The following is a 116,172-nucleotide window of genomic DNA, read 5'->3' on the forward strand; positions in this document are numbered from 1 at the left end:
TAGGATGCACTACGATTCTAGGATTGATAAATAAGGGGGGGGGGAGAGCAAATTAAGTCTAACAAAAAGGCCCAGCCCAGCAGGAAAGGCTCTTGCACACGACCCATTGAAATCTGCGGCAGTAGCATGCATCCATGCTCCTGCACAACTTTGGTTCATTTCAGTGGGACATGTTTGGGAGCACATCCAAGTGGGCCGCAACCAAAATAACCAGCAACGTCATCAAAATAATCACAAAAAGGGTAATCAACAGAAATCTGACCCTACCGTTTTAGCTCCAGCTAAAGTCGCATCTGAAAATCCAAGATGGCGCACTGGCTCCATTGGAACCAACAGAAGCTTTGGTGGGAAGGAAAATTTAACTGGAGCTAAGGCTTTCGGCTTAGGTCTTGATCTCATCAAAGCAAATCTTACGATCGATAACCACCAATATAGCCCCAACATTATCAGGAAAGAAATAAAGGCTTTGAAGATGACTGGCGTAACTTTTAAACAATAGCAAAAATAATAATTCCCATAATAAATATAGAGTAGACCAAGCATAATCTATAAAAAAAATCACAAAATACTTAAATATGGTGACAAGCAAGAAAAACATCAGAATTTTTGTTCCCCCATAGCTATGTCATTGCCCCTTCTCCTCTTTTTTTTTGGGTAAAAAAAAAAGGAGGTTGCTATTCCCGTAAGTCGGTCTGAGCTTTACGTTTTGCTGGTTTTTGTCCTCCGTAGGTCTTTGGATTTAGCTTTAGTTAAGAGAGATCCAGTATAAAGCTATTCAACCGAAGTAATCAAGCACATTCTTTGTTCCTCCACAGATGATTAAACAATATCCAAGGTTTCTTGAAAGTTGAATTCATCTTGGATGTGCCCATGAAAAAAAAACTCCAAGTATAAAAGGTAAGGAAGATGTTGGGATACTATATCGCTATTATTTGGTGGAGCAGAACACACAAAACGAGCAGTACTCAATGCAATTATACAGAAGTTTAAGCCAAGACATCAAAAAAAATTAAAATCTTAACAATGGCTCCCATGTCTCCAAGATGCCCTTGTCATTCGGTGAATGGCAGGTGGCAAAGTTACATAAATGTTTACCAACAGTGCAACTGCAATGAAGGAGATACGGCTGGGACAAGTCAAAATAAGACCACAAGAGGTTAGGAACAGAAGTAATGGGAACAGAGACACTGGAAAACTTCAGAGAAGGAAGAATGTGTGTTATACGTTGAGTAGAAATCACCAGCTAAACTGTTGGCAGCCATTGGTGGAGCTACAAATGGCATGTCAAACATTAACCACTTTCTTTCGTATTCATATAATTAAAACAGAATATGCGTCTCATGCCTGAGTAGATATACCAGATGACAGGATTTGACAGTCTGAGATTATCCCTTTTCACCAATATGACCATTACGCCAGAAATGCTGTCAGAGTTCTCTTTAGAGTAAGACCGCAGGTAAGTCTGAATGCGTGTGTCTATATATGTATATATCCATGTGCAATGGGTACACACACACACACACACACACACACACACACACAATTATGCATAAGGTATATTTTATCAACACTTGGGCACTCCAATCCTAGCAAAGCACAGCTGTAGCAACTTTGATTGTGTGCAATGAATCTGCTCTCCACACGAACTCTTTCTCCTCATCCCTAGGGATTCCTGTTCTGGTGCTTTGCCTTCCAGGGCTTGCCGTGTGTGTGTGTGTGTGTGTACACATGTGCACACACACATAATGCCAGTGCTGACCTCAGGAATGTAGTTCAATGCTGATGAATACTTTTGATGTTTCGGACTATGTGAAAAAACCCAATGAGATACATGCTCTATTGTTCTAAGTTTAATCTCTCTCTCTCTCTCTCTCTCCCTCTCTCTCTCTCTCTCTCTCTCTCTCAAACCTGGAGTAAATGGAAGACCTAATGTGTGATGATAAGCAAAAGCCACATCTCTGACTTGTCCCCAGGTAGCAGGGGGCTAAGGATCTCTATAGGAAGTTCCTCTGCATTTTCCCAAACTACCTTTCATGGGATTTTTAGGGGAAGCCCACTATAAATTTGTAATGTAGGTATGCCTTCCTGCAGGGATGGGGAGCCTCAGTTTTGCTGGATGGGAGTGATGGATTTCTCACAATAGCTGCAGGGCCACAGGTTTCCCATTCCTGGCTGACTGCTTTGCCAGTGCAATCCTATACACATCTACTCAAAAGTAGGTCACACTGAGTTAAATGGCACTTTCTCCCAAGTAGGCGAATGTAGGATTGCAGCCTAAACCTTTTGCCATGTAAAATATTTTCACGCGGATTTTGCTTGGGTAGAAAGGGAGGTCCTAGTTAAGAAGAACATAGTCAAAATGCAGAGCTCTTGCATCAAGTGGATCGTTTGTACTGGGCTGTTGCTCAGTACAATACCAGCAATTATCCTGAGCCCTGGTGCCTCTAAGTGCTTGGATAAAACTGAATTCCACTCCCCTTAACATGCATAATCTGTGTCTTCCACATTTCTTGTTTTTAAACTAGATTTCCTGTTGTCGTTGACTGTGACTTCTTTGCCTGCATATAACAGAAATGGGGTGTGGGGTCTTTCATGACTTGTGACTCGCAGAGATTACAAGCCTCTTTGGACAGCAATCTTAGCACTGAGATGTTTATAATGTTGTCTAGCCTTTCCATAGATAACTGAGTGCTTTCTGCCCATTGCTTGTCTGTATGGTATGGCTGCAATTGGATTTTGTCCGCACCTTTGACAGAGGATGGCGGGATTTGTTCTGATACTGTCTCAGTGGGTGGTTCTAGCTCAGGGTTTTCCAAACTTTGGTCTCCAGATGTTTTGGGAATACATTTCCTATCATCCCTGACCTGCTAGCTAGGGATGATGGGAGTTGTAGTCCCAAAACATCTGGAGGGCCAAGCCTGGGAAACCCTGTTCTAGCTCAAGGAATAGGGGAGCACTTAGTTATCCCTGCCTTACCAGTTATGTGTGTGTACTGTCATGCCAGTGCGTGGGGTGGGGGCAGGTAAATGTGGAGGGAATCTCCCTACCCCTTTGCTTGAAAGTTTGTAACACCAATGCAAGATACTCTTTGGACAAAGGCGGACTTCTGCAATTTAGGAAATCCCTCCTGTTGCAGCCGTTTACACTGATGCAAAGACTCTGCAAGTGACTGAGTGTAACGAAACCTTTTCCCTGTAGCATCTATGGCAGACATCCCCAAACTCAGCCCTCCAGATGTTTTGGGACTACAACTCCCATCATCCCTAGCTAACAAGACCAGTGGTCAGGGATGATGGGGACTGTAGTCCCAAAACATCTGGACTGATCTATGGGGATGCCTGATCTATGGTATCAATTGACAGGATTGGAGCACAGGCCATGCTCCCTAAAAAAATGATCCAGAAACATCTTCTGCAGTCCAGAGTGTGTCTGATGGTGTGAGCACCTGGATATTAAAAAAAATAATTCCCACATTCACCAACAACTGGAAAAAAGGCAATATAAATGGATTCTAGACCAGCGGCATTCAATCTGTGTCACTCTAGGGTTCCTGGGAAGTCTTATCAGGGCTTCCTGGATACCTAAGAGCAGCCAGCATGGCAGACAAGCATTCCGAGAAAGACAGCTTGCTTATCGCTGCTAATGTTTCCCTGCAATGTACACACAGCCACAGGGGAAGGGGCGGCTGTAATATAGGGCACACTCTCAGTTCATGCAGGGCAAGAGTGAGGCCTGACAGTCTTGGCCAGTGAGCTGCTTAAACTGACTTTGCTGCCTAGGAAGTCCCCCAGAATCACCCATCTCTCTCTGGCAAGCAAAGGAAAAACAGAGAGCAGTATTTGAAGAGGTTGGAAATGACCTTTTGCTCTTCAGCTGAAGTACCGTGTTCATCCCAATTAGACGTCTGAGACATATGAGCAAATCAAATGCAAGAATGAATCGACAGCATTGCATAAGTGAACATTCCTGAATAGAACATGACCCAAGATGCAAAGTGTGGATCTTATTTTGGAGGGATGGGCCACATCTGCTGATGCCTGGATTTGACCATACCCAGACTTTCACATGGACCTCGTGATCCTTTTCATTTGCACAAGAGGCTTTGCAAAACTCACTCAGTGTTGATGTTCTGTGACCATTGAGAAGCCACTGTGGCTATGGTTGGACCTCAAGCCAGGCTTTCAGTTTCTGCCATGGCAATTCTTAAAATAATTAGAAGGGGAAATTTAGGTTTTTGGCTCCAAGACTTTTTGGGCCAACACTCCCTTCTGATATAAGCAAAATCCACCTCTCACACCAAAGCACTTTGGAATGAATTTTGGGTGCTTTTCCTTTAGATCTTCAGGTTAGGATTTGAAAAGACGTTTCATCTTGAACTCTTTCTCATGGAAGAATCCAAGTTTGTTCTACAGGTGAAACAGTTCCAAATTCTTTCCTACAATGAAGTTAATCATAACCACCCTGTTATTGTTATAGCGATGGATCTGAGCTGAGAGCTTAGTCCAGAATTGTTTTTTTAAAAAGAAGGGGAGAGTTTTGCTACAAAAGTCTGGCAATACTAGCAACAATTTTAATGGGTGTGGATGATACTGGCAAGTCAACATCTCCAGCTCCTCATCCAGTTAAGTTACTGATTCCCAAACAGTAACACCCCACAGAGGAGTTGGAGGTGTCTTACGGGTGGTTCCCCTTTGAAGTGGGGTGACTGAAGGTGGATTTTGCATATAGCCGTTATGAAAATTTCATTACTAGCTCGAATTAACAGAATGCAGGCTCTCGATGGAGACAGAATACCATTGGTGGGTCCGCAATATTGAAAAAGTCACCAAGAACAGTGTTTCTCAACCAGGGTGGTGGTGTGTTATTACTTAATACGCTTTCAATATTCTGGGTTCCCCAAAGGAAGGATTACCACTCCACTCACATTGATGACTGAGAAGGATAGAGTCATGCATCTCTGATGTTATATGTCCAGTTCCTGAGTTCAGAGAGGGAGTTCTCCCAGGAAGAGTGAATGTATATGAATCTGAGGGAAGAAGCTGTATACCGTGGATGAATCAGAGCTGTATACTGTGTGAGCAGGAGCTAGGCACAGGATTGTTTGGGCCTGCTTGGTGGTGTGGGGACCAAAGAGCTAGAAGGTCTAGAAGGTCTATGATTTTCTAATTTGAGAAACACTGGTCTGGTGGGAAGATCTGGACCTGAGTGGTCAAGACTTAATGGCCATGTGCAGGACACTGGATAGTGAAGTTAAACTGCCCAAAGATCTGACAAAGAACTAACTATTCACTGTCTGGATTATATGTGTCAGGCTCCTTTCCAACAGTATGAGTTTCCTCAAGTATGAAACAAGAACACATACCATTCATTTGCATTCACAAAAGTTGTCCTCTGACCCCTGTCTCCCAGGTTATCATTTAAAAATCACATAACATATGCAACCCCACTGAGCCAAAATTATCATTTAAAGAGTAAGATGCTTCTCCACTCCACACACACACAACATCGGGTTGGAGAAGATCCATTAGCTTAGTATCCCAACATCTTATACTTGGAGCCCATGGAATCCTTTGGAAGATTCCACGTGAGAGCAGAAATTGGAAAAAAAGAAAAGAACTTTTTAATATTAAAAAGAAAAATATCATCCTTTTTGTGTGTTTGTTTTTTGTTGCTCAAAAGAAACAGAATCAATTTACCTTTGCACAGATCAATCGTGCTATACGCATATTAGCTGTGCAAGGGGGGGAAGAATGAACTGAACTAAAAGTCGTGAGAAATCCTCATCTTTGGTATTGTAGCTGTTGAGGTCTCGGTTGCTCTGTTCCTTGTTCTTTTGAAAAAACTGCATAGGCACAAATTAAAGACAATCTTCAACTTTAAGATTACTGAGTTGTCAAAATGAAGCAGCAATCCCCATTGGCTTTTCCATTCGTTTCCTTTCTTGTCAACCCTTTCTTTGAACTCTGCTTCCTAAAAATGTCCCAAGATGTCTGTCAAAACACAGTGTGTTAGCATTGGTTTGTTTCCTGACGTGCTTCCTTGGTTTGGTTTTTTTATTTTTTTATTTAAATTATTATTCATTTCTTTATTTTTTTTCCCCCTAAATGGAACAGTTTGTTGCAGAAGAAGTAGGTGCAGAAAAAGTTTCTTTGGTTTCGATTAAGTAGTACATAAAAGAGTCTCAAGTGTCTTTAAAGGATCGTTACAGCATTTGGCTTGCTTTTGAACACTCAAGCGGTGTTCCAAGGAATGGGGGGCTATTCACTGGTGAATATGCACATTGAGTGACCATAGCAATTCTGATGAGAAAGATGGCGTGTGTTGTGTGTGGGTATCCTTAGGTGAACACTGTACCCTAGTGAGATTAAAAGTTATCTTTGATGCTTCACTTGAGAACACTGTTTCTTTCAGCTCACTGGACAGGTGGACTGGAATAGAGCTGTACATTGACTGGTGTTTACTTCTAACATATTCAAAACCTGACTACACTGATGACAAGGACAATGGCGATGACAATGACGTTGGAAAATGGCAAGTTATAATGGTCTTTGGCTTGCAATATCCTGCATCTTTGGTGTGTTGCATTCTTACATGAAGTGGTGGGTGGGATGCTTTTTATCCATGGAAGAGACTTGGAGTAAGTGCTCCAGTGGTCAGTGAAGTTATGAAGGCATTGGCTTTATTTTCCTTCCTGGAAACACCAACTAACTCAAACACAGAATGGATGTGGCCCCAAAAATAATAATAATAAAATAAATAAGTGAGGGGATGAAATTGGATGTCTCATAACTGTTAAGGACATATTCACCATTAGTGGTTTTTTTTTTTTAAATATAAAATAAAGTCTAGAGCGTTTCAAGTGTTGCATTTGCTCTGTCTGTGGTAGCATCTTAATCTGGCTTCCTGAGTGTGTGTCTGCACTATGTACAAATAGAAATTGTGAAGACCTGCAAAAGTGTGCTTGAAACCAATGTGTTCGCTAACACCCCCTAACTCCGAGCACGTCTTGTAAGAACAGGCAAAGAGTCCAGAGCTGTTCCTGTTTTCTGGTGTCTTTGTGCTTGATAGTTTGGGTTCAAGGGAACCGAATCGTACTGATCCAAGACCTTATCTCCATTGACATTCCCCCCCCTTAAGAGAAAGCAAGTCGGATAGTTCTGAAAATGTTTAACGTAACAATGCCTGAGTTTCTAAAATAAACCCCCCATGTTCTTAGGTCTAGATTAAGTTTGTGCTCAGTACTTGTATGTTTCAATGCTTGTGAGCTTTGGTATAGTAGTGTGGAGAAACTAAGCATGTTGGAAACAAAATAGGCCCAGTGTCTTTGGATTTCCTTTGGTAAACAAATCTTAGCAAAGTTGATGCTGTCTTGTTGACCGATTCCTTGGCCCTCGAAGCTGATGAATATTTTCAGCTTCCATTGGCTCTGTCATGATAACCCTGGATTAATTTGGGTCATGCACGACCTACTTCTGTTTCAGACATGCTTAGTCTTGCCTTTTAATGTATTTTTGACCTGCACATATATTTTTCAAAAAGAAGAAAACCCTAAAAAACCATTGAAATAAAATTAAAATGCCCTGTGTTGTAAATCAGTATTACTGTTTTAAGAGGTTTGTGCTTTCATATCACCAGTGAAGGGCCCCAGGAAGAATCCATTCCTTTTCATATATATATATTAGTTGAGTTGTGCCCAATTTAGATTCTGATTTTCGATCATGCTTTGGTACAAGTGGTGGAGGTTGAGGAGGGCCCCCCGGTGCTCAGATCATCCTGCCATTTTTCGAGGCTCCGCCTCCTAGCATTCATGAAGAAGTTACTGACAGTGGTAAGTTCCAAGCCCAGCTGCTGAGAGATGGTGATCTGCATTTCTTTGGACGGACGTTTGTTCTCTTTGAAGATGGCAAAAAGTGTTCTGCGTTGGAGATCAGTGAAAACCAGACGAGATTTCTTCTGGGAGTTGTTCCTATCTTTGTTTGGTTCTTGTTCTTTGCGTTTGCATGCTTAGGAAAGAGAAACAGAGAGAGGAGAGAGAGAAAAAAGAATCAATGCATGCATAAGTACCATTCAACTGAGCAGGTGATACATTGAAAACATTGATGAAGCTGTAGAGTAGATGTAAACTGTTAAACTTTTATTGTGCAAATTGCAGAAACGTCAATATCCAACCTGCCCAGGCCCATCTTTCTTGACTGGGAGTGACTAATGCAGGCGAAGTGCATAGTAAAAACCATCTCCGTTAATACAGAGTGTGTAATTAACCGGGTTGGCATTAGCATATAGGCAGACTACCATGGCTCTGCCCCTAGGTATGGAGGAGAAACTGCTCACAATTCAAAGGGAACCTACCCTTTTCTGTACTTTCCAAAACAATACGCAAATAGCCATCCTTCGGAATTTGCACTCCTCTGAATTTTGCAGCAGTGAATTCTCCAGCCAAGTAATGTGTAAAGGTAAAGGGACCCCTGACCATTAGGTCCAGTTGTGGCTGACTCTGGGGTTGCAGCGCTCATCTCGCTTTACTGGCCAAGGAAGCCGGCGTACAGCTTCCGGGTCATGTGGCCAGCATGACTAAGCCACTTCTGGTGAACCAGAGCAGCGCATGGAATCGCCGTTTACCTTCCCGCCGGAGCGGTACCTATTTATCTACTTGCACTTTGACGTGCTTTCGAACTGCTAGGTTGGCAGGAGAAGTAATGTGTTCAAGAAGCATATCAAAATAATAATAATAATAATAATAATAAATTTTATTTATATCCCGCCCTCCCCAGCCGAAGCCGGGCTCAGGGCGGCTAACAACACTAAAACAATACAACATTATAAAACATTATAAAAATGAGTTTAAAACAAAATTAATGGCAACCATAAGCTAAAGTCTTGAAAAGATTGCCAAAGGAGGGAGTCAGGCTGCGCCCTAACAAAAGGCCAGGTGGAACAGCTCTGTCTTGCAGGCCCTGCGGAAAGATGTCAAGTCCTGCAGGGCCCTTGTCTCTTGTGACAGAGCGTTCCACCAGGTTGGAGCCGCAGCCGAAAAAGCCCTGGCTCTGGTTGAGGCCAGCCTAACCTCTCTGTGGCTTGGGACCTTCAAGGTGTTTTTATTTGAAGACCGTAAGTTCCTCTGTGGGGCATACCAGGAGAGGCGGTCCCGTAGGTACGAGGGCCCTAGGCCGTATAGGGCTTTGAAGGTTAAAACCAGCACCTTAAACCTGATCCTGTACTCCACCGGGAGCCAGTGCAGCTTGTATAGCACCGGATGAATGTGATCTCTAAGCGAAGACCCCGTAAGGAGTCTCGCTGCGGCATTCTGCACCCGTTGGAGTTTCTGGGTCAGTCTCAAGGGCAGCCCCACGTAGAGCGAGTTACAATAATCCAGTCTGGAGGTGACCGTCGCGTGGATCACAGTGGCTAGGTCAGGGCGAGAGAGGTAAGGAGCCAACTGCTTAGCTTGGCGGAGATGAAAAAATGCCGCCTTTGTTATAGCTGCAATCTGCGCCTCCATAGAGAGGGAGGTATCGAAGATTACACCCAAACTCTTAACGGATGGTGCTGGCACTAATTGCACCCCCGCAAGAGATGGGAGTTGCCCCCTCAGTCCCAAGTCGTCCCGTCCCAGCCAGAGGACCTCTGTCTTCGAAGGATTTAACTTCAACCGGCTCCCACGAAACCATCCAGCCACAGCCTCCAAGCATCTGATCAGTGTGTCTGGGGCCGAGTCCGGGTGGCCGTCCATCAACAGATAGAGTTGGGTGTCATCAGCATACTGATGGCAGCCCAGCCCAAAACTCCGGACAAGCTGGGCGAGGGGGCGCATAAAGATGTTAAAAAGCATCGGGGAGAGTATTGCACCCTGGGGCACACCACACACCAAGGAGTGGCGGGATGACAATTCCCCCCCAAGCGCCACCCTCTGTCCCCGACCAGAGAGAAACGAGCGCAGCCATTGAAGGACTGTGCCCTGGATCCCCACGTCGGCAAGGCGGTGGTCTAGGAGTTCGTGATCGACCATGTCGAAGGCTGCTGACAGGTCTAGAAGAATCAGCAGCCCCGACCCGCCTCGATCCAGCTGCCTGCGGAGATCATCTGTTAGGGCGACCAGAGCCGTCTCGGTCCCATGACCAGCGCGGAAGCCGGACTGGAATGGATCCAGAGCTGATGTTTCATCCAGAAACCTACCAAGCTGTTCAGCAACCGCTCTCTCAATCACCTTACCCAGGAATGGAAGATTCGAAACCGGGCGGTAATTGGATAGATCTAAAGGATCTAATGATGTTTTCTTTAAGAGCGGGCGCACCACTGCCTCCTTCAGTTCCCCTGGGAATACATACAAAAGTGAATTGTTTTCGCGGAAACTGCATTGCAGAAATGTGTATATTAGGCAAATTTGATGAATCGCACAATTTCAGTTTCTCATTTTTCCAGCCTCAAGTTCAGTTATCCAGATTTGCACATTAGTTTGTGGTTGGCTTGTTTTTGTTTTTTTTAAAAAAGTCATTGTGAAAATTCAACAGCATTTTAGTGTACAGTGGTACCTTGGTTTGCAAACAGTCTGGTTTGCATACATTTTGGTTTATAAACACGTCAAACCTGGAAGTGCATGTCCCGGTTTGTAAACTTTTTTTTGGATTACAACGCATTTTTTCGGGATTACGACAAAAAAAAATGTGGAGGTCCCATTGGTGAAAGCGCACCTTGGGTTACAACCTGTTTTGGTTTACAAACGGACCTCCAGAATGGATTATGGTTGTAAACCAAGGTACCACTGTATTTTTTTCTCTAATGTGCCCATTCTTATCCAATTTCCCCTAATGTAATGCATTTTGCATGTCCTTTTCACCAATATGTGCATTTCTCCCCACACTTCTTGGTGGGAGAGCTGCATTGCAAAATTGGGAGAAGTATGAATTTTTAAGGGCGGCTGCATTTCAGTTTTGTGTATTGATTCAGAAAGTGTGGATTTAAAAGGTCCACCTTTACATGTGAGCCAAATCAAAATTCCTCCTTCCAAACAAGCTTGTTCCATCCTCCATGTGACAGCCCTTAAGATATTTTGTGGCTATAATATCTCAGTCTCCTCTTTCCCAGACTAAACATACCCAACTCCCTCAACCATTCCTTGGTTTCCAGACCCTTAACCATCTTGGTTGCCTTCCTCTGCACATGTTCCAGTTTGTCAATACAGTGGTGCCCCGCAAGACGAACGCCTCGCAAGACGGAAAACCCGCTAGATGAAAGGGTTTTCCGTTTTGGAGGCGCTTCGCAAAACGAATTTCCCTATGGGCTTCCTTCGCAAGACGAAAGCCCATAGGGAAATCTCCGGGACAGCGGGGAAGAGCAGCGCCTCTTCCTCACTGTCCTCGGACCTCCTCCGAAGGCTGGCGGTGGGGCGGAGAGACCTCCTACCGCCGCCAGCCTTCGGAAGGCTGCTCCGAAGGCTGGCGGTGGGGCGGAGAGACCTCCTCCCGCCGCCAGCCTTTGGAAGGCTGTCCTGAAGACTTGCGGTGGGAGGAGGGTTTTCCTTCCCACCGCCAACTTTCAGAATGCTGTTCTAAATGTTGGCGTGGGGAGGAAAAACCCTCCTCCCACCGCAAGCCCCGGGAACAGAGGAGAAGCGCTGCGCGCCTTCCCCTCTGTTCCCGTACCTTCTCCGCACCGCCAGCCTGGCAAGCGGTCTCCATAGGAACGCATTAATTGATTTTCAATGCATTCCTATGGGAAACCGTGCTTCGCAAGACGAAAAACTCGCAAGAAGAAAAAACTTGCGGAACGAATTAATTTCGTCTTGCGAGGCACCACTGTATCCTATTTAAATTGTGGAGCCCAAAGTTGGACACTGTACTCCAGGTTGGGTCTGACCAAGGCAGAATAGAGTGGGACTATTACATCCCTTGATCTGGCCCCTGAACTTCCATTCATGCATCCTAAAATAGCATTAGCATTTAAAATTAAATTTATATACTGCCCTTATAGGGCAGCTTGCAACATAAAAACACATAACATATAAAGACATAAAAACACATGCAAACAAAAACATTAACTCAACCTGCCCACCCCGACACATTTAAAAGTGTGTTAAATCCCAATCACTGATTTCTATGGACAGATTCACATCTTCCTCACAATCTTAAATGAAAGCTGGGCATTCACAGATTCATGGAAACGAACACGGAGAAATCTATGTGCAAAACAAACTGAAAAAGCGGGTCTTACAATGGATTGTGTTAATCCCTTGGGAAGAATTACCGCAGTTAAATCATTGTATTTCCAAAAGATAAAGCTATTAGTGTTGGCTTACGCTACTGATTCCTTCCTCCGCCCCCAAAATTAGGAGACCTGATTATCTGAACGCTGTAGGATATATTCCCAAACGGAAGCATTTCGCTCTTTTCTTGCAAGGTCTCTTCAGGAGACATGCTTCTCTGCCTGATTCCTACAGCTGTGGGTTTGTTGTCCCTCAAATCCAGCCCTGTGTTAGGCTGCAATCCTAATGCCACTTACTCAGGAGTAAGCCCCACTGAATTCAACAGGTAAAAGGTAAAGGACCCCTGGACAGTTAAGTCCAGTCAAAGGCGACTATGGGGTTGCGGCGCTCATCTCGCTTTCAGGCCAAGGGAGCTGATGTTTGTCCACAGACAGCTTTCCAGGTCATGTGGCCAGCATGATTATACCGCTTTTGGCGCAACGGAACACCGCGACGGAAACCAGAGTGCACAGAAACACTGTTTACGTGGTACCTATTTATCTGCTTGCACTGGCGTGCTTTCAAACTGCTAGGTTGGTAGGAGCTGGGACAGAGCAACGGGAGCTCACTTTGTTGCAGGGTTTCGAACCACTGACCTTCTGATCGGCAAGCCCAAGAGGCTCAGCGCCACCTGCATCCCTATCCAACAGTACTTACTTGTGACTTGCTGTGGTTATAACTGGCAGCCTTGGGGCTCCTCCAGATGATCTGTTTATTAGGCATTCATGCAGATAGCTTATGCAGAGGTTAGACTATGTCTGGTAATTAAAGGTAAAGGTAAAGGGACCCCTGACATTTAGGTACAGTCGTGGCTGACTCTCGGGTTGCGGCGCTCATCTCGCTTTATTGGTTGTGGGGGCCAGCGTACAGCTTCCGGGTCATGTGGCCATCATGACTAAGCTGCTTCTGGCGAACCAGAGCAGCGCACGGAAACGCCGTTTACCTTCCCGCCGGAGCAGTACCTATTTATCTACTTGCACTTTGATGTGCTTTCGAACTGCTAGGTTGGCAGGAGCAGGGACCGAGCAACGGGAGCTCACCCCGTCACGGGGATTCGAACCGCTGACCTTCTGATCAGCAAGTCCTATGCTCTGTGGTTTAACCCACAGCATTTATTCTGATTTGTTTGCAGAGCAGTTACATGACAATGAGAAGCGGCTATCCTGATTTGCTTGCAAGGTGTTTGTACGCCTTCCTGTTCATCATTCATTCATCATTTTTCTAAGCTAAAAAAAGCATGCTTTTAAAATAGTAGTGAATCTGTTGCACTAGAGCCCCAGAGCACTTTAAAGTGCTTTAATTGCACAAACCTAGTATGCTCTCAAATCCCTCCTACAAAATAGTGATGGTACAGAGGCGGCCTAATCTGGAAGGCAAAATATAGCATATTCTTGAAGCAAGTGAAAACGACTGTGAAATGAATCCAGAACAAATAACTCTTTTAGCATAGCGGGTCAGACAATCTTGACCTAATATTTTATATCTACTCCCATGAACTCTACAGTACTATATTTCCTGCTCCGCTCGGCAGTACTATGCTGAGTAAATGCAACATTAATCTGCTAAGTTAATGCACATGGTTGGAGACAAAGCTGAGCCAACATAATTCTCCTCCCCTCCTTGTTTTGAGCGTGGAAAGGCCTTGCCAAATGCACATTTGCAGAACTGAAGTTCCCTGGATGAAATGTGGAAAGCCCGTGTGGAACATCTACATCAGGGATGGTCAGACTTGGCCCTCCAGCTGTTTTGGGACTACAGTTCCCATCATCACTGACCACTGGTCCTGTTAGCTAGGGATGATGGGAGTTGTAGTACCAAAACAGCTGGAGGGCCAAGTTTAGCCATGCCTGATCTACATGTATTTCAAAACAAAACAAAACAATGCCCTTTGAGAAACTGTTTAGGTTCAGTTTAGACACTAGCAGGGCAAACCAAACCTCATTTGCACATGGCTAGGGTTGGTTTGGACTGGGTTAAAGTGTTCCTCTGTTGGGTCTCGGTGTCAGCCTTCTAACATCACTGGGCATGCTGCTGCCTTTTATACACATGCGTGCACATGATTCATCCATGAAAATGGCAGGAAAGAACTGTCTGCTGGAATGCCACCCCAAATCCTGCCCCATGGTATGATGTGTGACAAATGTGAAGAAATTACACCATGGAACTCCTACAACATTCTGGCTTAACGAGGTTGCAAATATTTCTTTTTCTTTTCTGGAAGCAATCATCATGAAAATGAGTGCAACACATCTGCTAGAGTTCAAGGAGTGTCTTTTGTGCAAAATATCACATAAAGTGCAGGAAACATCAGGTGTGGAACTGGGGAAATGGAATGAATGCTGTGTGAATGCAGCCTTAGGCTGCTTGTTGAAAGGGGGAACTCTTCAGCAGCTGCCCAAAAGACAACAGATAGCGTCTTTCTAATATTCAAGGGGAGGGAATTCCAAGGGCAGTAGATGCCACAACACTAAAGGCCTGGTTCCTATATTTTATGGAATGAACCTTCTGATAAGATCTGCAGGAGGTCTTCCCCTGCTGTGACCGATTGGGCTGGATCAGGTGGAGGAAGCATGTCTGCAGCAAGTGTTTAGGTGCAGGATTCCCCACCCAGCTAAAAATGGGCCCAAGGCAGATTGTTTCTACATGATGATGATGATGATGATGATGATGATGATGTGTGCTCACCCTAACTGGATAGGAATAACAGGCCCATCAACAATCCCAATTTCACCATCCTGGCTCCTGATTGGATGTCCTATTTTTGATGCCAAGTTCTCGTGTGAGTCAGCTGGCTCCCGTGAGATCTTGGCACCAAAATATATGCATCCTCATCCCTTGATAAGACTCAGTTCTATGACTCTTATGACTCCAGACCTTAGGAATAACAACAGCAACAACTCTGCCCTCATCTCATGCTTAGTTGCTGTTTTCCCTGATGAGAGCCAGTGCAGGACAAAGCAAAGTCAGGGGCTGGAAGCAAATGGGACAGCAGCAGGACATGGCGCTGGGATAAGGGACTGTCCCGCCAAATAAGGGACGCTTGACAGCTATGCTCTGGAATCTACTGGATTTTTCCGTGTATAAGACGCCCCCTTTTTGGGGGGGCGGTTGCCAATAATCCCTCACCCGCCTGACCACCACTGCAAATTGCACATCTCGACAAGGTGACCAATTGTCTGCCCACTTGCCACCATCAGCTGCCAATCGCCCGCCATATTGCCGCAGCAGCAGCCAATCGCAAGCAGGCCTTGCCACAGCCACCAATCACCCACCCAATTGCCAATTGGATTCTCCAATTCGCGAATGCCACCAATCGCCCGTTCCTCACCTACACTATCCGTGTATAAGACAACACCCTTATAAAACATTGTTTTATACATGGAAAAATAAGGGTATTTTCACGGTCAACTCAGGCTTCAAACATGTGAAGTCCTACTGAAGGCAAGAGTACCTCTGAGCATATGAAGAGCACTTTGCCTGCACCACTGAGCAATTACACCTCCAAGATGAGTGGTAAGGACATCCTAAATGACAACGTTGTGGCTTTTATCAAGTTTCTTTTTTATTTTATTTTACTTACAGTGGGACTGCCTTATAATGTTCTCAGAGCAGTCCACAAGAAGAAATAAAACAACCTAAAAGTCACAAAACCCACACAGAGTTGGAAGGGACTCAAAGGGTCGTCTAGTCAAAAACCCCAACCCTCAACAAATGTCAGCAGCAATATGCTCTTTTGCTAAGAATAAAAATGGTTCATGTCTAAAACTCATTTAAAAGGCCTGGGGAAATAAAAAAGGTATTCACCAGACACCTGAAAGTGCCAGATGAGCCTGATATTGCAAAATGAGGGGCCACCACTGAAAAAGACCTTGCTCCATTGCCGTTGTTCCTAGTTGTACTTTTCATGAGGCAGGAGCTCAGAGAGGCTTTTTTAAAGGTTCTAATACCCCCCCCCCCAGTCTTAAACTGTGTGTATGTGGAATAATTACTGGTTTAATAGGGTCGTATGAGATTTCTTCCCCAACCTCAACACTCCCCCCCCCCATTTCTTTTTGCTTCACTTAGGTTATTTATTTATGATGCCTTTCTCCAATATGGTCCCGCAAAAAGCCAAGAGAAGTTACGGAATATGATCAGGAGCTCTTACCTTTTCACTGTAGTTCCTAAAAGGTTTTTTGGGAGGTTATTTTATCACATCACTAATTCATGGCCTTATCCTTCTCAGTAGCGAACAATAAATAATGCAAAGGTTGAATGCGTCTCAATGCGATTCGGTAAATACTTTCCTCCAGCTGTTAAGTTTGCTCTGGAAAAGGAATTGTGGGGGGTCTTCTCTGCCCCCCTCATCTCCCCTTGCCCCAATCACTGAATTTGAAATCACATCTCATGGCCAGCGCCACGCTACACACCAGAAATACATGTTCAGCGAAGCATGTGAAATTTGCACGAGGAATCTTGAGGGTTTGTTTCCGGGCAGACTGTAGAGTGCGCTGGGATTGAGGCAGGAATATTTGAGGATAGAAGCACAATAAATTACCTTGTGATGAGCCTAACACACATAGTATTGTCCACACTGACTGACAGCAGCTCTCCAAAGTTTCAGGCAGGAGTCCCTCCAACCCTACCAGGAGATGCTGGAGGAATGAACCTGCAACCTTCTGATGTGTAGATGGTATATTACACCAGTACAGATAGCAAAAATGTACAAAACCGGGTCAAACATATGTTGGAAATGTAAAGAAAAAGAAGGGATTTTTTATCATATGTGGTGGGAATGGTGGGACCCCTGACCATTAGGTCCAGTCGTGGCCGACTCTGGGGTTGCGGCGCTCATCTCGCTTTACTGGCCGAGGGAGCCGGCGTACAGCTTCCGGGTCATGTGGCCAGCATGACTAAGCTACTTCTGGTGAACCAGAGTAGCGCACAGAAACGCCGTTTACCTTCCTGCCAGAGTGGTACCTATTTATCTACTTGTACTTTCGAACTGCTAGGTTGGCAGGAGCAGGGACCGAGCAACAGGAGCTCACCCCGTCGCGGGGATTCGAACCGCCGACCTTCTGATCGGCAAGTCCTAGGCTCTGTGGTTTAACCTACAGCGCCACCTGCGTCCTGGTGGGAATGTAGAGAAGTTAAATTTTTTTTTTTAATGATATATAATGAATTGAAAAAAAAGTTGAAAATGGCATTTATAAAAAAAACCAGAAGTATTTCTGTTAGGGATTGTAGGACAAGACCTGCCAAGAAAAACAAAGAACTTATTTATGTATGCTACAACACCAGCAAGAGTCTTGATAGCACAAGGATGGAAGAATGTGAAATCCCAACGAAAGAACAGTGGCAAGAAAAATTGATGAGCTACGCAGAGTTGGCTAAATTGACATACAAATTGCGGGACAAGGACAACTGTGACTTTAAGGAAGAATGGGAGCTTTTCACAATTTATCTAAAAAGACAACAAAATGAATTGGACTTCTTGGCAGGTTTTGAATACACAAATTTATTAGTTGATAACATGATAGATAGATAATGTAAGGATATGTATAACTTTATAACATGCAGAGAATAATATGTGCTGAGAAATCAGAGAAAGGAGCTGAGGGAGGGTTTGAAGGGGGAGTGGGAAAAAGGGGGAGAAATAATGAATATGATATGTTTTGATAATTTGTTATGTTGAAATTGTTAATAAAAACTTTTTTTAAAAAAACAAGAACCTGCAACCTTCTGCATGTTGCAAAGGAGATGTTCTGCCATTGAGCTATGGCCCTTCCATTTATTATTGCAGACAGCTCTTGAGTGCAGACAACCATCGTCCCAAGGCATAACTTGCTGCAGTATACACATAGCCACTTTGCATGCCCGTCCCCCTTTATGCTCCTATTAAATGGGGAGGGTGGTTATTTTTATATGTCTATCACACAGCTGCATTTGACTGGGGTTTGAAGATGCTGACAAGCATTTACCAAGTATTAAAATGTACTGCAATGGACATAGCCCTGTCAGCTTCCTTCCTTCCTTATAATATTTTTAGATTGTGGTTTCATAACAACTTTGCCATTCAAATCATTTTAAAAGCATTTTGGGTGGGATTCAACTAATGAGTCCCGCTAAGCAGAAGACTTCTGCTAGCTCAGTGGGGCTGTCCCCTGCTCTCTTTTCCCCATACGCCCCACAAAATTATCTTGGGAGAACCCCCAGAATGTTGTGCAGGGGGAGGATAGGAGATTGTCCTGTCCGGCAAAACAAGATGCTTGCATTGACAGAACGATTGCCGTAACGCTACATTTAATTCCTCCCTTTATATGTTTTTAGATATTTTAAATTGTTTTTATCATTACAGTGGTACCTCCGGTTACAAACTTAATTTGTTCCGGAGGTTCGTTCTTAAGCCGAAACTGTTCTTAACATGAGGCATACTTTTGCTAATGGTGTCTCCCGTTGCTGCGTTGTTGCCGATGCACAACTTCCGCTCCTGGGCTAAGTTTGCAACTACAGTGGTACCTCGGTTTAAGTACTTAATTCATTCCGGAGGTCCGTTCTTAACCTGAAGCACCACTTTAGTTAATGGGGCCTCCTGCTGCTGTGCAATTTCTGTTCTCATCCTGAAGCAAAGTTCTGAACCTGAGGTACTGTTTCTGGGTCAGGTCTGTAACCTGAAGCGTATGTAACCTGAGGTACCACTGTAGAGGCATCTACTTCCAGGTTAGCAGAGCTCGTTACCCGAAGCATTCATAAGGAGGACGGTACGTAACCTGAGGTTCCACTGCACACACATTCACCCAGAAATCCACATGTGCCCATGGATCTAAACAGGTTGGCAATTCCTGCTTTAAGCACTCTTGAGTGTGTGTGGACCAGTCCTACACTGGCTTCCAAGCACAATTCAAAGTGTTGGTGCTGACCTGTAAAGCCCTTTTCGGACTTGGTCCTGCATAACTCCATTGTTTAGCCCGGACAAAGAGGTCCAGCTCCAATGGTCTTCTGGCGGTTCCCTCACTGCAAGAAGTGACCTTACAGGGAACCAGGCAGAGGGTCTTCTTGGTAGTGGCACCTGCCCTGTGGATTGCCCTCCCATGGAGATAAATAACTATACAACTTTTAGAAGACATCTGAAGGCAGTCCTGTATCAGGAGATTTTTAATGGTTGATGTTTTATTGTGTTTTTATATGTGTTGGAAGCTGCCCAGAGTGGCTTAGGCAACCCAGCCAGGTGTGTGGGGTATAAAGGGACCCTTGAGCATTAGGTCCAGTCGTGGACGACTCTGGGGTTGCGGCGCTCATCTCGCTTTATTGGCCGAGGGAGCTGGTCATGTGGCCAGCATGACTAAGCTGCTTCTGGCGAACCAGAGCAGTGCACGGAAACACTGTTTATCTTCCCACCAGAGCAGTACCTATTTATCTACTTGCACTCTGACGTGCTTTCAAACTGCTAGGTTGGCAGGAGCAGGGACTGAGCAACGGGAGCTCACCCCGTCACAGGGAATTGTACCACCGACCTTCTGATCGGTAAGCCCTAGGCTCTGTGGTTTAGATTAAATTAATCTTTTGTAATTTGTGGGTTAAAGGGCCAGCTCTACCATAGCACCAAGTGAAGCGAGTTGCTTAGAGTAACATCATTTGGGTACATTTCAACCAGGGCAGCCGCAGTTGTTAAATCCCTGTTCCAAGGAAGCCCGCCAAATGAAGGAGACAGATGAAGGTGGGCATTGATGTGTGAAAGGATTGGCCTTTCTATGGAGGGGGGGTGGGCAAGGGGCACGGCTTGGCGCTTTGGTTCAGGAAGCAAAATGTCTTGGACTATCACTGCCGAGCTGAGCTGTCTCTGGGATGGATTATCTTGAGGCTGTCCCTGGAAGGGAATAAGGAAATGTCAGTTACTTGCCAGGGAAATTTGGAAAAGGTTGTTGAGGAAATCTCCGAAAGGCTCAGAGGGACGCTCTGGTGAGGCACTCAGCAAAATCATTAGCATTCACAGCCAGAGAAAGAAGCTGCCATTGCATCAGGTGATTTCTCAGAAGCAAAAGCCTCGAGAGATAGAAAAAAAGAGAGGAAAAGTCATGTCAAACAAGAACATTTTTAGTTCTTACCAGACATCTAACAATGCAGACGCTGGTAACTAGAGGACAAGAGACCGGCTGCGAAGATGAGTGATGATATGGAGAGCCCACTGCCAGAAGAATTGAGACAGAAACTGGTATGTTCCCCCCAACTTGCAACATTTGCATTCTGCATATTGAGCCATTTTTGCAAGCTGGGAAGATTTTGGAAAGCTTGCACACCTTGTTAACTGGCATAATGTGTGTGCGCCTCTGCATGTGTATAAGGCAGAATTGGCTGTTGAGATTAGTCCCTGTTCAGAGTGGCAGGCGTTGCTTCTTGCAGACCTCCTGTGGGACCTTGTTTGTGACCTACCCCACCTGCTAACTTGAGGCCTTGGAGGGAGAGAAGGGGACTGAGAGACCTGCAATCCTTCCACAGAAGCAACTGGATTTTCATGCCAGGGAGAACAGGTCCCATTTTGCATTTCTCAGTAAAGCTGCAAGCGTGTTGAATGGCTTCTGCAATCTGCTTTGACCTAAAATTTGGATCTGAGAACTCTGCTGGCCAGACTTGGGTTTGACCCAAATGTTCCAAGCAAAAACCTTAATCTGACTCATCTGGGAAGAAGAAGAAGAAGAGTTTGGATTTGATATCCCGCCTTTCACTCCCTTTAAGGAGTCTCAAAGCGGCTAACATTCTCCTTCCCCTTCCTCCCCCACAACAAACACTCTGTGAGGTGAGTGGGGCTGAGAGACTTCAGAGAAGTGTGACTGGCCCAAGGTCACCCAGCAGCTGCATGTGGAAGAGTGGGGAAGCGAACCCGGTTCACCAGATTACGAGTCTACTGCTCTTAACCACTACACCACACTGGGCTTTTTTACAAACAGCACAGACCCTACCATTAGGCAGAGTGAAGCAGCCACAACTTTGGGTGTCATAAAAGAGCAGCAAATTGTTAGTAACTTCACTTTCTTATTGTATTTTTGCTGCAAGGGGGAGAGAGAGAGAGAGAGAGAGAGAAGGATGCAATATTTTGTGCACCCCTATCATGTCTTAAAAAAAAAAAAAAAAAAACGAAGATCATGGCCACTGGTCTCATCACCTCCTGGCAAATAGAAGGGGAAGAAATGGAGGCAGTGAGAGATTTTCCTTTCTTGGGCTCCATGATCACTGCACATGGTGACAGCAGTCACGAAATTAAAAGACGCCTGCTTCTTGGGAGAAAAGCAATGACAAACCTAGACAGCATCTTAAAAAGCAGAGACATCACCTTGCCGACAAAGGTCCGTATAGTTAAAGCTATGGTTTTCCCAGTAGTGATGTATGGAAGTGAGAGCTGGACCATAAAGAAGGCTGATCGCTGAAGAATTGATGCTTTTGAATTATGGTGCTGAAGGAGACTCTTGAGAGTCCCATGGACTGCAAGAAGATCAAACCTATCCATTCTTAAGGAAATCAGCCCTGAGTGCTCACTGGAAGGACAGATCCTGAAGCTGAGGCTCCAATACTTTGGCCACCTCATGAGAAGAGAAGACTCCCTGGAAAAGACCCTGATGTTGGGAAAGATTGAGGGCACAAGGAGAAGGGGACAACAGAGGACGAGATGGTTGGACAGTGTTCTCGAAGCTACAAACATGAGTTTGACCAAACTGCGGTAGGCAGTGGAAGACAGGAGTGCCTGGTGTGCTCTGGTCCATGGGGTCACGAAGAGTCGGACACGACTAAACGACTAAACAACAATAAATCATGTCTTCTCTAACTTGCATTTCTCTAAACTTTTCCACATAGGGGAGTTTTTTTTAATCCCACACGGTCATTTTGGCTTCCCTTTTCTGAACCTTTTCCAACTCTACAATATCTTTTTGGAGGTGAGACGGTCAGAACTACACACACTGCTCCAATGCAGTTGTCTTCTCATATTATTTCACATCACTTCTAATTAATTTTTTTAATTGCTTCATCCTTAGGCTAGTTCGCACACGATGAAGTGCTGCGGAGTGCCCTCCCTGGCCATCAACATTGGCATTCCGCCAGCTCCTGAAAGCAAACTTTTTAAGGCAAGCATTCTCCTGGTTTTATTGTTGTAACTGGTCCTTTTATCTGTTTATAGTGCCGTGCTTTTTGTGTTTTATTATACGCTTTAATTAAGGATGTTTCAATACTCCAGGGGAATTGTTATTGCATATTTAAATTATAGGTGTAAAATGCTCAGGTGCCATTTTGGCATATAAGGCACTGCAATAGATTTGGGTACATTTCAACCGGGGCAGCCGGAGTTGTTAAATCCCTGTTCAGTGCACTTGAATGGCAGGCACTGAAAAGTGCTGGGTTGATCTGAAACTTCTACCTGTGGCCTATTCATCATGCCAGGAGACCTGAACTTGTGGTCCTCCTTACGCCACTGGACTACAGCGCCCATCATCCCTGGCCAACATCAGCTGGCAGAAGCTGATGGGAGCTGTAGTACAACACCTAAAGAGTTTCCCACGCCTGATGCAAGCCATCACTTGATGCTGCAGTCATCAGGTGATGTACATGCATTTGTCAATGAGCCCCAAGGTTTCCCACTCCTGTTGTAAGCCATCACTTGATGCTGCAGTCAGCAAGTCATGCACACAAGCAAGTCAATGGCAAACTCCCCCGTTGACTGAGAGGCATGACAGCAGGTTTGCCAGGGACGCAGTAGGAAGCAGCTGCATATCTCTTTGCAGCAAGTCAGGGTGACTGTGTTCAACTAATTGTGCAATCCATTTCTTAACTCTGAGCAAAGCATCATAATGTCCCCTTGGATGCATTATGGAGAAGTGATCAGATCTGTAATGAGGAAGAGTGATTAATGAATCACTCTATATGTATGAACTGGAAAGCTAGTTCAATTAGCGTGAGATCCTTAATGAAACAGGCTTGCAAGCCTGCCCGATGCAGAATACTAAAAATATTCGCACTTAATGCTGACATTAAAAGTGTTAGCATTTTAGTTGATCCTGTTGCAAGATTAATGGAGGGCAGGGAAGTTCAGGCTATCTGTTGGAGCTGTCTGGAGCTGGAGCTGCTTACACATGCAATTCCCCTGATCCAGTAAAAGGAAATCCCTACATGGAAACCGGGGCATCATTTAAGGAAGACAGAGGGGAAGCAGTGCCCTCCCTTCCCCTTGTTTCTGATGTGATCATTCCTCAGCAGCATGGATATTTCACTGGTTCGACACATTAAGTGGCTATCTCTACAAACAATTAAATGGGCACATATCCTCGGAACAAGGGGTGGCTGTGGTGACTTTTGGTTCATCACCTTTCAACCAATTATTATGAAGCAACAATGGCAAGTGCTTTTAAAAGACACCACTTTTGCTCTCCCCATTTATTTTTTTAAGCACTCGCTCACTCACACTAAAACAACATTCTACACCTTTTGTTTCTTTGTTAACAAGCTCACATCTTATACAGTTTCCTACTTTCACAGGTCATGTCTCAAGTCTGCATTCAAGCCGCCAAGTTCCAATATGCTCAGAAAGTCGCAGTCTGCTTTTGGTGAATTCACCACTGGGTGAGCCTACAGCCCACATTATTTGTTACCTACAGCCCACATTATTTGGAGATCAGGGGCCTTTCCAGAGCCGGATCTGTACCACAGTCAATGATCTATTAGTGCTGTTGTCAAAAGATAATGTTGCGGCCCCGGCAGCATACCTCTATTTTCTCGCATCAAGAAACACAAGAAGGGCCTTTACTCTAGCCAGAAGCTCAGCCTTGCCTGTGCCGGTTTTGGAAGGAGCATTTGGAAAAGTCCCATATGCTCAGAGACTTTGCACCTGCCCATTAGGGGAAATAGGAAGCCCTGAGCATTTATTTTTTAGATGTACCTTTTATGACGAGGCAAAGACCACAAGATGACCTGGATGGTTACCAGATTCTGCGCGCAGATTTGCAGGCACAGACCACCCCCTGAAACAAATTAGTTCACTGGGAAAACAATCAAAGTCGGCCTCCATGGTGGCAGGGCCAATTTGTATGGTAGCCCAAATTTTAGGTCTTTATGTGTACAGTGGTACCTCTGGTTGCGAACGGGATCCGTTCCGGATCTGCAACATGAGCAGAATGCAACCTGTCTCTGCGCGTGATTCGCCACTTCTGCGCATGCGCGTGACATCGTTTTGCGCATCTGCGCATGCGCGAGCTGTGAAACCCAGAAGTAACCCTTTCCGGTACTTCCGGGTCGCCGCGGGACGCAACCTGAAAACGCTCAACCTGAAGCAAACGTAACATGAGGTATGACTGTATATGCGTTTATCTCTTATGTGTATATGCGTTTATGTCACTGCCAAAGAAAACCACGGTTTGCCATGCTTCATAGAATTGTATAATTGGAAGTGACCCCCCCCCCAAGGGTTGTCTAGTCTAGCTCCCTGCAATGCAGAAATCAGGAGCAGGGAACCAAGGGTCATATTCCTTTGTGTGCATCATTCCATGGGGGGTTGGGGGCGCATGCCAGTGGTGAGCAAGGCCTGAGGCAGAAGTGGGAAGAACGAGAGAGGTAACTCTGAACTTTGCACAGAAGGCTACGCAAAAGCCAGAGGTGTTCTTCTGCATGACCTCCCGCCCCAAATATGCGTCATCCATCCAGACAAACAAGAAGCATTATCACCATCCAGGGACTCTTTCCAGCCAGGCAGAAGAATATAGGGAAGGCATGGAGCAGGGTCATTAAGAGGTATGGTCAAAGCAGAGTCCTGAAGGCCAGGCAGAAGTTCTCTACCCATGTCACCCTTTATTATTGAGTACTTCCCACAACAGGCTGTCGGGGATTGGCAGGACTCTGCAGAGAGTGTGCCAAAAGGAAGGGACCAGGGGAGTGACCCAGGGGACCAGTGATTTGTAGGGTGTGATGCCACTCACAAGGCAGGAGCCAGGGCAGTCCAAGGAAGGTGCACAGGGATGGGTCAGTAGATTCCCCACCTTCCCCTGCACCACTGTCCCCTAGAATCCTGGAGGTGAAAAGGCAGGATTCAGATTTCAAAATAAATACATACAATTAAGCAAGTCAAGGCATAATTGTGGGAAACTGAAGATAGATAGAAAAGTCATCACACAGAGCATGTTCAGGGGCAGAGGAAGGGGGGGCAGGCTGCCCCGGGTGTCACCACTGAGGGGGGGTGACAAAATACCAGCGGCATTCACCGCGGGGCCTGCAGCGTGCCCGAGCCACGCGTCTCTCCTGGGAGTGACGCGATGGCTTGGGTGCCCGCCATAGCTATCAATGTTTCCCTTTTTAAAAGGGAAATTCTCTTATTCCGAATAGGATTCCTCGCAAGAAAGGAATCACATAAGCCTCAAGGCAATTTATAAGCATACAACTAAAAACAACTAAGATAGAAACACCCAGGGCAGAGACCTAGGAATGAAGCATTCATTGGGTTTGTTCGCACATCACTTAAAACCACAGTTACGCCTAACTATGGTTTACAGGCAAAGGGCAGCACACAGGTGCATAGGGAAAAAGCCACAGCCTCTTCCCTCTTTCCTTCTGTGCTAGCAAGTGTTAAGCCATGGCTTGGCTCAGCATGATGTCCAAACCCAGGTTTATGGTTTGCCTCTCTCCAAACAAAGCACAGGCTGTAACCAAAGCTAGCTCACCAGTCCTGGAGATAAGCAAAGCACAACCCCAGGCTTGGATAGAATGCCAAGCGAAACCATGGTTTTAGCTCTTGGTAGCAGCAGAAGTGGGGAGGGGGGATAGCAAAGTGGCTGCAATTTTCTCCCCGTGAACCAGCATGCTGTGTGTTCACCTTAAAACCATAGTTAAGCTTAAAGTGTAGTTTAAAGTGGCGTACGAACAAAGCCAGTGTGGTCGCAGCAGTTTGTGAAGTGCTTTGCCCATCTGGTGTTCCTGCTGGTGCATTTGCACCATGCTGACCTCCCCACCACCTCAGCCCCCCTCCACCCTTTTCCCTCCTGTTAAGAAGAAGAAGAAGAAGAAGAAGAAGAAGAAGAAGATGATGATGAAGAGTTGTTTAGATTTGATATCCCACTTTATCACAACCCTAAAGAGTCTCAAAGCAGCTAACAATCTCCTTTCCCTTCCTCTCCCACAACAAACACTCTGTGAGGTGAGTGGGGCTGAGAGACTTCAGAGAAGTGTGACTGGCCCAAGGTCACCCAGCAGCTGCATGTGGAGGAGCGAGGAATCGAACTTGGTTCACCAGATTACGAGACTACCGTTCTTAACCACTACACCACACTGGTAAGCAACAGTAACCCATTCACTGGGATGCTATCACAGCAACACCCTCCACCCAGCGAACCGCTTTTGAAGTATCGTGTGGAGTGCAGCCTTACTCATATGCCTAAAACCCATTGACCCTTGGCTGGATCATATCCATAGCCAATACATTCCTAAGTCACTCTGCATTTTTTGCAAGGGAAAGGCTTGCATATTGGTTTATTATGCGTTGTTTTCTGCGTGTGCAGAGTGCATCTAGCTCAGCCGAGTTATCTGCCCAATGGAACTAAAAAAGAAGAAGAAGAAGCAGTTTCTCAATTTGATTTCAAACAGACCTCAATGTGAAGAGAAATTCAATTACGCCCGTAATGCTGAACACAATGAAATGACTGTCAAAAAGGGGCTTCCAAAGGTTTAAAATGTTTTCCTTTTTTCCTCTAATTTAGTTACAGCAACCTCTTGTATATCTGTGTTAGTACAATCTCTTAAAAAGTAGGCCCCAGAAATCAATTTGATTACCTCTCTGAATTAAGTATGCACAAATGAGAGCAATTGAGATCGATATAAATTAGGTTAAGTACTCCGCTGTGTACAAAACCATTATGTAACAGGGAACAATTGGAATGAAGACACAAATAAACATAGCGTAAGGGGGGAGGCTAGGACGGTAAACATATTTATCTGCTTATTTCCGCCAGGTAGTTGCCCATTAAGCCTGTCTGTTATTTTTAACCTTAGGAATACCCTCTAAAGACACTTTACATATCACTGTAAAACAGGCATTCGGAAGCCGTTAGTCAAGCCAGCAGTCCTCCTACCGGCATAGACGTTTCCCATCCCTGGTGGGTGCTGGAACTTCAAGCTGATTTGGTGACCAATGGGAGACTGTAAGCCCAGTTCAGACATTGCCCTAGCGAGTGTGGCTGCCATGCCAAGGTCAGCTCAAGTTGCACTGGTGACAAGAGAAGTTTCCTACCATATGGGCCACCCAGATTGCATAGGTACTTCACACACCAGCGCCAGGGGTGTAAGAAAGCATCGTTTTCCCATTCTACCGCATGCAGCGCTGTTTCTAGTGCACTGCAGTTCATCTGCCACCCAGTACTACATCATTCGTCTCGCTGTCCACTGTGGTGAAATTACACAGGTTACACCATTTACCGTATTTTTCGCTCTATAAGACGCACTTTTTCCCTGCTAAAATTAAGGGAAAATGTGTATGCGTCCTATGGAGCGAATGCAGGCTCCTTGGCTTCAGCGAAAGCAACACGAAGCCTCCAAAGCGCTCCCTCTGAGCTTCGGAGGCTTCACATTGCTTTCGCTGAAGCCTGGAGAGCGAGAGGGGTTGGCGCGCACTGACCCCTCTCGCTCTCCAGGCTTCAGGGATAGCCGCCTGAAGCCTTCGGAGCGCAGCACGAGTTCCCGCTGCACTTCGCAGGCTTCAGGTTCCTTTCGCTGAAGCCAGGAGAGCAAGACTCTCCTGGCTTCAGCAGAGAGGGAGAGTTGCGCAGCGCCCCTTCAGCCAAGTGGGAGGAGAAATGGAAGGGGCTCCGTTTCCCCTGCCGCTTCGCTGAAGGGGTGCTGAGCAGAGAGAGGGAGATTCCCCCCCCCCCTTGTTCCCCCCCTCTAAAACAAGGTGCGTCCTATGGTCCGGTGCATTCTATAGAGTGAAAAATACAGTAATTGCGTAAATTACGTTGTTGTTACATTACGCCATTCCATTTGTACCAATGCAAACAAGGAAAGGAAATGCCAATGGGGTGGAACATAATTATGTAACATTTACAGACCGAAAGCAGAAGCAACAGCAAATAGCAGTCTTATTCGCTGGGTTGATTTCAGTTCTGGGCATGGGATGAATACGCAAACACCGACCGTTCCTGCTCCTGTTTCCATTTCCACTGGAATTTTCCAACATCTCCAAGTGGTGTGTGTGTGTGAAGTTAGCCACAAATATTTCATCCAGTCATTCTTTCATTATTAAAATGCATATTCCATCTTTCCCGGTGAAACGCCCACTGAAGGCAGCTTATAAGAGCGAACTCAGGCGGCAAGTGCAGACTAAAAAAGAAGCCCAAACTGGACGACAGAGAAACTAAGGAGTGGCATCAGCATACTCATGGTTTTCAAAATATAGACTGAGCATGCTCAGTAGTCTAGCTTTGGTGCGCTGGGTGTTCATAGGCAAAGAGAAATGGAAAACCAAGTGGGAGTTGCCATGGTTTGGCTGGCTGGAACCCTGATCAGGAGCACGCTCCTTACATACGCTTCGACATTTTTCGGATGAAAATAGGAACGTCAACAACAACAACAACAATAACAACATCCCACCAATCAGACTGGGCTGCCCCAGTGGCTTCCAACATTTAAAAACCTCCCCTATCCAGGGCTCTCTTCAAATGTCTTGTAAAGGTTATACAGCTACTTATCTCCTCAGTTCGTGGGGCTCATAACTCCGTACCCTCCAACATTTCTCTGATGAAAATAGGGATGTCCTAAGGAAAAGTGGGACATTCCAGGATCAAATTAGAAACTGGGATGGCTTCTGTAAATCAGGGACTGTCCCTGGAAAATAGGGACACTTGGAGAAGCTGTTCTTAGGAGGCAAAAATATATCACAGTGTTTTGTTGCAGCAACCTCCTTTGTGTATCTTACGCAAGATAACAGAATGAGATAAAATATAATGAAAGCATAAACCAGTCTCACTAGACGAGGCTACGTGGAGCATAGCCATACATCTGAATGACCTATTATATTATGGGGAACATCATACTCTTCTACTTCCCAGTAGGGTTGGCATGTTTCAAACTTGAACTTTTTTTGTGCAAAATTGCAGAAATAAAAAAATCTTCTCCTACCAGGTCCACTGCCCCACTATTCCCTACTGATCTAGGCCTTTATACCTCATTACTGTATGCTAGTGTTGGGGGGATTTCTGCACTGCAATCGCCTCTCTCCCTCCCCACTGCCCCCTGAGGCACAGTAATTTGAGTGCTGTGCTAGGACATGGGGGACCAGAGCTCAGATCCACACCAGGCTATGAAGCTCACTGGGTGAATTTCATCCAGTCACTGTCTCTCAGTCTGCCTCGCAGTGTTGTGAGGATAACTCATGTACCATTTATACCCCCTTGAACTCCTTGGGGGTAACATGGGGTATAAATGCAATGCTAAATAAAATAGAGGGCATTGCTGGTTCAGGTGTCTAATTTCAAGCAAGACTGCAGAGGAGCCAGCCAGATGCTGCTCCCCATCTGTCTTATAGGAAACTGTGTTGTGCTACATCTGAAGATTTGCCAGTTTAGTCCAAGGTCAGGGAACCTGCAGTTCTGCAAAGGACTGACTCCACCTTCCATTAGCTCTGGCCAGCGGTGGCAGACCTACATTTTGGGGGCCCTGAACTGTTATGGGGGTCCCTTTGCAACCAGCAACAAGGTCTGAGTAACCGCTGTTATCTCCTTCAGTTGTGTTAAGATAACCACTGTTATCTTCTTCAGTGGGGTTGTTCCACAACAGATCGCCACTATTTTTGGGTGGGGAAACACACCTCAAACTAAAATTGCTATACTGAATTATCTCATATTACATGAAGCACATTCTACAAAATACAGTGGTGCCTCGCAAGACGAAAATAATTTGTTCCGCGAGTCTCTTCGTCTTGCAGTTTTTTCATCTTGCGAAGCACCCCTATTAGCGGCTTAGCGGCTTAGAAAAAGGGGGGGAAAGGGAAAAAGCTCGCAAGACGTTTTCGTCTTGCGAAGCAAGCTCATAGGGAAATTTGTCTTGCGAAGCGCATCGAAAAATGGAAAACCCTTTCGTCTAGTGGGTTTTTCGTCTTGCGAGGCATTCGTCTTGCGGGGCACCACTGTACACCTTTTCTGATTTTTTCTAGCCATCTATTCACGTACAGTTTCATCCTATGAGAGTTTCCTTGCAATATCATTTTCTAGAGGCAATAGGAATAAAGAATTTAAGCACTCTTGCCATGACATTCCACTTTTACAACGTATGTGCTACTGACTCTCAAACTTTGGGATTGTTGACATATATACAACAAGAAATTAAACAATTTGAGTCATGCAACTCAAATTGGGTCTACTGGACCTAATTTTTTTAAAACAATGTAGATGAAAGTCGCTTCTGGGGCCCTTCCTGGATTAGGGGCCTTGAAGTTTAAGCTTCATTCGTTTCATAGTAGATCTGCCCCTGCTGGCCAACAGGGCCAATGGTCAGGGATTATGGGAGCTGGAGTCCAGCCACATCTATCAGGAACTCAGGAAGCTACCAAATGGTCCATCAAGCTCAGTCATGCCTACATTGAGTAGCAGAGGCTCTCTGAGGTGTCTTCTCGTAGCCGGAAGGGATACACAGGAAGTTGCCTTCTACTGAGTCTGACCATTGGTCCAAATAGTTCAAAACTGTCTATGCCGATGGGCAGAGATTTTCCAGGAATTCAGACAGGGATCTTTCCTACTTGGAGGTGTAAGGAATTGAACCAAGGATCGTCTGCAAGCAACACATGTGCTCTAACTACGAGGAGCTTAGTTAGATGCCCCTTTCTGAACTACTGAAGAGCCACTGCCAGCCTGGTGCCCTCCAGATGTTTTGGACCACAACTGCCAGCAAGCATGAATGGACCATAAATGGAAGCTGCAGTCAAAATATTTCACAGGGAACCAGGCTTGCAAAGACGGTTGTACGTTAAGGCCCTGAATCCAAAACAACATGCAGTGTTCCTGAGATGAAAGTTACCGTATTTTTTGCTCTATAAGACTCACTTTTCCCCTCCTAAAAAGTAAAGGGAAATGTGTGTGCGTCTTATGGAGTGAATGCAGGCTGCACAGCTATCCCAGAAGCCAGAACAGCAAGAGGGATTGCTGCTTTCACTGCGCAGCAATCCCTCTTGCTGTTCTGGCTTCTGAGATTCAGAATATTTTTTTTTCTTGTTTTCCTCCTCCAAAAACTAGGTGCGTCTTGTGGTCTGGTGCATCTTATAGAGCGAAAAATACGGTATCTGGTGCCATTCTGAACATGCTCTAAAGAGAGTAGATTAAGCTTCCTCTTCCATTTCCATTCTGGGGTGTCCAAAGCTGATCTCAAAGTGCTCTGTGCAGCTATGGAGCAACTTGGGTTGCCCAAAATGCCCCATCTGTCTTTTCTCTCTCTCTCCTCGACACAATGTGCACATCACCATCGGCCTGATGTTCTCACTACCTCATATTTTCACACCCCAGCAGCTTGATTCTGTATCTCTCACCATCTATCAACTGCCCATCATTCTTCTTACAGTTTAAATCAATGAAAAGTCTGGTTGACTATCAAATGAGAATGCAATGCTAGACACTCTTCACATGCAAATTTCTGCCAGAGATCAATTGGAGATCTGAAAGCAGCGGGGGTGGAGGAGTGGGGTGGGGGTGGGGAGTCAACCTGGCAGGAACAGGCTTAGACAAAAGACCCTTCACTTCGACACACAAACCTGTTCTGCTTTCAGGACTTGAATGGCATTCCCTTCTGTCAGAGCAACGCTGACCATGGATCTTTCTTTCTTTCTTTCTTTTTTACAAAAGGGTAGGCTAGCTTGTGTCTGGAGACCTACATCATGTGTATGGACATGATTTCAGTCTATATTATCTTTTGCAGAATGATGTTGTTGTTATGAATACATATCTCCTAGTACGTTTCTAAGCACAATTCAAAGTGTTGATGCTGACCTTTAAAGCCCTAAACGGCCTTGGCCCAGTATACCTGAAGGAGCGTCGCCACCCCCATCGTTTAGCCCAGACACTGAGGTCCAGTGCCGAGGGCCTTCTGGTGGTTCCCTCACTGCAAGAAGTGAGGTTACAGGGAACCAGGCAGAGGACTTTCTCAGTAGTGGCGTCTGTTCTGTGGAACACCCAACAGATGTCAAGGAAATAAACAACTACAGTTGTAGCTTGGTTCTCAAACAGAATGAGCTCCAGGAATCTGTTCGACTCCCGGAACCATTCAAAAACCAAGGTGTGGCTTCTGATTGGCTGCAGGAGCATCCTGCAGCCCATTGGAAGCCATGGAAGCCACACCGGATGTTTGGCTTCCGAAAATCGTTCGAAAACCGGAACACTCACTTCTGGGTTTCAATGGTTTGGGAGCCGATTTGTTCGGGAGCCAAGGTACGACTGTATCTGAATTTTAGAAGACATCTGAAGGCAGCTCTGTTTAGGAAAGTTTTTAATGTTTGATGTTTTATCGTGTTTTTAATATTCTGTTGGGAGCTGCCCAAAGTGGCTGGGGAAAAAGTAATAATAATAATAATAATAATAATAATAATAATAATAATATATTTTCCTGCCCCCTCTACAGCTCCTGGATTCCCTTGAGTTGCAAGATGGAGGGGGACGATTAAAGCACTTTCAGGGATGGGATTCCAAGAGCCACTGCATGTGTGCCCAGTGATGTTTTTGACTTCTTGTCAAATGTCCCGCTTTTCCTTAGGATGTCCCTACTTTCATCGGAGAAATGTTGGAGGGTATGCTGATTATGTTCTGATCGACACATTAGTCTAAGGAGCTTGGGTCAGTTTAAATCACTTTGAATCAGAATGGCAAAGAACTGATTTCTCAAGCATCCGTGGTTGCATCCAATACAGTGGTACCTTGGGTTACAAACTCTGCTAACCTGGAAGCAGTACCTCGGGTTGAGAACTTTGCCCCAGGATGAGAACAGAAATTGTGCGGCGGCAGCGGGAGGCCCCATTAGTGAAAGCGCGCCTCAGGTTAAATACGGTTTCGGGTTAAGAATGGACCTCCGGAACAAATTAAGTTCGTAACCCGAGGTGCCACTGTAGCAGCTTTGCAGTTATATAAAGTAATTCTACTTTCCCAAGAATTATGTTTTGAATTAGGTTTTGAATTGTGGTGCTGCAGGAGACTCTTGAGAGTTCCATGGACTGCAAGAAGATCAAACATATCCATTCTTAAGGAAATCAGGCCTGAGTGCTCACTGGAAGGACAGATCCTGAAGCTGAGGCCACCTCATGAGAAGAGAAGACTCCCTGGAAAAGACCCTGATGCTGGGAAAGATTGAGGGCACAAGGAGAAGCGGATGACAGAGGACGAGATGGTTGGACAGTGTTCTCGAAGCTACAAACATGAGTCTGACCAAACTGCGGGAGGCAGTGGAAGACAGGAGTGCCTGGCGTGCTCTGGTCCATGGGGTCACGAAGAGTTGGACACGACTAAACGACTAAACAACAACTTTCCCAAGATGGGGGGGGGATCCCATTTCCTCCTCACTATACTGCTGTGAAGGGCTCCCCAACCCCCAGGAGCAGCTTTTCAGGGTGTATTTGGAGAGGGGGTGGTCCTGCAGAGGGGAAGTGGAGCTGATGGAAAATAAACATAAGATAGAACTAAAGATGGGCAAATCTATTTCAGTTTCTTATTTCACTTCCTCCCTATTAGTTTGCAAGGGCTTTTTTTTTGTTTTTTTACAAAAGTCCTCATAAATGCGTTTGTTTTGTACACATTAAGTGGCTGCACTGCAAAATTGGGAGGGGTGCACATTTCGAGTTTCAGTTAGCATGTTGCTTTGGGAACTGTGAATTAGGTAGGTTTGCCTTTACAGTGGTACCTCGGGTTACATACGCTTCAGGTTACAGACTCTGCTAACCCAGAAATAGTACCTCGGGTTAAGAACTTTGCTTCAGGATAAGAACAGAAATCGTGCTCTGGTGGCGTGGCGGCAGCAGGAGGCCCCATTAGCTAAAGTGGTGCTTCAGGTTAAGAACAGTTTCAGGTTAAGAACAGACCTCCGGAACGAATTAAGTACTTTACCCGAGGTACCACTGTAAGTGTAAACCCAGTTGAATTCCTAGACAGATCCCCCCAATATCTTCTCCCTGATATGCAAGGTCCCAGGGTACAGCCTGAAAGCAAATGAAACCACCACCTTGATGCAGCTAAGCGGGTCTAGATCCAGTCAATGCCTGGATATGTGACCTTAGTGATGTTTTACCTTGTGCAAGGCCAAAATTTGACACCCTCTCCAGCCTTGCCCCACCCTATAAAAGCTGAGTAAGTGATAGGCTTTAAGAAAGAGGTGTGAGGCTCTGGCAGGATCCTGAAGCCCCTCGCCTCCTCCTTCCCAATGCCTGGTAAGTTAATGCCCAGCTTTAGTAAGGAGGTAGGAGGACTCTAGGACCCTGCCAGGCAAGTGCTTACTAGGCTTTGAGAAGATGCCCTCCTTGGCTGTATGTCAACTGTGGTTGAACCAGTGGTGCGGCCCTAAAACCATCTCTGGTGTGACGACCTGGGTCCATAATTGAAGAAAATATAAGATATACATGAAAAAAGCTGATAAAATTACTCTCCACCTGCAGAAAGCATCATATGATTCCATACCCTGCAACACTTCTCCAATGAAAACAGGTATGTCCTATTCTATAATAATAATAATAATAATAATAATAATAATAATAATAATAATAATTTTATTATTTGTAATCTGACAGGGTTGCCCCAGCCACTCTGGGTGACTTTCAAAATATATAAAAACATACTAAAACATTAAACGTTTTTTAAAAAAACCTTCCCTATACAGGCTGCCCTCAGATGTCTTCTCAAGATTGTATTGTTACTTATCTCCTTGGCTTGGGGGTTGCATAACTCCATACCCTCTAACATTTCTCCGATGGAAATAGTGATGTCCTGAAGAAAAGCGGGACATTCCAGGATCATCTGAGAAACTGGAAGGGCTTCGGTAAATCTGGGACTGTCCCTGAAAAACAGGGACACCAGGAGGGTCTGTGATTCTCTGTGTTGCTGGTTGTGATTGACTGAATATACACAGAGTGTGCAGTGACTAAATATTATCCATTAATTAAACACAGGAACTAGCTGGTTGCAACTGCTGTGAGGGGAGGGGAACTAGTGGATTCTTCGTTGCCCTTTTGTCCTTTCCTTCTTGCCCTCTTCTCTTTGCAAAGGATGTTGCCTCGACCCAGGGGACTCTTATTTCCATCTCTTTTAGGAGGTGCATTTCTTCAGATACCCTTGGCCAGCCTGCTGCCCATCTGCACCCCTGTGCAATATGGAAAACGAGGTGAAAGGATTCTTCATTTTCCCAGTGCCAGAGGTTTGTTTTTAATATTTTTTAAAAACCCCAACTATGTTGAGAAAGTGTTAATATGGCATTTGTTCCAGTGGAACCAAATCAACGTGAAACACGAAAACTTGCGAAACCTGTTAAAATTGCAAAAAAAGGAAAGGAAAAAGGATCCCAGTCCTGAGCACACGTTTATGAGTGGCAGTGCCTAGCATCAGTGCCCACATCAGCATAAAGAAGAACACCACTAAAATAACAAAGGAAGCAGGAAGTCCCAGCCAAAGAAGTGTGGATAACCAAGATGATGGAATACAGTAGTACCGTGGTTCTCAAACGCCTTGGTACTCAAAGAACTTGGAACCCAAACACTGCAAACCCGGAACTAAGTGTTCCGACTTGTGAACTTTTTCTGGAAGCTGAAGGTCCATTTTGAGTGTTACGCTTCCGATTTGAGTGCCACGCTTCCGTTTTGAGTGTTACGCTGAGTTCTGCCTGTTTTTGCTATTTATTTTGTGTTTTTGTGGCTCTTTTTTTTGTTTTTGTGACTTTGTGGAACCCAGTTCAGCTACTGATTGTGTGACTGCAGTACATTGTTTATTGCTTTCATTTTATGGAACAATAGTCTCATTAGATAGTAAAATTCATGTTAAATTGCTGTTTTAGGGGTTGTTTTTAAAAGTCTGGAACAGATTAATCCATTTTACATTACTTTCTATGGGAAAGTGCACCTTGGTTTTGGAACGCTTTGGTTTTGGAACAGACTTCTGGAATGGATTAAGTTTGAGGACTAAGGTACCACTGTACGCTGAAATGGCAAAGATGACAGTGAAGATCAGCCACCAAGATGATAAATTTTTTTTAGTCAAGAGTGGAAAAAATGTATAGAATACCTTAAAGACCACTGTAGATACTTAAAAATATTAGCAGGTTGTTATAACACTTACAATGTAATATGACTTAAAGTAAAAAAGGAGATAAAATGGATTAGAAAAAATGTAATTAGATGAAATAAAAATAGGGGTAAATTGGAAACCAGGGGGTGGGGTGGGGTGGGGACATCTGAGGAATCTAAGCAATCCCAGAAGTGACGAAACTGAAAATGATGTGAATGTATAAGAATATTGTTAAAAAATGAAAATGAAATATATATTTTTTTAAAAAAAAACCAAAGGAAGCAAAAAGAGAGAGGCCTCCGTATGCTCCTGAAAAGGACTTTCTAACAAATAATAACCATTATAAAACAAGAAAATACCCCATGTGTTTCAGTTGTTGACATCCTTCTAAGATTAATGTTCTCCTGTCAAGGCAACATCACTAGGACTTCCCACAATGCCCAAATGAAATATTTCTCTGAAGCATTATGGGAAATTCCTAAGAGCAGGTGAATTACAATACTAGCAGCTGCCCACCACCACATAAATTCAGGGCAGGAGGACTGGACTGGGCTGATGGGGGTTGTAGTCCAGAACATCTAGAGGACACCAGGTTTGGCAAAGACGGATAGAAACTTTCTTCAGAGCACAAGACGGTATCAAGTGTATTTTGTATCTGTTTTCCAAGTAAGTCTACAGAGCTGCCAAGCCCCAAACACCTTGTCTGTCCAGATAGATGTTCCTTTGTTACCCATCATTAGTGACACAACATCAACTGGGAGAGGGAAGCAGGGCTGACCACCCAAGACTTTTTGCTGCCTGAGTCAAAGGCCAAGGGGCTCCTGCCTTTTCATGTGTGGAATTCAACTTCATTGGCATTTGAACCTTACTTCAAACTAGCAGCAGAACAGAGTCTGAAACTATACCTGGTTAGTTTTGAGCAGGTCCAGGGAAGCCTTTTCAGCCCTATGGATGTGTTCCGTAGTGGGCAACCTTACTTAGAATCGACCCTGAGGGTCATCTAGTCCAACCTCACTGCAATGCAGAAATTTCAACTAAAGCATCCATAACAGATGGCTATTCAACCTCTGCTTAAAAACCTCAAAGAACTTGCAGGACCTTCTTTGGAGGTCTTTAAGCAGAGGCTTGACAACCATATGTCAGGAGTGCTCTGATGGTGTTTCCTGCTTGGCAGGGGGTTGGACTCGATGGCCCTTGTGGTCTCTTCCAACTCTATGATTCTAGGATTTTAGGTGGGGGACATCCCCAGCCCTGACTGCACATGTTGGGGATTGAACCTGGGACCTTTTACTTGCAAAGCAATTCTCTACCACTGAGCCTTCCTCTACGTTTCTTAAATTTCATGGCCTTTTGGCTCTATGGTTTATTTAATAACACACAAAATAAAATGAAATAAAATAAAATAAAATAATAACAAAACAAAACAAAACAAAACAAAACAAAATAAAATAAAATAAAATACAACAACAATAATTTATTATTTATACCCCGCCCATGTAGCTGGGTTTTCCCCGCCACTCTGGGCGGCTTCCAACAAAACACTAAAATACAACAACCTATTAAACATTAAAAGCTTCCCTAAACAGGGCTGCCTTCAGATGTCTTCTAAAAGTTTCAGTTACAGATAGGTAGCCGTGTTGGTCTGCCATAGTCAAAACAAAACAAATTAAAACAAAGTTAGTTGGTCTTTAAGGTGCTACTGGAAGGAATTTGTTTTGTTCTAAAAGTTTGGTAGTTATTTTTCTCTTTGACATTTGGTAGGAGGGCGTTCCACAGGGCGGGTGCCACTACCGAGAAGGCCCTTTGCCTGGTTCCCTGTAACTTGGCTTCTCGCAGCGAGGGAACCACCAGAAAGCCCCCAGCGCTGGACCTCAGTGTCCGGGCAGAATGATGGAGGTAGAGATGCTCCTTCAGGTATACTGGACCGAGGCCGTTTAGGGCTTTAAAGGTATGAAAGACACCTGAATAAGTGGGTTCCACTCCATGAAAGCTTTTGTCACAATTATAGTCTTTAAGGAGGTGCAGAACTCTTGCCTGGCTTTGGCCAGAGCACCTACAACGATGGTTTGATTACTGGGCTCAGATAAGACATCAGATCCAGCGTGGTTTGCGCTAATCAGACTAAACTGAATGCCATGGTTTGTGTACAACAGGAAAACTGTGAAGCAGAGCTGTTTGCTTTTGTTTAGCTACGCCAAAACCACCCATCCCATTGCTTAAAAACATAGACAGCCCAACAACGACTCAAAACCAAAAGTGGGAGCGCTGTGTAAATAACGCTGCAACGGTTATTGCGGCATACACAAACATACACATGGGCACACAATGATACTCTTAACCGCTCCCCCTTGCAGTTTAACCTTGAACATCTCCAAAAGCAGGAATTTGGACCTTGCTAAATCTTGTTGCAACGCACCGAAAATAAACATAACTTTGTTCCTAAACTATTAGTAATGTTTGGCATGGAGTTGCCTGGCTCCCATTCTTAGGCATGATGCTGCACCAGCTTTTCCTGTCAGCAGGGGTGAGGGACCTGTGGACAAATCGACCCATTTCGATTTCTCATTTTGCGAACTTTCAGTTTCCCCCATTTCTGGATCCATTTGCAACATTTTCTCTTACAAATTCCGACAAAGATCCATATACATTTTTGCACAGAACGCACAAATCATAAATGCAGCTTTGCACGCATCTGGCTCTACTAGAATGTAGCTTCACACATTATTTTCAGTAATGCATGCATCCTTGCACACACTTTTTTAGCAGAAGAAATGCATCACAAAATTTGGAGGAGTGCAATACTCACAGGATGACTGCATTTCGGTTTGCTTGTTTACTCAGGAAATGTGAATCGGGTCAGTTTGCATGAACCTGCAACCTGAACACATTTCTTTCTCCCCCATCTCTACCTGTGCCCCGCCCTCCCCGATGCTGTCAGACCATGCCTTTCAGAATCCCTATTGGCCAAGCTGGCTGCCGGTTGATGAGATAACCTGCAGGGCCACAAATTCCCCTTTCCTGATCTATTGAGATGTACTTTAAAAGCACATGGTTCAGCAACTGGGATCCATATTCAACTTATGCAAGCATTTTGCTCATCAACCTTGCGGGGAGGGAAAATGCAGAAAGACAGCAATGTTTGTAGATTGCAGAAGAGGGTCTCGCTGTCTTTGACTCTTTTGATGGACTATCATTGTTTATACAGTAGGCCTACTTGACCCTTGACCCCTGGCTTCTGCAAATAGCCAACAAATGAGAAACAGGTTAATGACACTTGCTGGAATCCCTAATTGCATAAACAAAAGGCTCTCTCCATTCTAATAGAACCACTTTTTATTATTCATCGGTCTGAGTATCCCCCTGTCTGCCCTCTCTCTCCAGGTTCTGCCTCTCCTCTGCACGTCAGTCGTTCCGGTATACCAATTATCCAGCGGCAAAAGAAAAACCTGCTTCTTATTCATAGAGTTATAGAAGTGTAGAATTGGAAGGGACCACAATGGTCATCTAATCCAACCCCCTGCAACGCAGGAATATTTTGCTCAATGTGGGGTTCAAACCCACAAGAATAAGAAGTATTTTACAAACAAAACAAAAAACAAAATTTTATAACCAAGTAGTGTGAGCCTGTCTTACCTCTTCCATTTCTGTAAACAGAATTCCTTGTGGCACTGCCCCAGAAATGCAGCTCTTTGCCTACCCTGGATTTGATACAGCACCTCTGTCTGGAATTTTTTTTACTTGCTTTGCAGGAGTACACAGACCCTAGGAGCCTGGCTTCGTGGGCAATTAATCTGAACCACGTTTGAACGCTGCCCTTTGAACTCTTCAGAATGGTGATTTTGCTCAGCTTTCCCCAACCCAGTGTCCTCCAGCTACTTTGGACTACAATTCCCATCAGCCTCAGGACTGTCGCTCTTCTGTTCCTGGTTGAACTGGTTTTGCTGGGTTTTAAAACAAAAAAACACCAGCCCTGTTAACCAGACAGTGGAACCATTTCCTGACAATTTCATCCCACCCACTTCCTTGCTTTCTTCTCATCCAACTAAAGGACCTTCAGCTTAACAACGCAAGGGGGCCTCTGCAAAGCCAAAGCTGGAGCCAGCTTAATGTTTCCTTCCATGAGAATTACCCCAGAATGATTTCCAGAAGATGTTGCATCAACTAAAAAGCCGTGCAGTTTGTGGAAAGATCCCAAAACAGGAAGAGGTGGCAGGGATCTAGGATCGTCTGGCGAAGGCTAGCTCAGTGGCTTGCCTGTCATGGGCTACTGAGAGGGCCACTGGCTGTGCTGCCCTGTTCATAAGTGTCAGGGGTTCAGGAGCAGAGACACAGGAGAAGGAGCAAATGGAGAGTGAGGAGGAGGAATCCGAGGGGGGTGTAGGCAGTGACAGTGGTCAGAGAGATTCCACGAGTCTCTCCAGCGAATCAGAAGATTCACAGAGAGGAGCGCCGATGGCCAGGGCAAGGGGGGTGCCAAGGGGGAAACCCCAGAAGGAAGGGGCCAGCGGGGACTCCCTGAGCAGCAGTTGGAAATCAGGACCAGCGTCCCCACCAGAGCGTAGTGGGGGGGAGGAGTCCCAGGCATCGGGACCAGTCTTCTCACCACCAGAGGGAGGAGATGAGTCAGGACTGGCCACGCCTCCATCGGAGAGCGGGGAAACGGTCAAGAGGAAAGTCACCGGCTGGGCGCGCGCGCCAAGTTCAAATGTACAGGCGAGCGGCACAGCAGGTAGCCCGGATAGGGAGCCAGGTCCTAAAGCCCGCCGGAAGGAAGGGCAAGACTCAGGGGGGTCAGCGTCAGAAGAGTCCAGGAGGGAGGAAACCCCAGGGGGCAGAAGGACCCAGAGGAGGAAGGAACAGCGCAGGAGGTGGAGCCGGGCTAGGATCTTAAACTGGTGCGGAAGGGGTAGTGACTCAGAGGGGACTTCGCCGGTCTAGGGCCAAGACGTAGGGCTGCACGCTCTGGGGTTTGAAATGGAAACTAAACTTCAATAAAGACTCTTGTACATTACATCAACCGGGCGTTGGTCCTCTGTGAGCTGGGACCTAGAGGCAGCTCTGACAAGAAGGGTTTCTGTTTGTCATTGGCTTTGCTGCTCTGAATCTGGTCTGAGAAGGATGTCTTCAGCATCATTGGCTACCCATCCCAGTTTGGTGTCATCTGCAAATCTGATGAGCATCCACTCAGCACCTTCATCCAAGTTGTTTATACAGATGTTGAAGAACAATTGGCCCAGGACAGAACACTGTGGCACCCCACTTGTCACTTTCCCCCCAGGATGACAAGGAACTATTAGTGAGCACTCTTTGGGTTCGGTCAGTCAACAAATCAGCCAAAATCAGTTAACTCGTCCAGCCATGGGCGTCTTACCCATAGAGGCTAGTGGCACAGGGTGCCAGGGTGCCACATTCTGGAGGGCGCCAGGGAAGAGGCAGAGGCTGGATGTGGTGCCTCCTGGCATCAGCTCGCTGCCCTCACCTGTCTCCACCATGCTGCACCAAAGCAGCGCCATGCCCAGAGCCTCCGTCTGCCATGGCCACGGCGGCACCAAGCAGCCAGCTGAGCTGGTACGTACCGCGTCCAGCCTCCTCCTCTTCCCTGCTGGAGGAGCCGCCCTCCAGCCGCTGCCAGCCGCCTCCAACCCCGCCGGCAGCGCCGTCCTCCCTAAAAATCTCTGGGAAACTGGGGTGGAGGGAACTTTGCACCGCGGCGCTGGATATGCTTAAGATGGCCCTGCTTCCAGCCCATGTTGGCTCTTAGTAATCACAGCATCCTTTTCTATGTGCTCACAGGCCAACTGTTTAATTATCTGTTCCTAAAATATTTTCTCCTCAGACACTGCTGAATCTCACCACCATCCTCACCACCCCTGCTCATGAGATCAGCTATGGGGTTCTAAAAATGCACAACAGCCCTATGCAGATGTTTCACTCAGGTCCCAACCCATAAGTGTGCCTGCGCCGAGTAACCCCCTCACCACGACAGGACATGCCATCCGGCCCCACCTCCTCACAACTGGACATTCATAGGGAAGGAGACTAGATGCGTACGTGCGAAGCCTCCTTCCTTGCAGACATTTGCAATGTAGACCCAGGTGCCAGGATGGGGTGGGGGAATAGCTGGTGGACGTGAACACAGGAACCCAAAAAAAGAGCGTAATCCAGAATGCCTTGTTGTGTAAATAGCCTGAGGCAACCTTCTTCAACCTAGGATCTTCAGATATTGTCGGACGTCGATGCCTATCATTCCTGACCATTGGCAAAGATGGTGCTGATGGGAGTTGGTGGCCAACAACATCAAGACCCAAGACTGAGTAACTCTGGCCTGAAGTATGTTCAGATAATCCAAGTTCTGATAAAACCATAGGAATGTAGGGAGCTGCCAAATCAGGCCATTGATCCACCTAGCTCTGTACTGACTGGCAGTGGCTCTCTGGATTTAAGGCAGAGAGTAATTTCCAGCCCTATCTGGAGTTGGTGTTGCTGTTTAAATTTGTATACCTTCATCCAAGGATCACAAGGCAGTTCACAGCATAAAAATACGAAACGAGAACCCAAAATACATAATAAATACAAAAGCAAACCAATAATTCCCCTCCCATAAACCTGGGACCAGTGTGGGTGTGAGGCCTGGAAGCAGGGGTGCCAACTTGAATTAAATATTATGGGGGGGACAGGCCTTAGTGTCAAGGTCGTAGTTTTGAACCCCACGTTAGGCAAAAGATTCCTACAAGTTTATGGCTCCAATTCCCATCAACCTTGGTCAGTGGCTGCAGGTTAGCTAATTCTAGAGCCAGGGCAAAAGGCATTATGTTTATTCTTGCTTCTTCTTTTTTTACCATGCCTTTTGTGACACAACTTGCTGCATTTTTGATAGCAGCCGGCCATTGCACGGGCATCTTCGGGGAGCTTCTGCTAATAATTCCGAGATCTCTTTCTTCGGCGGAAGTAGCTCGCTTTCCATTTTGTCCGCTTGTTTAATACCATCCGCTGTTACCCAGACGAAACCACTTAAAAGAATGTTGCAGGCACATAAAGGATAAATCTATCAAATGGGTGTGTTGGGTGGCGGGAGTGGGGGGGGGGAAGGGTGCCTTTTAACTATGCGGTTTCCTTAAAGGGAAAGATTGGATCAATAGGATCAATAGAAAAGGTTTCCCTGGCTCTGCATAAAGCATGCACACACATACACACACAACGGGCGGAAGCCTTCTTTTCTCGATGGTTTAACTTCCCTCCCTGACAAATGCAAATCAATGGATGTGTGTTTACAACAGATTCCGCTAACAGACTGGACTTGGGGGATGCCAATGGAAAGAAAGAAAGAAAGAAAGAAAGAAAGAAAGAAAGAAAGAAAGAAAAGACAAGACCCAGCAAAGACAATGGTGCTGGACAGCTGCCAAAAGACCCCTGGGTCACAGCCAATTTACATAAAATGGAAAACATTGAAGGTGCCCTTACGTTTAACATGGAAATAGGCTTTGGGGATTCGGCAGGAACGATGCAGGCTAAACACTGCACAGGCCTCCCGACCCATCTTCAAAACCTTAGGTAGGCAACAGAGTCAAATTGGATTTAAAAAAAGATGCTTGCAATAATTTACGGTATGCAACGCCATCAATGTACACAGAACTTTACAGAGCAGCCAAAGCAGGCAGGGGAGCCTTGCATCCACAGCACCAGTAAATGAAGAATAGGCCGTGCGGTGTCAGTGGTGGGGACCTTATAATTTTGCATACATTACCCCCCCCCCAGTCTCTTTATCACTTCTGCACACAACAGAACATAGCTCCCCATGAACCACCACACGGCAGAGTAAGAAAACAGGAGATGCCAAATTTTCAAATAGACGCCTGGTGCCACGTACTAACTGTGTATTGCAATCTATTTCCCACTGCATTTAGTAACTCTTCTTTGCATCTAATCAGGACTGCAAGTTTCAGTCGAGAGTAACAGCTAAGATGGGGACAGGGGCAGAACTTTTGCCTGTGCATTCTCAAAAGCCTACAGTGGGGGCCGAGAAAATTACAGTGGTCTAGGACAGAATGGGGAACATGTTGCTCTCATAGAATCATAGAATTGTAGGTTGGAAAGGATTCCCAACCCCCAGCGATGCAGGAATCACAGCTAAAGAACCCCTGACAGATGGCCATTGAACCTATGTGCAATAACCTCCAAGGGCTTCCAAGGCAGACCATTCCACTGTTGAACAGCTCTTGCTATCAGAAATTTTTTCCTGCTGTTTAGTTGGAATCTCCTTTCTTGCAACTTAAATCCATTGGTTCAGTTTCTACCCTCTGAAGCAATAGAAAATAAGCTTCCTCCATCTTAAATGTGACAGCCCTTTCAGATCCTTTTCCTGGGCTACAGCTCTGTCTCTGCATCATCTTTTGTTCTATTATAACCAAGTTGAGCACTGCTTTCCTTTTGGGTGAAGACACAGGCAAAGTAGGAATTGAGCATTTCCGCCTTCTGTCTGTCACCCAATAGCATTTCTCTGTCTTCTCCATGCAGAGGACCTATTGCTTCCTTGTTCCTCTTCTTGCTTCCAACATAAAGGGACCCCTGACCGTTAGGTCCAGTCACGGATGACTCTGGGGTTGCGGCGCTCATCTCGCTTTACTGGCCGAGGGAGCCGGCGTACAGCTTCCGGGTCATGTGGCCAGCATGACTAAGCCGCTTCTGGCGAAATGGAAACACTGTTTACCTTCCCGCTGGAGCAGTACCTGTTTATCTACTTGCACTTTGACGTGCTTTTGAACTGCTAGGTTGGCAGGAGCAGGGACCGAGCAACAGGAGCTCACCCCGTTGCGGGGATTCAAACTGCCGACCTTCTGATCGGCAAGTCCTAGGCTCTGTGGTTTAACCCACAGTGCCACCCATGTCCCGATTCAAACATAGCTGGGGTGGGGGGTGGGGGAAGCCATTTTAATCTTCTCTTGCAAGCCTGAGCTTGTTCAGAGTTACATTGCACCTGCCCTTCTCTCTGAAAGTGCTGGCTACTCATTTATCCTCTTCCTTTGCAATTTGCCCCTTCTTCCATTTCTTATACATGCCCCTTTAAAACCACAGCTCTTCCAAAAGCTCCTTGCACAGCCATGCCTTGCTCTTTCGATGCCTTCTACTTTTCCTTCATGTTGCAATAAAATATGGCAACCCTGCCCCCAAATCCATGTGGTGAGAACCTGCAAGCATTATGGTCCTGGCAGGGGCGGAGGAAGGGGTGTGTGGTGGAGGCGGACAATCCCAGGTGTCACCACTGAGGGGGGTGACAAAATGCAGGGCGGCACTCACCGCGGGGCCTGCAGCGCGCCTGAGCCACACGTCTCTCCAGGGAGTGATGCGGTGGCCTGGGTGCCCACAGGCTCCACGCTGCCCAAATGGTCCGCTCACTGCCTCCTCCCCAGCTGTAGGGCGGCTGAGTGGGAGGAGGCAGGCAGACTCCTCAGAGGCCCTGCGGAGCATCCTGCCCTGGCTGGCCCCACCCCATGGGTGGCTGGCCTCGCCCCTGTGGACAGCTGGCCCCGCCCCTGGGCACAAGGCATGTGCACCGCTCCAGGGGCCTGATTGGCTTGCTCTGCCGCTAGGTCCAGGGTGGAGATCAGTCATCAAGGGGAACCACGCCCAGTGTCATCCCTGTGGCAAGCATATTGCATGCCCCATAATAATAATAATAAATTTTATTTATACCCCACCCTCCCTGGGCTCAGGGCGGCTAACACCAGTAAAATTACAGTAAAATCATAACAGCAAAAAGACACACACCCCAATTTAAAATACAGGTTAAAATGCAATTTAAAATGCAGCAGTCTTTAACATCAACAGTCAGGAGCGCTTCAGTCCTGTTTCTGAGTCTGTTTGAAACTTCAAACCTCAATTTCTTATTACTTCTGTTTGGTTCTCTTAAATAGAGTTATGTTTAAAACTTTTTTGAGTTTCTGCCCGGTTTTTTGAGTTTGTTTGAAACTTTAAAACCTCAATTTCTTATCACTACTGTTGGATTCTCTTAAATAAGGCTATGTTTAAAACTTGTCATTGAGGTTTTCATACCTTTTTTGTAAACTCGAGGAGGCATTTTCAGCCCTGCTCTTGAACTTGTTTGATATCACTTAGCATCTTATAATTTCTTTATTTCCTTCTGAGGAAACTGATCAGTTCAGTGAAATGAGTTTTGTAGCCGGCATCTTGTAAAGTCTTTGTTTAATTCTAGTTTATTTTTTGATTATTGTTATTCTATAGTCGATTACTTCTCGTTTCAGGGATTTTCACGGTAATTTTGTTTCATTTTGTGTATTTTAAAAGTAGCCCATAGATCAAAACCATAAGGGGAGGGAAACATAAGGGTCAGACTGAGTCCAAACCAAAGGCCTGGTGGAACAGCTCTGTCTTGCAGGTCCTGTGGAAAGATGTCAAGTCCCACAGGGCCCTAGTCTCTTGTGACAGAGTGTTCCACCAAGTCGGGGCCAGTACTGAAAAGGCCATGGGGTCCCCTTGGCAGGTTTCATCCACTCACCCTACTTTTCAAACCCAGCAGCTGGTTTATCTAGAGCGTCCAACCTGATGGAAGGAGAATGACATTGACGAGACACAAGCAGCGGTCAGCAATCTGGCTGTCCAGGATAACATGCCAGTCAGGTCTTGCAAGAAAAGCTCCCGCCATGTAAATGGATCCTTAATTATTAAACAGACCTTATCCTGCTGTGTTTGGCTGAACAAGATTCCCAGTGGCTCAACCAGAGTGGGGATTTTCTGCCTTAGGCTGTCTGCACATCAATACCTTTTGTCACATTTTATTTTGCCCCTCACTGCATTTTCCACTCATATTATACAACCCCGCTCCCCTAGGGTGGTGCTGCTGCCTTTATTTATTCCCCCGATGTTGTTTGACTTTATTTCACCCACCCACCCACTGATCCTCTCCTGCTGAAAAGGGGGCATTTGCTCTCTTGTATTATTATTTTCAGTGTGCGCTGGTTCAAAGTCATCTTAACGTTAAGAATATTCCTTCGGAAGTCATTTTTAATTTCTTGTTTTACAGGTTTTACAATTGTTCACATCATTGGATGTTAGTTATAAGAATTGCATTGTTTCATATATTGCTACTGTCTGATTGTCAATTTATAGTTTGTTTATTTGATTGTATGTTTGTCTGTTGGTTTGGTTTGCTTTCCTGGCATAAATGTATCTATTTTAAAACAATAAAGATATACACATGGGGGGGGTGAGAATATTCCTTTGTGAAAACTTACTAGGGAATTCATTAGTCAATGGCCACTCATTTCCCCCAGAGATTTCCAGGAGTTTATTTCCCATTTTGATTTTATTCCCGGAAAAGAATATCTCTTGAACTTCTTAGCACACAAAACAATGGATGATGCTGTTGCATTGTGGGACGAGGAAGTATAATGTTCCGAAATTTGAACCTTGGTTGAACCAAGGATTTTGATTTTTAAGGCTGTAAGCACCAGGAGCGGGTGGAAGGATCTGTCAATTCCGGTGCTCTCAGTCTCTCATCCTATAAATCAGTTCAGTTCTCCACATTTTGCAGCGATTTGCAATTAAAAAAAAAAAAAAAACTTCATGAAAATCTAGCAGCATTTTAGCATGAATTTATCATACTAGACGCAGTTTTGACTGGTGTACACATTATTGCTACCAATTCCCCCTAACATAATGCATTCCAATGTTATTTTTACTGTCATATATTAATTTTTATGGGCACATTCATCTAATATATGCATTTTTGTAAACACTATCTGGAGAACTGCTTTGCAAAATTCCAATAAGTGTGAGTTTCAAAGGACAGCTGTGTTTTGGTTTGCATGTTTTTTTCAGAATATACACCAGGCATTATTGTTTTCATTTTAAATGCCTAGAATGCAAAGGCTGAGAGAGATGCTGTTCTAGGTTGTTTGGAGGAGATGTTCTAGGAAGAATATATATATACCATTTGTCCTCTACCAAATGTCTTTAATTATTCGTTCCTCTTAATGTAACTTTGCTCCATCCTGATTTCATATGATTAGTACTTACAACATGCTCCAAAGTCAATACTGGCTATATACATTTAAATTATTCTCTTCCTGAAGGAGAATGTGTATGTATATTCGATTACTGGAGCCAAAGTCCAAATGTGATTAAATTACGGTCGAGGTATGCTTATAACCCCGACAAAGCCAACCTGTTTCTATGAGAATAATTCATCTTTAAAATGATACAGTGCAGCAAGGAATGAATGCTAATATTTCCACTGCCTGTATTAATATTTTGGCCTATGGCTCCAGTGCCTGGGGGAAATGCTACTATTGAATACAGTAATATGTGGCTCAGGTTGTGCATGTTGCATTTTATGAAACATTAGAGGGTTTGCAGGACTTCCATTAGATCATCATTTGGAACCACCTCCCTTGTGCTCTTCTGTAATTACCACAATCATAATTATAAGTTAAAAAGGTAAAAGTAAAGGACCCCTGGATGGTTAAGTCCAGTCAAAGGCAACTATGGGGCTGTGGCGCTCAATCTTGCTTTCAGGCCGAGGGAGCCAGTGTTTGTCCACAGACAGCTTTCCGGGTCATGTGGCCAGCAGGACTAAACTGCTTCTGGCACAATGGAACACTGTCATGAAAACCAGAGCGCACGGAAACTCCGTTTACCTTCCCGCCACAGCGGTACCTATTTGCGTGTCAATTCCCGCCCCCTCCCACTGAATGGAATAAATAAAGACACAGGACACGGAATTTAGGTTAATGGGCGAAAAATGGCCACAACTTTATTGATTACAGGTAAGAGCGGTATTGGCTTTAGGCATTGGTCCTATCAGACTAACCGGTAAACCGGGAAGGGTTAAGCACCAACAGGGGGAGCCCCCGAGATGCACATCCCTGGGCGCTCCCCATGGGGGTTACCACTCGGGAGCGCGCTTTAGGCCCTAGCCTCCGTAGGTTTCGGACGAGGCGACGCCCCCCGGAGTCCTTTAACGAACTACCCTTCAGCATTTGGGGGAGGTGATGGCGTTCCTCCCCCCATCTCATTTGCATAACAATACCCCTGCCAATGCCTAACCGCCAAAACCAAGGAGTTGTGACGATTTGCTACGAGGTAGGCAAAAAACCAAGTGGCTTCCAAAATATAGCCAATTAGCCAAATGGAAAAACTCCTACCAGGCCCCTTGCGGCGACCAGCCAAGGCCCATAGCAGAAGTCCAGATTAGAACCCAAAGGGAGGGAGGGAGGGAAACCGCAGCTGCTAGAAGGAAAAGAAAGGGGCGAGTATGGGCTTCCCCGACCTTAAATTCCCCTTACTTGCCCCGCCAGCCGATTGGCTGGCGTGATGAATAATGCATAGTAATGATCCCGGGACTCCCTTGATCCCGCGGGGCTGCAGCCAGCCCCGCGATGAGGCATCTAATCATAAGCCTGCATGTTTATCAAAGCTTCTATATATTTCAATCAAGGCTTGTATTTAAAAATGAGCTTAAAAAAAGGATTTTCAAATGTTTCATGCCAGGCAAAAGACCAGCTGCCTAAAAGAACCTTGGCAAGATGTTTTTCCTCCTAAGACAAGAAGGGCCCCATTGATTTATAGTAGAAAAACAATTCTCAAAGTCATAAAAAAGGGAGAATTACATATGCTGCCCCAAGGCTGAGAAAACACCATTAGGAATGGGGAAAGATAATACTAATGTGCCTCCCAGTAAAATGAGCCAGATCTTCTTTCTAAGGTTGAAAGGCCAGGAGCAAATGGAAGGAAAAACATTTAGCTAGAAAGAAAGAGAGCATTTTTGGGGAAGTCTCTTCTAAAGCTGTTTCTTAAACTGAGAGAGTTAAAAAAGGTTAAAATGTGTTAAATGTTGGAAAGGCAACTGGCTTGGCAGAAGAAGCAGCTTCTTCCTATTTTATTTTGAGGCTGGAGAGGAGGGGGAAAGGGGGAGGTGCAAACTGAAGAGGCTTCTTTTAAAAGCTGTGTTTTATTGAGTTCCTTCCTTTTCACTTTGAGAAGCTTTATTCTTTTAAGAGGCTACCTATGATAAATGTATGAAATATATTAGCTTAAATATATTGGCTTAAATGTAATTATGCAAAGGATTTAAGGAATGCTAGATTCTTATTTCATATGGTTGTAAGAGTTGTATTTATCCTGAAATTAAGTCAGCTACCAGCCCCCCTGCCAGACAGAAGACGCCATCCGGGCAGTCTTGATATATAGTTGTCAGGCATTTTGTTTAGAAACATTAAATGAAGGAAATCTTTCAATGTTTATGTGAAACTCAAGATCCTTGACATCTGTTGAACATAAAATGTAAGATTAAACCATTTGTTTTAGAAGGCAATAGGGCAAGAAGGGCAAGAGGTGAGCTGGTAATTAAGATTCCATGTAAGATATATTATTACTTATTTGTCATTTATATATAGCTCTTTGTCTCCCATATAAGGGCAAGGAAGTGGGTGTATCTTTTGTGGGTGTATCTTTTGTGATTGGCTCTAGCAAACAGCCAATAGGAATTTCAACCAGGCTGATTGGACAGAGGCAGCCACAGGAGGAGCAAAGGGGGCTGGATTAAGGGAATATAAGTGCTGGCCAGAATGGCAGGAGGCCAGGCCAGAGCTTGGTAACCACGTACCACTGAGCCTCTTATTTATTTGTCTGACAAATAAATTACTATTTTAATTTCTCTATTGCTGCGTTGAATATTTCATTCCAGCTAAGCGTTAACCACAAGCAGGGTGCTACATTTTATGGTGCCCTGTGACTCGGATAAGTGGTCTGCTGGAACGCAGCCCCTTCGCCCTACTGGGCAGGGTACAAGAGAGAGGACAACTGCTTACCCAAAGCGCGCACTGGTAATTTTTTCCAGGGGGAACGCAGAAGACTCGTCTGTCTGATACCCTGCTCACTGGCGGCGACGGACCGGGGGAAACAGGGAACCAACCAAGGGTAAGTGCACAAAGGGATTTTTGGCCCTCCAATTAATTGGGAGGAAGAGAAGTCTTGATCAAACTTCTGCGTCTCAGTAAGGGGAAACTGAGTACGCTAGGTGGTTGGGTACATCAGATGGTGATCTGGTGTAGGGAAAGGGAAGGATTGGGAGGTAGAGTGTGGTGAAGTATCCAGCGCATTGTATGTGTGAGAAAGTACAGAGCAATCTGTAGCTGACCCGAGTGTGGAGTGGGCAGTACTTCGATTCCTAGTGAGGCGACTCCATCTAGGCAAGGAAACCCACGAAGCGCGTCTGTGAGTGACTGAGTGGATACTTCACAGGGCCATACAATGGGAGTTGGGGGTTCAAAGGGGGAAAATACACCTCTTGAGTGTATGTTAAATAATTTTAAGAAAGCCTTCTCAGGGGCATATGGAGTCAAAATGACGCCAGAGCGCTTGAGAACGTTATGTGAACTAGAATGGCCAAAACAAATTACTGGATGGCCATCTCAGGGAACCTTTGATATAAATTTAGTAAGCAAACTTTGGACTGATATCGCCAAAGAAACTGGAGGGTGCCCAGAACAATTTCCATATATAGATTCCTGGCTGAGCACATTAAATAAAAATCCTCCATGGATAAGGGAATGCAAAGTCAAACGATGCAAATTATTGGCTGTAAAAGCCGAAGCTAGGAAAGGAATCTTGCCAAATAAACTCAAACCCATTTTTGAGGGGCCAGAGGAAGAGGTGCTTCCACCTCCACCCTATGCTCCACATCGAAGGGAGCTTAATCCAAACACTCCACCAGTTGTAACCCCAAGGCAAGAAACTGGAATGAATAATGGGAGTGGAGTCACAGAGCTTGATTCCTTGATAGATTATGATAAATATCTTCAGGAGGCATTGGAGTTCTATAATAAAGCCCAAGCAGAAGTGGTTATTCCACCTGTGACTCCTAATAGACCTCCATCTACAGTCTCCTTTAGTGGAACAACTGATTGCCCACCCCAAACCCCTGTACATCCAAGTCCCAGAGAAATGTTACAGAAGTTACAGGGAGACCTTGCTCGGTCAGCAAGCAATACAGCCAGGCGTATAAAGCTGCTAAAAGAACGCCTTGCGACAGATACCATCCCCTATGATTTGAGGCCCCTAGAGCAAAGTAAAGAGAAAGATCACGTAGTAGCCCCTCTTAGAAGAGTATTTGATGCACTTGAGGAGCCTGCGCTGGTTAATGGGCAACCCGGACCACGGCCACCTCGAACTTCGACCCTGCAATATATTCCATTCACAACTACAGATCTGATGAATTGGAAAACACACACCCCATCTTTTGCAGAAAAACCTCAGGCTATGATGGACTTGGTGACTTCAATAGTAAATACTCATAGCCCTACTTGGACAGATTGTCGCCAGCTCCTAAATACTCTGTTCACCACTGAGGAAAGGAGAGACATAATTGAAAAGGCACAGATATATTTGCGTGAGCAGGCCAGAGCGGGAAATATTTATAATATTGACCGTCATCTCCAAGATAACTTTCCCTTGGAAGATCCTAATTGGGATCCAAACAATGCAATTCACCTGGCCAGACTTACCACCTACCGCCAGACACTTGTGCAAGGTATCCGCAGGGCATGCCAGAAGCCCACTAATATGTCTAAAGTCTCAGAAGTAGAACAGAAACCAAATGAGAGTCCGGGAGACTTTTTAGAGAGGCTGCAAGAAGCCTATCGTATATGGACTCCTTTTGACCCTGAAGCCCCTGAAAACAGTAGAATGATTACTGCTACATTTGTGGCCCAGTGCGCTTCTGACATTCGTAAGAAAATTCAGAAATCAGAAGGATGGGAAGGGATGCTGATGAGCCAAATTATGGCCATTGCACGCCGAGTTTATCGGAATAGGGATGAGGCTGAGAAGCAAGAGAAGAAGAAGTGGCAGAAGGAAAAGATGGTAATGCTAGCCACAGCAGTGAAGCAAGACCACCGCCCCTTAAATGGAGGGCGAGGGCGAGGAAGGAATCCACCACTGGGAAGGAATCAATGTGCAAATTGCAAGAAGGAGGGTCATTGGAAGCGGGAGTGTCCTGAACCCCTGAGGTTGGAAGAAGTGCGCCCAGGCCCAGGCCCAGGCTCCGGCTCCGGCCCAAGAAACCAGGGACGGGGACGGGGAATGATCCGAGATGGAAGATATCAGAGACCAGGACAGGGACGGAGTAGAGACAATTTCATTGGACTGGCAGAAGAGGATTTTACCCAAGACTAGGAACGACCGGACTCCATAAAGTTAGGCTTCCAGGAGCCCACGGTCACGATTCAATTAGGGAGCCATTTAATAGACTTTATGATTGATACTGGGGCTGAATACTCAGTACTCCCAGAACTATTGCAGAAAAAGGCATCCAAAAGTGTAATCATTAAAAGTGCCACTGGACAGTCAGCTAAGAGGTCTTTCCTCCAACCTTTGGAATGCCAGATTGGGGGACATCGTTTAACCCATCAGTTTTTGTATATACCTGAGTGTCCAATACCTCTCTTAGGTAGAGATATGCTGTCCAAATTGCAGGCCCAAATCACTTTCACTCCTCGAGGTCCAGAAATGAAACTGCCATCAAAAGCAGCAGGAATAATTACCCTCTCAGTACCTAAGGAACAATCATGGCGCCTAATGTCAGCCTTGCAAGTCCAACCCACATTGGATACAGAATTAAACAAGCTCCTCCGAACTCTACAGGTGCCACCAGGAGTATGGGCCGAAAATAGCCCACCAGGAATGGCTAAGAATATAGCTCCAATTGTAGTAACCCTAAAACCTATGGCTACCCCTGTATCTGTAAAGCAATATCCCTTACCCCGGCGAGCAGCGGAGGGCATCCAGAAACATTTGGACCGCCTATTAAAATATGGTCTGCTTAAGCCTTGCCAATCAGAATGGAACACACCCCTTTTGCCTGTTCGAAAACCTGGGACAGATGAATATAGGCCAGTGCAGGACTTGAGGCTCGTAAACCAGGCTATCGAGACCTTGCACCCAAATGTGCCAAACCCATATACCTTGCTGAGTTTGATCCCACCAGAAGCAACATTTTTTACTGTATTGGACTTGAAAGATGCATTCTTCTGTTGCCGGCTGGCACCACAGAGCCAACCTATATTTGCCTTCCAGTGGGAAGACCCTTTGACAGGAACAAAAGGCCAGCTAACCTGGACAAGATTGCCCCAAGGATTCAAAAATTCCCCAACTTTATTTGGCACTGCCTTGGCGAGGGATCTAACAAGTTACCCCTCAACACCGGGAGAAAAGGTGGTTCTGCAATATGTGGATGATCTTATACTAGCTGCAAAGGATTTTGATACCTGTAAAGAAGGGACAGAGGAACTGCTCCACTTGCTCTGGGAAGCTGGCTACCGAGTTTCCCAGAAAAAGGCACAGTTATGTTTAGAAAAGGTCAAATATTTGGGCTTTGACATCTCACACCAACAACGAGCATTGAGACCAGAGAGGAAAGAAGCTATTTGCCTTATCAAGGAACCTACCACAAGAAAACAACTTAGGGGATTCCTGGGAACAGCAGGGTTTTGTAGACTATGGATACCTGATTTCAGTAGTCTGGCCAAGCCCTTACATGAAAGCACTCGAGGTGCAGAAAAGGACCCATTCGTATGGGGACCTGAGCAGAAACAAGCCTTTTTAGTTATCAAACAGCGACTTATGGAGGCACCAGCCCTTGGATTGCCTAATTCGGAAAAACCCTTTCAGCTGTATGTACATGAACAGAATGGGATTGCAGCGGCAGTCCTGACCCAGAGATTAGGAAGTTGGAACCGTCCAGTAGCTTATTTGTCTAAACAATTGGACTCAGTAGCAAAAGGATGGCCTCCATGCCTAAGGGCAGTAGCGGCCACTGCGAGCCTTGTCAAAGAAGCTGATAAATTTACCTTTGGCCAGACGATGTATGTGAATGTACCTCATGCTGTTCTGACACTCATGGAATATAAGGGTAGTTATTGGCTAACGAACCCAAGGATGGCTAGATACCAAGGCCTATTGTGTGAAAATCCCAGGATTCATCTACGAGTAGTGAATATGCTCAATCCAGCGACTTTGCTGCCCCTACCAGAGGTAGATGATGAGGAATCACATGATTGTCTCCAAGTAATGGATGAAGTTTATTCCAGTAGACCTGATCTGAAAGATGAGCCATTGAAAAATCCAGATGTTGTATATTATACGGATGGTAGCAGTTACCTGCATGAAGGTGCCAGACGAGCAGGATATGCTGTGGTCACCAATGAGGAAGTTGTGGAAGCTGAAGCTTTGCCTGCTGGCACCTCAGCACAAAAGGCTGAACTTATAGGTTTAACTAGAGCTCTGCAATTGGCAGCCGGATGTAAGGCAAACATCTATACTGATTCAAAATATGCCTTCTTAACCCTGCATGCACATGGAGCTCTATGGAAAGAAAGAGGTCTAATCGGAGCCCACGGGAAGGCTTTGAAATATGGACCTGAAGTAGAAATCCTGTTAGAAGCAGTATGGGCTCCAGAACAGATTGCTGTAATGCACTGCAAAGGTCATGGACGAGGAAGGGATCCAATAACCAGAGGAAATCATGCTGCTGACAAAGCAGCCCGAGAGGCAGCCCAAAAGCCTGTGGGAGGATTTATAGCAGCCCTCATACCAGAGGTAGTTCCAGAAGAAGTTAAACCTCACTATACCCCAGAAGAGAGGAAGTGGGCTGAACAGGAAGGAGCAGTTGTGAAGGACGGTTGGATGATCCTGCCGGACAATAGGATTTATGTACCTCATCATCTAGCAGGCACAATTGTAAGAAATTATCATGAATCTACTCACCTTGGCGGTACTGCAACTAGAGAGAGTCTCAGTCGGAAGTTGTATATTATTAATCTATCACAATTAGCAACTTGCATTTCACAGAAATGTGTTCTTTGTGCTAAAAACAATCCCAGGCAGGGACCGGTACAACCTCCTGGAATTCAGCATGTGGGATACGTCCCCATGGAAAGCCTAATTGTGGACTTCACAGAGCTGGTCCCTTCTAAGGGATTCAAGTATCTCCTTGTGTTTGTAGATACTTTTACCGGATGGGTTGAAGCTTTTCCCACCCGAACTGAAAAGGCACGAGAGGTAACTAAAAGACTCCTCACTGAATTGATCCCAAGGTTTGGATTACCTAGATGCATTGGAAGTGATAATGGGCCAGCGTTCATTGATCAAGTAGTACAAGATGTATGTCGAGTCCTACAAGTAAAATGGAGACTGCATACAGCATATAGGCCTCAGAGTTCAGGGAAAACTGAAAGAATGAATCGGACTCTGAAAACCCAATTGGCAAAATTAACCCAGGAAACGGGATTGGGATGGGTAGATGTGTTACCCATAACACTGTTTCGTGTTCGGTGTGCACCCACAAAAAGACTTAAGTTGTCACCTTTTGAGCTCCTGTATGGGAGACCGCCCTCCTTTGTTCAGGATATTCCAGCTGACCTTAAACAAATAGGAGACCATGTGACACAGGAACAAGTGCAATCTCTCTCCCGTGTTTTTGTTTCTCTTAACAGGTGGGCCCTCGAGCGCACGCCGTGCAGCATTGCCGAGCCGATTCATCAGTTCCAGGCTGGCGATAGCGTATGGGTGAAAGAGTGGAAACGTGATCCACTTGCACCTAAGTGGCGTGGACCTTACACCGTCTTGCTCTCTACTCCAACAGCGGTGAAGGTAGCTGAGGTGACCCCCTGGATTCATCACTCTCGTTTGAAGAAGTCTGAAGGCAGTTGGACGTGCAAAGGTGACCCCTCTAATCCTTTAAAACTAACTCTCTCCAAAAACCCCTGTATCTAGCCCTACCGGGAACGGGCTAGGTCACGGGCAACATTTGACGACCGGCCTGCTGCAGCCACAACCTGGAAGCTGGCTGACCTGCGCACGCCTGAAGCTTGAGGAGCGTCTGAACCAGCGACTGTGAACGGAAAGATTCTCTAATACAATTGATTGACTGCCCCCCCCTTGTGGAACAATTATCAGAGATATTACTCATTGGGGATCCTCGGGATATATGTTTTGGTCTTGGTGGTTCCCCATTTCTGTCACTGGGGGAATTATATTGGGGCTAATAATTATTTGCTATCACAATAAGGTAATCTTTTGTGGAAGGAATGCATATACTAGACATCAACATGATTTTATTAATCCTGATCCCTTGGGAAGGGGAAGGGTCCTTGAATCTGACCAAATTGGCTAAATATGGATTCAGCCATGACCACAATATGTGGGTAGGTTTAGCTGAAATGGTAGCTAATGTTGCAAATAGGACCAATTGCCTTGTTTGCTCTCTTGGGCCAGATGATTCAGAGGGAGGTATGCCCTTATTACCGATACCATTAGATGCTATTGGTATGGTAAGCGAAATGCCACACCAAACTGAAATACAGAATTTCCCCGGATGGAACTCAACTAAACCATTACGAGTTATACCTGTACAAGGGGAATTCTGTGTACATAAATCATCAGATGCAGCTGATTCTCCCATGATAGGCTCTTCTCATTGTCACTATACTTGGGATTATAAGAAGAATAGTCATACCTGGGCACACGGTACTACCTATCGAACTCGGAATGCCTTGCCCTGTGCACCTCCTTTTATTCATGCATGGAAAGTGGTGTGGAACATAACTGTGACAGAAGAAGGCAATCTAACATACTGCACTGTGAACTCTCTACCCCTTTTGGTATTTCGCCTTCTGTATTCCCCGTACCAAAAACCTCAGACCCGATGGTTGTGGTGGATATGTGGAGAATGGGCATACAAGAAACTCCCTTCCAAATGGAGTGGGACTTGTTTCTTGGGTTGGGTATTACCACCAATGTGGATTATGCCCACTAGTTCGGCCAGGCGAACACGAAGGAATGCTGATATTTCTCATATAGCAGGAGGAAGTACCCAAAGTTGGAGCGGTACTGATGATTGGCCGCCAGAGCGCATTATAGCCTATTATGATCCTGCCTCCTGGAATCCTGGTGAGCTCATACAAGGGGCACGGGATCCTATTTATAATCTAAACAGAATAATTCGATTGCAAGCAGTAGTGGAACTTGTAACCAATGCAACGGCCCAGAGTTTGAGACTTATTGCACAACAGTTGGATGAAAGTAGAGCCGCCATTTTGCAGCTGAAAATGGGAATGGATTATGTACTTGCCAGGCAGGGAGGCCTATGTGGAGTCTTGAACTTGAAAGGGAATGCCTGTTGCTTTAACATTTCTGATAATGGTGAGGCAATCCGTGTGTTGGCCACAAAGATGGAGAATATAGCACATGTCCCAGTACAAACATGGGAAGGATGGGATATGGGATGGCTCACCAATTGGTTACCTAATGTCACAGGACTCAAAGGGATACTATTGTCTTGCTTGTTTTTCTTGACAGTAGTAGTATTGGTTTTATGTATGATGCCATGTATCATTTCATGTTTTAGAAGTACAATTAGCAAGATGGTTTCAAATGAAACTCTACCTCATATCATGGCCCTATACAGAGCTTTACCTCAGGAATATGATGAAGGTCAAGCTATCAAGGACACTTGGGATGAAGGTCCTTGAGCTTGAAAGGGGGGAATGAGGCATCTAATCATAAGCCTGCATGTTTATCAAAGCTTCTATATATTTCAATCAAGGCTTGTATTTAAAAATGAGCTTAAAAAAAGGATTTTCAAATGTTTCATGCCAGGCAAAAGACCAGCTGCCTAAAAGAACCTTGGCAAGATGTTTTTCCTCCTAAGACAAGAAGGGCCCCATTGATTTATAGTAGAAAAACAATTCTCAAAGTCATAAAAAAGGGAGAATTACATATGCTGCCCCAAGGCTGAGAAAACACCATTAGGAATGGGGAAAGATAATACTAATGTGCCTCCCAGTAAAATGAGCCAGATCTTCTTTCTAAGGTTGAAAGGCCAGGAGCAAATGGAAGGAAAAACATTTAGCTAGAAAGAAAGAGAGCATTTTTGGGGAAGTCTCTTCTAAAGCTGTTTCTTAAACTGAGAGAGTTAAAAAAGGTTAAAATGTGTTAAATGTTGGAAAGGCAACTGGCTTGGCAGAAGAAGCAGCTTCTTCCTATTTTATTTTGAGGCTGGAGAGGAGGGGGAAAGGGGGAGGTGCAAACTGAAGAGGCTTCTTTTAAAAGCTGTGTTTTATTGAGTTCCTTCCTTTTCACTTTGAGAAGCTTTATTCTTTTAAGAGGCTACCTATGATAAATGTATGAAATATATTAGCTTAAATATATTGGCTTAAATGTAATTATGCAAAGGATTTAAGGAATGCTAGATTCTTATTTCATATGGTTGTAAGAGTTGTATTTATCCTGAAATTAAGTCAGCTACCAGCCCCCCTGCCAGACAGAAGACGCCATCCGGGCAGTCTTGATATATAGTTGTCAGGCATTTTGTTTAGAAACATTAAATGAAGGAAATCTTTCAATGTTTATGTGAAACTCAAGATCCTTGACATCTGTTGAACATAAAATGTAAGATTAAACCATTTGTTTTAGAAGGCAATAGGGCAAGAAGGGCAAGAGGTGAGCTGGTAATTAAGATTCCATGTAAGATATATTATTACTTATTTGTCATTTATATATAGCTCTTTGTCTCCCATATAAGGGCAAGGAAGTGGGTGTATCTTTTGTGGGTGTATCTTTTGTGATTGGCTCTAGCAAACAGCCAATAGGAATTTCAACCAGGCTGATTGGACAGAGGCAGCCACAGGAGGAGCAAAGGGGGCTGGATTAAGGGAATATAAGTGCTGGCCAGAATGGCAGGAGGCCAGGCCAGAGCTTGGTAACCACGTACCACTGAGCCTCTTATTTATTTGTCTGACAAATAAATTACTATTTTAATTTCTCTATTGCTGCGTTGAATATTTCATTCCAGCTAAGCGTTAACCACAAGCAGGGTGCTACAGCGAGAGTGTGAATGGGGCGTGAGACCGCAAAACCCCCTCCTCCTGATGTCGGAAGTGGCATTATCTACTTGCACTGGCATGCTTTCGAACTGCTAGGCTGGCAGGAGCTGGGACAGAGCAACGGGAGCTCACCCCGTTGTGGGGATTCGAACCGCCGACCTTCCAATCAGCAAGCCCAAGAGGCTCAGTGGTTTAGACCACAGCGCTACCCACCATAATTATATATGCTGCTGGCATCCGTCTATTTAATGAGATAATGGAGGAGTGTGCCTTTGAGGGTGAAATCAAACCCTTGGGAAGTTACAGCGCCTGCTGTGGCTGTAGAGACCAATGCAGGAGAGACATGTTTTATTGCAGCTAGGGTAGTTGAAGGTGTCAAGTTGTGCTGCTGCAGATACACCAGGGCATTTCTTCTTCCTGTGCTCCTCCCAGCAGTAATTCCTCCTCTTGTCACTGCTGTGGATACACAACCTGACTGACTTGTCTCCAGGCACTGCAGTTGTCTGCATGGGATTCCCACATGGCGGGTTTGATGCTGCCAGCCTTCATGTCTGTGGGATGTGATCCATGAGAGGCAGTCAAGTACAACATTCCATGAAATGCTAGAGAAGACATGCGAGGGAATGTTCGGTCCAGCCAGTTGAAACTTCCTATTCCTCCTAGCTGGAGCATCCTTCCTTTTGCATGTGACAGAAGGTGGGCGTGACCTAACCTGTCCAGGTAACAAAAGGACGAGTCACACAGCAACCTTTCTCTTTTTGACTTCCTTCTTCGTTTGACCAGCTTTTAGCTAGGACTGCTCTGCTAGCAGCTAGCAGAAGCACTGGGATTATTCCCCCATATGGGGTAGATCCCCATGTTCATATTTGTAATTAAGTCTGCCTTCAGGAATCCAACTGTGAACTGATGTAAGTAAACTTCTTTTATTGACTTTGAATAGGATTGTGGCATCTTTATTCTTTTTAAGCGGGATTCAAGGGAACTTACCAGGAACGTACAACTCAATCTGAAGACAAGACTGAATTGTATAATAGTGAGAGGCTCACACGAGCCTGCAACCAGCTATCTGCTGTGTGTGAAAAGGGGAATGCAACTCTCCTAAGTAAAGGAACTTGCTAGCGCAAGTTAAGAAGGATATTCAATTCATCCTCTCCTGCCACCCTGAACATTCCCACAATGTCACGTTTGCAGACATCTTTGCAACACAGAGTTGGTCTGCCAACTCGCCTGGTGCCTAAAGCCAGCTCCCTACAGAGCACGACCTTGAAGACCCTGCCATCTTCCATTCTGCGGACATGGCCAAGCCAGCATAGATATCACTGAGACAGGAGTGTGAACATGCTGGGAATGAGGTCTTGGGAGAGCACATCTCTGTTTGAGACTCTGTCTGCTGTGTGATGTCCAAAATCTTCCTGAAACAGCGTATGTGCAAGGCATTGAGGCACTGCTCCTGGCGGTTGTAAGTTGCCCGTGACTCACTTCCATAAAGCAGTGTGCTCAACACGCAAGCCTCGGAGACCTTCATCTTGGTATTGGACATTAGCATCACATTCTCCCACACCCTTTGGGAGAGACGAGCCATTGCCTAGCTGCCTTGCCAATGCACTTCACAAGAATCTGAGCAGACATTCTGCTGTCTGAGGCAAAGGATAAAATAGTGCCCCAGTCCATGGATGAAAGCTGGCCAGAGTGGCAGATGAATCATACTTCAACACTGGCTGCAGCAGTATCTTCTACTGCTCCTGAGGGCAATGGGGTGACGGTGAAGGTCAGGCTACATGACTCAGATGGGCATTTTCCTCCAGCATCTTGCCACTGCAAGTTCTCCAGGTTCTGCTACCTGGGACACCTGCCTCACTCTTCCTAATGATACGGCCATCCCTGAAGTTTGAAGAAAAGCCCTGCCATTGTAATGTGAAACATGACCAATAGCACTTCTTTTACACACTGTCTCCCACACCCCCACCAATAGGAAATACCTCGTGTGTTTTTTCCAAAGTGAGATGGTTTTGAATGCAGAACTTGCTTCTGGACTTTTGACCAACCAACGCTAGCCACTGAGGCTTGAGAATTTGGGGCCAACTAATGGAGATGCTAGCTTTGAAACGGGCCCATCCAGTGTTTTCTTAATTCCTAAAGGCAAATGGTGTGGAGAATTGAATATCAGGACAGTACTATATCCATCTCTGAGCACCATATTTTAAGGAGGACATTGACTGAGAGGAGTGGCCAAGATGAAATGGCAAAAGGTTTGGAAGCAGACCGGTGAGGAACAGTTGAAGTAGCTTGGCATGTCTGGAGAAGCAAAGATTAAGGAGAGGCCTGACAGCTAACTTCAATCGTCTGAAGGGCTGTCATGCAGAAAATGGAGTCAACTTCTCCCCTTTTACCGCAGAGGGCAGGAGCTAAAACTAATGGATGGAAATTGCAAGGAAGCACTGTTTGGCTGAACACTGGAGAAACTTTCTAACAGTAAAAGCTGTCCAATGATGAAAGAAATTGCCTTTGGGAGGTAGGGGCTGCCTTTCAGTGAAGGTATTTAAGTAGAGGATAGATGGCCAAATCTTGGGGATAGTTGTACCCTGCATTTAAATCCTGCACCAAGGTGAGACTTATGCAATCCTACAGCAATCTTCCTTAATGATAGCCACTTAAGTGAAGCACTTATTAGGTGTTTTGGAAGAGACAATGGGCACAGTATCCCCAGTGAGGGTACCTTGCTTGTTTCCTGCAAGGTTCTCACAACCATCTTGGGACCAATGTGTCCTTCATCTGTACAGAGAAACATAGGAAGCTAAATCAGACCATTGGTCCATCTGGCTCAGCAGTGTCTGCAATGACTGGTGGCAGTTCTCGAATATTTCAGGCAGGGGTCTTTCCAAGTCCTGCCTGGAGATCCCTGAATTTGATTCCAGGACCTTCTGCAGGCAGAGCACTACCACTGAGCCACAAGGTCCTTTCCCAACAGATCACTGGAGCATTGAAATGTCTCTAACAAGATCTTTACCTAAATTTATCTAAAGCCCTGCCATAATTTATCTAAAGCCCTGTGGCCCTGAATTCCATAAATTAACTCACCTGCCAGGTGAAGAAGTATATCCCAGATATATAATATTCTTCCAGTGCTCATTTCACTTTCTCCCTCTCTTTCTCTCCCCTAGGCAACCCTTTTCTCTCCCCGTTCCTTTATCTTCATCATTTATCACAGTGCACCTGAGACCTGGTTTGGATCGGCCCTGAAATTACACACCAGGAGTGGCTGACTGAGGAGTTGTGGGGTTATCTTCTGGTTGGTGCCTACAGACATCAAATGCATTTTTGATAATAAAAGTAGACTGAATAAAAGTAAAGACTGAAAAGTAAAAGTAAGACTGGATAAAAGATATTGTTATAGTGCACTCCAGGGGTCGTTGACCTTTTTAGACTCACAGACACATTTGGATTTTTGAGGGAGCACTGTGGACACCATCTCTCCCCACCCAATTACTTTTTGCCCCACCCTCGATCAGACCAGCTACCCACTAAGAGACAGAGAGTGCACGTGAACACCACTCTTTTCCAAGGGAAAATGTCAGGTGCATTATAATCTGAGCCTTGAAAGGCACATAGAGCTGAAAGAGGAAGTGAGAAAGAGCGCCACTCTTCCAACTTCCTCTCTCAGCTCTTTGTATTTTTACATTACACAGTGGTACCTCTGGTTGCGAACGGGATCCGTTCTGGAGGCCCGTTTGCAACATGAAAAGAACGCAACCCACAGTGGCGCATCTGCGCACGAGCAGGTTGCGATTCGCTGCTTCTGCACATGCACATGACATCATTTTGCGCTTTGGCGCATGCGCGAGCGACGAAACCCAGAAGTAACCCTTTCTAGTACTTCCGGGTCGCCACGGGACGTATCCTGAAAGAACATAACATGAAGCAAACATACAGTGGCGTAGCGTGGGTTGTCAGCACCTGGGGCAAGGCAAGTAATTTGCGCCCCCTAACCCATGGATTTGCGCTCCCTAACCCTAACCCCCAGATGTTGCGCCCGGTGTGGCCGGCCCCCCTGCACCCCCCACGCTACGCCACTGCAGACGTAACATGAGGTATGACTGTACAGTAATCTGAGCCTTGAACGGCACATAGAGCTGAAAGAGGAAGTGAGAAAGAATGCCACTCTTCCAACTTCCTCTCTCAGCTCTATGTGTTTTTCAAGGGAGGGAAAAGAGGCAGTGTGGAATGGGGGTTCAGGTGCTTTATGGATGCCAGGGGAAGACCTCCTGAGCACTACTGCATTCATGGGCATTCCTCCATGTATTGTAAGATGGGACCTATGGACTTTCAAGGGACTGATGTGATGTCTCCACCATTCACACATGCATTTCCCATAAATAACCCACACCACAGTGTGCCACAGACTGAGGGCTGCAATAATGCAAGGCACTGAATTTGGCATTGCACGTGGCTCCAGATTACTAAAGCCACATACTAGGCTTTGGGTACTGTAAGGAGGGGACCACAGTCTTAGGCAAAGGGTAATAGCTCAGTGGTAGAGCAGCTGCTTGGAATGCAGAAGCTCCCTTGGTTCAGTCTCTTGCATCTCCAGTTAAACAAGGATCTCTCTCTCAGGCAGCAGATGATGTGAAAAGCCTCTGCCATCCAGAGTGGACAATATTGGGCTAGAGGTCAAAAGCAGCCTTCAGTGTGCTATTCCATTAAGGGGAAAAGGAAATGTGTTCCCATTAACCTCCTGCATCCCTGGGGACTGATTAGGACAGCCAATGGCAGGGCAGGGATGGGAATTGACTTGATGTTCCAGGGCATATTTTGCTAACATCTATGCATATCTCCATAGAGACAGCCACGTCTCACTGTGCCTCATGCCTTAGTAGGGTTGGGTGAATATGTCAATTCTGGATTCTCGTTTTTCCAATCTTATGTTCACTTCTCCACATTTCCACATCAGGAAATTTATCAGCATTTTGGAGTAGATTTTTTTTTCTAATGTACACACTTTTGCAAAGCGATTTTCTCCAACATAATGCAGTTTTGTTTGCTATTGTCACTGGTGTGTATGTAGGTATATGTATATTTATATGCATACTTTAGCCTGGTTGTGCATTTTTGTACTGGAAGGCTGCACTGCAAAATTTGGAGAAGCACCAATTTTGAAATATGCCTTTGTTTCAGTTTGGAATATGAAAATCGGTTAAGTCTGCCATTCAATGAGAACTGAATCCGATTTCATCCCCTATCCCTACGTTAAAACAGTAGGAAAAAATAGTTTGTATTATAGCTCAGCATTCTCATTGGTGCTATTGCACTAATATTGCACTTGTCATCTGAAATATCTGGAGGGCATCAGGATGGCGCTTAATTTTCTCCAGATATCTTCTTGGCACAAGATGAACATGTGAACATGCTACCATGATGTATGTTCATATGGCATTGCTGTTCTGGGCTTCCCACTTTCCTGGCAGGAGACCTGGGTGAGTGTAGGTGAGTCAAGGACAACACTATAGAGTTTACTTTCTGTTGGATGAGAAGGCATTAGGAGAACATAGTGGAAGCAAACAGATTCTTGTTGTAGGCACCACATGTCCTAATAATCCTGTAAGCATCCGACTCCAGTGTAACATTTGCAATTCTCTGTGACGAAACTTTTTCTAGCTATTTCTCGGTCCCTTTCTGAAACTCTGGTGAGTGTGACATCCCAAAGGCAGAGAGAGAGATTCCAGACCATTAAGGACCATTAAGTTCATTTTCTTAAGCCATCCATCAGCCATTAGTTGCACTGAAATCAGCAGGATCTAAGTGCATTGAACAGTCTGGTTTCCACACATTATTTTGTGAATTCTTGAGGCATTTGCCTTAGGGCAGACAAGGAACATCATAAGTACCTTGCTGAAAACAGCAAGACCTCGCTGAGTTTCCTCCTCTGCCCTTAACATACAGTTATCGAAATGCATGTTTGTCACCGCTATAGCAAGTGGTCCTCGTCCTGCTGCAGCTGCCATGACAACTGATAATGTAGAATGAGGGGGTCCCATGAAATGGATGCTGCTAAAAACCAAGGAAGGGTTTTAACTATGTGCATAGGGCTAAACAAATCTCTTGTGTAATAGAGGGAGCTTATTATCTCCCCATTAGAAGTAAGAAATACTGCGTGTGGGTTTTTTTTAAAAAAATAAAACAACAACAAAGCAAATCACTGTTGAGATATGAGCAATCAAGAGATTTTACTACAATTTAGAAGAGATATTATATCACTCCTGATGAGATTTCCCCCCTCTTACTCACGGGTTCAAAGAGAGTTTGTATTACTAATTTACTTCTCCTAAGCAAGTGCGCTCTGATGGAAATCCTACAATGAGACTCCCTCCCTCTAGTAAGTGTGCTTAAGACTGTAGATTTTAAAAGATGTTCTCGGGCCCTAATCATTGCACCCCTGTCACAAGGCATCACATCGTCGTAGCATTGGAAGGGACTGTAAAAATCATCTAGCTCAGCCCTCTGCTGAAGCAGGAAATCTACTAATATTACAAGTCCCTGATAGGTGGAGACGCCACAACTAAGGCAGCCTCTTCTGCAGTCGAACTTGCACTGTGGAACTGCTACCACTATGACAACTACATTCATATCTTCAAGGAACACAAAGTAACAACCATGGTTCTCCCCCTTTTCATTTTGTCCTCGCAACAACCCAAGAGACCAGGTTTAGGCAGAGAGAAAAGAGCTCTCTCAGCCTAACAGTTGGGCATCATTATGGCCACCAACTTAAGGTAAAGGTAAAGGGACCCCTGACCATTAGGTCCAGTCATGCCAACTCTGGGGTTGCGGTGCTCATCTCGCTTTATTGACCGAAGGAGCCGGCGTACAGCTTCCGGGTCATGTGGCCAGCAGGACTAAGCCGCTTCTGGCGAACCAGAGCAGCGCACGGAAACGCCGTTTACCTTCCCGCCGGAGCAGTACCTATTTATCTACTTGCAGTTTGACGTGCTTTTGAACTGCTAGGTTGGCAGGAGCAGGGACCGAGCAAAAGGAGCTCACTCCATCGGAGGGATTCAAACCACTGACCTTCTGATCGGCAAGTCCTAGGCTCTGTGGTTTAACTCACAGCGCCACCCGCGTCCCTGGCCACCAACTTTAAAAGATGATTGGACAAATTCATGGAGGATAAAACTCTGGACGGCTACTAAACCTGATGGTTGCGTTCTCCCTCCACTTTTGCAGACTAATGCTTCTGAATACCAGTCGCTGGAAGCCACAGGAGGGGAGAATGCTGTTGAGCTCAGGTCTTGCTTGAAGACTTCCCATGGCCATCTAATTGGTCCATAGGAGCCAACTCCTAGGGGTCGAGGTCCCTTTGGTCCCCGCAATAAAATATGTGAGAGGAGTCCAGGGCCCCCAAAGTTGATAGGCGTTGCCATTCAAATGGTGTGCGTACACCTTGTCTTGTGATAGATTATTTGGGGCAGGGCTTACCTGTCCCCCTGCCCAATATTTTATTCAAGTTGGCATCCTTGGGTTGGCCAAAGTGAGAACAGGATGTTGGACTAAATGGGCTGCTGGCCTGATCCAGAAGAATGTTCATTCTCATGACTGGTCCAAAGTCACCCAGTGAGCCTTATGGGGGTTAAGGTTTGAACCCTCGTCACCCAGATCCTAGTCCAGTACTCTAAACACTGTGCCACAAACCTATAGTCAAAAATTCCTTCCTTGCCAATTGGTTTGGATGCAAAAGAGAAGGCAAATGTGCTTCCCCCATCCATGTTGGGCGAAAGATTCTTGCATCGCAGGGAATTGGGGCTAGATGACTCTTGTGGTCCCTACAGCTCTACGATTCAATGTGTCAGTCCTTCTTATAACTCAAGTGGCTTGGCTTTTTTAAAAAATAACTGCATATAAACAATTCCATAGGTTAACTCCAAGCTATGTGAAGAATAGCTTGCCAACAAAGGTCCGTATAGTTAAAGCCATGGTTTTCCCAGTAGTGATGTATGGAAGTGAGAGCGGGACCATAAAGAAGGCTGATCGCCGAAGAATTGATGCTTTGGAATTATGGTGCTGGAGGAGACTCTTGAGAGTCCCATGGACTGCAAGAAGATCAAACCTATCCATTCTTAAGGAAATCAGCCCTGAGTGCTCACTGGAAGGCAGATCCTGAAGCTGAGGCTCCAATACTTTGGCCACTTCATGAGAAGAGAAGACTCCCTGGAAAAGACCCTGATGTTGGGAAAGATTGAGGGCACAAGGAGAAGGGGACGACAGAGGACGAGATGGTTGGACAGTGTTCTTGAAGCTACCAGCATGAGTCTGACCAAGCTGTGGGAGGCAATGGAAGACAGGAGTGCCTGGTGTGCTCTGGTCCATGGGGTCACGAAGAGTCGGACACGACTAAACGACTAAACAACAACAATGTGAAGAAGTACCTACTTTTAGCAGAACCCCAATGCAATTTATCCAACACAGTTATTAGGTTGTGTTATTGAGGCGTTATCTGCCCTAAGCCACCCCAAAAGGGCAGAGCAGAAATCTCTATATAAATAAATGGGAAATAAGCCGTGTGCTTACGTTTCCACCAAAAGGCCTTTTCAACACCCTTCCCTGCCCCATGTTTGCTCATGAATAAGAGCCTCTGGGACTTATTCTCTCGCTTGAAGCCTTAGCAACTGGTGTGGCGACCGATTTTCAAAATCCAAGCCCGCAGCTCGGGGCTGCGTGGATCCAGAAAGCAAACAGAAACAAAGGCTGGAAACCTGAATGCTTAACTGGGCTCGGTCACGTCACGTGACCACCTCCCCCACCCCCCACCCCAAAAAATCAATTCCTAAGGGCAGTATGAAATTTACAAAAGCTCTCGCTCGCTCTGCTCCTCTTTCTCAACCTATTTGACCTTCCAAAGGGTTGCGGGGCCGGAGGGGCTAACGGGGGGGGGCGCGGGGGGAGTAGGGGAACGGGCTTGCTACCGTCCGCTTGGTAAAGCAGCGCACTGCAATTCTTAAGCAGCAATTAGGAGATAACGGCGGTTGCATTTAGGAGGAGGCGGAATGTAGAAAGTAGGCGGCACGTTGGACTGGAAATCTCTAGCCTTATTCTCTTAATATACACCCGCGCAGTTTGCATTTAACTTATTTAAACATCTAGAGCACTCTTGAGGACGGGCTGGTGGTGTCCATACATTTGCTTGCTAGAATGAAACCCAACCAACTCCCCTTGGAAGCCGCGATGTGTCCCCAATAAAGGTTGTAGTGATGCGGTTTTCAGTGAACTGCGCTCTGTGCATGCCCTGAGACTCTCTTCCCTTCGTGCGGGGGGGGGATGAGGGGGCTGAGCCCCTCTGCATCAGCATCAAGCCTTAGTTTAGGGATCGGAGCGGCGTGTTGGCAAATAAGAGTGACCGACTCCCCATAGCTTCAAGCCTAGACCCTGTCTTTCGGCGCAGGGCAACCCGAATTGTCCGCTGCTGAGCTTTAAAGTGGACGGCGACCGGCTTTTGCAGGCGGGGGCCTCTTCTATTAATTCCTTCAGTCTTTATTTAGGTAGGTATTTAAATTTGTGGTGCGACCTCAAACTCAGAAACCGAGAGTTAAATTCCATTGAAGCGATTTGATAGGGATTTGTAAAGAAGACGTGGATGAAAGTGATCTCCATGCATTGGGAATCACTTTTCAATACATCCCATGCATTGAAAGCACGTTTCTTTACCAGCACCCCCCCAAAAAAAAGAATCGTGGGAACTTTAGTTTACCTCTCACTGAGCTACAATTCCCAGCACCCTTAAGGAAATATAATTCCAATGATTTTTTTTGGGGGGGGAGAGGAGGGGTAAGACTTAAATATACGATGTGTGCACAGAAAACACGCACAGGATGGGACCGCAGGATTTCTTTAAATCTGCACACAGAGTTTAATGGGGCTTACTCCCAAGTAAGCGTCCTTGGGAAGTTGTCTTTGTACAGTCCAAACACACCAGATCAAGCAGGAAGTCACCACCTAAGGAAGGATTTTATTATATTCACCCGGTGGGGTTTAACATCCTGATCCTAGGTGCTTTTACTCAGAAGTAAACCTCATTGATTCCCATGGAATTTGTTTCCATTGAATACAGTGACAATTGCGCTCCGATGGGTGCTGCTGAGGTTTGAAACCTGCCTAAAGACCACTGAAATCAATTCAGTTAACGCGCAAGAAAAAGTTGAGGTCTTTGTACACGGCGTTTACTTGAAGTAAGCCCCGCTGAGCCTAGTGGGATTTACTTCCAGCATCATCGGACTAAAAAACACCGAACAGCCCAATCTTAGGCTTGTTTACGCAGAAGTAGGTCTCCTTGTGCGCATAGGATTGCGGCTTCAGTCGATTAACTGTATGCGTTTTCAGCTGCAAGTCAATTAATAAATAGATCTGCCTGTGGAAAAAGCAACAGTTTCGAAGGAAATGGCATATTTTGGGTGGGTGAGTTTTATTTTATTTTTAGGATGCTCAGATCTGTCACAACCAGCACCATTTTAGAAGGGGCGTTCCCTCAATCCCCCCCCCCCATTTTGATGGCTTGTTTTATTGAGTATTGTGTAAACAGCTTGGTGGCAAATAAATAAATAGATGCGCAGGATTTTTTAAAAAGGGGGAGGTCTCCTCTAAGTTGACACTTTGCCATCTGCAATTTTATTTCTACTTAGAATTCTTTAAAAGGGAGGGGGAATCGGTTGCTCGATTAAGCGGGTGATGCTTTTTAACAGACCGAGAGGTTTTTAATGAACGCATCTAAGCGATTGATCATCTGGGTCACAACTTTGCAGCCCCTGCTTCCGAGTCAAACATTCATAGGATCGGGATGAGCATAGATTGGTGGGCTTGGATTAAAAGCAGCAACGACGCTCTGGACCTGACTTGCAAGGAAAAATAGAACTGTAGCGATATATACATATTTCTGCATCTCAGCGCTTGGGCTGGAAATGGGTAACCGAGGAAAAGGCTCACGGCTTCTGTTCCCTGTTTTGCCTTGCCTGCCACCGTTCACCGTGCTTGGATTTCAGGTGCGATCCAGAAGGCAGCTATGCCAACTGCCACCGTTCAAAACACGTGAATTTAGAAACCTGTTGCACTGAAACCAAGCGGATTAATTTCCAAGGAAACCGGTTGGCGATTGAGGCGCTGGATTTTGTAAAGGCAAACACACCCGGATCGACGAAATTCCCGTCGACTGCCCATCCGCTTCAAAGGGACTAGCGCCTTAACTCTGTCTCCCGGTTAAGAGAAGGCCCAAACGAATGAAAGCAACAAGACTGCAATTCTAGGCGCCCGAAACAGGTCCCTGGTCAATGCAGGGAGGCTTGCTTCCGAGTAAGCGGCGGCAAATACTTCCCATAGAGTTCCAAGTAGGTTTGAGATCGGGTTGTAAAATGATTGGGGGAGGAGGCTTTGGAGCAGTGTTTTCCAAATTTGGGTCTCCAGCTGTTTTTGGACTACAGTTCCTATAATCCCTGACTACCGGTCCCGCTAACTAGTCCAAAAAGAGCTGGAGACTTAAGTATGGGAAACACTGTTTTGGAAAAGGACCAATTTGGGTTCGGCGCGGGCGCTTAATTCGGAGTGAACGCTCGCTTCGTCTCTCTCCCTCTTTCCTTGTCGTCCACATTGTCAGTTCCAGCTTCTGTCTCTCCTTCTCTCCTCCCACCCCCACCAACGGCCCAGACTTCGGGGAAAGCGTGGTGGGCGATGCCCGGGGGTGGGGAAGGGGCGAGCGGAAGCCAGACAAGAAAACTCACCCAGACTGGGAAAGGCAGAGGAGGGGAGGGGGCGATGCCCCCGGGGGGGGGAGGGAGGGGGCCAGCCCGAGCCAGACGAGAAACCCACCCAGGCTGGGAAAGTCGGGGGTGTGGGCGCGGGGGGGGGGGGTTGGTGGGTGAGGGGGGGCAGCCTTTGATGCCTCTGCTGGGAAAGGCGCGCGCCTCCAGCTCGCAGTTCCTGGAAAGGCGCCGGCTCGAGTTGCCGGGCCAATCAATGGCGAGTCGGGCGCGCACGCTCTGCCGTCGTTGGCAGCATTAATGCGCTTTTAATCTTCGCAACATTATCAGCATCGATCCGGCTCCATATACACATCGGCTCGAGAAAGTGACACAACCACAGGGGCGAGCGAGAAGGCAAGCGGGAATAAATAGAAACAAATAGAGGGGAGGGGGAGGGGGAGGAAGGAAGAGCCGCCAAGTACAGAGGGAAGGAGGGGGGGGGTCTGCAATGGCCCTGCGCCAAATCGAACACCTCCGTTGGTTTGTTGACAAGGTGCTCGCTCGTACACAGCTGCTTCGCCCATGCAAAAGCTGCCTGAAAGACCTGGCCGCCAGGCTGCTCGCCTAGGTAGCCTCCTGCTGCCTGCTCAGACTGGCAGCGCTGGAGTAGCAGCCAGTAGGCAAGCGAAGCACCAAAAGGAAGGAAGGATGGATCTCTCTTGGAAATAAATTTGCAATTAGAAAACCTAGGAACAAAACTGTTTTAGTTTCTGTATGCATAGAAGTTTTGTACGTTTCCGAGCACAATTCAAAGTGTTGGTGCTGACCTTTAAAGCCCTAAACGGCCTCGGCCCAGTATACTTGAAGGAGCATCTCCACCCCCATCATTCTGCCCGGACACTGAGGTCCAGCACCAAGGGCCTTCTGGTGGTTCCCTCGCTGCGAGAAGCCAAGTTACAGGGAACCAGGCAGAGGGCCTTCTCGGTAGTGGCACCCGCCCTGTGGAACGCCCTCCCACCAGATGTCAAAGAGAAAAATAACAACCAAACTTTTGGAAGACATCTGAAGGCAGCCCTGTTTAGGGAAGCTTTTAATGTTTAATAGATTATTGTATTTTAGTGTTTTGTTGAAAGCCGCCCAGAGTGGCTGGGGAAACCCAGCCAGATGGGCAGGGTATAAATAAATTATTATTATTATTATTATTATTATTATTATTATTATTAGTGTCACTTTTAAAAATAATATTTTCTTTTGCCGTCTAGTGTTCTTTTTGTTTTGAGCGGCACATGCAGGGAGTGCACCATAACCTTTCCCCTGTTTATGACCTCTGAAGGTCTTAATCCAGCCTGCAGACTGGCACACACAAAGATCAGAGGACAGGTCCCAGGCATAGAGGTTTTTCACATCACCAGGCTGTTCCCAACTATCGAAGGCAAGGACTGAACCCAGGACCTTAGTGCTCTATCACTGACTTACACTCTCCTCTCCTAGCTCCTGACTCAAGGTTTAGGTCTGCCAAAGCACTGGGAATGTGGAGAATCAGAATAAATGGTGAGCACGACCCACCTGGTCTCATTGACTCCAAAGGCAGAATTAAAAGCACACTTCTAAAAATATCAGCCAATAAAATCAGTGGAGTGCTGCCCCATTTGGTACACATGTACTAGGAAGTTCATAAGGGTGCATCCTTAGGAGGCTTAACTTTGGCTGGATTGATGAATCATAGAATCCCAGAATTTCAGAGTTGGAAGGGCTCCCAAGGGTCATCTAGTCCAACCCCTGCAATGCAGGAATCTCAACATGAGGTGTCACAAAGCACGCTGGTCAGTAATCACAGTCCAAAGCTGGAGCTAACCTTTTATTAGTTCATTCCTGGTGGGGAAATCAGTTGCTGAGACTAAAGGTCCCTCCCATCCCCACAGCTGTCTATGTCTCCTTTTTCCAAGCAATTGGAGACTATGCCTACATAGGGGCAGCCAATCTCTCCTCCGCCCTTTGCATGCCTCTCCTGGTTCTGGGATACAGTGAGGAGAGGAGATTGTCACAGCTGGAGGGAGGGAGAGATACCCACGATTCTTCACCGGCCTGAATAATCTCTGCCTCTTGGTCTCTCTCCTCGCACTCACCAGCTTCAGCTTCTGATTCCTGAATTCTCTCTGCCGCAGACTCTCCCAGCTCACTTCCTGGTCTTCCCAGTCATCTCCCTCATTGTCAACCCACCACCACTCACCGGGCTCCTTTGATGGTTCCCCAGCTGGTTCTTCCCACCATTCCTCTGCGTCCAACCAGTCCAGGACACGGTGTCCCCCATCCAATTTGAAATCATGCTTAGCTTTGCAAATGTACTAGCAGTTTAATTGCTGCACCAATTGCTGCTAAGCAATCAAAAGTTCATGGGTGTTAGGTATGTTCCATTAAATTTTCAACCCAGTCTGTGCATGCTTACTCAGATCTAGGAGGGTTTCCTTAGTCAATAAGGCTGCAACCCTGCGCACCAGCTATGGCTGTTCTGTGGTTGGATTGCCACCAGTCCCAGTCATTCCCATTCATGCTCTGGTATTTGTAGACGGCTTTCATTAAGTACCCAAATGAAATGCTTCTATTTGTCCTTTCTAGGATCTTGTGGGGAGGGTCATTGCTGTTATCCCCCTACCCCGTGTTGCTGCAAGCCAAGATCTAACAGCTCGCCTAAGGCCAGGTACTGTAATGAGTTCAGCTTGGCCTACAGAACTGAAAGTGGTTTATGGCTTCTAAACAGCATCCAGAAAAAACAGGCAAGAACAGGAGCCAATACAAACACTCTTGGCTGGGTCAGGTAAGTTATACAAAAGCAAAGTCCTACAGCAACCAGCCAGATTTACTTCCAGATAAGATGTTTCCCACTGGGGAAATAACATACTTAAAACAGCATCGCAAGAACACACACTCATATGAAATTGCTTTAGACCACTGGCCCATCTTGCCCAGCACTGCATACACTGACTGGCAGCAGCTCTCCAGGTTTTTGGACTGGGAATCGTTCCCAGCCATAACAGGAGTTGCCGGGGATTGAACCTGGGACCTTCTGCATGCAAAGCGGCTGCTCTACCACTGAGCTATGGCCCTTCCCTGCACAGCTGGATGACAGGGGCCTTCTGTGTACAGATGTGCTCTGCCATTGACCTATGGCCTGCATTCAGACAACAGCTTTCCCTGGAAACATGTATGGAGCAATTCGCCGGGGCCTCATTTTCCAGTTCCCACATGCCGCTCTGCAATTACAAGAGCCACCTATGAACAGACTGTGGGGACAGAAGTGGCAGTCATGACGAAGGATGAAACTGGCATAGACAAGGATGGGGTGGTTGTTTTTTGGCTATTTGCTTTAGAGGTGAAGTTGGGTAATTTTAGACTTTGGACCAAATGGTCTTAACAGGGCCTCTGTCCTCTAAAGAGAACCGTGTGTATCACTTCACTAATACAGTGGTACCTTGGGTTAAGTACTTAATTTGTTCCGGAGGTCCGTTCTTAACCTGAAACTGTTCTTAACCTGAAGCACCACTTTAGCTAATGGGGCCTCCTGCTGCCGCTGTGCTGCCGGAGCACAATTTCTGTTCTCATCCTAAAGCAAAGTTCTTAATCTGAGGTACTATTTCTGGGTTAGTGGAGTCTGTAACCTGAAGCGTATGTAACCCAAGGTACCACTGTATCAAACTGCCATAAGGCAGCCCTCCTGGTCATTCGTTTGAGTATAATATAGTAATGCATGCAGATACTTCAAACCAGTAAATTTATGTTGAGGGACAGAGGCCCAGGGAATAAAGCAAACACAAGAATGACAGACTGGGCTGTTATGTTAGTGCAATGCCTTTGAGTTGCGCAATGAAACTTCCTCCTCCCTCTTCTCCCCACACTGCCCTGTCCCCTCTAGATCTGCTCTGTGTTTCTCCTCAGTCCTCTGGAGCAGAGGGGGCACTGAGGGCACAAGGGTGGGATAGTGTGGTTGTATACCACACTAAAGAATGTGGAAGAAGGGCCTGAATTTCCTCTAAAAAGGAAACATGGAGAGCAGTGAGTGCATCATATTCTTCAAATATCTCAAGGGCTGTCACATGGGAGATGGAGCAAGCTTTTTCCCCCTCCCACTCTGGAGGGTAGAACTTAAACCAATGGCTTCAAGGTACAAGAAAAGAGATTCCAACTTAATATCAGGATGAACTTTCTGAAATTAAGAGCTGTTTGACAGTGGAATGGTTTCCTTCAGGAGGTGGTGGACTCTCCATCCTTGGAGGTTTTTAAGCAGAGGTTGGATGGTCACCTGTCATGGATGCTTAAATTGAGATTCCTGTGTTGCAGGGGGTTGGACAAGAGGATCCTTGCGATCCCTTCCAACTCTATGGTTCTATGACTCTATGGTTCATAGCATATGGATCAGGAACTGAAAGACCCCCACCAATTTATTATCCAACTTTCCAACATTCAGTCCAGAGGGTGAGGGGAACAGTGGAACTGAACATAGAAATCTGCTTCATACGAAGTCAGACCATTGGCCCATCTACTTCAGTACTTCCTGCATGGACTGGCAGGAGCTCTCGCTTCCAGATACTCTAGCACTGAGCTTCATCCTTTCATTTGGCTGTGGGACTTGGAGTAACTCAAGGCGCAGGGATCAGGGGTGGGGGAAAACCTCTGGTGCCCAAGCTGTTGTTGGGTTCCATCTCCCATCAGCCCCAGCTGGAATGGCCAGTGGGCAGGGAGCTGTAGCCCAAGAACACCTGGTTCCATACCACTCAATTAGGTCGTCTGTCCCCTCTGGTTTTATGAGACTGGAGACTGCCTTATCTGGATGCTTTGGCGTCAAATAACCACAATAGCTGCTTTCCTTCCAAGGAAAAAGAATCACAGGATTGTAGACTCTGAGGGTCATCCGATCCATTCCCCTGCAATGGGAATGTAGGGGAATGCCCTCCTCCAGAGACACTTGGCCTTTAAGCTGAAGGGCCCAGGACTGGAGATCTCCAAACAAGGAGGTATCTAACCAAAACAGAATTTTTGGGATCTGAGACTTCTGCTCATGCAGTGAATGACAGAGCATAATGACAGAGTTTATGCCATGCATAAACTTACTTCCATAGAACTGTGGTGTTAGAGCCACTTCATTCATATTCCTTTTAAGGAAGTTACATGGGCACTGCTATAGGATAAGGTCTGTTCCTACTACATGTGTCTTGATTGCTTTTTTTGTACATGGGGTGTAGAGTAGAGTCCTTACCTGTTAAAGGTAAAGGGACCCCTGACCATTAGGTCCAGTGGCGGATGACTCTGGGGTTGCGGCGCTCATCTCGCTTTACTGGCCGAGGGAGCCGGTGTACAGCTTCCGGGTCATGTGGCAAGCATGACTAAGCCGCTTCTGGTGATCCAGAGCAGCGCACGGAAACGCCGTTTACCTTCCCGCTGGAGTAGTACCTATTTATCTACTTGCACTTTGACATGCTTTTGAACTGCTAGGTGGGCAGGAGCTGGGACCGAACAATGGGAGCTCACCCCGTCATGGGGATTTGAACCGCCAACCTTCTGATCAGCAAGCCCTAGGCTCAGTGGTTTAGACCACAGCGTCACCCGCGTCCTTACCTGTTACATGTGCTTAAATCTCTTCAATTTAAAGCAACTGAGGATTAAATGTGCTTAGATTTGTCTGGGCTGAGCCCCACACATTGAAATCATTCATGTTGTGGTCCCAGTGTAAAATTTGGTGGCATGTAAGGGGTTCAACGTGGACATGAATTTAGAACAAGCCAAGTGACACTATTTTATTTGAAAGAAAATTCATATTAAAGCAAGCATGACACACACACACAAACACAGCTTCTTGAGCCACACAACGACTCTTCTAGGTAGTTCATTATTGCTCCCATTTTACAGATGGGCAAGTCAAAAGAACAACTTGCCCAAACCTATAAATAACAACAGGCCCAGTCCTGACTAACAAATTCCTGAATTAGAATTAGAATCTAGAATACTCATTTTTCTCTGAACCACACTCTCTTGAGCTTAGGGTGCTCATATTTTTAGAGTGAATTTTATGGAAGCAATATTTAGTGCAGCATGCCATGACTTATCATAATACAGGAGTGTAACATAAAACTTTGTAAAAAAAAATCAAATTAGACTATTGGTTCTTCTACGCCTACTGCTGCCTATGGCTTTCCAAGATCTCAGGGATAAGTTGTTCTGAGTTTTACCACACTTCTGACCTTTCTAAGTGAACATGCCAAGGATAAAAATTCAAACTTCCTGTATGCAAAATACCTGCTAAGTTATGGCCCCTCTGTAGTTCTGTGCACATACATGTCATGGCATAGCCTGATGCAGAAAGATACCAGAGACTCAAGAGACTGCATTTCAGAAAGTACTCACAGTGGTAGGCAAGACGGAATAATATATACACATATGATTTGGTTATAGTGCCTGGAGACAGACAGACAGATAGGTCATGCATTCATAGCCGTGACCAGAGGAGAAACTTCATCTGCCCCAGCTGCAACAACGCATGTCTCTCCTGTATCAGTCTCTGCAGCCACAGCAAACGCTGCAACCTTCCAACAGTTTGACTTCACCCCCAAAAGGGAGACACTTTTCCATTGCCTCCAAAGAAAGACGGATAACAACATCCAGTAAATCAAAACTTTTTCAATTAGCTAAAAAGTTGGTAATATAAGGACAGCGAGCTTTAATCAGTCTGATCATTAGATTAATCAACCAAGCCTTTATAGACCAGTTCTAAGCATATTTAGTCAGAAGTAAGCCTTAAGTGTAATAGTTTCTCTGCAAGTGAGTGTGCTTGGATTGGACCCTAGTTGATTGATTGGGAATGGGCTAATTTTAAAGGGTGAGGCCAATTTTTGAGTTGGTGTCTCTGTTTATCCCTCCATACACCTTTTTTAAAATTCTGCTGTGTTACTGCAACAAGCAAAAGAAATTCTAACATTACAGTGGTACCTCGGGTTACATACACTTCAGGTTACATACGCTTCAGGTTACAGACTCCACCAACCCAGAAATAGGTTAAGAACTTTGTTTCAGGATGAGAACAGAAATTGTGCTCTGGCGGCACGGCAGTAGCGGGAGGCCCCATTAGCTAAAGTGGTGCTTCAGGTTAAGAACAGTTTCAGGTTAAGTACAGACCTCTGGAATGAATTAAATACTTAACCCAAGGTACCATGTACTGTAAGTATGTCCATGGTACCAACAATGGGAAGTAGCTTTCGTTTCTCAAGGCTGCAACCCTGCACACACTTACCTAAGAGTAATTCCTATTGAAATTGGTGGAGTTTAGTTGAGTAGATGTGTATAGATTGCCCTGTAAATTGCAAGTTATTCAAGGTCTGAAAAATAACCACATATTCCATTTTTTGTAGTATGTAAGTTGCGGTATTTAAATTTTATTCAACAAATTGGTTAAAAGGCAGATTATTAATACATGATCGTTATTGTGTATGCATGTGTTTCAAACACAGCAGTGGCTAAGTATCATTATTCCACTTGTGACCGGGAATTTTCTAACACCAATTGATTGGGTTGTTATTATGACAAAGAATGCTCATAAGCATTCCAGTCACTCAAAAACTGTCAGAATGTTTACAGTCCCCGTCCAGCTTCTGTAAGGGAACAAGAAACTGTTGGTCTGGCTAGAAGTAATACTTCCCATACACTCCAGGGACAGAGGTGGCTTTGTGTGCTAGGCTGGAGGAAAATGGAGGAAAAAGGTGTGGGACAGAATTTTGCATCTTGATTTGGGTCTAATGATTCCTGGCTGCATATTCTCTACTGCTGCATATTCCATAATGTGTCTGTGCCCGCAAATATTTTGCCCACCAATATCTATGAATAAAAAGAGATTGCATTGTGACAACCCGTCTAAAATACAAAACATAATATTGAATGTTATGGTATTGCAAGATGGTTTGTTTTGGAAGAGGGGAAACTGTGTGTTTTGTTATAAAGGCTTTGATATGAATAGGTGCTCCAAATCTTTTCTCTCTCTCATGTTTTCGTTAATTATATCTGCATGTTGCAGTGGCAGGCTACAGAATAAACAGAGAGTGATGTGTAAACAAACCCAGGCAAATTTTGGAAGGTACTCATTGGAATTGCTAAAAAGGGTGGGAATATGAATGCATAAAGCAAAATACATGTAATATACATGCAGGCACCAATCAGAGATATTGCATACACACTGCTGAACTCAAAAAGTCCGCCACAAAGCAGTGCTTTATATATAAGTACTGACACCCCTGTCTCCCCACAAACCATATTGCAAAAACCATAGAATTAAAGACTGTATAAACCATAGCATTCAAAATCCCTCAAACCATAGCATTCAAAACTATGTTCTGTATTTTGGACAGGTCTCACCACCTTCTGAGTCTAGAGATAGAATCCATATGTGATAAGTAAAAATGGATGGATTGGTCAATTTCTATTTCTCATTACTTCAGCCTTAAGGTCACATCTCCCCATTTCCATATCCATTTGCAATTTTTTTATTATTATCTTTAAAAAATAGTTTGCATGAACATTTGCGCACATGATTGTATGCAACCTTGTCTAATATAGATATTTTTGCTAGTAGTTTCCACTTAGATACACACCCATCATTTTTGTCTGTTATTTTTGTGAATATAGGTATTTTTGGTGCAATCTCCCCTTAATATGTACAATTTTGTATGCACTTTTGGGGTGGAGAGCTGCATTGCTAAGTTTGGATGCGTGCAAATATTGAAGAAAATATGTATTTCAGTTTGTTTGGGAAGTGTTCATTCCATAGGCATGACCAAACAAATGTCTTTCCCAGTCTTGGAGATTAGTACTGATGATCTGTTCAACAATGGCAATATGACTTAGTGTTTATCCCCCTCCTTCTGCACAACACACTATTTCATGCGCAGGATCCAAAATGATTATTTGTTTGCAGAATATTCTTTCCACATGCGCATCACCATTTTTACACCAGGATAGCACAACACATGTGCACACTGTGATGAATTAATTTGTTTTTAAAAGATTAGCCAAAACGTGCAGTATTCAACTAACAGAGTGGTTTGCATTACATTATTCTTGGGTTATTATTGCTGACACTGTATTCTTTCGGCTTTGGTATATTATAATAGCACTCTGATTCTAAACATATTGCTGAACTATAACTCTTACACATGCTTAAGTTCACTGGTTTTAAATATGCTCCAAACTCTCTTGAGTTGTGTCCATTGATACAAGTTTAAGGAGTATTTAAGGATAATTAAAAATTGCTCAGAAATAAGTATCAATGAATTTAACAGGGGTGATTCCAAAGCAAGCCTGTTTAGGTCTGTTTCCTTAGTACAGGGTGAATTTCACAACAATTTAATGGGGGTTTTGGTCATTGGTTTTGGTAGTGTGTACATTGCAGTTTAAATTGGAGGGGGGGGGATAATTCAATCAGGTTACAGAAATCAGGTATATATTATTGGGAGTAAGCCTATTTTGTAACTATCATGCACAATGTATGAACATAATCCACTGGTAGATGGTCCTGCAAAAGCTCCATAGATATAAGTCAGAGCTGTGTAAGGGGTGTGTAATTCTTTCAATGGTGATTAGGCCGAAGTCGTTCCCCATTTCCTGACCTCTTACAGCTGTATTCACTAATCTGTATGGTTCATAATGAATATGCTTGCACCACTCTTGTGCAGTTCCCAGTCTGCACTGGAGAAAATCCCAGTCTGCTCTGCCTCTCCTCTCTTATATAATATATACACCCCATATTCAGAGGCCAAAGACTCTTCAGCCAGCTCATGGCATGAAATCGCAAGGCAACACAAAAATTGCAATTAAAGCAAGTAAGCAAAGCAAACGAATGAATAAAGCAAATAGCAGTGATCTATAAACAAGCATGTGTTCAACGAAGCAGACACAGGGCTGATTCAGCCACTGTTAAGCACTCTCAGATCCCATTGATTCCTAACTGCGGTACTGAAGCACACAAAGGCTTTCACCGATTTCAGTGAGACTTCAGAGGTGCTTAATTGCCACTATAATTGTGCCCTCTATTACTCCACGATCTGCATATCCCACAATTAACTACTCTCAAATCATCTGCCAATGCCCTTATTCCTTTGGCATTAGGGTGGCTTAGAACATCTGGCAGAAGTCAAAATTCCATTGTTTTTTGTTTTGTTTTCCCTCCATGAGTGTGCTTACTTACCCTAGCCACAAATTATCATTTAACATGTCTTTAGGACAGCAAGGGAAATCTAAAACCTAAAACGCTCACACAAATAAATGCTGTTGGGTTTTTTTAAAGGAGGGAAATGTTCTGTACGAAATAGGTGTCTTCTGGGAAGGGAGGCGAGGCGGCGGAGAACAGAGTCCTCCTGTTTGCAAACAGAAACATTTGCATTGATCTGAGTGGGAACCTGACCATGTGCTCCTGTGCCAATTAGGCGCACATCTGATGCTCTGGAATTGCGCAACGGCCATTGCCCATTCAGAACTCGCCATAACAAGAGGAGAAAATGTCAGCCGGGGGCTGAAGGTCTCTCTCTCTCCCCCCCCTCCACCCCCGCAATCCTCCCCAGAGAGAGGTGGGGAGGGCAAATGAGGGAATGGTAATTAAAGGAACACCGGGTGTTAATCGAAACGATAGCTTCCTGATAGCACTAATATTAGCCGTTCGAGGAAAATGTGGGCGCTCATTAATAACCAGCGCCGCACAGCAATGGAAAAGGAATATATATATATGCGTGGAGCAAATAAAATCCCTCGGAATGTCTCCCGCTTGCACTGCTGGCCAGCCAGCGAAACGTGTGCATGTGTTATAGGCGTAGATACACAGAGATACACAAATATAATCAATGCATGCGTTATAGTGATTATCTGGCCTCTGTCCCTCCCTCCCTCCCTCCCTCCCTCCCTCTTCCTGTTATGTTTCTTCCTCTTAATTGAAAATCGTTAAATTTAGGGGTGGGGAGGGGGCGCCGAGGAAGTGGATGGAGAGAGTGGCGGGGCGACTTTTGCATAAGTGATATTTATCGCAAAGGTGAAAGCAATTAACTAGCGTGTTCAGATCTTCTGCCAGAGAGGGCAGGCCGGCCTGGCGATGGTTACGCGCGGCTAAAGGGAGAGACCACCACTACCAGCCCAGCCCAGAAAAGGCTGATAGGAGAAACGTCTGCCTTCTGCATCTCTCTCTTTCTCTGTGTGGATAAATTTTAATGGTAAAATTCGAACCAGTGAAACCCGTCGGCTCTTCCTGCTGCTTCTTTTTCGAGTGGCTGCCTAATAATAATAATAATAATAATAATAATAATAATAATAATAATAATATTGCAGGCTGCTTTCTGCTTGAGCAAACAGCCTAAACAGACATTAAATATGTAAAGAAATCACCCCGGCACAGCGGCCCATCTCGCCCTGTGGGGCTTGAGCATGAATTTTTAATAGCTCAGAGAGAGAAAGATGGAGAGACTATACCAAGTGATCTTCCATCCTCACTCAAACGCGGCTCTTGAAATTGACCAGACCTTCCCCCACCCCTCTGCACAGGTCGCTGCTGTTGCAGCTGTGAAATTGAGTGGACCAAACGCTGGGTTGTCACTCCATTGAAATACGCCGAAACCTCCACCCTCGGTTTGCTGCCAAGGCTCCAGTTCTGTGACTCCCCAACCCAAACCGGAGTGCGCTTCGCAATCCACCCCCACCCCACCCCCAAGCATTCCCCATTTCCCCCGGCTCTCCATAAGCACCCAGATTTAGTTTAATAATTCATAGAAAGAGGGCTTTTGTTCTTTTTCTCTGCGCACGTCCCCCGCGCTTTTGCTGGTGTCTGCAGCTACGCGTAAAGTCCATGGTAATATCTCCTCCCTCCGTTGGATTCTTCGAGCAATGCCAGCAACTTCTCCAATAGACAAGCTGCGGTGGTGAATATGGCAATATTGGCCATCCCCGCACCGTGGAGAACTCCTTAGGCTGCGTTGCAACAGGTGTGCCAGGGCTACTCGGAATAAAACGGCGGATCAACATCCAAAACGGAGCCGGAGCGCATCTACACGCGGTTTTTCGAAAGGTGCAACCCGCATACTGTTGAAAGTAACAAGGGAACGAGATTGTGGCTGTTCTAGAAACCTTATCAAACAATCAAGTTTTTCCTCCTCTTTAACTGACTCCTAGCCGCACCTTCAACGCACCTGCTGGAAGGAAAGCTCGTTGATTTCAATGGGCCCTACTTTCGCGTAGTGCATTCAGAGGGGAGCTGCAAGGAAGCAGCCTAAGAGCACAAGCCTCTATATGTTTACTCGGAAGTAAGTGCCGCTGTGGAGTTAAAAGTGCAACCTAAATGGGATCGCGACGCCAAAAATGTTCATAATAGTATCTTAACCTGCTGATATTCAATAGGCAGGACAGAAATGTATTTCCTACCTATTGTCACCATTGCACCTCTGATTTTGGATTATAATCGGGCAGCTTTGAAGGTCAGCATATTTTTTAATGCTTTGAAATATGAGCTTCTAGACACAAGATGTGCGTGCGGTCCCATTGGAATCCATAGGGTTTACTTCCAAAGAAGGGCGTTGAGGACTTGAATCCTAAAAAGCAAGAGATTTGGGGGTGCATTCCAGCGCTTTCCCCCCCATCCTGAAATTCCTTCGGCTCTGCGTAAATCTCTTCTCAAAAAAAATCAGAAAGAAATATGGGACCCCCTCAGCACCCCAGTCTAAAATAACGCCGCGTTAAACCAAGAGGAAAACACCACCGTAATACTCTCTCTGTCCCCCTCCCTTCGTTCCCAACGCTTTGCTTTATTACCGCAAACAACCTTGCTATTAAAAGGGGGAATACCATGCAAAAGGCGGGTCGATAGACCAATTCAGACGGTTCTCACGTTAATTATCATCAGTAAGACCCAATGAGGAAGGGGAGGGGGGCCGAGAGGGAGGGAAGGAGCGGGTGGAAGCGGAGCTCATCTTTGGAGACGAGGTGTTCACAAACTGTCTTGTTAGGGAAAGAGTGACGTGACAACACACACACACGAACAAAGGATGTAGCTACACACCCAGCCTCGCCAGGAAAGCAAAACATTCACACACGCAATTTCCTCTCCTGCCTTAGCTTCCCACGAGCTGGTAACGCGGCTCATAATTAAGAGAGGAGGAATGCTAATTATTAATAAATCGCCGGAGACGCGTCAGGGGGGGAAAAAACCCCACTCCCCACCCTCCTAGCGCCCCCTCCCCAACGGAGAGGGATTTGAAATCTCCTGCAAAGGATCGATCAGTCCTTTGGTATATCTATAGTAAAAGGCAAGGGTAATTTTGGGGATGGGGTGGGAAATTGGGGTGGGGTAAGAAGAATTTGGAAGCGAAGTCATCTCTTGGGGGGGAGGTATCCCTATGTAGTAGTTTTCCCCTCTGCTAATCAATACCAGCCAACGATTAATTGCAACAGACCAGAATCAATCAAACTACAGGTGAATGAGGCAATTGTCAAGGATAGAGGAGGAGGAGGGATTCCTCTTATTAAACGCGGTTGTAAACATTGGACGGGGGCGTTAGACTGTGTGAGAATGTTTAAATATGCCCAGCTGGAGCAAGCCTAGGAAACAATAGATCTCAATGTACCAGAAATCAACACTCTCCTCTGTGACTCTAGCCTTGGGCATCTAACTACCTTGTGATGAAGGGTGATGAAAGGATGAGAGGCGAATCCCCACACAGGGTTATCTTTCCATACCCGAGGCTGCACCGCAAAATAGCTGTCAAAACCATGGTGCAATCAGTTTCCCCTACTGATGCATACATTGGAAATGGGATGGAAATATATATATTTATACACACTCCCTTCTGGCGTCTCCCAGTTTCAGCCCATTCAGCGTGATTTGCATAGTAAGATCTGCCGAGCATATCCCCCTGCCCGCCTTTATCCAGGTGATTCATTTGTCAACCATCCGTACTGTAATATTTTTTCATTACGCACAAATGGACGAAATTCCTTGCCATCTTTAGAACAATAGAAGGGGTAGAATGCTTCCCTTAGCTGCCACTAGAGGGCGCCCGCAAACAACTCGGCACACATCAAAAGAACAATATACCAAAAAAATGTGATTGTTCTCTCTCCTTCCCCCTCCCCCCACGCTCAAATATATCCAATCTGTTCTGCAGAAAATAGCGCCCTTTCCCCTGCTTCCTTCCTTCCCTCCCTCCCTCCCTCCCTCCCAAAAGAGTCCCCAAGCTTTCTGAGGCGTTCATCTGGTAGCTTTCAATCTCAGCGCCTCATTTTTCGCAGAGCGAACCCGGGTTTTAATTCTCCATTTCCACTCATAATGACTTTTAAATGATACACACACATATCTGAAGGGAAAGGTGGGGGGTGGGGGTAGACGAGGATGGAAGATTTCCACCTCGACACAACCACACACGCTTTTATTTATCTTGCAGACACCTTAGCAGACTCCAAAGAGGAAAGCTTTGGTTTTGTGCTCCGTTTCGAATGTAATAAATAGACGAATTAATTCACAAACAGCACTCAGAGATTGGAGCTGAGAAAGGCACTGTCCTTTCCCAAAGCTGGGATAGTCAACGTGGCGCTCGCCAGATGCTTTTTGCACTCCCCTTAGCCCCAGACAGCATGGTCAGTGGGTCAGCAATGAAGTCCATCATCACCTGGCGAAGGGGCACTAGGTTGGCTACCCCTGTTTCACAGCATACACAAAGCTGTAGCTGTCTTCTCCCGCGCCCGCTCCCCGCGCATCCTAAAAGCTGGTCAGGGGAGAAGAGCTGCTCCCTTTTCTCCATCTTCCAGGGAACTTTCCTGAGAGAGAAGGGGCACAACACAACAACACAACCCTCTCCAAAGAAGATGTCTAATTTTGGAGGATTCCTGCCCGGAAGATTGAAACCTCGGGGATTGTTTATAGGTGTCGCCATCCAGAAGTACCACAGAGACCCAAACCGAGACCACCGAATAAATAATAATAATAATAATAATAATAATAATAATAATAATAATAAGGCAAGGGCGCGGAGGGAGGTGGGGAAGAGAGCAAAGGGCCTGGGCATTGTCTCGTGAGCATCCTCTCCCGAAAACCAAGGCGGTTGGTTCTTGGGACAACCCATCAGCCAAGTTCAAAAGCCTGTGCAGCACTCAGGCCCTACGCGCACACACACACACACACGTAGGCGAAGTAACCTCTCTCCCTAGCCTCCAACCTGTTTTGACCCGAGGACCAACAGACTTGGCCGCTGACTCCCTGGGAGAGCGAATATTCTGGTGACCCCCCGTGACACACAAGGAAAGACCTGGGGAGAGCGAGAGGGACGGGTGGGAAGGCTTACCAGCAAGTCTTAAGGCTGACATCCTCTGGAACTCGGGTTCCTGCAGCCATTTCCACATTCTCCTGAAGGTCTCCCTGCCCGATTTCAGTTTACTCCAAGGTTTAGGGTTCCTTAGAAGGTCTGAAAGGGTCCCCTGAGAACGGCACAGCACCCTCTGGGCGAAAATGGCCTGGGGGATGCTGTAGCGCTTCAGCTCGGCCGTGATTCTCTGCGCCACTTCTTTGGTGTTGATCTCTTCCAGCTGCCCGGAGTTGTTGACCTGGGTTCCCGAGGAAGAAGACGGGGGCCTCTCCCTGCCGGAGGCCAAGACCGGCCCGTGAGACTGAGGGTGGCCTCCGGGGTGGCTGGGGTGGTGCATCCCGTTGAGGTGAGACATCATAGGCGCCGGAGGGGTGCCCAGGCCCCGCGACAGGTGCTGCTCCCCGCGGGCCAGCATGGCAGTGTGCGCGTCGAAGTTAGGGCTCAGCATCTTCTCGTGGCCCGCGGGGCCGTAGCTCTGCAGGCCCTGCTGGGTGTTGTGGATGGAGCCCAACCCGTTGCCCAGGGGGCTGCCGCCCAAGGGGGACAAGCTCTGGCCCATGCCAGGCATCTCCTTGTAAGGGCTGTAGAGGTTGTTCATGGCCGGGAGGCCCCTCTCGTCGCGCATGAGGGTGAAGCTGCCGCTCACGTTGCCCGACAGGCGCTGGTGGTGGTGGTGGTGCGCGTGCGGGTGGTGGTGCGGGTGGTGGTGGTGGTGGTGCGGGTGGTGGTGCGCGTGCGGGTGGTGGAACTTATCCGACACGGTGGAGATGGGGGGCAAGGGCTGCAGCGGCGTCAGCGTGGTGTAGGTGCTGGTCATGCTCATGCCCGGAGGAGACGAGTCGCACGGCATGCTCATGGCGTGGTGCAACGGGATGGACAGCTCCGCGCGGTAGTCCCCCGCGCCGTCCAGCAACGAGGCCATGCTGGTCACCATGGCTGAACGCGACGAGGCGGACGCCAAGTCCTGGTGGGAAGGCGGCGGCGGAGGGCCTGGAGGCGGCGGCGGCGGAGGCGGCGGCGGCGGGTGGACCCGGAGCGATCCGGCGCTCCGGCTGCTGGGGTGGTGGTGGGGGCTGGGGCTGCCCATCAGCTCCTGTTCATGGCTCGAGGGCCCGTGCAAGGGGCCCAGCGTCTCCATTGTCATCTCCGGGTTCATGGCGCAGCTGTCCAGCTCTTTGGTTAGGCATCGATAGGAGGTGCACGCAGTCTTCATTCAGTCCATGGAGAGGGGTGGTCGGCACCAGGGGGCTTCGCGGGGCTGGGTGCAGAGGGGGAAGGCAGGCAGGCAGACGGAGCTCCGGGGGTCGCTTGGCTCTGGGGAAGGGGAGGAGGTCGGGGGAATCAAAAGCTCCAGCCGCGGCGCTTCGCCAGAGGAAGATGCTAGATGCTGCTCCTGCTGTGTTGGGTTTTCCTTTCTTTTTTTTGGACGGGGGGGTGTCGATATAAGGCCTCTCAGTTGTGTGCGTGTGTGAATTGTGTGGTGAGTGCGTGTGGGGGGCGGGAGGGGAGCCGAGAGAGAGAGAAGGGGGGGTGGGGGAGAGAAAGAGAGAGAGAGAGAAGGGAGGGCAGCCACCAGCCTCTCCGTCAGCCTGGCCAGCGCCGCTGCAGCCGCCTCGCCATGTCCGAGCCCTTTCCTGCTCTTACGTCGTCTGTTTGGGTAGCTGGAGCTGTCCAGAGTTGCGATCGAGGCTCGCCTCCCATCAACCTAGCCCAGCCCCGGGGAAAAGGCGGGCTCTGCGGACGGATGGACGAGGCGATCGCCCACTCAGGACGCCTCGCCGAGCCAGCCGGCTCAAGGTCTGCGGGAGCCCGGCCAATGGCAGAGGCGAGGAGGAGGAGCGACGCGCCGGGAGGCTTCAAGCTTGCCTGAAGATTCCCAGGCACTGAAATCAAACGCCAAGGAGAGAGACAGAGAGAGAGAGAATGAAAGAGAGAATTTAAAGATGCAGCGTCCTCCTGCCTTGGCTATTGAGACGGAGCTGGCCAGCCCTGCTTTTCTCTTTCTCTCTCTCCGTGCCCAGGCGCAAGCAGGGCGCACGGCGCGCACAAAGGGAACGCGGGAGAGGGAGCTTGTGAAGATGGGGGGGAGAGGAGAGCCACGCCCGGGAGCTGCCTCGCTTCTCGGAAATAAAAATAAAATAGCGGGGTACCGCCAAGGCAGTAATCAGAGGCGGTTAAGTGGGTCCCTAAAAGGGGTGGCGATGCCCGGCAGAAATCTCTTTTCCAGCTCTCCTTTCTGTTAGGCACAGGCACCAGCTAGTCAACGTTAAAGGCTACAACACACACACACACACACACACACACACACACACACACACACAAAGACACACACACAAATGTCTATGTAGCTCCCCGCTGTTAGTGATTGCCCCCCCCCCGCATTTTCATGGTCGGTCTTTATTTAGGAAGCCCGTCCACCGCCAACCCAGGTACCCAGGGTTGCAACTCCTCTGCGCGCCTGCCTGAAAGCCAGCCTCCCTGGAGTCCTAGGGGGTTTCCTTCGAGTAAGACAGCCAGAGGATCCGGCTCTTCGTCACCAAACACCCAGCCCCCTCCCCAAGCATTGCCTTTCTACAGCAGCTCAAAGTCCGTCAAAGGTGATGTTCTGTTTTTTTGTTGTTTTTTTTACTGGGAATATTTGGGCTGGCTTTGCTGGATGGCTGGTTTTTAGAAAAAAAATAAAAATCGTCAATAATAATAAATGCATAAAACCGACTGTCTCTTGGGGAGGAAGAGAACAGAGCTTGTGATCCTAGCCGATCGCCTTTGGATCCGGAGAATCTTTCAGCCTTCTTTCTCCCCTCACCCCGCGCCGCCTTCCTGGAGCGCCACAGAACTTAGCCAAACTTGGCTTCATTATGCAGCAGCCACGCTCATTAGCGGCGGCTTGATCTTCGCTGAGGAGCGTGGCGGCCGAGGCTGCAGCTCCCCGCGAGGTAGACGGCAGCGGCGGCGCCTGCCTCGTTGCAACCGCAAACAACAACAAGGGGTGTGTGTGTGAATATGCATAATATATGCGCTATTTATGGAGAGGGGATGGCCCTTTATGGAGATCTCGGCAGTCCCAAGAATGCCTCTAGCTGGGCTGCTTCGCCATTCCATCCCAGTCTCCTCCTCCTCCTCGCCTCTTTCCAAAAAGAGGCTTCGGTGGAAGTCTGCGCCGAATGAGCCCTGCAATTATGGACTATGAAACTGGCATCTCGATCCTTAAACTGTTAGGGCGCATGGGGCTTAAGCAGACTGACGCAAGGAATAGAGAGGTCTCTGCCCCGGGGGCACGAAACATTAAATTTACAAATTTTCCAGGTCGCCTTTTTGCGCGCGTATATGCAAGTATCGCAATCCTATGCATGCACACCGGCTCCTGAACGCGTCGGAGCTGCGCTCTTACATCGACGTGCATTGCAAGGGCAATCCAGTCGCGAAGCCAACGGCCAAGATTCATCCGCAGCTAAGCGCCGCTGCTTAAACGCCCATTGATTTCAATGGGAAAGATCAGCGCCTGCAATGGGGACTTACAAGGCATTTAATTTAGGCTGGATCGTGGCCAATGCGCTTAGCTGTCATTGGAAGCAAGAGCCTTGATTTTAGTGGAGCTCAGCTCCACACACACCCTCCTTCGGAAGTAGGATAGGATGGCAAGCTTTTATAAGCACGGTTTCCTCGAATGTAAACCTCACTAATGTGAGAAAATCCAAGGAGACGCTTGGCTGTCTCTTGGGGAGGAAGAGAACATGGCAGAAGCTTTGCAGTAGCTGTGCCTTCAGGAACCTTAATGAGATTTCGTGTGTGTGTGTGTGTGTGAGAGAGAGAGAGAGAGAGAGAGAGAAAGAGAGTCAAAACAAATGCCAAAGGCCTGCTCTTGAACACCCTCAGGTTTAATTAGCAGATAATAAAGAAAATACAAATTTATGGTGATTATGATTATTACAAACCTGTGCTTTTGGTGGTTATTTTCCAAACAGCTCATAATAACCAGAAACACAGAGACTCCGGAAGATTAACCTCAAGGGATGCAGTTGTGACCCGATTCATATCAAGACATGGAACCTTTACCTTAGGGAGAATTTGCTTGGGAGTAAATAAGCTAAGTTCGACAGAGCTTCCTCCTCTGGTCACTTCGCCCAGGGTTGCAAGGAGGAACTTGACTTCGTGCAAGCAAATCCTTTACAGATTTACTTTGGAGTAAGCCCTAATAAGCTCGTGGGTTGCCTTTCTGAGTGCAAATATGTCTAAGATCCCTCTGCACGTTCTACACCGAACTTTTTTTTTTTTAAAAAAATTACCGTCCAATGTACATGCACTTGCGAGTAAGCCTCATGGAACTCAGTTTTTGAGTAAGCATGCCTTCAAACAAGAGAAATGAAAGGCCATTGAAAGGACCGAGACTCAAACATAAATGAAGACTGCAGTCCTATACTGTATACCTACTGTAAGGCCCATTGGACGCAGTCGGACTTACTTCTGAGTAAACATATAGGATGGCGCTTGCAAGCTGACCCAAGGGAAGTGTTCCTGTAGATCACCCACATCAAGTAAAATTGATGTCTAAGGAATTTACTCCTGAGTAAGGAGTCGATCTTGAAAGGCCCCCCCCCCAATTCAGAAATTGAGGGCTTCCGCTGAATTGGGTTGGGCCAAGTCCGGACCTGAGAAGGTGCAGCCCTAAGCGTGCTTACTCGGAAGTAAACCCTATCCAGCTCGGCTAGCTAGCGTCGTCGCAGTGGAATCCTATGCATGTTTCCTCCCTTACTGGACATGGCGAGGGTTACTCCCTAGCAAGGCTGCTTGCAGTCACATGCCACGCGCATTGATCCACCAGTTAAGACCCCATTCAGTGCCCTGGGATTTTTGCTCCAGTCGCGATGCTTATTTAGGATTGCAGCTTTGGGGTCCTCCCAGAGCCCTTGCCTGCCCGCCCACTCGCATTTTCCATCCCTCGCATTTTCTGTGCCAGCCTCCTTGCACTAGCCAGCCGCCGAGAGAGAGAGAGAACGAGAGAGCGCGCAGCCCCTTCCAGAAGTAACAGCTTCTCCAGGGGGGGGGGCGCGAGAGAGCAGGTTGAGGCTGCGCAGATGTTGCCTTTGTTTAAAGAGACAGTAATTAAGGGCAGGAGGGACATAAGTTTGAAAAGCGTGACCTATTTTCTTTTGATCAGCTGTCAAAAGAAGAGCGGGGGGTCTCTTAAGACAGTCCCTTCCAACCACTTCCAGCTGTTAGAGAAAACTTGGCTCGGAAAACAATGGTGGGTTGCGGGGGGGCGGGGCGGAGAAAGAGAAGCCCCACTTTTAAAAAAACAAAAAACTAGAGAAAAGCTTGCAAAATAAATCTTTGGACCAGTGACATGGACTTGTGGGGCTTTTGAGGGGGGGACACGGAGGGGGGGAATAGTAGCGCCCCTCCCCCAAATCTCGAGGACGCTTGAGACCCTCATGCTAAAACAAAAAACAGGACTTCGAACGAGACGTGATTACTGTACTCAAAAGTTAATAATAATAATAATGGCTACTGAACTCAATAGGATTTCATTGGTATTATCATTTGAATGGGACTTGCCCCTAAGTAAGGTTTGAGTATGGGAGAGGGCGGGTTACTCGTACGTAAAGCCCTTAGTATGAATACATATGGCCTGAGCCCAAGCGTGTTTATTCTGAAGTAAACCCTGCGTGGATTGGGACTGTCTCCCACGTAAATTCGCTGGAAATGGAAGCCATAGGCTGCAACTCTATGCACGCTTACTTAGGAGGCGGCTTCACTGAACCCAACGAGGTTAATTCCTGAGTAAACATGCCTAGGATCAAGACTACAAGGACCTGAAATTGATTCAGTATTGGCCTCGGGAGCGGTAAATTCTCAAACCACTCACTTCTGGAGTAATCCTCTTGAATGTAGGCTAACAACGGGAGTGATAGGAATAATGAAGATGATGATAAGTGGATAATTTGAGGATAGAGAGGTTCAGTCGCTTTCAGAATTGAAGCCCTACGTGGGTGCAAGAGTCCTAGACAGCGGTGGGAAGGAAAGTCCCAGCTTCTCAGGTAAAGCAAGAAGGTTAACTCAATAGACGTTGGGGTATCAGTCCTTCCGAATAGCCTTTTCTTAATTTCTGTAGCATTAAATGATCAAATAGGATCAGGCTTGCAAACAAACAAACAAACACGTTATATTTTGTGCTAAAATAAATCTCTCTAATGATTACCTGTATCTTGATGTGGGTAGTATAACCCCTTCCATAAAATATAATAATAATAATAATAATAATAATAATAATAGGGATTAAACTGAAAGAAGTCACTTTGAGATGCAAGCTTTCTGAGTTGGGTTCAGGGGGTCAGGAGTCCAGTTCCTCACCCAATCATCCTGCTGTATTTTTTAATTGTTGGTCGAGCACCGTCTCTCAGCCCAGTCTACCTCACACGGTTATTATGAGGTTAAACAGAGGGTGTAAAGGGGATTTCTCCAAGAAGCGAGGAAAGAATAGAAACGTCACCATAAACATTTTTAGATAGGGAATGTGTATTAATTTATGGGCACGCATCTACATTTCTTGCAAAAAAAAATCTAGATTTTTTTGTTTGGTTTTGGTATGTCACAGCAGAATAAAAAGCCATTAGAATTATTTCAACTCCCTCCCCATTAAAATCTTAATCCTGACAACAAAATAAATCCTATAAAAAGGGGGTGGGTGGGAGGAACACTTTTGAAACGTGCTCAGTTTGGGGCTTGAGAGGGAGAATCTCCTGTTTGGTAGAAATAGAGAAATCCATCCACGTGTCAGTTTTAAACTAAGAAGGAGGTGTTTTCACAGCTGACTCCAGAGGAGCCAATCGCAATTCCTGGGCGCGAATCCGCTTTGCTCCTGAAAGAAAGCCTCTCTGACTCGCCTCAGAACAGGGGGATCCACCGCACATCGAAACGATTAGCTAGGATTAGCAGCACTCCGCGCTTCTAAACCCGTTTCCCGGAAAGTTAAGTCCAACTGATCTTCAGCCGACTTACTCGAAAAGGTGCTTCCATTCACACGTGACGCTGCGCTAAATCGGACGAAGCCCCAGCAGATCGCTCCACCTGCTCTTTTGTGCTACTCAGGCCGCAACGCCAATTTACCCGGGAGTAAACTCCACTGCATTCAATAGGACTTACTTCTAAGTAGGCATGACTTAGACTGCGCTGCCAGCTTCCAATCTCTCAAAATCAGGATCCATCCGTTTGTAAGGCTTGAGGGGGAAGAGAAGCCCTATTTGGAGCAAAGCGTAAACATGCGGCACCCAGGAACCCCCAAGGCTGTTTTTTTGAAGATCTCTGCGGCCTTTTTCATCTACATTTTCCTGTGGGGAAAAAGGGGAGCAGTGAGTGCCCCTATTCTCTTAACCTGGGGGGTGGGCATGGCGGGTTGAGGTTCTCTAGGGTGTGAGAAGATCAACCTGGGAAAATAAACCTGTTTTCTGGCTGCTGAGCTCCCTGGTCACGTGGGCCAGAGTTTAAAGGTGAGGTGTTGCATGTTCCCACCTCCAGATCAATACTCTGCTTTCTGTATGGAATCAGGCAGACAAGCGGCTCTTTGTGTACTGAATATGCCTTTGACTCGGCTCTGGATTTCCACGCTGAGCGTCTCGAAGGCGAAATGAAAACAGTCTCCAACACCCCTTTTGTAGGGAAAGAGGCACACGACACAGGATTATTTCAGATTAGGATCGTTTCCTATCCAGGGCATTAAATGACTGACAAACACACATAAAACGCCTTGCTCACAGGAGTCCTGGGAACCTCAGCTGTAAGCGTCACCATATATATATATATGCCTTTATTATCAGCAATAATAATATTCGTTTTAAAAAAGGAAACATGCTCTTGGATCTGCATAAGTGTTTTGCTTTTTACCGTGCTATTTTAATTTCTTTCTCCCCCCCCCCAAAAAAGCAGTAAATTAGAGTGACTCAGGAATTGCCCCCCTTATTAATATTTGAGAAACATTGCACGCACCCCAATGTTAGGAGACGTGGGTTTGCAGGGAGCTGTTTTTACGCATGCAATAGCAAGCGTAAGGAAGGATATCAAATACTGTTTTGATATCAAATATTCTCAGCGTCTTTCTATAATTGTAAGAGGAATCCTGCATGCTTGTGCCAGAATTTAACCTTTCTCCTCTTCAGTCCTTTATATTAAAAGGGGTGTGTGTGTGTTCTCCAAATATACTTAACCTTTCTCTCTCTCTCTCTCTTAAAAAATCTATGTCATCATGACACCAGCGTGCAATATTCGAGGAGCAATCGTGGGCAGATTGAAGTCAAATTTGAGCACTCAAGTCCCATTCATTCCAGTGAGGGAGATTTAACCACCAATTCATCATCCCACCCTCCCCAATGAAAACAATGAAATGTTTAAACACACACACACAATTTAATGCTATTCGATGAATGTCTTGACATACATTGTATATGTTTTTATCTGATAGGCTTTCAGGCATCTAGTAGTATTTTTGCTCGCGTCCTGAGCAAGGTTTGTGGAAAGATCACAGGCTGAACCCCACCCCCCGCTTTCTCTCTCTCACACACGTGTGCACGTGTGCAGCACGAATGGCTGTGTCCTCGTGTGCAAAGCCTTCATTCCTCTTGGGAACAACCTAACTGTACACGGTGTGCTTGATGATTCTCTGTGAAGGTCCATCGGTGCCCTCTGATTTTTCTTTAACCCCTTGGTCTCCTTTGAAACAAACTAAATCCTCGGGTACACGTGTTTAAACACGCCGCCCAATACGTAGATACACGCATGCAATAGATATTTTAAGCGAGTTTGTATTTGCTGCAGAGGGGGAGAGAGTGAAATCTCAACATTTAATCCGGGGGCAGGGGCAGTATTTTTTTCTAGGAGGTGAAGAAGCAAAGAATAACGTGTCACTGATATTTTTTGTTGGTTGAAATGTCTTTATATTTATTTTTAAAACCCTTCCACAGGTCTGTGGGATACTAGGGAGGCAGGCGTTGGGTGGACCTGAACTCACTCTCTCTTTTTTTTAGTTTGGAAGGGTTTTTTTCTGTCCCCCTCCCCTCCTTCTCTTCCTTTTCTTTCTCCTCTTCCAAAACCATCTGGCACGTGAGTGCGGGGGTATTGATCAAATCCGTGTGTGCTGGTGACCCCATGCTAATCTATAGCGTTGCTGGCCATCAGTTTTGCTTAGGAAGCGCATCTGCCTGCCCTGTTCCGCTCCCAAACAGTCCTATGATCCTTCCTTCAGGTTCCCCTTTGCCCCAACTCCAACCTCCATTCAGGGGTAAGTCATGCTCTCTCTCTCTCTCTCTCTCTCTCTCTCTCTCTCTCTCTCTCTCTCTCTCCTTTTCTTCACATTTTGTTTTGGGGAGGTGGGGGCTGGCGGGGCGACAAAGGACCGAAATGCCGCAGAACAGGCTTTCTTGCATTTGGCGAGCTTCTCCGATTTGACTTCGTGGAACATGAATAATAATAATAATAATAATAATAATAATACTGGCGAATTAAGAGCAGGAAGGAGTCTTGCAGGAAGGCCTAGGGAGATGCCGCCCAGATACTGGCGCTGCGTTTAACATCTGGAAGAGGAGGTGGACTCGCTTTCTCTGTGGTTGTATTTAAAGCAGAGGCACCTCAGGGAAATGTCCGGACGGCGAACGCGAAGGGGAGCAGGGTTTTTTGGCTGGTGAAATGAGCTCGCCCCTTTAGAAAGGCTCAAAAGAGGCGCTGAGATCTTGGGTGCCAATTCAAAGTGAATGAATTTTAAAATCCTATTACTTCCGCCCACCACCCCAGGGGTCAACGTTAGGAGATGATCTAGGTAAGGAAGTGAGGAAGATCCTCGCTTCTTCTGGCAAGAGGGAGAAGTTTTGCAATGTGTCCGAAGTGGAATTTGAGAGTTTCATAGCTGTCTTGGTTGGAGAAAGGCGGCGAGATGGGGGAAGAAAGAGTTGGGTGCGAATTGCAAGATTTATGCGGCTGTAAATGCCAGAGAAAAAAGGGAGAAAGGAAAGGAAGAAAGCGATTGGACAAGGGAGGGATCCTGCTCCTATTGAAGGCGAATGCAGTTGGGGTTGGAGAGAGAGAGGCAGGATTGGTAGTCCGAAGCGCTTTTCTGGGTGGAGCTTTTTTTCTTGGTGCAAAATGAGGTGGTCTGCAAATCTGGCCTCAAGGTATGATCAAGGCAATGGTGGCCTTGAAACTGGTGAGTCTTAAGACTGGCCACCTGTCGGGATTTGGGGCACGGTGCCCTCCTCTCTCCATCTTCCCCCCTCTCTCTCTCCACGCCAAAAAGCTTGGGTGGGGTGGGGGGAGGAATAAATGGATGTGGGAAAGAAGAGGGCGTGCAAAGAACCGAGATGGGCGCAAGAGAAAAGGGATGACAGAGCCACCTCCCCCAAAAGCTTCGAAGTTCCTTGACTCACAGGCTGGCAAGTCAAGTCAGTTAGCCAGGAAAGATCGCACATTTCGGGGGATGAAACTCAACCCAAGAGTCCTGTGACACCTGCAAGGCTAACCCATTACTGTGGTGTCAGTCACCACCAGCTTTTCCTGTAAGGGAGCTGACGCTCCAGTCCAGGAAAACGTCCGTACAGTTGACCAATGTATAATAATAATGATGATAATGATGATCTAATAATTGCCACAGACTAACATAGTAACCACTGTTGAATTTACCACGTTTTTCACTTCGAGGTTTAAAGGGCTTATTTTTTCGTATGTGTGTGAGGGTCTCCTTTCTCTCCGTCCAACACCCCCTTATTTCCCACCTCCCAGTTTTAATCAGTAACTTCGAAAGGAGTTCTCTCTCTCTGTCTCTCTCTCTCTCCTTGTTTGGCGGGACAATCTTATCTCTGGCAACCCTGTGGCCATCTTTTGTTTTGTTAAAGCTGCCCTCTTTTCAATTCACCCTCTCCACCCCTTTCAACCCCTCCAACCAACCCCACCAACCCGCCCCCCCCCTCCTCCAGGAATCTGTTTCTTGCTGCTGGGAATCGCTAGATGGAAACGTCACCTTCTTTTAAGGTCAGAGAAAGTTAATCCTGTTTCTATTCTAACCCACCGAGGAGGACATCAGGGAGAGTTTCAAATTCGACAGAAAAGAAATAAAGAAGGGGAAAAGAAAGAGGGGAGAGCGCGCAGCCTTCCAAATCCTTGCATCAAGATAGCTCAATTATACTATTTTGGGTTTTGAGCGTGGAAGGAGAAAAGAAAAGAAAAGGCCACAGGTTTCTTTGAAAGCAGAGGAAAGCTCTAGGGTTGGATCCAGACTTAATCGCACATAAAGTAAGTTAGGCATGGCTTACTTAAGTCCCATTAAAACCCACGAGTCTAACTCGAAGTATGACCTTAAGTCTGGCGTCAACCCCGTAGACCTTTGGAAAGGGAAAAATGCGATTTACAGTACTGGTGGCTAATACGACTGCCGCTTTTGGGCGCAGGAGCACTGGGGGGGGGGCAGCGGACTCCCTTTATGAACAGAGGAAAACTTCCCAATTGAAAGCCTCAAAGGGGGAAATGGGAGGGGGTGTATGGTGAAAGAGAGGCGACATTTTGCCCCTGTCCCTCCCATTAAACTGAAGACACCCCAGGAGTTCAGCAGGCTGCCGTTTCCATCGTCCTCTTGATACGATTCCGGTGCTGTTTGTATTTCCAAGAGGACTCCATCCGGCTGAACGCCAAAGAATTTGGTTTAACTGGGATGCTGACCCCACCGTGTGAGGCTTGTGTACGCGAGGTGTGTGTACCCCTGTGCTGACCTGCATGTATGCATTCATACACCAGACTCCCCAGAAGCACACGCAAGTTGGTGGTTACAATACAATACAATACAATACAATACAATACAATACAATACAATACAATACGTTTTAGTTATTTAAATTCAAAGGCCACTTTAACCCAGCTACAGAACCTTCCCATTCTTACATCTTACGCAGTACCTTTCTTAAACATACCCAATTTTATCTTATGCATGCTTTATTTGTGAGACTGTACAACTAGACTTTATATGTGTACGTCCTTTTATATATTCTTATACATACCTCTGTCTACATTTTATTTCTATATACTTTCTGCATATGGATTGCTTAATTATACTTTATTTATCTACGTGGTTTATTTTATAACCTTCCTTCCTTTCTTTCTTTCTTTCTTTCTTTCTTTCTGAACATTTTAGTAAAAAAAAATTAAATAAAAAATCCAATGAGACTGAAAGCTTTTAACGTCCTTTATGGAGAGATCCCGAATTTTCCTTTCTCTTTCAAGCCCGCAGTCCTCTCCTGATTACAACTCAGGGACACTCTTCCCACAAATAAGAAAGTATGTATAAAATTGAGTCTTCTCCTCTCATCCCCCCTAACAAGCGACTCACCCTCCGTTTAACACGGGAGGAGGAGGCGGGCGGGGCGGCGGGGGGGTCCCGAAGCAAAGCGGCGCGAGGTCTCTTTGTTCCGCTCAAGTTGGGCGTGAAATCTTTTTGTTGCGCTTTCAAAAGGAAGGCAAAAGTTGCTGTTGATTGTCAAAGGGACAAATTTAACTCTCCGAAAGCGGAAGCTGGCTTCGGAGGAGAAACTCGGGCCGCAATTTTTTAATTTATCGCCACTTTGGGGTGGACTCTCTCGCTCGTCGAGGACATTTCACGTTTACTTGTGAGAAATCCAAAAGAGAAATCCAGCCGACGTCTCTCTTTCTGAAGTTTAAGGGAAGGAGAGGGAGAGAGGAGGAGGAGGACATACGAATTTTAAACCCGAGAAGTTTGAGCTATAAATAATTTCCTTTCTTTCTTTTTTACTTTAGGGGAAAGTTTCCCACTTGTTGGAAACGATAAATCTACAGGCAGTGACTGTTCTGAGCTATAGGAAAGCCTGCTTCGATCTGAGGTCTTTGGAAACTTTAAGAATAGCATGAAAAATTTACTAGGTTTCAGCTCTTTACGGTAGAAGGTGCCCGAAAAACTATATTTTTGGAAATATCTTTCTAAGCCGGTATGGGAACAAAGGAAATTTGTATATATATTTTTTTTAACTCCCGGGTGTTTGCTTGAAGAGTTTTCCTGGCATCCAACCAATTTCTTCACGGCTTCGCGCTCCACGCAAACACCTGCCCAAGATCCCGAAAGCACTTCCCTCAACTCCTCGGTAGTAACTTTTGCTGAAAGCAGTAAACTTCCAATTAATCGAGCAAATCAAAGCCTTGTAAACCGGCTCGTGAGCTTTCCTGCAGCTCGATCCGGAAAGCACTCGAGCGGAATTCAGTTCAAATCGGCTCAGAGATCCATCTAAATCCAACGCACAAGGAAAACCTACTCGGCAATTCCGGCTGGATTTGGACCTCGGTCTGGTCGGCGATATGGAAAACTTTTTATTTTTTTATTTTTGATGCGGTGACTTAGTTGAGTCTAATTCTTCGTTTTCCATTCGCTGACTTTATATATATATATATATATATATATATATATATATATATATATATATATATGCAGTATATATATAACTGTGTAAGATCCTACAGCTCAGAGTAGGAGAAATCCAGGCTATACCTATACTGAAAGAGGTTTGTAAAAGATCGGTTTGTAGTGGACTTCATGAGGTATATATTTAAATCTGCCAGCCTGCGTTGAGGAGGGTGCAATATGAATAATAAGAAATATAATTCATGCATGCTTTATGTTTACACATAGATTAAAATGTGTATATCTATCTCTCATTTCTCTGACATTTATTAATTGCACAAAAGACTAGCCATATAAATATATATATGGCTGTCCCAACTTTTCCTGGAAATTTCTGGTTTTAAGAGAGATCTAGCTGTCTACTAAGAGTGTCAGAAATGTTAGAAAAGACGTGTCCTGGAGATGGGAAGCTGAAAGGAAAAATAGAGGAGGGGTGTCAAAAAAGAAACAACCCATCCAGAATTGTGATTTTTGTGGGCGCCCTCCCATCCGTTCGGAAGATGCTATTTTTGTAGGCAAATGTATAGTTTAAAACTCTTCAGGAATACCCGGAATCGGCCAGGCAGAAGGAGGGCTCCCGTGCCAAATAAGGACCCCCCCCCCCGCCAACAGTACACAATTGGCATTTCCCAAGGAAAGGTTTTCATCTCGGCTGCAAGCAGTGGGCGAAGGAGACCAGAGGACAAATTTGGGACCCCAAGTCCCACCTCTTTCTCTCTTCTCTTCCCGCGGAGCCCCCGCCCCCTGAAGCAGCCACGGAAAAGGAGACCCTCCCTGCGGAAGATTCTTCATCCTTGGCTGATTTGGGATTCTCTGACAAGCGGCTTCGGGAGAAACTCAGAAAGGAGGAGAAACCGCAGTCCAGGAAAGCGAATGCCACAATAAATCTGTTTATTTAAGGTTCTTGGCTGTTTTAGCTTTTCAACTGAAGGAGGAAGAATCTAGCAGGCAGTTTAGGTCAGTGCAATAAACACACTCTGGCAAACATCTGAAAACACTTTCATATCCCTCCCTGTTCCCATAACTGAAGATGCAGATTTCTCCTCTGCATACTTTTCCTGGAGTAAGCCAAGCTGAACTCAGTAGAATTTACTTCTGAGCAAACAGCATTAGGCCTCCTTTCTGCACTCAGGTAGGGTTCAGAGTCCCGTTGCACTGAGCCTTGCCTGCTTCAGAGTATAAACAGGTGATGTGTTGCAGTGCTGAAATCCTTTTGCTGCTGGAGTCATCAGCAAAACTCCCCCTTGGTTTCAATGGAGCAGAATGACTGCCTAAATGTTTCTACATAGTTTGAACTTTTATCTTTGTCTTTTTTCTGCCCTGGTAGATAATATCACCAAACACTTCAGTTGGATAGGTACATATAAATATGTTGAGTTACAGAGAGATAACCTAAAACTTTCTGGACTGCAGGTTTATATTTGGTCTTCCCAAGGCTTTCTTTGTGATAAGCTGCAGATAGCAATGGCTTTGAGGCAGCTTGCTCTCCATGGAACCACACTGTCCGTAATACGTTCCAAAGAGAAGTGGAGTTGTCCACTGGAATGAAATATCCCAACCTAACTAAGATCCAGTTGTGGACTAGACGCAGCTGTTGTTGTTGAGATACAGCATGGCCCTCAATTAAAACCTATGTTACTTCCAAACAATCAGTTTATCTAGAGCACAATGGCCAGGAAGATCTTAGGTTGAATTTTGCCCATGCCAACTTTACAATTTTTTATTTTTATTTATTGCCCATGCCAGGAATTTAAAGAGGAGGGCTCTGGATAAGTCACTGTCCCTCAGTCCTCACTTGCAATACAGGCAATGCTCAACTTATGCTGGGGTTATTTTCCAGGGTTAGCGTGTAAAGCCATTAACACACAGTGTCAAAAAGCATTGGGGTCTATGGTGGGTGGGTTTGCCGAAGTCTTTTTCCCCTGATGCCCACCCCTCTTCTGACCCCTTTTAAATTTTTGATTGCCAAGGATGTAAAGCTGAATGCATGCAAGTTAAATGTGGGTAAGCTGCGAGTTACCCGTATGTAGGCAACAATACTGGCCCAATTTATGGGACTGTCATAAGTTTAGCCAAGATAATATATGTGAAATTATCACAACACTCGAAGCTTGCTGTGTAAATGTGGAATGCTGTTGCCATCTATCTAGTGCTGGCTTGTGTGAATCCAGATTTTTCTCTATTGGTTTATTGAACTGATCGCAGCAGTCTGGTCAGATTACTTCCCTCCCATTCTCTACATTCACCCAGTTGAAGTCCTGGAACAGAGTGTCCTGCAAGGGTTATTTCCTGATCGATTCCGCAAGATTTCCAGGAGCTGGTTGAGGAGAAAGCTATAACCATTTCATAGCTGACTGTTTTCTTACAGTGGAAGAAATCACCCAAAACCTATGTGTCTGCACATGGGCATTTTCTGTGGTGTGCCAATGTGAGATATTTGAAAAAGGTTGTGCCTATACATGCTATCTCCTGCTCCATGCCCAGCCCCTGTTCCTTCAAACCAAAGCAGGGGTCCTCAAGTGGTTTGTGTGTGTATTCCTTGAGAATTGCTGTGGGTCTTGGTTTAGCATTTAATAAACTTGTTTTTCCATCATCACCACCACCATCATCACAATAATCATCATCATCACCAAAACCAGTTGGAAGCAGGAACAAAAACCAGCAGGTAGACAAAACATGCTAATTTAGCGTGTTTCAGACCCCGCTGGTTCTTTGACAGGGAAATCCAAAATCTGTTTTAAGAATCTATATTAAACTTCAGAGCTGAATAGTGTCCTATGATATAAGTCTATAGATACGATGTAAAGTATATAAAACCATAATTGACTTTAAAAGGAGCACATGAGCAACTAACACCCTACATTGATCTTTTTCAGAAAGCGAAATACACAGTGATCAAGAAAAAGTATTCTAATACTTATTATACTAGATTGAAAATGAATGTTAAGACTGATTACTTGCTTGGTGAAATAATGATTCGACATTTAAATGTGTTGTATCTTTATGTTATGCTAAATCAAGCAACTAGGGCCAAATATACCACCCCAACTACTCCAAATTCAAAATAGCTGTATCTCAAAGTTATGGTAATCACCCCAGAGTCTTATTAAAGCCTAAAAGAGCCACGATGTCAACCTCAGAATCCACCTGGCTTCCTTCTTCAAAAGTATCCTGTACATTAGTTTTTGGATTTTGTTCCTATGATTCCAAAAGAGAAATCCCATACTTATTTGGTGCATTTCATCAAAACCAGTGACATATTATGAAAACCATGGTTCCTAGGCCAGAGTTTTGCTAGTCTGTTTGATCATCTGCCCCTCGTTAAAACTGCCACTATCAGAAAATCGTAAGACCAAATACAGATATTCTTCACTGTTCAAAAATCTTCCCAGCAGAACTGGACTTGTGCTGCACAGATGACAGTTTGAGAATTGCCAATTTTGCTGCGGCCCATGGTACTTGCGACTTCAACAGGCAAGTATTAACAAGGGGTCGTGTCTATTTCTTCCTGCTGGGAAAAAAAGTATTCACCTGCTTATTTCTGCAGTTAAGGGCTCAGGATGCCGCCCCCCTCCCCTGACTTCCTGGTCACTTGGTAACTCTACTTGAGGCTGACCTTTTATATGAGATTGCCCCACTGTCACCGGATACAAATGGCTTCTGCCTTAAGGAGGCTGGCATTAGGAAGTCCTCGATACAGCCTACTGCACTTTCAATGCAGCATCTCAGAGGTGATGATCTAATGAGCTGCCTTTATCCATAGACAGCCTGATTTCACCCCACCCTTTGCCTCCCAGGGCACAGGCAAGCAAAGGTCAGCACCTTCAGGCCTGGCCAAGCGAGGTCCTTTCTATTAGCGTAGGCCTTTTCGTTTCGAAGACCAGTGGGTCGAAAGAAAGGAAATGGTGTGATTTAATTCAGGGCGAGCTAAGGCAGGGATTCTCCCGGACGCATGCACATTCATGCACGCATTGCAATCAATGGTAAAAGGACACTAATAGTGGTGTGTGTTCTATTGAAGGAACAGAGAACGCACACCAACTGACAGCACAAACAGAGAATTTTGCACACTTCCTTGTCACGAAGCTGCCTTACTCATTGGCTTTCAGTGCTTGTTTGATTGCATTCTATAATTTTGCTAAACCGATATATTATTTGTGATTTGCTCAGAGGACTCTGTTGCACAGTGGTTCATTTATTATTATTATTATTATTATTATTATTATTATTATTTTATTATTTATACCCCGCCCATCTGGCTGGGCTTCCCCAGCCACTCTGGGCGGCTTCCAAAAACATTAAAATAATGTAATACATCAAACATTAAAAGATTCCCTAAACAGGGCTGCCTTCAGATGTCTTCTAAAAGTCTGGTAGTTGTTGTTCTCTTTGACATCTGGTGGGAGGGCGTTCCACAGGGCGGGTGCCACTACCGAGAAGGCCCTCTGCCTGGTTCCCTGTAACTTGGCTTCTTGCAGTGAGGGAACCTCCAGAAGGCCCTCGGCACTGGTCCTCAGTGTCCGGGCAGAACGATGGGGGTGGAGACGCTCCTTCAGATATACTGGGCTGAGGCCATTTAGGGCTTTAAAGGTCAGCACCCACACTTTGAATTGTGCTCGGAAACATACTGGGACACAAATAAACACAGTAACTAATGATAAAATGCAGAGTTTCCATGTAATGTTGAAGAATGTGCACAAGTTAACAGCAAAAATTGGCGCATGTGTATATGGTCTGGTCACTGTTTGGATCCCCGACTTAGGGAGTATGCATACTGGTCATGTGATGCACGAAACTTCTTCAGTCTTCACATTGTCTGCTATCAGTTGGTACTGTAATTCTCCATATTGACGGGGCAGTAACTGAAATATGTTGTGGATTGTGTGGGTTCCCTATGTCTCTGTGCAAAAGTGCCCATTTGTCTGTGTTGATGCATGCTGTTCATTATAATCGCACCAACCCTAGAGTAAATATACCATACTTTTCTGTGTATAAGATGCCCCCGTGTATAATATGCCCCCTATTGAGCTTTTTAAAGGGGGGATTGCCGAAAATCACTCAGTGGCACACAGCGCAAAATCCGCCTCTCATATGTCCCCTCACCCAATTGCCGCAACATCAGCCAATCAACACCAGCCCTTGATGCAGCAACCAATAACACACACAATAGCCGCTGACAGCCATGGCAGCAACCAATCAAATGTCCACCCTGTGCACTATCCATGTATACTACAACCCCCACTTTTTAGCATAATTTTTAAAGAATAAAACCTATTCTTATACATGGAAAAGAACAGCGTATTCTTGTACAGTGGTACCTTGGGTTACATACGCTTCAGGTTACAGACTCCGCCAACCCAGAAATATTACCTCGGGTTAAGAACTTTGATTCAGGATGAGAACAGAAATCGTGCGGCGGCGGCGCGGCGGCAGCAGGAGGCCCCATTAGCTAAAGTGGTGCTTCAGGTTAAGAACAGTTTCAGGTTAAGTACGGACCTCCAGAACGAATTAAGTATTCAGTTTTGGAAGTTGTGCACTGTATTATACCAAACAACTATACAAAAAGGGGGGGGGGACTGAATGATCTACATGGGTTGATCTCTCCTTGATCACAATCTGTTCTATTTTACAATGCTGCATCTCCATTCATTTCTTCCATATAGCTTTAATGTTTTTCTTCATATCACAGTCCTCATGAACGACCTCTTCTTTTGTAGCCAAATACAACTCCTTTAAAATTCACACATTTATGGCCAAACTCAGCAATTCTTGCACTTTTTCATTGGGGATATTCTTTATTTTTATTTTTATTGAACTTAACCATATAACCCCAATGACAAAATAGAACACCATGAGACTAACCCATAAAAACCAAACCAAAGAAAACCAAGGCTGGCATGGGATATCACATTCACAAGGGGAGATAATATAGCTGGTTATATGGATATTTGTGATGAGCTACAAACAGGTAAGTGGAGAGTACAGTCATAAGAATTAAGAGAGAACAAGTAGTGTTGACTTTCAAGATATACAGAAATATAAAACTGTGACTGAAACCATCAGAGACGCAAGAAAAAGCTAGCAGTTTTAATATGTACAAAGGTTTTTTTGTGTTTCATCTTCACAACGGTCCTGCAAAGTAGGTTACTGCTTGAAATTTTTACAGAATAGGATCTATGTTTCGTGACTGGTCCAAGACGATGCCCTAAATCACCAGCAGAAAAGATTCCCCCCTCTATAGACCATATATCAGGCTTCCTCAACGTTGGCCCTCCAGATGTTTTTGGCCTACAACTCCCATGATCCCTTGCTAGCAGGACCAGTGGTCAGGGATGATGGGAATTGTAGTCTCAAAACATCTGGAGGGCTGAGGAAGCCTGCCATATATTGTTACAATATGGGACCACTTTGAAAAGGCTAAAATGTGGTTGGGACATGCTCTGAAAAAGCACCTGGAAAAGATTCTCTGTGTAAGAGAAGACTGCAGTAATCAGAACTGGTTGAAGGGCTGGCAAAACCTTGGGCTTTGTGTTTTTGGGTCATCTAGTCCAACTTGCAGCGCAGGAATCTTCACTAACACATCCATGACAGATGGTCATCCAACCTCTGCTTAAAAAAACTCAAAGAAAGGAGAGTCCACCATCTTCTGAGGTAGTTCCTCTCCGTCAAGCAGTTCTTACTGTCAGAAAGTTCTTCCTGATCTTTAGTCGGAATCTTCTTTTTTGTAACTTGGAGCCATTGCCTCGAGTCCTACCCTCCAGAGCCGGAGAAAACAAGCTTGCTCCATCTTCCATGTAACAGCCCTTAAGATATTTGAAGATGGCTGTCATATCTCCTCTCAGTCTCCTCTTTTCCAGGCTAAGCATATCCAGCTCCTTCAAGCGCTCCTCATAAGGATTAGTTTCTAGACTCTTGATCATCTTGGTTGCCCTCCTCTGCACATGTTCCAGCTTGTCAACATCCTTCTTAAATTGTGATACCCAGAATTGGACACAGTATTCCAGGTGTGGTCTGACCAAGGCAGAATAGAATGGCTTCCCTTACTTCCCTTGATTGGAACACTGTACTTCTGTTGATGCAGCCTAGAATAGCATTAGCTTTCTTTTGCTGCACCACACTTTTGACTCACGTTAAGCTTATGGTCCACCAAGACTCCTAGATCCTTTTCACATGTACTGCTTGTAAGCCAGGTGTCCCCCATCCTATATTTGTGCATCTGGCTCTTCCTGCCTAAGTGCAGAACCTTCCATTTGTCCCTATTGAAATTGAAATTCATTTTGTTAGCTTGTGCCCAGTTCTCCAATCTGTTAAGGTCATTTTGAATTCTGATTCTGTCTTCTGCAGCATTAGCTACCCCTCTCAGTTTGGTGTCATCTGCAAATTTGATGAGCATCCCCTCAATTCTTTCATCCAAGTCATTTATAAAGACTTTGAACAACAACTGGCCCAGGACAGAAGCCTGTGGCACCCCACTTGTCATTTTCCCCCCAGGATGTTGAGGAACCATTCCTTTCCTTGACCTGGACACTATACTTCTGCTGGTGCAGCCCAGAATAGCGCTAGCTTTTTTTTTTATTCTGTTGCACACTGTTGACTCATGTTAAGCTTTTCCCATGTACCACTGGTATGCCAGGTGTCCTCCGTCTTATATTTATGAAGAAATAAATAGGGCTGTGCAAAGGAATTTAGGAACGGGGTGGGGTAAAGAGAAAAATAAGTAATTGCAATCTTTTTTCTTTAAAAATAAATAAATTTTTATTAAGATTTTAAAGGTTACAAAAAGAAAAAGAAGAGAAGACAATCAAAGAAGAAAAAGACAAAACAATACATTGCAATCTTGTTTAGTTTGTCTTCCTCCACTAGAAAAAGCTCCCTGAAATTTTTCTGATCCGCAGGTGCATAAATAAAACAGAATAACAACCAATAGTTTTTATTTCATTTTTAAAATATATATTTTCATTATTTTTTACATATCATTCCCAACAATCATATAACATAGTTTCTTATCTTATACAGTGTTTTGGACTTCCATCAACCACTTCTGAAGATTTCTTCAGTCATTATCACTTAATCTACATTTCATAATTTCCTTATTACTTTTAATTATCCTTAACTAACAATTCTCTTCATAATCTTCTCTGCAATATTTTGCATAGTCCTTCTTACAAAACCTCTTGCTGTCCTACTAGCGTAATCTGTTTATTACAATTGCTTTTCAAATAGTTCAAATGGCTTAGGCACCTCCAAGATGGGAGGTGCATGTAGGTCTTCCCGCTGTGGTTCTAGTCGTCCTTGTTGGCATCTGTCTGTCTCGAGAGATAATGGAAGAGTGTGCCATCAGGGGTAAAGTTGTAGCGTAGGAGAATTACAGTGCCTTGTGTGGCCATGGGAACTTATGTGGGGAAGATATGTTTTAATTATTGCAAATGGGGCAGATGAAGGCATCCAGTTTTACTGTTAGAGATGCACCACAACGTTTCTTCTCTCTGCGCTCCTCCCAGTGGTCATTTCTCCTCTGGACATTGATGTGGATACATGACTTGACTGTCTGTCTCCAGATGTGGTTTCCCCTAAAGAATTGTGGGTAGTTTGGGGTGTAGGGATTTGCTAGCCTGCAATTCTTGTGGGAAAGGGAATCACGATAAAACCAGGCAAAGTGCAGGTAAAACTGTGTAATCAGCATATTCACAGAGCTTTTCTTTAGTAGAGTCGAGTCAATATGCAGGCAGGCCTTTTTCCACGTAGGAACGCTTCTGTCTTTGGGTAGCAATACTGGGTTAGGGAAGAATGCTTCAGAGCTGGAAGGTCTTGGGTTGGCCTTCCATCCACACCTTCCTCATAGTCTCCTTTTTGTCCTCCTGTGAGGGACAATCTCCTTCACCACCGGTCTTTGACACTTACCGTACCTCTTTTCTTTATGGAAGTGGATCTGTTCCAGGCAACATGAGTTATCTACCCAGCCTATGAGGAAGCACCTGCAGAAGATGGGGTGAAAATGTGTGAAGCCGCTTGCTTACAGATTCATTGATTTTGGACTGGCCTCTTGGAAATTGGATTGTGGAATATTTGAGGGATAATAATAATAATAATAATAATAATAATAATAATAATAATAATAATAATAATAAATTTATACCCCGCCCTTCCAGGGTTAAGAAAACCGGGCTCAGGGCTGCAAACAACAAATTTAAAACACTTAATAGTAGAAGCAGCATAAAATACAGTATAAAAACATGAATAACAATAAAATTCAAAGTTCAGAAATCAATTTGGGGGAAATCCATCTAATAAGCATCAGATAGTCACCAGGGCTAGCTGGCTGAATTAGTCCTATTTGGGCCAGCGAGGAGGCCAGGGGAGAATTAGCTGTGGGGTCTCAGAGCGGGGTCTTTTCATAAAAGGGGAGGAGGGGTCTCTTCATAAAAGGGGAGGAGAAGGGGAATAAAGGATCAGGCTGAATTCAAATTAAAGGCCAGGTGGAATAGCTCTGTCTTACAGTTTATATATATATATATAATCTGCTTACACAATTTTGGAATGCTGGAGTAGAAATATTTAAATAAAAATGCTTCCTATGTGGTGCAGATACTTTTAGGATATACTATAACTGATTGTGCTTTTGTGATATGAGATAGTATGGCATGGGACAGCACCCAGACCAATGGTGCCAAGTCTTAATAACAGCACCACTTCTCTCAAAAGTAGCCAGCAAGACCTAACCAGAGCCACTGATATTTTTTTTGGCCTGCACACAACCGTGGTTGCCTGCTAGAAGATGGCTGCTGTGGCGGGGGAGTCTGTGTTATAGCACAAAATGGCTGCTGTAAGGGTGTGACATAATCAGGGCTTCCCCCCCAAGCCCCAGTCCTCTCAGGTGGGTGCCATAGTTGTTCTAATACAACAAGGAAGAAGTTCGTGGTGATTCCGGCACCTCTTTTTCGAGAAAAATAGCACTGGACAGAATTGTTTCTATACTTGTAATCCCCTCCCCCCACACTTGTTTTATGGTTGCAACCAGTGCTTTTTTCTGGGGGTACTCAAATGTTAAAAATATGGCACTTATTGCAACATCCTCATGGTGAGTATCGGCACCTTTCTCCCCCTAAAAAAAGCCTGCTTTATTTGTTTTATAATTTTAGAGTTTTTTATTGTAACCTGTCCTTGGAACTTGTGGCGAAGAGTGGGTAAGTTTTTAATGTTTGATGTTTTATCGTGGGGGTATAAATAAATAAATAAATAAATAAATTATTATTATTATTATTATTATTATTTGAAAGACAAGAGCACAAAGCAGGGCAAGCAGACTCATATATCAGGGCCACCTCTCTGTCAAATAGGGGAAAGGCATCTAAGCTAGGCAACTCCAAACTCACTCATGAGGCATTGTGTGGTGGAGTGGTTAAGAGTGGTGGACTCATAATCTGGGGAACTGGGTTCGATTCCCCGCTCCTCCACATGCAGCTGCTGGGTGACCTTGGGCTAGTCACACTTCTCTGAAGTCTCTCAGCCCCACTCACCTCACAGAGTGTTTGTTGTGGGGGAGGAAGGGAAAGGAGAATGTTAGCTGCTTTGAGACTCCTTAGGGTAGTGATAAAGTGGGATATCAAATCCAAAACTCTTCTTCTCTTCTATATAGGTTTTTTTTATTTCCTGATGGGTTCTCGGTTGATATCTGAATCATACATTGAACTGTTATGGTGGTACTTAATGGAAATTTGAAACCATGGTCACAAAGTAATAAAAATGGAGATTACTTACTTATTTAAATAAATAAATAAGAAAGAAGGGAACATCCAATTTTTTGGCAACTTTTACATAAATATGCAAGTTCTCATGATTAGGCTGTTGCATTTATACACTGTTGAGCTAGAGTATTCTGCTTTGCTATGTTGATGTTGGGAAAGATGGAGGGCACAAGGAGAAGGGGACGACAGAGGATGAGATGGTTGGACAGTGTTCTCGAAGCTACCAGCATGAGTTTGACCAAACTGCGGGAGGCAGTGGAAGACAGGAGTGCCTGGCGTGCTCTGGTCCATGGGGTCACGAAGAGTCGGTCAAGACTAAATGACTAAACAAAACAACAATGTTGATGTGAACATCTGCAGAGCATCCAGAACAACTAACAGATCCTACAAAGTCAGGCGAGGACAAAGAGATAGAGAAGGCCTGGGGGTTTCCAGTGCACAATAAAACATTTTATTTAAAAACAATGCATTCAATATCATGTTTTGGCACATGAGTCAATGTGGCAGGCACATCCACACCCGACAATAACATTGTTGAAATATTCAAAAGGAATCGTTGCAAATCTCCCGCTCCCCACCCCCAATAATTTTCAATCACAATAACTATGCAGAATTCATCTACAAGGAAACAATAAAGAAAAGAAAATACACACACCAAGGTGTACAATCCAACCAAACTGGATCCAACCTTTAAGCCTCTTTGATTTCAGAGGAGGTTTCTGATGCTCCCACTGAAACTGGTAAGGTTGAAACATCTTAATTTTGGCTGGATGAACTAGCTGGCAATGAACAAGTCAGACAAAATATTTACATGTACATTACATTGTACAGATCACATTCCAATCTCAGAGGTGTGGCCCTGTTTCATACATCTTTAATACTTATTATCCTGGAGCTGAACCGAGTTCTAGACAAGCTATTGGCAACAACTCCTCCATCAAAAATGAATTAAGTTGTGTAGCAGGGCAACGCTTCATTCATTTAATGGCGCTTGCTTGTTGACTGGTTCCCCCACCAGTGAAATCTCCACTGACTTCACTAGCATGCCAAACGTTTTGAAACATTGTGCAGCTTTCCACACCATTTCACCTGAGATTAAATCCTGACTCTAGTGTACATTTGCTACCTGAAAAATAAAGACTTTCTAATATGGCTATTTAAGAACAAATGGTTGGTTTTGATGACCATGGCAGAACTTCTGAAAAATGCGATTTCTGTGTAAAGATGATGCCACTCAGCAAGGAACAGCAAGCTCCTTAGAGTAGTTCACACTTATTTACAGGATCCTGTCCTCTGCTTGCAACCTCCATTCACATTTCCTATTCTTGGCTTTTTGGAGATTTTGGATGCTTAAAGGAAAGAAATGGGAGCATACAACCTGTTGGTATCTGATTGGGCCTGCAATCAACATACTCACCATATTATGGTCTGTCAGGAGCCCCCTCCCCCTGGCTGTGCAGCTCCAGGTAAGTTTTCCCCCTCCATCTTCCTTGGACCTCCTATGCTTTGACCATGCTTGGACAACTGTCTGCCTTTGGCTCCCTCTATCAAAAGTTGTGCAGGCCCATTTTAAAAGGATGGATGCTAAGAAGTACACACCTGGCCATAAGTCCATGAAATTAGGGAATCAGAAATCTTTGTTGATCTACTGCCAGTCACTCAGAGATCTACTAGTAGATCTCAATCTCCCTTCTGAATGCCTATATTTTATATAGACCAACTGACAATGGACGATCATGTAAGCCAGAGTACATAGATTTGAGCTGGATTTCCAGTCTGGAAATACTGTGTGTTTCAATCGCCAGCCCAGTCATCAGATGCTCACAGGTAGTTTTGATTATTTTGACCAAGGCCTATCTACCGATGCCTAATCAAATCAAGAGCTTAACAACACATGTTGTATACAGCAGTGTGTACCAGCATGGGGTACAGTCCCCATGCACTGGGGACTGCCATTCGGAGTGTTTGCACATGCATATCTCTTTGATGCCATTGCGGGTCTTCTGCAGGTGAGAATGAAGGCATGTTACAGACGTGGACAATGGAATACGCATGCACCTTGAACACATACATTTGGATGTGAGCTTCCTTCCACCACAGGCAGTGCAAGTTTCTCATTTAATATCAGTGAACGCAAGGTAGGTCTTCATGCACGATGCTGTGAAGAACAGCAAAGATGTCAAGCACCCCAGTCTAAATGTCTACTGTCTGCCAAGATGCACACATGGACCTCTTGTGCACATGGAATGTGCCCCGCCATTAATTTCAATGAGGGGAGCCAAGCTACATGGCTTAGCTGGTTCCTTCCACTAAAATGAACTGCGTAACCTTCCAGGCGGGAAAGCTGTGTGCACATACCAGAACACTCATGCCCAGAACAGATCACTTGGTACAGTGGTGAAAAGAGGTCCTTGAATAATTGGATTAAAGTTTGTTTGTTTCGATAGACATCTTATTTAAGTCCTGCCCTATATTTACATTTCTGCTGCGTCTATCTATATCTTGAATCTCTTAGTCAAGGACCCACGCTACTCTAGAAGCCATGCTACTCAAGGAGTTGTGTCACCCTAGAATTCACAACTCATTTAAAAATCTATGTTGCATGACTGTTACATAATATTCTAGGACTGATGGTACTCAAGCATTTATACGATTGTTGAACAGCCTCTCTTGGGCTCGGCAATGGGGTTGCTTTGAACAAACACAGTGGAAGTCCTTTCAACTGATGCCAGCAGAAAAATAAAAGCTATTTACAGTTTTGGCCAACAACTGTAGGATCACACCAGTTTTCAAAAGCAGGATTAAAGCCGCATATAGGAAATACATGGTCGTGAATCATACACTTTGCTTTAAGGAGAGACTTCTGCCCTGAAACCAAGAGTATTGATACGTCAAAAAAAGTAATTTGCTTTGGATGATATTGAGCTGTTGATTTTGAAGTTGGACTCCCTGATGGAATCTATGGCTCTGAAATATTCAATGAGGTTATGAAATATCAATGGCGAATTCCACATGAAAATCAATGACTATGATATGACCCTTTCGTTGTCAATACCTTTCTGAATTCCAATTACTAATGTCTGAATAATTTGTTTTCTTTCTTGGATCTCTTTCTCTCCTCTCTTTTAACAGAGCCATAAGCGTTAACCTGAACAATGTTTTCTTGGGTGGATTTCTACTGCGGTCAATGGATTGCTCCTGTTAAAGAGGTTCGAAGACTGCAGGCCATTACACCCAGCAATTCATCTTAGCTGGATTGATGACCAACTTTGTGACTTGGTAATAATGGTAGCTATACAATAAGGAGCACATAAGTGGTCAGTGCAATTTCTTACCGTCGTCAACTAGAATTTGAGAAAAGAGAGATACTCACAAAGCACATTAGTCTGTGGATAACACAAGCCCTATTACTATGTCCCTATTAATGCAACAACATATCAATAATTAGAGATCAGTGCTGTTCAAATGTTCATTGAATGCCTTCCCTGAATTGTCGTCAAGGATGACAATTATAATTAAAATAGAATAACCAGGCTGGCTTCTGAGCAAGTTCTTAATTTAGGGCTTAGCTTGGAAGTCCCCAAATGCCTGGACCGCTATAGGTTATCTTGCATTGACATGTATTAAAAAACCACAACAAAACAAAACAAAAACCTTAGCAATCTAGGGTAACTAACACAATGAGATAGGCTCTGTTTAGGAGCTTACTATCCTCAGGGTCCCATCTGGAAAAATGGCAAGTTAGGAGGCTTCCATTTCAACTCCCACATTTAATAACTCCTATCTGCGTCTCCCCAAGTACACATGTATCAAATATAGGATCAGGCTACTACTTTTTGTCGCACTGTTCTTCCACTATCAGCCTCTAATACAGCACACGATGGCAAACGGTTACTGATGTCAATGATATCACCGGTAAACATATGTTAAGTGCAGGGTCTTCTTCAGCGGAATATCATGGTGGAATAATGGAAGTGCAAATCAGTTCCTATACATTTTTTGTGGAGGGGAAGAGAAGAAGCATGTGTTTAAGGACAGGATATGGCCATCTGAACCAGCTCAGCTAACACCAATGAAGCTTTTGAACCATACATCAATAATATCAAAGCTTGAGGTTAAAACAAACAATCAAGATTATATTGAAATATAGGCTGAATAGCTTTGATCCCCAAGGTGCTCCAGTGATAGACCATTAATGTCAATGGGTTGTTATTTCAGTAGAGAATCTTAAAGATGGGATCCTTTGAAGTCTTTAGCAAAGCTCATGGCACACTCATCAAAGCTGAAATCACTATTTATTTATTTCCTTTTGAAAAAGCAAGTTCTGCAGGATTATGGTATACGTTGCAAGTTTAATTGTTTCTGAGACTTAAATTTTGGAAAGTGGAAGGACTTGAAAGATGGTCCATCCCATCCCCCCCCCCCCAAAAAAAACCCCATGCTTGATTAATCATACATATTTTAGTTGACTACTCTGATCAATCTACTGCTTTAAATCTGCAAAAATCTTCAGATGGGCAAAATAATTTTGAAGCAAAACCA

General features: G+C 45.4%; 1 protein-coding gene and 1 long non-coding RNA gene across 4 annotated transcripts; one reads left to right on the forward strand and one right to left on the reverse strand.

The window, feature by feature from the left end:
- Positions 1-547: 547 nt before the first annotated feature.
- On the reverse strand, positions 548-89,134 carry ONECUT2 (one cut homeobox 2). Its single transcript, XM_081881543.1, has 2 exons — positions 87,427-89,134; positions 548-8,003 (listed from the first exon to the last, which is right to left on the reverse strand). The coding sequence occupies exons 1-2, from the start codon at positions 88,658-88,660 to the stop codon at positions 7,717-7,719; spliced, it is 1,521 nt and encodes a 506-aa protein (XP_081737669.1). The 5' UTR covers positions 88,661-89,134; the 3' UTR covers positions 548-7,716.
- A 7,413-nt stretch (positions 89,135-96,547) lies between these two features.
- Positions 96,548-101,139, forward strand: LOC309352883. 3 transcript variants are annotated; one of them, XR_014161441.1, is made up of 3 exons: positions 96,548-96,718; positions 99,611-99,753; positions 100,231-101,139. It is a non-coding gene; the product is annotated as an uncharacterized lncRNA (long non-coding RNA). The 3 variants fall into 3 exon arrangements; XR_014161442.1 differs by lacking the exon at positions 96,548-96,718 and adding an exon at positions 98,479-99,169; XR_014161443.1 differs by lacking the exon at positions 96,548-96,718 and adding an exon at positions 98,479-99,158.
- The last annotated feature ends 15,033 nt before the right edge of the window (positions 101,140-116,172 follow it).

This window comes from Podarcis erhardii, assembly GCF_964252035.2.
Source record: "Podarcis erhardii genome assembly, chromosome: 11".
Classification (NCBI taxonomy): domain Eukaryota; kingdom Metazoa; phylum Chordata; class Lepidosauria; order Squamata; family Lacertidae; genus Podarcis; species Podarcis erhardii.

Excerpts from the sequence above, each read along its gene's own strand:
- ONECUT2 (XM_081881543.1), bottom strand. The coding sequence starts at position 88,660 with ATGAAGACTGCGTGCACCTCCTATCGATGCCTAACCAAAGAGCTGGAC. Across the intron at positions 8,004-87,426 it reads GTCAGCCTTAAGACTTGCTG|CATGCAAACGCAAAGAACAA; the intron begins GTAAGCCTTCCC and ends CTCTTTCCTAAG.